At 39.8% G+C, this 144,179-nt stretch overlaps 1 protein-coding gene across 5 annotated transcripts; it reads left to right on the plus strand.

The window, feature by feature from the left end:
- Positions 1 to 37,105: 37,105 nt before the first annotated feature.
- Positions 37,106 to 83,382, plus strand: LRRC3B (leucine rich repeat containing 3B). Of its 5 annotated transcripts, none has more exons than XM_082752448.1 (2): positions 37,106 to 37,425; positions 81,449 to 83,382. In XM_082752448.1, exon 2 carries the CDS (start codon positions 81,612 to 81,614, stop codon positions 82,389 to 82,391), a length of 780 nt encoding a protein of 259 aa, XP_082608574.1. In that variant the 5' UTR covers positions 37,106 to 37,425; positions 81,449 to 81,611; the 3' UTR covers positions 82,392 to 83,382. The 5 variants fall into 5 exon arrangements, with proteins under 5 accessions (XP_082608574.1, XP_082608576.1, XP_082608578.1 ...); XM_082752450.1 differs by lacking the exon at positions 37,106 to 37,425 and adding an exon at positions 37,782 to 37,916; XM_082752452.1 differs by lacking the exon at positions 37,106 to 37,425 and adding an exon at positions 38,483 to 38,501.
- The last annotated feature ends 60,797 nt before the right edge of the window (positions 83,383 to 144,179 follow it).

Below are 144,179 nucleotides of genomic sequence, written 5' to 3' on the forward strand. Positions count from 1 at the left end.
TTTTCTCTATAGAAAACTTGCTTTGTATACATCTTTGGACCCCCATGAGTGCAACAAAGCTACTGCTATTACTTTGATCTCAAAAACAACCTCTCATGCCCATGTGTTTGTACAGATCATGTTTGCAAAATCTTTTTTTTTTTCTTTTTCTTCCCTTTTTTTTTTTTTTTTTTTTTTCCCTAGTGCTTACAGTCCTTTTCAGATATGTATTAGCAAATTATAATGATGAAATCTCTAAGCCAAACTTAAAAAGAACTTGGTCACTCTATAAAAAAAGACCCTGAAAATGTAGAAGTTTTTTTTGGTATTACTTTGTTTCACACTTTGGAAACACTGCGGGGCACAATGGAAATCAGGTCCTTACAGTACCAATCAATAAGAAACAATTTGCAGAGCTGGCCATCCTTGTGCAGAAAAGAGAGGAGAAGTGAAAGGAAGGAAGCACTCTTCCCTGCAGTTTTTGCTGAAGAACTATAATACAGCTATTAATTGTCCTGCCCGGTGTCGTGCAGGGTTGGTGTGACTGATCAAAGAACAGAAATCAGGTCTCTGGAGCCCAGCTCCTCTGCCTCAACCACAAGATAATTCTGCATTTGAAATGCCTGCCAGTCTGCTCTCCTGGTGAGAGCGCTGGTTGGAGTGTTATCCCTGCCATATGAAAATGGAGCTGCCCAGTGTCCACCAAGAGCTAATGAACAAGTGAAAACTGCCCCTGACCCTGGCCTCATGGTGTTAGGTACTGACTCGAATCACTCCCTTAATGATTCCTGGAAGTATCTGAGCATCAGTATCGTGTGACTCTTTAAGGAGGCAGGAGTGATTTAGGAAAACAAGTATGGAACTTTAAAAATGGTTTCAATGACTGGCATCGGAGATTTCCCTTTAAAAACATGACTTAAGCTCTGAGGTTTTGAAAATCTAGCCTTAAACCCCAAATCCACAGAAGTTTTTAACACAGACAATTCCCAAGGACATAAATGGCTTTCAAAAATGTATTTTGCACATCTGGGGGACACAAACATTTTCTAAAAGGGCTCATAAAGCACAGCATTGTTGCTGTCAATAATGGAACTTTTGCATATCTAAATTTCAATGAAATCATCTCTCAGGATGGAAAAAAACATGATTAAAAAAAAAAAAAGCCACAATGTTTTGCCTAATTTATTTACTTATTTATATACAGCACTTACTGAAAAGCAGGTCTCTTGCTCCCTGCCTACAGTATTTGTCTGATTGCACACACAATAGTTGTAGGATGCTATTCCAAAATTATAGGCTTTGATCTGCTCACCAAAGTGTAATTATGATAAATGTGGCTAGCTTATTCTGAATTTGAATTCAGAACTCAATTCAGGGAGCTGCATGTTTTTCTCCCTCTTGGTACCACTCACTAATAGGTGGCTTTGAACTTCAAATTGAAATTTTGCTTTCTGTGACCAAAGCTGACTTTGGATTATTTTTTTTTTCTTTAAATAAATTTCCTTCTCTGAGAGTTAAATTACATGTTGTGTTGAAAAGGAGGAATAAGAATTAATGTACAGCAGCTTGGTGACAATGAAAGTGCAAAGCATCACGAGAACTGGAGGATGTTGGCTGCCTGCACTTCTGTTGCTAAAGATGCCACACAGGGAGAGCCAACACTGAGGAAATGGGAATGTCTACTCTGCACGGCTCGCAATACAAATGATGCTCATCCAGGGTGTGCTGCCCTGCTTAGGCTTGTGTTCAGGAGCTGTGCATGGTGCTGCTACCTGGTGGTGTTGCTCACAGCAGCTCAGCCCTTCTGCTGGTAGCACAGTGCTTCAGTCCTGAGCAAGTTGCTCTATGTGTTGTTTTGTGTCTATGTGATCTAACGTGATAAACTGCTGGGAAACACTTGAAGTGCATGTGGATGCAACAAATTTCTCTTGCTAAGGTAGCTGGGAGAGCAGCCAACAGTACATTGATGTTTTTGCTTCTGTGGATGAAGCCATGATGTATCTTCCCCACTAGATCAAACTGACTTGTAAACCCTGGAAAGCTCAGTGAGGCATCACGGACACTGCTTGTACTGTTATTCCTTGATTCATGATCTCTAAACCAGAAAGTCAGTTTGGCATCCTGAAGTCTTGATCTGAGCTGCTGTATCTCACATGAATTACAGCTGTTTTAGTGCTCTGGCCACTGGTGTTTTTAGGCACTGGAGCTACTAGGAATTGTTTTATTATGCTTCTATCCTTTCTACCTATGCAGTACTCAAGTTTATGGAGGAAAAAATATATATTATTGACAATATCTGGATTATCATTAATATTAAATACTCAATATTCTATTTAATAATCAAATATAAGCCCCTCACTTAATTTAAAGGGTATTTAGTTTATCTCAGAACTAGCTTTCAAGGGTGGGTTATGGTATGACAAGGTGATATGCTCAGGAGATGAGAGAAAGGCTGTGGATGTTGTCTACTTATGCTTTAGTTAAGCTTTTGACAGTTTCCCACAGCATTCTCCTGGAGAAACTGGCTGCTCATGGCTTGGACGGGTGCACACATTATTGTGTTGAAAACTGGCTGGGTGGCTGGGCCCAAAGAGTCACGGTGAATGGAGTTAAATCCAGCTGGTGGCTAGTCACAAGTGGTGTCCCCCAGGGCTCAGTACTGGGGACAATTCTCTTCAGTATCTTTATCAATGACCTGGATGAGGGAATTGAGGGCTCCCTCAGTAAGTTTGCAGACAACACAAGTTGGGTGTGAATGTTGATCTGCCTGAGGGTAGAAGGGCTCTGCAGAGGGATCTGGACCAGTGGGCTGAGGCCAATGGCATGATATCAACCAGGTGATAAGACAAGAGGAAATGTCCTTAAGTTGCACCACGGGAGATTTAGGTTGGGTATTAGAAAAAAAAATCTTCATTGAAAGGGTTGTGAAGTATTGGAAGAGGATACCCAGGGAAGCAGTTAAGTCATCATCTCTGGAGGTCTTCAAAAGGCATGTAGTTGTGGTGCTTAGGGATGTGGTTTAATGGTAGGCTTGGCAGTGCTAGGTTAACAATTGGACTTGATTATCTTAGTTTTCTTTTCCAACCTAAAAGATTCTATGATTCTGTTTTCAGCTCCAGTGTGTGCCAGTGTATTTTCTCATAGTCTCACCATGCTACCTCCTCATACATCTTAATCGCAGATGTCAGAAATAGCTGTTAAATTCAGATTGATAGGAGTTGCTTTAAAATAACATCACCTGTTGGATTACTTTATTACTCGAACCGACCCAATCTCTTAAGAAATATACCACACACGCAAGAAGGCAAAAAATTATGTTCTTGCTTTATCATATGTCAAAAGATTACATTGGCTCCTTGGATAAATTGAACCAAAGAAGCCTAGTTACTTACTATTTCTTCCCTCTAGCTAGTTTAAATTCATGCTAGAATTTCAGGCTGCACAGTGCATTTTATTAATGGATGTTGCCATTTTAAGATTTCATTGATAATGAGCCTGTTCAGATCATGCTGGTATTTCACTCCTTGCTGTAATTGCACTCTTACACAGTCCCCCTGGAGAGTGCCACGATTCAGATAGCAACATTCACTCCTTTTTTGTCACCACATAACACCTATAGGCACAGACCTACACTTGATCTGAAAACTTGTTGAGTCTCTAGTTTCTTCATTTTTCTTTATCATGTTTCTACACAAAAATAAACTTCATAACCTTTTAGATAGAATTACTGCTCAATAAAATACACTGAGTCTTATGTAGACTTAAGAAGCATATCGCACCTGTCTGCATGTATTTCCTTCTTATACCACCCTCCAAAAGACTATATAATTCCCAGCCAAAGGCTCCAGTGGTGGAGATCCATCATTATAGTGTCAAAAAATATATCCGAATTTTGCTTCTGAATCTTCTTTGTTGCAGTTTAAGCCCAGCCAGTCTTACCTACACAGGCAATAACAAGCTCTTCCCTTTCTGCTTTGCACTTGTGGATTGTTTTAATACATGTATGTTTTAAAACTTCCTTTGAGATAGCCACAGATTAGTCCAGTGACTGTTCACTGGTGATGTTTCCTAGACTTCTGATATTCTGGTATACTTTTTCATAGTCCCCACCTGCTCCAGATCATTGTTGAAGTGTTTTACACAAAACTGGACATAACACTCTGGCTGACTAATATTACCAATAGAGCATCTTTCAGGTATTACTCTTTTTTTTTTTTTTTTTTCTTCTTTATAACACAGGATGATATATTCCCTTCCCAATGACATTGACTTATGCAAACATCATTGCTAATTTTAATTCTTAGATGCTCTTCTAGAGCTTGCTGTCCAGCTTGGTGTATTCTTTAGCTTAGTTGACTGTGCCTGTCTGGGTGTAATGTACTGCAGTCATCCTTGTTGAGAACCATCTTGTGTTTTTCCAGGCAGTTTCTCCAATTTACCAAGAATACTTTGTATTCTAATTCTATCCAGCCATCAAAAAACTGCCAAATATTTATTCACCTGAAATGCAGACACACCTTAACAATTTAAAGAGCTTTCAATTTTTAACATGTAGATATTTTTTAATGGACCTGCAAGATTACATTATCAGAGTGCTGGTAAGGAGGTTGCATGAAGTAGCCTAGTTATAAATCCTCCTTCTTTCTTTCTTTGGAGGTTTTCTTGATTGATTTTCAGAACCAACCACTGGGAAGAAGGACAGGTGGAAAGCATTTCCTGAAGAGGCCCTACCTGACCCCAGACTTAGAGACAGGTTTGCACCAGCTTCTGCCACCGGCAGGTCAGAAAGCACTGGGTGGAAATGCAAGGAGTGTCATGAATTAGGTTGCCCTTCAGAGATGTTCTCAAGGTGCTGCCACCCATGCTTCATGGCTAAGACAACACAGTACAAGACTTTGTGCTGAAGTGCAGTTTCAGGACACTGAAAGCTACCATGAAAATCTGAGTTTATACTAGCTCTGTGCCACCCTGCAGCCTGTCATGTGAACATACCCTCAATTTCTGGGCTTGAGGATCAACACAGGCCATTTTTCAACAAGCTATAACAACCTAATTAGGTACAATTTTCCCTTAGAGTATCCCTGGAGAATTTTCACTGACTCAGTGATGCTATTAACTTTTCCCAAAAGAGTCCTCCATTCTTTACACCTGAAGCTCTGGTAGAGTCAGTTTTAGCAGCAGCATGGGTGCCTGGGGAGAGCTACTTGCTGTATTGCCACCCAGCCACATCCCTATCACAGGACAGGGATCATAGCATCAGCTAATGTTAACTGCAGCATGCTTCTCCCTTTCCCTTGCCTCTGTCACCTTTCTCCCCTTCTCTTTCTCTTCCTATGTCTTGCTTTCTATAGTCTGTGTTTTTCTTTTGTCTTGTTTTGTTTGCCTTTTTTTTTTCTTTTTTTTTTTCTTTCAGTAACTTTTCTCCCAATTAAAAGCTGGCTAGGAAAAAAAAAAGGATGAACACTGAGAAACTGCAACACTTCTAGGTGATTGTCTCCCCTTCCTCCCACCTGCCCAGCAGGATGTTTAAATTGCTGCTCTTTATATCAATTCTGTCTTCTCACTGCAGACTAAAAGACTTGGGTCTGCTGAAAAGCTGTCATAAGTAAAGCACAGGTACAGATTTACAGAAGGTGTTCAGAAGCTTCTCTTAAACATTTCACAGCTCCGTCCTTCCCTGTCATGACCCACTGTGAAAGGGACCTATTTTCCTAAGTCATTCACCAAAATATATATAGATATTTTTTATTTTTTTTTTGCATTTATGGCAGAGAGGAGTGTGTGGACAGTGAAAGCCCCTTCAGCCGTTGTACAAATAGTAGCTAATATTTGAGTCTGCCAGGCTGAAGGTATATCACAGCTTTGAAGTTACTTGATGGGTTTGTATGTTAACGTTTTTATATGCATATTTATTGCCTAGAATCCTACACAGGCATTTTATTGAGGAATCTGGGAGAGAAATGCTAAAATGGCACAATATCTCAGCATGTCCCCATGGCAACTCTTACACACGATGAGTTTAGAGTTAGTGGATTAGACTCATTTCTCAGTTGATAAACCAGAAGCCATCAGCAGGACTTTGACCCAGCTCTGCTCTTTACAGATGTTGGTCTTATTCATGCACTAGATAATGCTAAGAATTAGTTTACATAGAGGCCCTTCAAGGCTGGTTTGATTCCCAGCATGAAGTTCTTTGCACTCTGCTCCAGTGGTTCCTCTGGACATGCAACAGAAAAAGGCTGTTATGTCTCCTGTCTCTGACAAGTCTCCTGGTCTCATTTTGTCTCCAGTGGAAACACTGGGACTATAAGCACTATTTTGTCTTCTTAATTGCTTGCATTCACTAGAATTTCTGAAGATTATTTTGCACTGGAGTTGTGATGGAGCTGAATGGCTGGAGAGCAGTGGGAAGTGCTGCTTCATTTCGTTCGTACTGACTGCACTTCTTGAGGTTTAATTTCGTTACTGAAATCTCTTGTAAGCATAAGATCTCTCTCTTGTGTCCCCAAAAGCTTCTGCTAGCAGGTGGATCAGAACTGCTGACTAGAAATGACTGTTGAATTCTGAGATTTCTCACTAGCACTGCACAAAGTAGATGTGTTGTGATAAATACCCTAGCTTTGAAGAGAATAGCAAGAAAGTATAGGGTGCCAAAAGAAATGATACATTACAACTGCACCTTCTATATTATCCTGCTGTCCTTGCCATTGCAACAGCTGTAGTCAGCAGCACTATCTGTGGTGGAGTGTTTTGAAACTGAAAAGTGTCTGGTGCTGTTTTCTTGCAGTCTTAAAGAAATTCTCTTCATCCTCAGGAGATGGGCATGAGCATGCCTCGTGAAGAGCTGAGCACAGGGCAGGGTTGGAATGGAGAATATGTGCAAGATTGATTTCACTGTTGGGTTGTTTGGTCTGATTGGAACTGGCATTTCTGTCAAAGAAAAATCTAAAGAACAGTTAGCAGTACCTGGAGTCTTCTTGTCAGGTACTTAAAAATCTAGGCAAGAAATACATAAATAATATCAGGACACAAGGAACACTTTTACATAAATAAGAAATCTGGTCTAGTGAATCCAAATAAAAGTCTTGAGGGAAAAAAAAAAGAAAACACAATGTCCTGTCAGAACCAAAGGACAATAACAACCACTGTGAGATAAAATAAAACAAGATGACAGAGTCTCAGAGCACAACAGACACCGTCTGGCTCTTGTTCTAGCTGTAAACTTAGTACTTTGAAACTCATCCTTTTTCTTCTTTGCTGGAGTTCTCATTTTACACTGAAAGCTCATAATGCTGTGAACCAAGCCTTTGGTTACACTTATGTACATGCTTATAGGGAACAGCTGTACCACATCCTGGGGGGTTGAGCTAATCAGATGGAGCACTTAAATAGACTCCTATGTCACCATAAGAGATCCCAGGAAATCACTGCTCATCTGGCCTCATGGCAGCAATGGAGTTGAAGGTCTGATGGGAGGGGTCCCCTGAGGCAGGTGGCAAAGGTGAAAGTTTGGAAACTGCCCTTCACAATGTTTGTGTGGAGAGAAAAACAGAGCAGATGAGGAAAACAAAACAGCAAGAACCTGTCAGAGGAAATGGAAGCAGCAATATTTAGCACAAACCCCTTTGGGAAGGCAGGCTTAGGGATCTCTGAGCATGGTGACTGATTCCATTTTGCTTCTGCTGCTTTCATAGGACTCCCTGTGCAGTCTTTGTAAATAAAGAGGAGGGCACCAAAGAAAGTACTTTACTAGTATCATCTGTTTTTCTTTCTCATGAAAACAGAACAAAAAAAAAAAAAAGGAAAAGAAAAAGGGATGACAAAATACCCTTGTAATTATATTCCTTGCTTTGGGCTTTGTTATTACCAAAGGCCCTGTGACTGCCTCTCTATCCTGCCAAGACCTTACTGAGATGAAGATAGCCACTATGTATCACAAGCACCCATTGTAAATAGCCTTCTCATCAGCCAGTTGGCATTTATGACAGAAATGGAAAGGCTCAACTACAGCAACACTGCTAACAAATAAAACATCAGTGTACAAGCATAAAAGGCTTATTGTTTTTATAGGAGTTAATTTACATGCAGTTTTTCAATATAACATTTTTTAAACCTTTAGCTCTTCCTAGCATTATTAGTAGGTAAGTACTGTACAAGCATTATCTAAATCACACCAATTGAGTAACTATTAATTTTTTTCCTTTTTGTTGACTGAATGGAGACAGGAACAGTTTCTTAACATCATGGATTGGTCATCTGCTTAGCAATGTTCAGGCTTGGCTAGCTTGTCAGGTAAGGTTAAGGGTTAGGTTGTGAGATGGACCAAAGGACCAAACAGCCTAATCTTAATCTTCCTAAACAGTAGTACGGGAGCAGATAGAACATATCTTTGTCCTTAAAATGAGAAGAGCAGAAATGAATCAAACCTTGATGCCACTCCACCTCTTGCTCACAAAGTCCCTTTTATGGGGTGGACTACTGTGATAGTACCACAGTGATACGCAGGCAGTCTAAGAAATCCACTTCCAAGAGTGAGCAGAGAAGAAAGTGCCATATTCCTATCTGACAGGGCCTTTCAGAGGTTGTTCTTGCTTGGTGCTGTTTGGTTATGTTGTCATGGTTCTGAATCCTGCCTGATTTTTGAGGCAGCCCCTAAATGAATTGACCCAGTTCATAAATCTTGCAGCAGAAGGGCTGTAATCATGTGGCTATGTGGCATCTGGAGCCTCCTAGGTTAGATGCTTAGTGTTAACTTGTTAGAAGTGTATATTCTCACAGAAATACGGGCCAGACTTTCTCATGGATGGTGTTATAAGACCATGCATATCCACGGAAAATAGCACTCCCAGGAAGTGAAGAAGATCCTTAGTAGGACAAAGAGAAACAACAAAACAAATGTATGGCTAAACAGGCTTCTGTATCTGGGTTTCACATGAAATGTATCCATCCCTAAATCCATACTTTTAGTTCTGAATCTTTACCAGAGAGCAGCTGTCTGATGGAAGGGGAAAAAACAGCAGTGGCCTGCAGGGCTCACCTTGGAAATCTGGGCTCTCCGTTTTTGTTTTCTTTCTTTCTCTCTTAGGGGAAAAAAAATAGCTTGAAACAGATTTTTTTGCCCTTTCAATGCAGGTGGGCCACCATACAGGAAAGTATGCAATATGCCTGGGGTCTCAGCAAGATCAAGCAGTGAGGAGGGTCCCACAGCAGCACAGCGCCAGGTGAGGGGCAGGCTAGAGAATAGCAAATAGACTCTCGTTGTAATGGTAATTTTCTTGACCTACTTTATTCAACCATGGCACTTTGCGAGCAGGGTACCCTAGCAACAGCAATGCAGACGCCTCCTGATGCATCATGATGAAGACTTGGTGTTAGGTAGTTTTGTGCTGCTGTTCCTCATCCTGAGCAAGGCAATTTGGCAGCCGTTTAGCAGGGCTATTGCCAGAAAGCCTGCCTCTGTCATCCATGCTCTCTTGTTCATTCATGAATTCTGTGCAGAAACGTGTAGGAGACCAACTGGGTTACTTTAGAGTGTTTATAGTAACCATGTTTGGGATGAAAAATCAACCAAAACCATTAAACCCACGATAAAATTACTAGAGAAAAGAATGCTGTATCCTACTCATGCTGATGTGAGAGTTGCTCTCTCTTTCTGAGCTCATGATCCTGTGGTTAGGTACAGATAATGAGTCAGAGCTGAATACTTCCTATAGACTTACATTTTCCATAACTCGACATGCTGGTGGAGTGATTTTAACAAGATAAGAGCACACAGGAATACATCAATACTTTGGGGAAGTAAGGAGGGCCCTAAGAGCATTTCATGTGTTTTAGAGTCTGTTTCAGTAATGGTACTTGTCTAGGAAAAAAAAAGGGGAAAAAAATCCACAAATACCACTTGGAATTCTTTCTTTCATATGTTTGCATTCTAGTATTATTGTATTTTTCCAGGAACTCAGAGAGAAAATAAAATGTCGCTGAACCTTTTATCTTTAGGCTTCTGTTGGCCGTCACATTACTGATGTAACCAGTTGTGATGCCCATGTTGTGTTGGTCATGTGAAATTAATAGTGGCTGTAGTCCAGCCTGTAATAGACTGGAGTAATGTTAATTATGGTACACACACCCTCATTACCCTTAAAGGCCACCATCAGGATTTAATAATATCTTAAACCTTTGGTAATTTAGCTGCAGAAAAAACTATCATCCCTGTCTGCTCTCCCACTGCTCTGTGGCCTTTCCCAAGGAATACGCAGATACATCTTCTTCATCTAGCTAGATACCTAGAGCAGGGGTTTGTACCTGTTGTCAATCCTGCAGTATCAGATGGGTATCAGGTCTTGACGGATATTAACTCTTTAGGGAACTGGCCCGTGACCTTCCTTCAGTTAATAAATCCAAACACTGATTCTTAACTTGTGTTCTCTGTTAAAATGCACCTTGAAAGCCATTAATCTAATGGCCTGTTTGTATCACAAACATATTCTTCATTTTAATTCTACTGGCTGTAATTGGTGCTGGTTCCAGTGGCAGTCTCAGAGAGAGGAGACTCTCAGAGACCAGAGCTGATCAGAAATCTGAAGTACATATTGCTACTGCTGGAGCTAAACACATTGTGGGTGGAAAGAAAGATCAGCAGTATTACCTGCTGAATGCTGCATTTGCTAAAATGTCCATCTCATAGCAAGTAAGCAAACTGTTCCCAGAAGAGTGTATCTCTGCCTATCACTTCAACTTGAAGTGGTGAACTGAGGCTTTGCAATAAAAGATATGAATGTGAGCGTTAAAACTACTTTTTCCAGAAATAGAGCTATAACATTTTGTATGGTACTATGGTACATGGTTTCTTTCTTTCTTCATCTTTTTTTTTTTTTTTTTTTTTTTTTTTTTTCTTGAGTAGTGGGTAACTGTTAGTTTGTATGGTTCCAAGTTGGCTACCAGAGTTTTGTGTTGTTTCACATATTAGCCACAGGGATTTTAACCTATCCAGTGCAGTGAGACAGGTCTCAGCTACCAGTTGGTAAAAATGAGCTGGCTACGTGTGTTGTGGTTTAACCCAGCAGGCAAGTGAGTACCACAGAACTGCTGGCTCACTTGTCCCAGGTGGGATGAAGGAGAGGGTTGGAGAAGTGAATGGAGAAGTGAAAGTGCTCATGGGCTGAGATAAAGACAGCTTACTAGTAAAGGAAAAGCAGTGCCCTCAAGCAAAGCAAAGTAAAACATGGAATTTGTTTCCTACTTCCCATCAGCAGGCAGATGTTCAACCACTCCCAGGAAAGCAGAGCTCATTATGCATTAACAGTTTCTTGGGAAGACAAACACCATCACTCCCAATGTCCCTTTGTTCCTCCTTCTTTTCCCTAGCTGTTATTGCTGAGCAAGACACCACACGGTGTGGGACATCCCTTTGGCCAGTCTGGGTCATCTGTCCTGGCTCTGTCCCCTCCCAGCTCCTTGGGCACCCCCAGCCTCCTCTCTTTCAGGGCAACATGAGAAGCAGAAAAATCCTTGGCTTTATGCAAGCACTGCTCTGCAACAAATAGAAACATTGCCTTGTTATCACTGTTATTTTCATCAGAAATCCAAACCACAGCATCATGCAAGCCTCCACAAAGAAAATTAAGTTTATCCCAGCCAAAACCACAATGCTGGGAAAGTGGCTGCGGTGTGTTGCAGCTCGGCCATGTGCAGCTGATTTGGCATCCTGCCTCACTCCTGATGCCCGGCTGAGGTCTCCTGGCTGAATGAGGGCAGGTGGTGGGAGCAGTCAGCATGGCCTGCCTGCCACTGCCTCCCCACAGGGCTGCCTTTGCCAGCAAAGTGGTGGCACTGGGAGGGGAGCATAGGGGTCAGGTGGGCCTGGCCTCCTCCCCTGAACAAGCAGCCTCCCCTGGGCTCTGTCCTGCTCACCTCCCCCTGCCATCCATCCTGAGCCTTGGACACCTGAGGGGATGGGTCCTGGGTAGCTCTGCATGGGGAGTTGAGCAAAGCTGGGGCCCCAGGAATCATTGCCTGGAGATCTGAGGAAGCTGGAGAAGGATTGGAGAGGATTTCTGCAGCATGGGTAGCAGAAAAGTTCTTGGCTCTGTGTAAGCATTGCTCTGAAATAATTAAAAATATTGGTGTATTCTCACCACGATTTTCATCGAAATTCAAAACCTCAGCATCATATGAGCCTATATGAAGAAAATTATCTCTATCCCAGCCAAAACCACAAGAAAGTGCTATGCCCACTTCACTCTGGCTACTTCATAAGTCCTGAATATGTGCAAGGCCATGGGTAACTTTGCATGACTTAAGGGAAGTTTAGGATGCAAAGAGAATGACCCTTTCCAGCTTATTTTATTTTATTTTATTTTATTTTATTTTATTTTATTTATTTTATTTTTAAGGAAAGGAGAGAAGAAGGATAGCCTTTTATTTTTTATTTTTAACAGAAAAACATCTTATTTGCATCTTACTTTTTTTCCAACAGTACCACTGAGATTGCTTTGTTATAAATCATGCAACAGTGGGTGCATTTTAGTTGGGCTGAAGTAGGTTGTGTTGCTTTATGCTACTGCTACAGCATGAGCTGTGCCTTCCTTGTTGTGTATGCAGAGCATGTAGATTTTTCATGTCCTGAGATATCTTGCCCTGCCTTTTTAGAAGTCCACAGCAGAACTGTGATTGATTTGAGGGTACAGAGGACTGCAGGGTGATGAAAAATTACCTGAGGTTTGTGCTCAGCTCGGGAGTCTATGAGCAATAAGGTACTCATCATTATTCATAAAAGGTTGAGAATCTGCATGCTATTTTTCAAGGCTTTAATTGCAGTTGATGTTACAGACATATTGCTGGTGGCAGCCATCTTGCGGAAATGTGGTGTTTCTGGGGTTACCTGCAGTATGAAAACCTCATGGGAAGAATTGCCAGCCAGTTTCCAGCAGGCTCAGAAAAGGCAGTCTGTAGAAGCAAATTTTATCTTTTGCTTCTAGAGATACGGTTAAACTAAAGTGATAAATTTCAGCCGAGCTTCTATTAGGACTAACTTCTGTGGTCCTGATGGCTGCCACTGAAGTTCTAAGAGCTAAGCAGTTTCTTGGAGCATGAGTTTGCATCTGGGCGGGTCCCCATATAAAATATATGGAAGTCATAACCCATGGCTGGAGTCCTGCAATATGCAGAAGACCCTTATCTCATGTTATCAGGCCTTGTGAAGGGATGTTTTCCCCAAATGTCTCACTTCAACCAGTGCTCCTTTCCTTGATGTCTCTTTCCCTCTGTCCATTTCCTTGTGAACACTAATTGTTCAACAGTTTACCCGGAGTAGTTTGTTGCTCTGAAAGAATATCCTGTAGTATATAAGGTCAGATATGCTGAGTTGGTTTGAATGTAGACCTCCCTTGTGCTGCTTTCGTGGCCCTGGGGCATTGTACAACCAAATGCAAAGTTAGTCATGATTTGTACTCTCTCCTCTGCTAAGAGAAATGCTGCACAGACATGATGATTCACTTGGCTGGATCAGGCAAGTATGAGAGGCAAATGCAGAGTAATAGCTCCACGTAAAAGGCCCTGTTGGCAGAGAGATGCAGTCCCCGCTGAATCTTTGGGGAAGAATGAATACTTCCTATAAACAAACAGGACAGAGTCTTTGAGGGTAGGCAGAGGAGGTAGGAAAGTGCTATCAGCTATAGTCATGTTCAATTAGTGGCTATAAAAGTGACATCTGCTCTGCGTATGCATCTTAGGATCAGTACAGGGAGCACAGCTCATCTATTAACACATCTGACAAGCCACATTGTTTAACCCACTTTCTCAGCATCTTGCCCAGGAGAATAGGTCAGTCTGTTTACCGAGATATTTCGCAGCACATTTGCCACTACTGCTGAGAAAGCGGTCATATTTCAGGCAGTGAGGCCCATTAACTTTTTTCAAACAGAAGCAATTCTCTGTGAATACACAGGGCACTGCCCGACACATTAACCATGGCCAGGCAGTTCGCTCATTGGCCACTGTGGGATGGCACCTGCTCATGTAGTACCTCCTAATGGATGGAAAGGAGAGGCTAATTCATAAACAGATATTCGATCAAACAAGAAATCTCTTCTATCCTTTAGATAAATGCTACATTAAGATGGCTGCCTTCTACAGGAGTCCATCAGCTTTCATGGAAAAGACACATTATTACTGCAGGATCTTTGTGTTTTGCTCAATAAGAAATAAAAACACTGTCTGAGCTGTATGGAAAGCTGTAATTGGGATTTCCAGCAGGTGGAAGGCTGAACCGAATGGTGATGTGATATGAAGGCAATGGGAGAATGGAAACTTGCTGTGTCATGACAACAGTAGCAAAAGTATTTTAAGAGGGTGATCACCACTAATTGCCTTGAGCCCTTTGCTTGTATTTGGTATCCCTTACCCCTGTTCCAACTAGATCTTTCCTATTTTGGATCAATCCCTGCAGGGAGGGATTGGTGTCGTGTTATTTGGAAAGCACCATGCCTGCGACTGGGCAGCCAATACTGAGTAAATAACTCACGTGTTTGGGGATCTTGTAACAGTAGCTGTATGGAAAAACGGCAAGACTGCCTGGCTCGCGCTTCTGCGTGCCTGAGACTGAGAGAGCTTCTGTACACAACACGTGGTCCCTGGCTAATGTGACCATTGGTGACTGTGCAGAATTGTGCACAGTGAGCTGTACAAAACCAGAACTGAACTGCTAGGAGACAAGCAAGTGCCTTATGTAAAGCAGATACAAAAGGACCTTGTTCTTTCTGCAGCCACCAGAGACTACCTTCCACCCCACAAAGCTGGTGTGCCGTGCTTCACTGTCCCCATTTTCAGGACTTGCTACAACAGCACATCTTTCTGATGCAAGGCCTGCAGGTATTCCTGCTTTTCCCTCTGTGTCAGGATCAGCCACTCCTTTCCATCACAAGAGTTATAAATGTACCATGTCTTCCTCCCTAACATCACTGGACAGTGGTCTCCTAGGGGCATCCTTTGTGTCCTGTTTCCTTCCATTCAGGAAACCCCAACCCACCACCTGCACATCTTTTTTAAGACCATGAAGATGAATGTAAGGTCTTATTGGATAAGCCAAAAATCTGGCAGCACAGTTTACTTAACAGAATGGGCTGTGCCTGCAACCTCCTGTTTCCAATGTTGTCATTTTTTTCTGCCTTCAGCAACGTGATGATGCCAAAGCTAAACATATAAAGTGGGTCATTTTGCTGCTGTCACCTTTAAAATTCAAAGGCAGGGGAAGACAGTCCTTCCAATTCCAAACCAGTACTTAGTGCAGGCAGATACTTTATAATGCTGACCTGTAAGATGAGCTTGCCCCTAAGTAAAACCTTGTCTTCAAACTGCATTTTACACATGGGTTTTCCTTCTTCTTCCTCTTTTTTTTTTTTTTTTTTTTCAATTCTAAAGTATTTCTTTTTAATTTGAGAAACAAAGTGGCATACTCCTAAAATCACATGCTGCATTAGTTTGGCATATATATTAAAAAGTTTCCTTTTTTAGAGGCCTGGAAAGCTAATAATGGAGTCCTGCAATGCAAAAGCTATGTGTCACTGCTTGATGTGCTTAAATTAATGCTGACTGCCCAGTACCTAATGTTGGGAAGGATGGATGAAGAGCAAGCAGTGCTGTGTTTAGAGAGAAGCAGACCATCTGGTATGTTAGCTCTTCTGCATCTCCTGCTTCTTGAAGTACATAAAGAAAATTCATGTACAATGTGCTATGTTCTTGGGACACATTTTGCTTCTAACACCTTGTATGCAATTGCCCTGATCCTGACATCCTTAATTTCATTTTTAGTTACTTTGGAGAAGGCTTCTGATTTGGAGTGGTTATGGGTGCCCTGTTACAATCGGTACCATGCTGCTGACCCTTTTCCAGTTATGATCTGGCCACATGTGAATTTAGTTTGTTTGCACTGATCTGCTACACAAGCACTGGCTGCTGGCCGTTTGTTGCCAGCACACAGTATTAACACTGCAGTTACAGTGTACTTTCCCAGAGCCCAGCTTTGATAGTTTCCCAGCCAATTAACTCAGGCTCACCTCTGTGCCTTTAGTCCTTGTACTCTGCTTTTCTTACCTCCTCCTTGAATGTACTTCATTAACCTTCATCAGAGATATCTGCAGATAAAAACAGTAGACTTCCATCCACCTTGTATTTTCAGTCAATTTGGTATATTATTGCCAGTGCTTACAGGAGTCTTGTTGAAATTTTAGAAATTCTTCCTCTTCCCTCTGAACTTCATGATGCTTTATCCAAACTTACACAACTAAAGCAGAGTTTGACCTATGGCAGTATCTTTAAATAGAAACCTGACTGCAGTTTATTGTTTTGTCTTATTCTCTGAAAAATAAAAAAGGAAAAAAAAAAAGTGTTTTCTGGCACTTCTCACACAATGAAGAACTTGCAGGATGAGACCAAAATTAATTACTATAAATAATGCAGTGGCTGTACACAGTGGTTTTACAAAAACAAGAAATCATCAGCAGATTAAGACACTGAGCTCATATAGAATTACTGCAGTCAGAGAATTCACTTCATCAGAGACATTTCTCATGCAGCACAACCATACGCTTTCTGGAAATATAAATCACAACAAATGAACTGGGGAAGGCATGGCACTGACATACATACAATCACAGAAAGAAATCTCTCTTGATTTTATTTGTTTGATTCAAAAACCTGAAATGCTAAGACTTGTTTATCTCATTGCACAGGGACACAATAAGCTTCATCTGTCAGATCCTTATACTTGGGGCTGTTTCACCTATATTGTTGTGGCACATAAACATTTCAGGCACCCTAGCACTTCTTTTAAATACTAATTAGGGATCTACTTTGTACTCAGGTAAGGTCAACGTTCTATGAACTCAGTGATGATCTGACTTGAAAGGCAAATACCTTGGGCAACCTGAAAAAGAGTCTGTTCACATCAGCAGATGACTCAGAGGCTTAGAGTGGGTTGGGGGATGGATATTGTAGTTTCTGGAGGGGTCTTGCAGTGTAAGTTTTAAAGCTTTGCTAGGTTCAAGTGACAGTGGTTAGTAGTTCAAAACATGGCTCAAGGCAGCAATTTCATTTCTCTGGATTTCAGCAGGAGAAAAATGTAATAGCTCACATAGTTGTACTCAGCTTGCAATGAAAAAGGAGCTCATGTGCTATAAATATATTTCAAATGCCAAGACAAATCAAATGTGTTCTTATAAACAGTCTTGTAGAGGTAGGTAATCTATTCTGCTAGTTATATATTATACCCTCCTGGCCTCACAGCTCATGAGATTATGCTCAGATAGTAGTTTAAAATGTGAACCCCCAGAAGTTACACAGCAGATATTTACGGTTTGGCACATCTATTTTTATTATTTTTTTATTTTATTTTTTCATTTCTTTTATCTGTTTTTATAAAATTACAACTCACTTTTTCTTCTCTCTTAGCCCAAGAGCCATATTTTAAAGTAATTTCAGATGGAAGGATAACAGTAAAAACTCCGAAGGCAGTTAGGCACCTAGTATTGAATGGAAGTGCCCAGTGGGGTTTCCAAAACACCGGATCGATTTGATGCCTACATCCCATTACTTTCAATGTGAATTAGCCCCAGATCCTGCGTAGGCATTTTTGGGAATCATACCTGATGCCTAACTACATCTTTAATTACCTAAATGCCTCTGCAAATTTGTATCCAAACTCTTAAATACTATCTCAGAGCTAACTGAAAATGTTAATGGGAGTTTTGCCTAATAAAATTTTTCAGTGTCAGACTTGGAATTAATCAGGTGCAAATCAGGAAAGGTTAGGTTCTAGATAAACCTTTCAAAAATTAATATCTAAACATAATCCGTGAGTGCCAAGTCACATGTAATCTCGTAATACAACAAGGCATGCATGTATTATTCATCTTTCCAGGATCTCAGCTGGCTTTGTTTTAAATAAAGGGCAATAGATCAGCATCAGTCTAAGTCAACTGAGAATCTAGTGTCAGAACTTGTTTAGTTGGTCCTAAATTATTGGCAAGATGCAAATATAAATGTACTTAAAAGAGAAAATTATTGTTACATTTTCATTCTGAGTTTTAAATCTAAATTGAACACTAATTCTTTACTCACATTGAATTTGCAACTAAGTGCTTTGGGAAGATATTTACTTTGTTGTTGTTTCTTGTTTATTTGCTCTAAGAAGCCCTTGAAGACCTACGCATTTCAAATGCAAACCAATAGAAATGTAATCTCAGTAGTCTAAGTGAGGAAAAAGATCAGACTTCTTCCTGTTTATCTTGCTTCCCCCATAGCATCTATTTTTGTAGTTAATGTTGGAAAGAAAAGCAAAACAAAAATCAATTTCAGAAGTAAATAAAGATAGTGAGAAGAATGCTGCAATATGTTAAAGCAATAACAACCCTAGACCTTATTTGCTTTTCAATGTTATATTTTCGCCACTACATGTGAATGTAAATAGGTTGAAAAAAGAAAGTGTCACACATGCATACACACATGCTTTTATGATTCCTTGCTGATTTCTACAGAAACAAATAAAGGTCAGAATTTTATTTTGATTTTTAAGTTATGGAAGAAGTACCAGACAGGTAGCCTGTGTACAGAATTTACACACTTAGAGAGAGATAAGTTAAATTAGCCATCTTGCAAGAAATAAATAGAGAATAAATGAATAGAGCTGATCATGGTTGTGGTGGTGATGACTTGTAAGTAAAACCAAAGAATAAACCCATGTTACCAGCCCCTAAAAGACAAGGGACAAAAACAAGCATCATGCAAGAAGGAAGGATGTGCCTTGGCTGTTTTTGCATGGCTGTAATAGGCAACAGGTAGTTACAATGCTGCATAAGTTATTTTTATACATCTTGTTGCATATTAAACTAACTTGTGAAACAATTAATCTACTTTTTTTTTTTTTTTTTTTTAATATTAATCTAGCTGAGGGATATTTTAATAGCATACTTAGTATTTTGAGTATGTGCAACTGAAATGTCATGTAACTAGCTGGGTGCATTTATGAAGTACACTCATAGGCAATCCTTCTTCCAGATGTAAATCTATATATTTAATTTCACAAACAAATAGCATTGACAATCAGCCAAGAACATCTAATCATACATGCCTACAGGCTGGCTCTTTGCCTGAATGGTTCTTCCTGATGCACCAACAAAATTGTATTATACTCTGGGAAGAACGACAGACCTTTGATAAGAGAATCCAAAGCATCATCAGGTCAGTTGCACTGCGTATGTTGAACTCATCTAAAGGCAAAAGAATACGGGCTTCTCTTGAAAGACATGCTTTCAGTACTTCATTGGTCACTGCAGGAAAAATTTGAATTGCTTTAGCTCTCCTTTGCATGGCATTGCTCTTGCAGAAACTGTATTCTTGTGGGGTCTCAATGAAGCAGAGCCACCCAGTGGCATTTGATAGGGAAAAAAAAGATTGGCAGGTTAAATAAAAAACACTTGTGCTTACTGGTCCAAAGCCAGAGGCATTTACAGTGGGTAGGATTAAATCACAGCTACCTGGAAGCTGATCTGTGAGAAATTTGATGAAGACACTACAAATCCAAGTTGGCCAGCAGCTGCTTGTCATGTTAGGAAGAGAGTTTTCGTCATTATGGCATCAACTTAATAAAAATTAACAAAGTATTTATAGCACCAATAAAATGTGCAAGTGGTTGTTACTTAACTAGTTTTCACTCCCATTGTGGGTACATATCTTTTATTTTTTCAATCCCTTCAGGCTTTCATAAGACCCACTACTCAATATTTAAATACCTAGTTTGTTTCAGCCAGTATTAATGCCCTTATTTATGATCTTATTTGCTAATAGAGTAGAACTTCCACAATGGAGACAATCTTCTTTTTCTGTGTGAAATGAGCAACATTAATTCTGATCATTTTCTGAATTAGCAGAGCTTTTCACAGGAGCATTATTTTTAAGTGCTGTTACCGGAATTACTCAGGAGAGCTTAGAGGTTTAAATTAGTGATGTTTAAATTAATTAAAGAGAACGGTCTGTGAATTTTCCTATCCAAGTTAAGATTCAAGATCTTGTTTGTGGTTTTGTTGTTTTGTTGTTGTTGTTGATGACTTTTTTTTTTTTTTTGTATATGTTTCCAGCAACAGGAAATTTGAAGAAAATCTGATTTCAACATTGTCTGCCACACAGGAGATTGCATTAACATTTCAATTAAAAATTACATGCAGACAATTGCTCATTTATCCTTATCCCGTATACCTTAGCTTTATGTAGCTCAACATGGACCAGCTGAAATCAGTGGCACTGCAGTAACTTGTATGGGTTACATTGTAGCTCAGACATATTTGGTACTAATAAAAGGCAATGGGAAGTTTGGACACCCATCTTCTCTTCTGAGTGCTGCCCTCACTGTGCTGTACCTCCATGGGACAGAGCAGTAGAAGATGCACTTCATGGAGTAAATGCATGAGTGATAAGTCATTTAAAGATACATGAGTTAATACATGAGTAACTCAGCTTCCACTGACTTCATCTGGATGTACTAAATGCCAGAATGTGAAGTACTGCATCTATTTTGAAACATTAATTGATTTACCTAAAGTTGTCTGGTGTGTCTGGATCCAAGAGAAATCAGCATCCAGTCGATGGAAGACTTCTAGCATGATTGTGGACAAAGGTTTAGAGTACCCAGTGCTGTCAGTGCATAACAACCACAGTACCAGCTTTTTGAACATTTTCTCTGTTAAGAAAAAACTCTGGTTCCAGTAAGGATACTTATGTAGTCCCCACAGAGGCCAGGATCTGAGAGTAGGCATAATCCCACTGAGCCATGTTAGCCCTGCTCTTGCCTTCTTTGCGGCTGGCCATAGCCCAGCCTTGGTTCAGTGCAGCTGTGCTCTGCTTCAGAGCTAAACTCAGGATATATGCAGGCAGCCTAGGCTGCAGTGTGGTCTTAACAGCTTGGGCCAGTGCTGGCCAGGCAGCAAGACACATATAGGTTCTTCTCCAAGGAGTGCTGGGGTATGGGCTGAGCTATCTCAGAGGGAGTTTAAGCCATGAGTGCTACACAAGGGAAGCCTTCAGCTCAAACACTCCTCAAAGGCTCTTCTTCAGAGCCAGGCTTATCCAAATTCCTGCCTGGACACCATGGCAGACAGCTACTGAACCGTTGCAAAAACAAAGTCCTGAGTTTAAAATACATCTCAGATAAGTTGCCCTCCAAACTGATCAAGAACTTATTGCCAGTCAGATGCCATGCGAGTTCATAGTAGTGGTTACATTGCTGGACAAGCATGAGATCAAACAGACTTCTAGTCAGAAGCTGCTGAGGAGGGATATGACTACAGATGCGCTATGGATAGTGAGGTATTAGCTACAGAATTTTAGGGAAATATTTCCAGACATGATCTCATAAAATTAGGCTCTGAAATTTGCATGTAGCAAAAGTAGCCTTCTGAAAAGAATCAGCCCTCAGTGTAGGTCAAATCAGCTGGAGCTGGCATTTATTGAAACAGCATTAATTGCTATACCTTCTGTCTCTCTCCCCCTCCCTCCTTCTCTCTGTCTCTAATAAACAAACCCTTTGAAAGAAAGAGAGAGTTTGAAAATTGTACTTTAGGGAAACTTGGATTGATAGAGGCTACCCACTAAAACTCATTTAAAAGAGATCCCAAAGGCTTTTTGTAGTGAAACCAATTACAAGCTCTTCCTAAGGAAAGGTGCTGGACCCCTGGGATGGCTGTTTATGTATAAAGCATTTCCCATTCATAAGAAACCATTCCTCCTGAAGACATTGTTTTTTGCTTGCTGACTTACATCTTTATTAATGGTAAACCCTTAGAAAATAATATATGAATGTAGAATATATTTGGATAGATTTGTATGGTGAACTAAATATGGAGTGATCCTATTTTATGCAATCCAATCCCACTGCCTTGCTGCAAAGCTATTAGGTTTCTGATTGTGACAGTTTTAATGGTAAGATTCTGTCAGTTTGCAAGTTCAGGTTTCTTGCTCTCCTCCGATGAGAAAATCAGAATGAAAAGTGCTTGCTTTATACAAAAAATTATTTCTACTTGCCAAAAATACCCCCTTACAGATGCTCTTATTCCTTTGAAATTTCTTTCAGGGGCTTGGCACCTCTCATGAATAGGGAAAGCAATTTTAACATACATCTCCACCTTTAATTCAGCGCATCAGTTTTAGTGACAATCATTACAATTGAGTTGGCACGTCTATGAACCTGAGAGGTGTTGTCAGAAAGCGGAGAAGAGAGCACACAAGCTGAAGTCAGAGCATTTGTTCCTTGACAGTTCAAGCACGGTGGCAGCCAGATAGGGCTGAAAAAAAACGAGAAGGCACTATAGTTCCTCCTCGCTGATCTGAAGCCTGCAAACAGATACCAATTCAGACATAAATACTTGGAGCAGCCTGGTTTCCTGCGAGGTTGTTGTAAGAGTGAGGCATACCGAGCCCTTCTCTGAAGGTTTGTGTTTCATGACCCCATTTTGATGACTGATTGTTTCTAACATTCATTTTCTGCAAAGATTCTCTCTCAGAGAACCCATTTATATTAAGAACGACTGTTGTTTTTTTTTTTTTTGGGGGGGGGGTCAGCCTGTAATTTATCTCTTTATTCTTACAGCTGGCAAAAAATAATGTGTAATGCTTGATCTGCCATTGAATTGTTACATTTTACATATATCAAGCAAGTTAAAACCTATCTGATATGCTCACTTTTTCGGGTTATTAATATATTTTACTTCATCTCTGTGTTTTTTCTTATTATATCTGAAAAAATGCTCAATGTTTTACAAAACTAGTACAGGCATAGCATCAGCCTATAAATTCTGACAGTCCTGAAAGGTTGAGTGTTAAGGGCTTTTCCCCATCAATCATTATTTCTGTAATAGCTGTAAGGAAAAACAAAAAGCTCATGATAATTAGGGCAGTCATGAAAAAACAAATCCTCACAAATCAGTCATGCACAGTTAAGATAGAACATTTAATTCTGAGATTTGAGTATATAGTATAAAATATATTGTTTAAATAATTAATTTTCCCTCAGCCTGCCTCTTTTAAAATGAAACATTTCATGCAATAAGTTACTGAACATACAGAACTGAGCTGGCAGCCACCGATGTTAAGGATAATTGTACCTCCCTTCATATAACTTAGCCTAGAACACCGTCAGGCATCTTGTCTCATATCAGTATTAACAATTTCACAATAATATCACCACTGGAAAATGCTGATCTTGAAATCTCAGTATTGGAAGCCCTGCAAATCCCACCTCCCACTTTTTTGTTTTTGTTAGAAATGCAAAGTTGTTGAATTTAAATGTTTTAAATATGCAAGCTGTAATGTTTTTGTATGCAACCATTATAATAGTATAGCACTTCTTTCTTCTCTGCTACTGATGTAAAATGGGTGTTCAGGACTGGTCATTTTGTCTAGCTGGTATCCCAGTATCTGTTCTACTTGTGGTGCTATTTATCAGTAGCAATAGGGTCTTACAAAACCCTATCTCAAACAAATTTTCATGGAGAAAGCGTAAGAAAAGATGACTACAAGCCACCTGCATCTGCCCAATTCAGCCAGAGCATGGCTTTGACCTGTATGGGAAGATACATATTAAACAAGACAGTGACCCAGCCAAAAATAGAGTTTTTTCTCTGTCATGAGTACTGAGGATGCTTGTTGTTAGCCCACAGGCTTCTGTTTGTTTGGATTTTGTGAGTTTATTCCCTCCCATATCTGGGAGGGAATTTGTGAATGTGGGTTGTAGCACATGGAGATCAGTTGCCTGAACGCTGGCATCTTGCTGTACAGCTGCCTACATGCCAGCAAATATCTGTGGCACAGGTCTCCTGCCAGGTGATTCAGTTTGGACCAGTGAGAACAGAGAAGAGTCCACTAAAATAGCAACCGGTCTTCCTTCTGCAGTCTTCATTCTTTCTGCTAACCTCGTGTGGCTGTTAGTTACATTTACATCTTCAAAATACATCTCTAGATGTCTGGTGCCAAAAACAACTCAAAGCATCTATCCCAACATTAGTAAAAAAAAGTATCTGCAGGGTGGGCATACAAGTAAGGTACCATAAAAGTACATCTTGCAGCCCCCCCAGCTGCAATGGGGAAAATGAGGGCACAGCAGCATGCCTCAAACATTAACAAACAAGAACTCTTGGCTGAAACCAGGATCTAAACCTACCATGGAGGATTTCAACCAGCACCTCCCTTTACAAAGAGGGTACTATAACACTGAGTTTCTGCTGGTCTCCAAAGGGGTGCTAGGACATGGATGTGAAGGGCATTTCTAAGATCCCAAACAATTTAGAGCATACTAGGTTAAAGCTGACCAATTTCATCCTACTAGGAGGCTTACAGAAAAGAAAAACTTGTTTTATGCGTATTTGTATAATGTGTTTCCAATTGCTGTTCCATGTTCAAAAGGGGCTAGGCATTGCTCCAACTACACTGGCAGCCTCTGGCCCTGATGGTGATGGGTGGCACTAATGATTAATAATAAACGGCTATTCTAATTGCTCTAACATTAAGAAAAAGAATCTTTTTGAACTACAAATCTATACACAGTCCGCTTCTTAATACTTGCTCTTATGATTGGAAGATGATTATCTAGTATTCACAGGGATTATATTTAACGTTCATTTACTCCCAGACTGGTAACATAATCATAATAAAAACAGATTTATTGGTTTGTTTCTCCTTCTAGCCCAATTAGGTAAAGCACAGAATTTTATAGGATATTGAGGACACTGAAGCAGACGCTGAATAATAATGGCTAATCTCTGCTCATTGTGATATATCCCAGAACAACTGCAAATGATGGCCAAGCTCTGCTATCATCCCGGACAGCATGAAAATTAAGGATCTCTTCCAAGTGCCTCCTCTGCATTACAGACTCACTTCCATTTTCTAGTTAGTCCTTTTCTATCATATGATAGAGAGGAAGGGGGACCTTCCTCTATCATATAGTGGGTTGGGACCCCTGCAGAGGAGAAGACCCTATCTGGACTGTCTCAACACATGTTCTAATAGGGCCAAAAAAAGACTGAGGCTGCAACTGGTAGTTCCAAGTGTTGATTCACTTGTGTTGAATATTGAAATGTAGGGTTTGAAAATATGCACTTTTAGGTGTATCTATCAAACAATGTTAATAATTAACAGAGTGTCTACAGATAGCACAACACATTGTTTGTTAGCTAAGGGAAAATCTCTGTCCTTTAAGAAAAATAGTCAAAATGCAACAATCCTTGTTAAATTGTGGTGCAGTCACAATCCTTCAGCAGCCCTTTTGGGCTTCATGTCATGTGAAACGTTCCAGCACTGTGTATTGCTCCTCAGGTCATACATTTGTCCCAGACAAGTGCATCACAGAGCTAGTATTTCTGAAATATCCCATCTTCTGTCCAACAGTTTTTCTTGTCCCACAACCTCCTGGTTTCCCATTCCCAAAAACCTGAAAAAAATAAAATAAAATCCAGTGAATGCCACCACTTATCTTACAAGAAGTTACAAGAAGTAGTAAGATATGGCAACTACAGTGTTGTATTTTAAAGAGAGTTACACATGGTAGTCTTCTTTTTTTTTTTCTTTTTTTTTTTTTTTCATTCCTTGCTGCTTCTTGGAGTGTGTTAGACAACTCCAAAAATAGGTATGAGTGTAATTGCCAGGCATTTGTAAAGGAGCCTGTATATGAATGCCAAAGAGATTTGAAGCTCAGATTTTTGAAAAAAAAAAAAAAGTTTAGCTGGAGGAGTTCCTTTTCCTTCATCCCACGTGTTGTCTGCAGGGATGTGAGGAGAAAGCATTTGTCCATGAATGCTGCAATACAGCCATGCAAGCAATCTGTGGCAAAGATTAAAGAAACAGAATCACAGAATTGTTTGTGTTGGAAGGGACCTAAAAGATCACCTTGTTCCAAACCCTCTGTCATGGTCAGGGACACCTTGAACTAGAACAGGTTGCTCAACACCCTATCCAACCTGGTCTTGAAAACCTCCAGGGTTGGGGCATCCACAGCTTCTCTGGAGAACCTGTACCTGTGCCTCAACACTCTCACAGTGAAGAATTTATTCTGGATATCTAATCTAAATCTACCCTCTTTCAGTTTAAAGCCATTATCCCTTATCCTGTCACTACATGCCCTTGTAAAAAGTCCCTCTCCAGCTTTCTCGCAGGCCCCCTTTAGGTATTGCAAGGCTGCTGTAAGGTTTCCCTGGAGCCTTCTCTTCTGCAGGCTGAACAACCCCAATTCCTTCAGCCTGTCTTCATAGGAGAGGTGCTCTAGCTCCTGATCATCCTTTTTTTCCTCAATTCTGAAAATGTAGGGAATTGCTGCCACAGGAAAAAACAAACAAACAAACAAACAAACAAACAAAAAACAGATAAAACCCATGTAAAATGTGTTTCCAATAAAATGTATGAAGTACATGTATATGATATTTCTTAGGTATATATTGCGACAGTTTTCAAACTCTTCTCTCTTGAAATCATTTTAGCCTTAATAAGTACATTAGAAGACCAGTACTTTGTTGATCTGTAATGACCAAAAAATGTTTAGTTTGTTACTGAATTACATCTTTCTTAATTGATAACATTTACTTAGGTGTGTAATCTGCTTTCTTTGACACACCTCAAAATACTTTACAAAGGATGACAGCGTGCAATTCGTCATCACACCTCATCATGTCAGATGGCTCACATTGTGCTAATTCCATTATCAGCAGATACACAAAACCAAATTTGATGTAATTACAATTGTTTACTGTACTATCTTTTAACGTTATTTTTACCCCTTAGGATGCCAGCCAATACTGTAATACAGTTTTTGCTTAATTTGGCAAGGCAATTATGTCTAATTAGGAACTCTCATCTTTTCTTTCTGTAGTTAGTTTTCAAAGGAAAAGATGTTTTGTGCAATTTGAATACAGTTTGAAAAAACTGAAAACATCCACATGCATTTTTGCTTGTCTTTGAGCCTGGCAACAGTGGAGATATTGAATTTTATTAAATTGTCCAAACAAACCATTACTCTTGTACTGGTGGTGTTGTGTGCCAAATAGTAGCCCGGAGCAGAGCTGCTTGGCTCTGTTAAAGCCCTGAACTAATAGGTTCATAATGAAAGCAACAATTCAAACTAAACTGTAAGAAGCATGGAAGTGCCTGTGCAGCTCTCACAGAAATGAGTATGTTGTTTCATTACAGTTCTGTGGTAAAAGGCCACATTTTTATTCACCCTTGAAAACATGCACAAGATTGGCACACACAACATCACCATGAGGAGAACTCTCACCACATTTAGGGAGTGCTCATGAATATAAAGGACAGGGAAAAATGAAATAGGATGAAAATCACTCCTTGACATTAGGGTGAGGAGGAGATCAAGCTATCATTTCAGTTCTGTCTTGAAGGCTTAAATGAAAGAAAATTGCACAGGTCTGTGCCAGTTTTCTGCGTTAGTGTGGATGCTATTCCAAAATGTAATTCTGTATTGCATACCCAACAGGAAACAGTCATATGCTGCTTCAAAAACCTGCTTCTTTGTAGGTCAGATACAGATACATGTCTTGCCTCAGTGGTGACTAATAAGAATTTGAAATTCAGTTCTGTGTGTGTTTTTTTTTGTTTGTTTGTTTTTTGTTTTTTTTTTTTTTTTTTTTTTTTTAGTACACAGTTCTAGATTTCCAGATGAATCAAAATATCAATTTATGCCCTGTTTTTACAGAATCATATTATTCGTGAGATCGTGACCTTCTGAACACATATGTATACAGTGATTTTATCATCCTGATAACCTGATTTCAACCACTCAGCTCCCTCAAATTCACTTTTGTGTTTAATTTCATAATGCCTCTGTATGATCTAGAGAATGGAAATATTTTTCCTAAGATGTAAAATTGAAGTACAGCTGACTCTCCAAGTTCCCTTGCCTGTTCTCCTTGACTTTTGAAATTGATCTGTCCTCCATTTTACACAAATAATGCTATTTCAGAAATGTCTCATTAATATAATCAATGATGAAGTTGATATTTTTTCCTTCAACACTGTAGCATCCATATATAAGATCTGTTGTTACTGTGCTCATGCTGAGTTACTGTAAGCACAAACAATGCATCATCACTGGGCAATAATTTTGCCAGATCAAGGCTGCGACTTTGCCCTCTGAGGGCTGTCTGTAAGCAGATAATACTGTTGAACTAGACAGAAGGATTTACAATGAACCTCTTTTTAATTATCATGCGTAACTCTAGGGAGCTTTTCAAAATGGTCCCTCTTTGGTAATTTTAATATGTTTCTAAAAGATTTTAAGTGATGTAAGTCCAGAGGTAGAATAATATGTATTGCTATTTTTAAATGCTAGTGTAAAACCCCAGCTGCACAGCTTTGTCTGTATTCATATTTTATTAATCAGTCCATTTTAATGTCCTCACTTTTCTCTCTCTCTCATTCTCCTACTGCTCAGCTGCTTTCCAGAGACCATTTTAAAATTAATTCTGATGATTTTAGGCATTTCTAATATGACTATGATCACAAGACTGTGAACCAGTGCTAGTAGCATTATTATTTGGGGACCTTGTCTGATTGTTTCCTCCAAGCTGACAAGTCAGGCCAAATCCTTGGTCTAATTCTGTTTACTTATTTATAATTTAAATTAATTTAAATTAATATATGACAGGATAATTGGCTTCCTTAAGATATAATAAGATAGAGAGGGTCTAAGCTCCAGCTGTTTTCCAGAGAGAGAGATGACATAGAGCATTTGTACCTCTAGCAATAAACCCTGCAACCAGACAATCCATGAACCATGATGAAACATGATGTATTTGCTTTGGTCTGTTGGTCATCTGGGGCAATTACTCCCCTGTGATCAGTGGTCAGCTCTGACTAACAGGTTTGGATACTCCACACTGAGCCTGGAAGTGTTCTTGGCAGACCACCAATTTTAAGTGGGTCTAATTTTCATTGAGGTTAAACACTCTCTGGTTGACAGCCACAAGTGCCTTTTAGCACAACAGTTAACAAGACCTCAAACTGTAATGTGTTCACTCAGCTAGTTAAGAGCAAAGAGTCTGATTTTATTGACAGATGGAAGACAGGAGGCAATTACATTTCAAACACTTCTGCTTACTTGATCCTCTTTCTTCTTGTTCTTCTTCGTCTTCTTCTTCATCTTCTTCTTCAGCTTTGGCAATTTACCTAAGATCAGTGCCTTGTAACAGAAATTCCCTTACTGGGCTTCTCTGAGGAAAGTCATACTCGACTCCTTTCCTAAAAGCATGGTGACAGAGTTCACGCTTTTCATTTTCCCAGGACCTCTGTTTCTTTTGCGGTGCTGCTCTATCCAGATTGCACTAGCAAATCTTAATTCAACAGGGGGCTCCCATTAAACTTTCTTCCATGGAATTTTTCTAAATCAGAGGATGTTGAAGAATATTTATGAGAACCACAGACTATGTAAAATCTCTGTCAGCTTTTTATCAGAGCTTAGTTTTCAAGTGAGAAAAAGATGCATGTCTTCTTAGGATTTCAGTCTTTGTTTTCCCTAATATCCAACACTGAAGAACAGTAATACCGAGGAATGTCTGATAGCTGATATCTGACGTATGTGAAAAGAAGGAAATCTTCACACATAGGATATATATGGTACTATCAGGTCACCTTCCCCATCATACCTGTTATTGCACCATAAGATATATTTCCATTCTGTTATTACTGGATTTTGAATAAATGCAAGACAATTTCATGGAAGATGGAAGCACATTTTTTTAACAAACTGCCTGGGGGGGGAAAAAGTGATCTTATAGTAACAGAAGCTTTTATATAGCACTCTTCATCTGGTGAGCAAGAATTACTTTAAAAGTAAATTGCATATACCTTCCTATTTTATCTAGATGGAAACTAAGTGACTGAGCATGAGGGATCATTGAACTTACATATTTTGTTTTACTAGTTTGCCCGTATGAATTGCTAAAGTGTCAGTCAGCAAAAGACACACACTTAACTTTAAATCCTTTAAAAGGCTCAGCTGAAGTCAATGGCAGTACTCTTGGTACGTAATATTGAGGAGATGTGAAAATATCTGCAGGATCAGGAATTTAGGTTGGCAGCTTCCCTGGGACACAGCATGCTTCTCTTTCTATTAATTTAAAATATCTTAAGATAAAATACGCATGTTCAGTAAATACACACAGTATCTCAATGAATTTGGCTAACAGTTTTCTACATGACATTAATAGGCATAATTTAAAAAAATCAACCTGAAATATCAAGTTGATTATTTTGAAAGACTTAATATAATATATCCTGGGATATGAGAGCATGAGAGTTCTTACAGAACAATCAAGTTTTTGCAGCACTCTTACATAAACATAACTTTCTTACATAAAGTAACAAATATCTTCACTGCCCCCTGAACAGTGTCTCAGATATCAAGTCTAGAAAGAATACCTTACAGGCTATTGTTAGTTGTTGTAGGATAGTGCTGGTTGCTTCTTATATGTCTCATCATAAACAATGATGGGACATCACATCATTTATGCTAACTTTTTTTTTTCCATCTAGCTATTAAAAATGACAGACAGAATTATGCAACAGAGGATTTGTTTGGGAAACCTCATTTACAGTCTGGACATATACTCAAGTAGACAAACCCATTTCTTAAATACATCTGTATTTTAAGAGAAACCTGTGATAAATCTAAATGAAGAATATCTTGATGAGCTGAGGCTATAACGTGTCCTTGCCTCTTACCCTCCAGCAACAAAAGGCATCCATGATCTCGTGATGATGAGCATTACATGAAGCTATACTTATTGTGTTGTTCCAGGCTGCCAGGTGTAAACATTTTGGCGATCTGTAACACCATCATTTATTCATTTTGTTTACGGATAATTTGCAGCGTCACAGTCTTAATTATACTTATTTGTGATTAATACAACACTCATTTTATAAATATATTATTCACAAATAATAAGTCATGGAGATGTACTGGCATGATACATGTAAATGTGCTTTCTATCCTGTTTCACCAGTCTGAGTTGGTTTTCTTTCATTTCTTTCTCTGACTGTCTGGATAAGAGGTTTAAAACAAATTATCACTAGTTGTGTTAGCACATTCAGGAACAGATAAGTTATGTTTATTCAATTATATTTTGTGGCTTTTTGTTTGTTTGTTTGTTGTTTTCATTTTGGCATGAGTTGCTTTGTTTTTTAATTCTTTGTAGATCTGTCTGTCCCCGACCAGTTGTACTAGAGTCTGTTTGGCACTTGTGACTCATGGTGTGAACACCTGCTTCCTGGTATTCCTGGGGGCATTGGAAAAGTCAGGGCTGTTACTGTGTTATATACAGCTTTATATTCCCTCACAATTTAAAGCCAAGAAAGATCATCAGATTGTCTAGTCTCATGTCCTTTGTGCCAGTGGCTATTAAATGTTGCATATATACCTCAAGGTTGAGACAGCTACTTTCATTAGCCCATTATATTTTAGTCCTTGAGAAAGCAAACTGTTTTCTCTCTAAAGCAGTATCTGAGACCCCTGAAATATTTGAGAACTGATTAGGCCTTACATGCCCAGACAATCACAGAGACAATCCACTAAAAAATCTACCACACTTGCCAATGTGAGCTAGAAAAATCTCTACTGCTCTTGGGCTTGGTTAAATTCAGACCCAAGCATCAGATGTCTAAAATAATTTTCTGCATTGGTTTACTCTCTTCCTGGCTACAGCAAAATGAAAAATCCATGCTTCAACGGAAGGTAAAAACTTCCACTGCAGAATATATCAGGACAAATATCCGCTGGGAGGAGTCGGGCAGGAATTCTTCCTCACCTCTGTAGGCAGCCAACTGGGGCCCTCAAGTAAGGAATTTGATTATACTCATTACCTTAATGCCAACCTGCAAATGTCTGAGTGGGCAGGGTGTAATTCAAGCCATCTTGTTCCAACCATAATGGAAGAAGTTGCACAGATGCGTCATTCTAATGGATGTTGGGCTCAGGGGATCACCAGGGGATCTAGCCTGACGTGACCCTTTCCCTCCCTGTTTGAAGCTGCTCTGGCCATTAGAAGATCTAGAAACTGAAGTAAAGCCCATATTTAAGATAACCAGTTTTTAGGACAATATCAAGCAATGGTTAAGTGTACCACCTCCCTTTGTAAACTCTTGGAGTTTAATTACCTTTACTGCTAGGAAATTGCATCTGATTTCAAGGTTGATTACATCTAACCTTAAACTTCCAGTCACTGGATTTAGTTGTACTTCTGTCAGCAAGACTGAAACAGCTCGCTGCTGTTATCTTTTCCATGTATCCTCTCAACCTTTTCTTGAGTAAGTGAAATATGTCCAGCTCTTTAAGCCTGCCATCTCAAGATGTGTGCTTGACTTGCAAACTATTTGGATTTTCTCCAATATTTTCTCGTCTTCTTTAAAGTGCAAGCACCAGAACTGTGCTTGATATTTTGGAAACATGCAAGGACTGTGCTGAGTCCTTCTCACAGCATTGCACTGAGATCTCATGTTGGGGTGATTATTCAGGGCAATCACTTTTTTGTCATTCCCCAAGTCTCTGCTTTCTGAGACAGTGCCCATTCCTACAAGCCTTTGGTTCCCAGAGGTATTAATTTGCATTTGACTGCATTAAAATGAATTTAGTGTGCAGCTTGTTGGACAGTGATCATTTAGCCAAATCAAATCACTGCAGAAGTAATATATCTTCTTTATTTACTGTGCTAAAATACATTGTGTCATATGCAAGCCTTAAAAGCAAAGATTTTATCTCATGGCCTGGACTGCTGAAAACAATAGAAAAATGTATTAGATGAAGACTGTTTCTGACTGCTGAGAAAGCTCCCTGCATTGAATGAAACCTCCCCATTAAAAGACTACATTTTGAAATTTGTCAGTGAGATACTTCTTAATCCTCGTAATGTGTGACCTGCTAATTCCATGTAATGCGGGACTGGAAATCAAAATGTCATGTGGTATTAAGCCAACTGCCTTGCAAAAATCCAAGTCTGCCCTATCAATACAGCTGCTTTTCTCATGCAGACCTGCAATCTTTTATATAGATCTTCTAAATAACTAAAACCTCCGCAACTATGTCTGACAAGATCTAACTTCTACTAACCCACTTTGACTAGCATTAAACATCTGTACTATCCACTTCTTTTTCTAATAGTGCCCTAGAAATGCATACTATTTCGTGAGCAACCCAAAAGACCAATTTCAAGCAATGGATGGCTCATAACAGAAAATTGTACTTCACCACTTATAATTTTCTCTAAATCAGAGCTAGGTGGAGTATGAACTGAACTAGCTGAGCTTTTTTACAACTGCTGTTTCTCTTTCAGAGCTAACGAAATATTGACAATCTAAGGATTTTCTGTTATTTAAAACAGGGAAAGGGGAGTATATGCACAACTAGCAAGATGTTTCAAATTGACAGAACTAGCCAAATACAGGAAAGCAGAAGCTACTGGTACTTCTTGAAAAGATTGTTTCAGGCCCAATCATCAAATCCATGTAAGAGTAGCAGTGCTTAGGAAACAAGATGGACTCTGAAATGATGCACATTTCTAGGACAGGTATTAAGGAAGATTAAATGATGCAAAGGATTTGTGCTGGCTGTCTGCAAAGAACACTTTTCTCCATTATTAATCTTCATGGGGCAAAACCTCAACATGTACGTGTATAAATTCAGTGGTAGTGCCTGTGGGCTAAGAGGAGTAAGGAGATTGTTGGCATCACTGACCTAAAGAGACAGCAGAAGCAGATAGCCAGTTTAAGAATATGGCTATAGTGTGAACACAAGAGTCTGTGTTGCTTTCAGTATTCCCAGAACACAACATTTCACGCTTTTTGCTGCTGTTATGGCTCAGTGCAGACTGCTGCTCTGGGCCCTGCCTGTGTGCTCCTTTTGAGCATGGAGCAATCCCAAGAATGTGCTGCTGATATATGTCTTTGCACTGTCCTCTACAAAAATTGACACTCTGGCCCACGAACAGAATAAATATCCCCTCTAAACTCCTACCCACATGCTGATGGTAAGACAGTTGTGAGATTTAGTTCTTGGCATTATCTACATCTAGAATATGGATTTCAAGCATTGTTGGTTATGAAAAGAATTAATCCTCTAGTGAAAGGAATATTAGTTAATGGACAAGGAGAAGGTCATTCGATTTATCTCAGCACTGGAAGAAGCAGTGTTCTTAGCTGATTGTTGCACAAGGTTATGAATTCCTGGGAAACTTAAAGGACTTATAGTATTGGATCATCCTTTAATTTAGCCACTGAAATATTTCATGAATGTTTATAAATTTTTAAGGATGCAATCCTGCAATGTCTTATTTGTATGAGTAAGTCTTAATCACAAAGAGTCTCAATGAATTATATTGGTTTATTAGCATCAGAAAAAATAATTTTATATGTTTGATTGTACTGGGTCCTTATGTATTTATAAACACTGAGCAAGATTATTTTATGAGGAAAGTTTAAGAACCATATGGCATCACCTCTTATTTTATGCTCCTTAATTTTCATATCTATGTGGAAAAGTCAGTAAGTGTTAGCAGCTCCTTTCTTATCCGAGGGCAGTCGAGTGACCTTCTCCTTCTCCATTAGACTTATATTCCCTCCTAACAGAGGATTAATCCATTCACTTTTAGTTATCATGTAAAATGGATGTGTGAGCCAATAAGATAATGAGTAAATCTGCTACTGGGTCTGTTCATGGAGCATATTCTCAAGAGTTAAGAAGTTTCTTGCACCTAGAATAATAACACATTCTTCCTACTGTACACGCAGCCAAGTGAGGGGGAGCATGACATCAGCTATATTTCAGTTCTTAAAAATCTCCGACATCTTTAACTGTAAGTAGCTGTGCATCCCTTCACAGTAATTTTCTCAAGAAAAATGACGTTCTGCTCCTTCAGTAAGGTATCCTAAACACCCATTAATTTCAGCTGAAGTTATAGATGCTCAGCTGCTCTCAGGAATGAATCTTAGAATACAAACTGGCAAACCAGCTACTCATGTGCAGCTAGTCATAAAACTTTTTTGTTGTTGTTGCTTATGGGCTGCAATTTCAACAACAAAAAATAAATATTTCTGTCCTTTGTGAGGTTATTTTTTTTTCCTTAACACAAGCAATCACATGTAAGTCAATAGGCTGAATAATATCATGGCTAATGTAAAGTCATGCAAGCTGGAACTGTCTTCCCTTATATTGTTATGATATTTAACCATATAAATGGTTCTGCAAAATACAACTGGAGAGTCAATTTTAAAGGGAAATAACCACATGGAAGACACGGCTTTTTTATCTAATCAAACCTACCTTCCTTCCTTCCTTCCTTCCTTCCTTCCTTCTCTTTCCTTCTTTCTCTCTCTCTCTCTCTCTCTTCCTTTCTTTTCTTCTGTGGAGCCAAATGAAAAGCAGATCTTCTGATCTGCTGATCTTCTTTTCCATTTAAAAAAGTACTTAACAGTAGCAAGTCACTCCAAGAAGGCTTGCAGGCTTGCAATGCTTCTGACATAAATATTACCACTGTGGGTATGAACAACGAAATACATCCATCCTGGGTGCTGTACCCTGCTGCCAGAAGCTTATATTCTGAACAGGGAAAATATAAACACAAGCTGAATAAATGGCTCCTGCACATTAAATTTTGGGTTTGCAGCAATGATTAATGTTTTTCTACTGAATTAAAATGAATCTAAGTCCATTTCTGCCATAGGAATAAAACTCACAAAGCCTGAGAATCATTTCCCATTGCATATAATCCAGGGCTGGCAGTCCAATCCTGGCTCCTTCTGGTCACTGACTTCGTAGGACAATGCAACCCATTATAAGAAGGAATGTAAGCTCATGTAGTGAGTTTTTAAACTGGCTATATCTTCAAAGCTGGGTTGAGTCAGTCACTGAGTGTGAGGAATGTGTAAGAAACTGGCAAAAGTGATTTTATCAACTTTCGTCATATTTGTTATTTCCTCTTACACTAATAAGAATGTAAAGTGATAGGCATACATAAAAATGTTAATGAGCCAATTTGCAAATATTCATAAGAGCAAAGAAAGGGGGGTTGATGTAATACAAAGGACTGGTCCTATGTTATCTTGCTAATATGATTCTGACAGATTATTCAAGAGAGTAAGTATATACTTGGTTAGAGACTCTCTGGGCTGGTTCTAAGTGGTGGAGAATGGCATTTAGCTGTGTATTAATCACATGTTTTTCCTTCTTACCACCTGAGAAAGACCACCTATCCATGGCAATGACAGCAGTTTCTTACCCAGCAGTTTCTTTTTTAAATGGCCTATATGGATAGCACAGTTTTGCATAGTTAGAGGCAAAAAAACTCCTAAGGAAATCCAAGCCATTTCATTTTCTGTTCTATATAGCATCTTAGAAGGTTTTCACCTAAAGCAAATAAATAAGATAGTGAGCGGAGATGAATCTTTCCAAATCTTTTCTACTGAGGCGCTCTCAGCTGGAGACAGACTTTTGCTGCACGGGGTAAATAGGAAGTTTATTTTGGAGAGACAGTGTAGAAAATTGCCAAAGTGCATTTGAGTGAGAGAGGGTGATGCTGCTTCAAGCCTGTATTTCCAACGTCCATTTCACAGGAACCTCTCTGGGTTAGAGGAGAAAGCCGCCCTAGCCGGAATCACGGTGCCATCCAGGTAGGGTTTCTACGCGAGGCTGCTCCAAGGGGCTCACCTCTTCCAGCCACAACTCCGCGGTGCGGCAGCAAGTTTGCAAAACCCAGTTACCCTCTGCTGGCAGAAACACTTGTGCCTTTTTTTTTTATTTAGCATTACCTTCGGAGCGGCAAAGCGAGGAACCTACAGCTGCGATGAGGTGGCGGGGCGCGCAGCAGGGGCACGCCTGCGCCCCTCGGGGCCGCGCTCTGCCCCCCGCACCCCTGCCGCCGGGGGGAGCCAGCACCGGGAGGGGAGGGGACGCTCCCCGCCGGCACCTCCGCTCCGGGGGAGCATCTCCCCTCGGGGGAGCATCCCCCCGCCGTGCTTGTGGCAGCGGGAGGGGAGTCTCCTCCTTCCTCCCTCCCACCCTCTGCTCTCTCCTCCCTCCCCGCCTGCCTGCAGCCGCAGCGCAGGGGCAGGAGGGAGCGGCGGCGGCGCAGGCAGAGCCGCCCGGCGGAGGCAGGAGGGCGGCCGGGCGGTGGCTGCGCCCCGGCCCCCCCCGGCCCCGGCCCCGGCCCCGGCCCCGGCCCCACCGCCCCCGGCAGGCTCCGCCCGTCGCTCCCATGGCGCGGCGGCCCCGCGCCAGGTGAGGCTGCGCTGCCTGTTGCGCCGGGCCGTGCCGAGCCGTGCCGAGCCGTGCCAAGCCGTGCTAAGCCGTGCCGAGCCGTGCCGAGCCGCCGGGGGCGGCACACCGCGAAGTTTTGCGGGGAGGCGCCGCTCCGCGATGTAAGTTGCGGGGTCGTGCGACGTGGTGGGGGGGGAGGTGGCGGAGCCGGGAGGAAACTCGACGGGGAGGGAGGGAGGCGAGCAGCGCCGTGCCGTGCCGTGCCGAGCCGGACACGGATCAGCCAGGGCCCCCGGAGATGCTCCCGGTACAGCCGGGGCTGGGGCTGCGCCGAGGCGGCGGGGGAAGGAGGGGAGAAGGGGCGGGGAGGCTGCGGGGAGGGGGCTGCCACCCCCTGCTCGGCACCGAGCGAGGGGCTGAGCCTCGCGACCCCGATGCCAAAAAGCGGAGCAAAAAGCGCCCCCCTCTCCGTGCCCGCCTTGCCGGGAGGGCGCCGTTTGCTCTGCCCTGGGGTTTTTCCACTTTGACACCTCCCAGGACCAGTTGCTGCCGGGTGGCGGTGGTGATGGGGAGGAGAGGGCAGCTCCTTCTGAACGCGAGCAACAAATGGCAGCCGGGCTGCAGGGGCAGCGGCGGCGCTCGCTGCGCCCAGGTGAGCCGCACCTCCTGGCCCCGCAGCCCAGGGAGGCACCGGGGGGCAGCTGCAGCCCCCCCCGGGTACAGCCCTGCGGCCCCCGACCCGCTGATTTGGGGTCCCGCGGGGATGGGGGGCTCCGTAGGGGGTGGGAGCCCCCAGCAGGGCACGGCCGCAACCCTAAAGCCGGCGTGGGAATGCCCCGGTGCTTGCGGTGGGGATTTGGGGTGTGTGTGCGAGAGGGCTGGGAACAGCAGGCTCTTCCCTCGCCTTCATGGCAATGCACACGGCCAGAATTTCCCCTCCCCAGAAATTTGGAAAATGCCTCAGATGTGCCAGCAGGAATTTTTCTTTCCTTCCCGGCTTCTTCCTTTTAAAATTTTTAAGATTTTTAGAGCTCCCGTTAGGAAATGGCAAAGCCGTTCAGGCTGCAGGTTATCACCCGGTCTTTCTGAATGTCCCTAGAGAGCAGAAATGGTGTGACAGCGAAATGAAAAGAGCCAAATAACTTGAAAAGCGTGGATAAACCAACTATTTCCAGAGTCAGAATGAAAGCAAGGCAAACAGCGTTTTAGTGCTCGCTTCAAAGAAGCGAGCCCAGAGGTATTTACATATCTATGAAAATGACAAAATAAGCTAATGCTTTTGAAGCGATTGTAATTATTTAAAAAAATAATAACCATGAGAAAATGTTACAGATTTGTTAAGGGACGGAAAATGAGTACTTTTAGAGGGCAGTCTTTTCTGAATACTGAAAAATAACTGTGAACAACTTCTTGTGGTAATCTGTCTACCAATTTGTACATTTCAATTGCAAGGTGTGTGTCATGCCCCTCTGCGAGCAGTAACTTGAAGGCTTTCATACAGGAAACCACAGTGTTCATACAGCTTGTGTTTTTAGTATTTTGCTCAGTAACTTAATTAAAAGGACAGGCACACAATGGGTTTCTAGTTTGATTTAGAGGGAAAGAACAAAGTAATTAAGCTGTAGAATAAACTCGTTTGCAAAATCTATGCTGCGTTCAGAGTCTGATTTTCTAGTTTAGCTTCTGTATCTTGCTTGGAATTAATGATACCAATGTGATTGCTTAGCTGATTCCGCAGCCCTGATTTGTGCGAGTTGCCATGGGTTTCTATGGGATTACTCCTACAGGTAATCCTCTGATGACTCAAGCCAGCGGGACTGGGCCCGTATTCAGATAGTTCCAGCATAGGTGCTGTGTGGGGACGTGCCTCTTGCTGCTGATGGGAGGGCTTTGGCTCCAGTAGAAGGGTCTGGGGTTAAGTCCATATCTGTCACATTTATCCAGCTGTTGCTAGTTGGGTCACAGCCCTGATCTCGCTTTCTCTGAGGTTTGCTGTGAAAGCGGTGCTGACTTTGGTCTGCGAAAGGCGATGTCCTGTGGATGGTTGTCGTTTTCCATTGACCCGTGGTGAGTTTAAACTGCTCAGCATCTTGGAGATCGGGGCCTGAGTGAATGAGAAGAAGGATTGTAGCTGCTATGATTGAGAATCAGTGTGTTTTGGCTCAAACAAGAGATCAAAATCAAAATACAAATATCATTTAATAGGCATATGTGTTTGTACTCTGGATCCAATCCAGAGTACTAGTAAATCATGTGCTAGTAAAGTATGTGAGAGCTTTGCTACAGATAAAAACAATAGCAAGATGTTTAAGGATACATTTGTGGTTTGTCTCTGCCATGTGCTTTACAGGATCCTTATTTAAAATCTTTTAGAAGATGGGAATCTTTTCCTGCTCATGCTGAAGCCACGTTAGAACCTGGTAACTTCAGAGCAAACACATCATAAGGCAACTCAGGAAATAATCACCAATCAGTAGAATTGAAACTTAAGAAATTAGCCTTATTTAAAGTGCAAACTTGGGTGTCTAAACCTAGAGAAAATGTATTTTTCTGTTACAGAGTCAACTTTAGATGTTAATTCAAATATTAAGGTGCCTCTAAGTCTTGCTTTTAATGAATTTCCTGTTTCTTCAGTAGTAGTATCTATATGAATGTAACACAAGGGATTATTTCACTGGCAGGAAGGTGTGAAACCCTTTAATGAAATGAATAATTTAAGAAGAAGGAAAATGTGCAGGAATATGTGTTGTTACCATTCCAATTAATTAGAAGGTGGACTAAGGAAGCAGCTTTTCCTCAGCGTAGTATATTGTATTTGCGATCACTTACAGGATTTAAATGTAAGTATGATCCTTGTTGTCATCTGTATGAGTGGTCTTTTATCAGTCCTGGTTTGAAAATGCGGATTAAGTTAGTGTTACGTGGCTAGCAAAATAATGTGCAGTTTTGCTTCATCCAGTACATTTTTTTAGTATAGGTAAAGAAAAATCTTACAAAGCTATGAAATTCAGAAACTTATAATGCTAAAGAGAACCTTATTTTAAAAGGATGATGTTTTGAGCCAAGAATAAATTATTGGAGTTCATGGAACACATAGCATTTACCTTGGCTTGTTTGACCAACTCTTTTTAAATATTGGCTTATTTACTAAAAGTAACCTCCTGCAAGTGCAGGCTTGGTTGAATTCTTCAATGCTGGTAAGAATCAAAAGTTAATACATCTACAGAAACTCCAAACAGTAAGAATATAAGAATTTCTCAGCACACTCAGTAAGTATTTTTAAATGGTTTACTCTCTGAAGTACATGCGTGAACAAGGTTGCCATCTACTCTTAAATCCAACGTGGTGTAGGTGAGATAGCATTACATTCAGAAGTCTTCTGATCTGGAGAATTTAATCTCTGCTGTTAGTTTTAATCCAACACCTTTCCTAAAGAGGCTTCTGTGCTTCCTCTGTCCTGGTGCAGTTTGTTAGTCTGGATGCACAACGGAGAGCTGCATGCATCCGAGGGAAAAGCAGCGTGGTGTGATAGCAGTTTTACTCACTGCTTCATTTGAGCTCATGCTCTAGATAAACAGTTGCCAACCCCACAGTGGAGGAGCTTCATGTTACTTCACAAAGGTTAAAGATGTATCCTCGTGCTTCATCAAGATTTCTGTGGTTACTGGTGTCCGTGTGTCTGTACTTTCCACTGGTGGCTGACGTTGTTTATCCCTATAGATGAGGCTGCATTTGTAGCCTGCATGGGCATGTTTTACAGAGACCTAGGTTGAACTTTGAAGAACACAGCCCTTACTGCTACTGAACAAGAAAATAGCTTTTTTTCCCTCTGTCCTGGGTATTTGAATGTTCTATTGGGTTCCTTCAGCAAGCAGGTTTGTTTTTAACATTAGCTTCTTTCCATGTTAACTCTAACTCTGGACATGGGGAAAGCCTTTTACCATAAGGATTGGCACAGCTCCCGAGTCCTGCTTTCTATCAGCAAGGAACATGCAAAGCTAGCTTAATTATTATTATTATTTCTCTCTGGACACTGTGAACTTTTATAAGGATGAAAATGAGAATGTTTAACTTTAGCATTTCCGAAGGATGAAGTGGTTGGTGGGGTTGCAGCACAGCCCTTTGGCTCAGCTCCCTGCTATGCCAGGGGCTTGCCCGGGGACTTTGGAAAAGATGCTGTAGGTGGGCAGATTCAGATGGCTTCAGCCTTGCCGAGCGAACAGACTTAGCTTTTTGTGTCTCAGCTCCACAGATAGAGAGGAGATAAAAATGCCTCTTGAGTAAATGGTGCTGGTAAAAGGCCTTTTCAGAGACACATTCAACTGGGTAATTGGAATTTACTTGAACAGAGATGAAAATTAGCACTACAGTTCTTGATGCACTTGATCATGGTTTACCTCTTGCTTTTCAGGATCAGTTCAACTACCTAGTGTGTGTTTAAAATACATTTCATCCAACATTAATAACAGTTTCATAGAGCTGGTAACTTACCCTTTGAAAAGAAGAAGAAAGTTGATCTCTGCCTGCTAAATAGTACTATAAAGGTACAATAACAAGAGAAAGTGAAAGGTGATAGAAGTGACTGATAGCACATAAATGGGTTGCTGCTCCAGCCTGGAAGCAGCAAAGCAAATGGAGACTATTTAATTATTTAAGGAACAATAAATGAAAAGTCTGGTTATACAGTAAAAGGAGAGACAAACAATAAACAGAAAGTTGAGAGAGGGAAACTGTGTGTAAGGAAAGTAGAAGGTAGATGGGCAGAGATCAAAGGGGCAGGGGATGGGCTTACGTTTTCTATAGATCTTTTGTTTGGAAAATATTGTCTGTATAAATCTGTGCATCGCAGTGCTTACATAGCAGCCTGTCTTCTACTCAAATTGTGGGAGCCTGACACAGCATGTTCTTCTCCTGGGGACTGCTCCATGTTTCTGCTTCTTCCTTTGGATGTACAACCACAGTGAATTGTGAGAGTGTTTTTACTGATGTGTGTCTTGGTGACAGACTGTCCTAAGAGGTATACTTTGTGGATGCTGTTAGTTTTAATGGTGTTATCATTTTCTCTTCTGTCAAAGTTGCAGTGAAAGTTACTTCTCTCTCCTTCCTCCAGCAGATAATAGCATTGATTTTAAAGACAGACTTTTTGCTTTTTTTCTATTTTTTTTTTCCAGTTTACCAAAATTGGGTTGCATACTTTTGCAACTATACTAGCTAAAGATGTTTTGTATGTAAATATTGTGGCTATTCAGCATTTCATTAGAGGGCTTGAAGGACTGCTTTATAGGTTTACTGGGAGTTAATAGGACACATGAAAAGCATGGAGGTTTGTTGTTGTTGTTGTTTTTTCGCTCATCTGGATTACAAATGTGTATTGCCTGAATAGAATTTGCTTCTATATGTACTTCGTATTACATATTTTTGTAATACCTAAAAAAGTATACAAATCTATGTGCATGTGAATAATATGCAGCTTTTGCAAAGGGTGAAGCCTTTGGGCATTGAAATGAATCAATGCTGTTTGCTATTGCAAAAACATCATCATTAAAAATAAACAAAAGCACTGGGTGTACAATTTTCAGTTTGTGCAAGCATTCTTCTTTCTAAAGAATAAAACGTATAATGTATATTGAGATTTGATTTAGGCAAGTACTTCATCTTATTAGAAGCGGAGCTGCAACAAAAATCTTCTATGAAGTTGCTTGCTAGATTGTATATGGTTAATGAAGTAATGGTGGTTGTGTATTTCATTGATGAAACTTTGGCTCATGAACATAAAAAACAACCCAAAAAAATGTAAGCAGTGTTTACATTCTTGACTTTTTGCCTATTTTTATTTCATGTTGAATAACGGAAACTGATTCCATTAAGAATTCCATTTGAATTATTTTTTTAATTCTTCACATAACGATATACATGCGTTTTTTTAATATACTGTTAGCTTAAAAAAAATCATACACATCTAAAAACAGATTGTGTAATACATTTTTAGTCTGAAGTTTTTATTTTGAAAGGGGTATGTGCTCCTATATTTTTCTCTGCTCAGGAAAAAATGGTATTTGCCAAGAAGAAAAAAAATTGAATAGATATTTGCAAATTTAGGAGCTCAAAAAGAGGGAGAATAGTCAAAGGCAGGAGGCTGATCACAGGACCAGGAATCACTAATTTACAAGGCTTGGTCTTTTAGCAAGTGTGGCTAGGGTTTGGTAGTTTGTTGGCTTTGTTTTATTTTTCCCTAGATGTGCTGTAATTGGTCTTTAAAATTTATCTTGATTCTCTGTATGGTTAAACATAATTTATCATTATTAGTGTCAAAAAGAGAATGACCCTTAGTTCTTTTTTTCCTGAAGTGAACAGAGTACAGCTCCCATTGCAACCTTCAAATAGGCTGCGGTTCTAAACATCCTCTTTTGCCCCTGTTTCCAGCTTTGTTGACATGAAGTCATTAAGATAAAAATTGGTGATTTCTGAACAGTCTATTTTTAACAACTTTATACTAGGATATTACTGTTCATGAATATGTGTCATTCCTAATCTGCGGAAGCACTAAAAGGGAAGGCATGTGTCAGAGGAAAACTTTTTAGTATTATTTTTCGGATTTTGCTGTTCTCTGGGTGTGTCTAGTCCTGTTTTGCAGATAGAAGTATAGCTCTTCACTCTGTTGCTGCAAGAATATCTCCTCCTCATTGATGCTGAGAAATTCCAGACTGTTTCAAATGACATTACAAAAAGGGGTATGAATGGGCAATTGTTCTTTTCTACAATCTTCTAACTAAGAATGAAACAACTCCGGAAACATTGTATCACAGGAAATCCCAGAACTTCAGTTGTCACCTCTCAAAGGCTGCAAATTTCTTAAGCACGGCATTTCAAATTGAGTAAAAACATCTCATGTTTGATTTAAAAACAGCCTGTGGATGAAAGCATACAACCAGTGGACAATCCTTTACCTGTAAGTGCATATTGAGGCTGCTAAACTGAGACGTCATGTTTGTGCAGACCAGATTTCTAATCCCATTTTTGTTCTTAAGGAGACTTGTCATTGAGAGGTTAATTATTTCTAGAGATTGTATTGGTCATTCGCTGTTTTCAGAATCTTTCACAGTTTTTGCCCTTTGACAGAAGACATTGTGTATGTATTCTGCTCGTCATTTTCATCAATTACATGGTATGCTTATTGGCAGCTTTCATGCATAAATACTTATTTTGCTAGAGTAAGAGATGACAGGATTTAGACATGTAAGAAACCTCAGTCTTTGGCTCAGAAAAAAATTCTTGATGGATACAAATGGTATTTCAATAACTTTCGATCCAAAAACTTTTCTTGCAAAGCGACATGACTGTTCTTCTTGCCAGTCACGGCAGGTGCTCCATCTGTACAAATACTGCCTAATTTGAACCAGTCAAGCGTAACATTTTTTTTTCCCACTATCTGCCACATTTTCAACAAATTTTCTCAGTTCTTTAAACAAGTGTGAGGCAGCAGTGTGGAACAAAATGGACAGAGGCCAAGCAATTCCCTTAATTATAGCAGGGTTTTTTTAACACATTGAACAACAACAGTCAACTGTGCAGTGTCAGTAGCATTGCAACTTCCCTTGGTGGTGAACAAAAAAAAAATGCTTGCATGAATCTGTTAAAAATTGAATCCATGCTGTTGCATCGTCTAGGATTATCTCAGCCCTTCTCATTGTCATGCTGCATGAAGAGCTATGGACGTATCAGCTGTGTGCTGCTCTTTTGATCTGGTTTGTGCAGCACAAGCTGACAAACCCTCTTGCCTGCTGTCTTTGTTGCCTGAGAATGGCTCTTTCTCGTAGACTAGTAATTTGCTATTTGCTGTTACACCTTTGCTGCTGTTTTCAGTTCACAAATGTGGATTTATTTTATTTACAGACAAGAAGTTGTGCTTGGTGACTTTCTTGATGTGAAATAAGACTGCAGATTAGATCCAATAAAAGCTTTTTGGCATAAATTTCAGTATGAGATTGTGTAAAAATATCATTCAATTTTTGATTTTCAGCTGTGTCACTGTGGCACACAAGCACACTTTGACAGACTCTGTGCCTTCTCCAGAGCAGAATGTAGCCTTCCTGGAGAGAAATTCTCCCCGTGCACTCTCATCTTCACATGCTTTCGTCTTAATATTTTCACTGCAACATGCACAACTTGTGAAACAATGCTTTGATGATAAGTAAATTGCTTTCAGAAGTTTATGGGTGTTTGTGTCAGAGGGGGAATCATTAGAAAAAATGAGCTAAATGATGATGCTGCAGGTTGCACAGCTCCTTTATTTTCTGTCCTTCTGTAGAGACGCAGAGTGGGTAAGCTATGGCCTTCAATAGGTTTCCTCAAAGTCTTGCTGACTGCAGTTATTGTGGCCTGGTTGTTTGGTGTTTTAATAGAGCAATTTTAATCATGCGTGCTAAAATTGCTAGTTTTAAATTCTGGTTCTAAAAGCTGTGGATTGCAGCTTTTGAATCCCATGTAGTCACTTGGGCTTTCGCAAACAGAGACTAAAATACTCTCGGTTTTGCAGAATAGTGTTTTCCACCCGCTCCATGCAGCATCAGTCATTAACTTCATTAGTGCAAAGCAATTGGGAACAAGGGGCCGATTCTGTGACCCTGTGTTCTTCCATTCACTTGGCTACTGTACCATGTACCCATCTCAACTTATGGTGCTTCTGCTGTTCCCTCACTTAAATATATAAGATTAATACCCTTCTAAAAATATATAAAATACGTGGTTAAAAATGCTGCTGAATTTAATAAATGTCTGTTTTGTAGTAGAAGTAGCGTATTTGTAAATGCAGATGTGATGTGTGTGTGCAGGAGCTAATGGAGCTCTACAACCATGCAGTCTCAGCCCTTCTGACCCTCTTGTTTCTTCATTTTGGAGCACACAGTTGCAGGTAAAGGGCACTGACAAGATAACTTTTTAGTCACTTAAATATCATGGCCAACAGAGGAAGATTTAACTTCTAAGGATCAGGTATTAGGGAAGTGCACTTCAATATTCCTGTCTAGGAAAAAAAAGAAAAAAAAAGAGAAGAAAAAAAAAAGGCATCCTAATTACAGATACTGAGCAGGTTGGGGTCAATTGGTGTGAGTAAATGGAGGCTGACTGATGAGGTGGAAGGTTTGCCATAGTGAAAATCAGAGATTAGTGGGGGGTGGGATTTTGCTGTCTACTCTTTTCTTCTCTGTTTTTACCCATACACCTCGCTGTTTGTGGTGTTTCCTAGAGGCAGTTTTTGATAGAAGACTTGCTCCTGGAAACTGTTCCATTTTGGCCTGAGAAATCAGCAGTAAACTTTGTGCATCCTCCAATATTAACTTAGACTAGACGCTTTTATTTGACAACTTAATAATTGTACCTAAGCTGCCTTTGAAAATATTTTGTACTTGGATTTTATTAGTCTTGAATATATTACTTTCTTAAGAGATTTTTATAGTTCTTACTAAATAAAGAATGAACCTGGAAAAAAAAGGAAATTAGAAATAAGTTCTCTGTGTCTTCACTTCCAAAACTAAATCTGTATAATAATGTGTAAACTTCATTATCTGTTCGTCATCTTCACACCAGAATGGGGGAAAAAAAGTTCCTTGTGTAAACCAACTGAAACCTGTTTTCTGTGACATAGCCTTTGCCTTTTCAGATTAGAGAGGAACACTGTATTCCTCAAATATAAGAAGAAAATTACAATTCTATTACTTACTATTACTACAACCGTGATAGCAAGCAAAGAAAACATGGGGCTGAAAGTCAGCTAACAGACTGCCCTGCAGCAGCAGTGATGCTGGATGTTTGATTTCAGCCTGGTAAGGATAAATAGGTGGTGAGCCCTGCTGTCATAAGGGTGGGATGCACCTATGAGCATGCCTGAACACCGCTTTGGGGAACAGCTCTTTACTCCAGGGACTCTGCTTGACATTACCAAGTTCACCTTGGGTCCTTACACTGTGCTGTAGTTCCTCTTGCTGGTGAAAGCCTTTGCTTTTTAAATTAGGTATTTGACCTGTATTGAAGTTCTGGTTCCTTTGAAGGCAAAAATCAATTTCTTTGCCCATCCAGAAGAACAAAACAAATAAACAAACAAAAGCAACAACAACAAAGCACCATCACCAGAAAAAAAAAGCCCAAACCAACCAAACATAAAAGCCAGCCTCTGTTAGCAATAATTGACCAGATGCAATGGGGTGAGTATTCCTTGGATTGGGCTTGCATTTGTCAGCTATAGGGGCAGCATGAGAGGGCAGTGTTGTCTATGAAGAGCTGAGAGAGATGTACCAGATCAAAGACCTGTGTAAGAAGGCATGGCTAAAGAAAAGGATGGCAGAAATATCAGGGCATGCTGAAATGTTGTATGTAAGATTTGTAAATCTCTGCCAGGAGGTAAAAGGTAAAACTTCCTGCTAATGGTAAAGCATTTCCATGTTAAGCCTAGAGTTATTTTCTTGGCAGGCCTGTTGGAGGTGTACTCCCAGTCCCAGGGAAAGCTGGCAATTTGGGTGTGCACAGGGTATGGGGATTAGTCAGGGCAGATGCATAGACACTGGTACAAGGGGCAAGCTGTGGAGCCCCTAATCCCAGGAAAGCTTCTTGGATGGGAACTCTGTCTCTGTGAAAGGCTCAGAGCCACGGGCTTCCCTGAGAAATTAGCATCTTAAAAATCAAGTTAAAGGCTGAACTTTTCTATAAATGAAGAGGTTTTTTATTGGCTATGTGACTGGTCCAAAGTATAAAGGGAATCATGACATATTTTCAGTACCTGCTGCTGCCAAGCTATGCTTCCCGTGCTCCAGAATGCTTCCATTTGAGTTTTTAACATGAGTTAAACATGAGGCAGTGTGAGTTGAAGATGTTTTAGTTGTCATGGCTTGCACAAGGTTCTCATTCAGGGCTCCAGGAGATCTCTTCTAAAACCTTACCAAGAAAAGTGCTCAATTCTTTTCCCTTAGTGGTGTGGTTTTGGGGAGGGTACGTGGGTGAGCTTTCACTGATCTTGGTAGTGAGGGAGCCCCCTGTGATAGTTGTGCAATGAGGTTCTAAAATCTCTCACTTGCCAGCTGTTTCTTCCCCCTGTCCCGACTTTGTAAATCTTTGTTCCAATTTTTCTCTGGATCAAAGTCATGTTTAAAGAACAAAGTCCATCAGAGGTGTTGGCACAACCAAGAAAAATAGTTCTGGAAGATGCAAGTCAGCTTAGGAGGTCTGAAATGGGAGGTATTTGTCTTTGCTTTCTCAAGGGAAGAAGGCCATTCCGAACCAGAAGGTAAGGTATTCTCAGGTGGTAGTTTTGAAGAGTCTTCAGAAGGCTTAAACAAAAGCAGCACCTCTGTGTTTCCCAACCAAGGATGAAGAAATGTTTTATTGTAGTATAGCACTGTAGTGAGTTAATCAAGAGTAAACTTTGTGTAATTTTCCTTGCAAATATTTGGATACTTATGAGAGTGTTTACAGTCCCTAACCTTTTTACTATTTTCTTTTTATCTTTCTTCACTTTTCATTGCTGCTGCTTTTTGAAAGCTATGATTTCCCCTGTCTAAAAGGGGTCACCTTCAGAAGGGCTTTTTATGGGGAAGAGGAGGCACAGGAAAGTCAATTGGTTCAAATCCAAGACCGGGGTTGTTCAGAGGTGTTCCTATTAGTCATTAGATTGTTATTTGTTTTGGAAATGTCAGTATTGCTTTTCTTGCTTGAGAATCACTTGCATTTAGAGATCTGAGGTAAACCTGCATAAATCTGAGCTCACTGAAGTCGCTTTGATTAAAGTGGGTGTAAACCATAGCAGATGTAAGTGCAGATTTAATGTGCATGCTGTCTCAGTTTGTGACAGTTGTATGCAAAATCATAATGAAAGCACCTTAGGAATGGATAATAATCACGCTGATTTGGACACGCCATACATCCAAATGGGAAGTGAAGTATTGTTTCTAACTTGCAATATAAAAATATTTGAAATAACTATTTCTGGTTTTCAGTATTATCTATTGAATTCATATCTACCCTTGTCATCTGACAGGCTACTAAAACAAGATTCTGTTTGAAATGATAAAAGTGACAGTTGTACAATGCATTTTATTCCTGCCGAGCCTGTGATGTAGTTAGTTTGGGGAGATTGGGATCTTGCTTCACTTGTTCAAGGACAGTCCTTTGGAAAGGATTTGCAGAATTTGTAATTGTGCCCATAAATCCTCCCTCCCCTCTGCATGTATGGTAAAATTTCTGCTGCAACCCTACTGTTCTGTGTTCCAGAAGGAGCAATTCTCTCTTATTTATCGCTTGTTCCTTCTTTTTTGAAACCCCAGTGGTTGTGTCCTGCTTGTGGTGAATCCCTCTGCCACTGCAACAGATCTTCCCCTTTTCTGTAATGTTTTTATGTAGAATTGCTTCTGTGCTCTGTCAGCAGCTCACCCCTTGCAGTTAGTAGTGACTAGAAGAAATCATATGTGCAGGGACCCAAACTCTGCCCTTAGCTACACATATGAAAACCTGTGGCACTGTACAGTTGGCTTGGAAAGACTTTAAAAAAAAAAAATAAAATAAATCTCATGAGATCCACTGTGCTGAAAGTCTCTCTGTAAATGTTAGACAGGGCTGCTGTTTTTGTGCTAGTACATTTTATTTTAAAGCTGTACCCGATCCGCAGTCGATGGAACTGTTTCATAACATTGAAACAGAGGGACAAATTTGGAGTATGAGATGTGCTATGCTGTCAGTGGAGCTTGCTACTAAAACTGCCTTTGCTAGGCACAACAGCAGTGTCTGTGCTGTGAGACAGACATGCTCCATGGACTTCTGGTTCCTGGCAGTGTTCACGCTGCTGGCCACAGTGTGACCTCCCTCCTTCTTGGCGTGATGTCTTTTGGGAAGGGGCCAGGCCTGTCTCCTGGCTGGGGCAGGCGGTGGCAGTGCCCGGAGTCCCAACCCCATCTTCTGGTGGGTGATGGCAGCACAGCAGGTCTGAGGTAGCAGAGGTCCTCCCTGGGACAGGAAAACTGGGCTTAGGGCTGACCTGTTCCTGGCACCTTCTGGTACTGAGCAGTCATGGGGCTGAAGAAAGTAAAGAGATGAAGCTCACAGGCCCTTGGTCTCCAGGCAGATGGGTGAAGGTCAAGTCCTGGCCAGCGGTGGTGTGGCTGACCATCGTGCCATGCAAGACAGCAGCATATGTGGAGAAGTGTTTATGTATGGAAAGCTCCTTATGACCTATTTGTATCATGTTTAGCACAGAACAATAAGAAATAACATTCAGCCTATAGAAAGATAATATACTGATCACTGTAGCCACACTCAATTGAACAGGTAGCATCTTTGACTCTTACATTCTGCGAGTGTAGGTACTGTACTTCATACAGCTGGCAGAGAGATAACCAAAGAGCTTGAATAGATATCTAATCCTCCTTAAAACCAACCAACCAAACAAGAAAAAGTGTTACAGTAATAGGCCTCATCATACCTTCAAAGAACCCAGCCTTGAGCCATTTACTTTTCTTCTTGGTTGTGATCCTAGTGATACAACAAGGCAAAGTATAAAAACTGAAGTAAAGATGTAATGAGACGCATTATACATAATTCCAGTACCATCATCAGATATTTTTATCTACTTCTGTTTTTTATTAAAAAAAAAAAAAATCAGAAAGAAGACTTTTGTTTTTACAGACTAAATGGATTGTAGTACATTCATTTTTGCCACTGCTTAATGTGGGAAGGGAGTAGAAAATAATAGAAATTAGATGTGAATTGTTTATGTGTCCAATTAGCTGTTGTGAATGGAGGGGAGAGGAAGTTAAAAGCTGCTAATTGCTATGGTTTTTATTGTACTGACTACATGGCCTGCAGCTAGAACTGTAGGCTCTGGAGGGTAGCCTCATGCCATGTAATGTAAGGGCGCTTTTGGGAGGGAAGAGCAAATATCTGCCAAAACACTCGTTCCTGGGCTGTGAGGTTATATCTTGTTGTTTTGTCATGTTACTGGAAAAGAGTGGTGTTTTCCCTTCAAGGAAATCTAAAGATGTTTTATTTATGTTTTATTTTGGTATATCTAAGTAGAAAAAATAATAGAACAGAAGTTATGATGCTGTGGTACAGAGCCTTCATGTTTTTAATTCTGTTTCCTATATTCAAGGGATTTCCTAGCAAGAATAGAAACCTCTGCAATAACAACTCCTATTTATGTTAATCTTTTGCAATCAGCATGCAGTCTGAAATAATTACAATGAAAACACCCTCTGTTCCAAATGCTCACAACTTGCATTTATTTCAGGCTTTTTTGCATCAGAATTCTGAAAACATAATCCCTCATTCTGCTCTGCTTCATCACCTTTACGTGAAGTTATCCAACAATACCTTTTGTAAGCTTCATTAACAACGGTCATGCCATAATAAATTACATAATTTGGGAAGTTTTTCATTAAATAAGTTAAAAAAAAAAAAAAAAAAAACATAATAAATTTACTTAGGTAATTTTTTTTCCCATAATAAATTGCCACACAAGGTGTGTAATGAAATAGACCAAAGTATAATCTATAATCTGAGGCTTTTAGCCTTTATAGCTTTACTAGCATAAGCCTACAAAATGATTTTTGTTTCTTTTTTTAAATCTTTTTGAAAAATCATGCATCAAACATACCTTGTTGTGCAAAGTTAGCAGAAGAACAGTAGTTACTAACAAAGATGTGACTAAGAGTCTGTTTGACTTTATGAAGACATCTTCCAGCCTTTCCTATTTCTTTTAGAGCTGCTTGCCCAAATCAGGGCCATTTTCTCCAGCCTGGTGGTAGCCTTTGGCTCCATTCGTTCGTTTTGTGCTGGGAGTATTTTTGGTAGAATTAGCTAATTATGTATAGTATAAGGAGCGCATTCAACACCAAGTCTCCATGCCAGTACTGTGTGCATTTAGCTGGATTGCTTGCCCAGGCACAGAGGAAAGAAAAGCACGATCAATATCAGCCCATGTACACAATGCCATAGAGTTAATCCACAGGTGTCCTCAGCAGCTACTAGCACTTGCTTTCACATTTCACCTTTTCCTTGAATCTCATAAGATTGCTATGTGGTACCCTGCCTCCTAACCTCTTACATGACACAGCCAGGTCGCTTTCACCCAGGGTAACTTCTCTGTCTAAAGGACTGGATCCAAAAAGATTTTTCTTTATATTCAGGGTATGCAGATTCATGACAGTGAAAGGTGTTTGATTTTTGATGATGAGACCAAGACAGCAGTTGAGCAAAAAGCAATGACAGAGGACATGGAAAGGGAATCTTTAAAATTATGAGTAACATAAAATCATTCCAGTTGGAGAAGACCTCTAAGATCATCTGTTCCTAGTTAACAGAGTACTAAAGTCCACCACTAAACCATGCTACTAAGTTCTAAATCTACACATTTCTTGAACAGCTTCAGGGATGGTGATTCAACCACTTCCTGGGGACAGCCTGTTCCAATTCCACACAACCCTTTCAGTAAAGAAATTTCTCCTAATATCCAACCTAAAATATTGGCTTGTGTTTTTCACAGACATCTCTGAATGGTCAAAGGAAGCAGTGCAAAGGGAGTATGCTGTTACATTACCTTCACTGTTTTGATTTGATGATGCATAGAGTCAGAATAATGTTTTGGAATTGTCTTTCACAAGTGCAAATGGCTGTGTATAGAAGGCTATAAAAAATAATGACCAGTATTTATATTTTTGGGAAGCTTCCTTTTCTTTTGATATTTTAATTTAGAACTGATGTAAAGAGGCAAGATTGATGTCAGCAACATCAAGCTACTATTTAGGGTGGGTTTCCTGTTTTTTGGGGCGTCTCTTGTTGTTATTCTATACACCATCAAATTCTGAAACCAGGGAATTTGACTTTTGGACACTCTGTGGGGAAAGAAAAAAAAACACACAACAACAACAAAAAAGCAACAGGTCATTTGATTTCTGTGTATGTTTAATTAGGGGATGCAAGGGAGCAAAAGATGTGTGATGAGGCAGATAAGGGAAAGACAGAGCTGCCAGGTCAGATTGTGACAGCACTGCCTGTGGTGCCGCTGAGAGTGCTGTGTCTGTCCCCTCTGAGTCAGCTGTCACCTCATCTTAGGTCACTGCAGGGGTAGCTCAGTATTGTGGGAAGCAGAAAAAATGGAGAAAAAAAGGTCTTTTGCATTTTAATGGTGCCTTGGGCAGTAATTCTGCTTTCTGCTAGATACACGTAATATTTAACCAAGTGAGGTCTGTTGTGAAGGTGAAATGGCAACTTGTCTGAGCTGGTGTATTACTCATGAATCCTTGAGCAGGTGGATCTCTTATACAGACTATATACTTAATTGTCCCCCAGAAGACTTTATACAGCATTTCAGTATACACAGATATCTCATCTCCCTCTGTCCCTGCCTTTTTACATCAAAAGAGTAACTGCTGTAAATTTAGAAAAGGTAGAACGACATAAAGTTTATATAGCAGAAGCACACAAGTTTTACAGAAAATGCCACCTTTAGATTTTATGTATCTGCCTGAGCAGTTGCCAGACAGGACTCCTAGAATTGGAGAGTATCGTACAGGATCACTGCTGTCATCCTTCTTAAAATTTTAGATAACTTGCAGCAGGAATGATAGCCTGGTGGTGACAATGAGGCAGGACAGAGATCCAGAAAGCACAGCCATGGTAATAGTAACTGAAACATAAGGGTTTGGGAAACACCAATGCACAGAAAAAGAGGGAAAAAATTGTCAAGAAAAGATGGGGGAAAAATATGATGTGTTGGCTGAGAAAAGCAGCTCTCGGTCAAAGTGACTTGCTGGGGTGAGAACATACTAAGTGCAACAAGAGACTCCAGCAGACTTCTCCCCATTGATTTTAGGATCTCATATGTGAAGGTCCTTGGGGCGAGTGGGAAGAAACTCTCTCTGCAAGTGATACAAATTAGATGGCTGAGGCGGAGAATTACTTTAATTGTATCTGGAAAAGAAGATATTAGAAATTAGTCTTGATGACAGGAGTGTGTCAAATTAATACATTATGTATTTTTGGTATTATACCATGTGTCATAAGCCAATTTTGTTCCAGGGGAAATGTGACATCTTTTCCCTTTGTGTGTGAGTTTCCAAAAAGGCTGAAAAGCAAGAAAAATATAAACCAAAATACAAAGTTGTCAGATGGAGGAGCATGCAAAGAAAGGAATTGACTGTGCCATTTAAACTGTATAAATCAGCAGTGACGTACCCTATCTCTGAGACCCTTCCGGTAGCTCTGTGCGTTTAGACTACTAGATTTGTTTTCCATTTTCGGTCTGTTCCAGGGCAATAGATTTTACCTTGACCTGTAAAGCCAATCATATCCTTTTACATAGCAGTGACTTCCCAGAGAACAGGAGCATAAATCTGCACTGTTCCCATGAGGTACATGCTGTGCCTCGCAGCGGATCTGTTTTTTAACTCCCAAGAATGTGTGCAAGAGGATTTTGCTGGGCTGCTGAAAATATTTGAGCTGCATTTTTACATATCGAAATTTTGTTTCCTCTGCTTCCAGAATATGAATAGTTTAGAAAGGAAATATAGAGCTACCATTTGCAATCTGAAATGTTCTTCCTTTTCAGAAAAATATTGTTACTGTAATCCTGTTGGGGAAGAGGAGCTGTCCTTTCCAAGACAGTCTGCATAGGTATGAAAATGATCAAAGGGCTGACAATTAATAATTATCATTCACTGCTGCGGCTTTGCTTTCAGTATAGTGAACGCATTTTTTGGTGTGGAATTAAACCCAAGTCTCTCCAGGGGCTATTGGTATTTTGCTAATGCTAAATCAAAGTGTGCCATGTGCTGTGCTTTGGGGGTGGTCAGTAGTGGCTGGACAGAATTTAATTGTGTGTGTGGCAGGGGTGCTCTAGATCGCTGCGTGGTAGGTGTGACACAGCCGCAATCTGGTGGGAAAACAACCTTTCACAGCCCCTTGTCTTTTCATGAACAGGAGGGAGACATTCCCTGGCTGCTTTCCACCCTGCCCTCCGGTGAGGTGGCCCAGCTCCTGCAGCGGGCCTCCTGCACAGCCACTTTTTGTTCCTTCAGTTCATCACCTACCCTTTGTTTTTAACTCTTCCAGGCCACAAATACTTAAAATTAGGAACAAGTGAATTAGAAGCCATGAAGCAGAGATGGAAGCTGAGCTACCTTAAAAAGAAGTAGGTAAAAAAAAAAAAAAATCAGGTCCAGATAGGAGAGGAATGGAACTAGTCTTTATGTCCTTCAAAATTATCTTCTTATTAATTTGTTAAAGCATTGGTTTGGAGGTATCAATACAAAAATGTAGTACTGTGTCCTTTTTGGTATCTGCTGGTTTACATTGCAAGTCCCTACATAGCATATCATCCTCTACTGCCCAGTTTTGAGCACTCTCTCTCTCTCTCTCTCTCTCTCTCTCTCTCTATATATATATATATATATGTATATATTTATTTCTTAATGAAGTCCTCACCTTTCCTACCAGTGTATTTTGAGCTTTTTCACCCTACCCAGGCTAGCACAGTCAGTGCACAATGTGCTGCAGCATGTTCGGGCTAAAATAGTATTAGCAGGGAGAAAGCCACCAAAATTAAACCTGTGAATCTTCTATCTGAGCCAGCAGTCAGTGGGTGAGGAAATTTCTTGAAAAACAGAGCTAAAGACCCTGTTCCCAGGCTTTCCTTCTTCCTGTTCTCTTTCCCTCACTGAGGGCTAAGCTAATTTAGGCAGCCATCCACTGGCTACAAATAGGTTTCAAAGGAGGGTGGTGAGCCTGGTCTATGTAGCATGCAGTAACTAAAGGGGTAATTTATGGGATGCAATGCTCAGAAAGGTATAGGTGCAGGTAGGGCTTTGGGGGAAAAGTACCCATGGTGTGTGCTGCACCCATAGTGGTCCTCAGGGAAGAGCATGCTGCCTTGGGGAAGGAGCAGGAGCTGCGACTTGGTGCAGGTGCTGTGGCTGGTTCAGAGGCGGGAGAGCAGATGAGTTGGAAGAGGGCAGTGAAGCATCTGAAAATATACATTTGGCTAGCGTGAAGTTATTATGTAGAATGGTGGCATTTTGCTAATTTACTTAGTAATTTGTGGTGGCAGTAGCTGAATACTGGACAGCTTAAATCTAAGCAACTGGCATTTCATGCTTTGGTGAAGAGAGAGTGGGTGAGTGAAATAGCAGGGGTAAATTGTGAATAGAAGTGAAACCATGAAACCAATATGTGCAGTTTTCTCTGAACCTTCCCACCTCTTTCTTGGTGTAATATTGAGCAGCTGGGGCTGTGCTATCTCAGCTTATCATCAGTAATCAGACTATAGATCTCTTGGGATGTGTTTTGCTTTCAGTTGTTTTGGTGGAGATCTAAGGTTATTAACTAGATTATTTGCATTTAGACCAGCAAGACTGCAAAGAGAATTTGAGCCTTTTTTATCAGTGTGGTTTGTGGGAAGCACTCTCATTTTATGGGAGGCTGCTGTCTTTGTTTAGCCAAAGAAACTTCTTCAATATAAAATGAGAGAACATTTGCACTATAGTCTTTTTTTCCTTCTGTGAGGAAAGTTGTACTAATCCTCGTAGGAATAAAACTGAGAGTTCTACGTTAATTAGAAGTAATTTTTTATTAAAAAATGATGTTTTCCTAATCTTTGATATTTATGACACCTGTAAGAACATAGGACACAATGCTTGACCAAGTGAGTTACAGAGGTGTGTATTGCTAGAATTGAATTTCTTCAGCTGTTTTGAACATTTTTCAGGGAGATTTTTCCCCCTTGGATTCCGTGGAGTTTTGCTTTAAGTGCTCCACTGGGTTCCATCTCTGTTTTTTAAAGCTAAGCTAGGTAGGTGTGTTTACAAGTTGCTGTCCTACACTGCTTTCTCCAGAGGTGTCATTTAGAAACTGGTGTTCCATTCATTATAAAGCTTACCTTGGTCTGTATCTACGATTTGGTCTGTTGTTCAGCTTGCAGACTGATGACTCATTCCCTCCCCTCTCTGGATAGTTGCACCCATTCTTGGGTGGGTTTTTGTAGAGAGCTAACCAGAAATATTTACAGCACTCAGGGTAGACTGTAATTCCACAGAGAAGTTTCTTTTACCAAAAAATAAAAAAGGGTTGCTGTGACTAAACCATTTTAAAACATCATTTATCTTTTTTCTTATGCTTCCATTGGGCTTCACAGTGTGTGCAGTAGAGGTAGGATATTCTCTGTCCATTTCTAGTATGCATTAGAAAAGTGAGGGTGTGCAGAACCAGAGTTGTGCTTATGTTCAGGAGCACAGTGTAGTGAAACCACCAGAGATATCTATATCACAGCCTATGGAAATCCATGTAAAGAAAGTAATCCTAGTGAGATGTCCACTGTATTTGCTGGAATTTCTGCAAAAGAGCAGTTTTGTGCGTGGCATGTCCCCACATGACTTAGCAGCATCCCAAAGGTGTGAATTCCTGTCTCCAGAGAGCAGGATATGCAGAAGAGAAGCGAGAGATGAATAGATGTGTGGTGGAGGGAGATTTGGTGACTAACTCTTTATTCTTGGAATTGCACCCCCAGTATGGAGGACAGCATTAAATATATCCCAGAGAGGCTCCTCTTACTACATCTTTTCTGGGAATTAAACCATTTTCCCCATGGATCCTGTACCAGAGAACTCTTCAGTAAGGAGTAATGTGCCTCCAGATTTAATCATAAATCAGCACTTACATAATGGATTGTTTCTTTATTATACACCAGTTTCTTCTGTTTGTGATACGGGTTTCAGATGTCCCACATGTTGATTTTCTCCCCTTGCCATGTGGTCCTAACACATAGTGAAGGAAGGGCATGAATTGTTTTATCTCCCAGAATCTGTCAGTTTTGCAATGTCACTTTTTTCTTCTCGGTATCTCTGCTGATATTTTTATTTAATTTTAAAAAATAGCACTTAGGGTTCAGATTGTCGCCTTAAAAACTGGTTGTTCCTATTCACTAGTTAAAAATATCATAGTGGACTGCAGCTGAATGAATTATCAGGATATAATTTTGCCTTTTTGTCATTCTTTTTTGGGGGAGGAGGGTATTTGCCTATATTAATGTTTTTGCTTTGCTAGGTCTATGAAGATTACAAGCTTTATTTTATCTAGGCAATTTGATCTTCAAATTTTTATCTGCTGGCTTTGAACAGTAAGGAGGAATTTGCAGTGAGGAGCTGTCATGGAATTTGAAGAGTATCTTCATGCTCAGGGTAAATAAGGAATTTTTTTATTTTTTTTTTTTTGCGTTTAGGCAAATGTCTCAGCCAGTGCTCTTGATGATTATCTCCTTTAGAACTAACCCAGATTATTGTATTGTGCAGACTATAACAACCAAGTGATACCAGGCATTATTTTTGTTGTTATTTGCTTATAAGTGGTGCCTTTATGGAGCCCTTGAAAACAACATAAAGAGTTAACACTGAGCACTCTCAACCCATCTTCCAAATGCTGTGTTCATACCACTTTCCTGCTAGCCACATGGGACCAGTCTTCATCTAGTTAACACTTCTTGGGGCCATTTGGAAGGCCTGCATGACCATAGTATACAAAATCTTTCTTCAGCCTGGCTGCCAAGCTGTGTTTGCAGAAATTAGAAGTTGGGAGGTGAGATTCAAAACTGGGAATTTTCTAAGGATAGTTTACTAGTGTCTGTCAGAGCACAGGAAAGACAGCCTTCTGTCCAATTGTATGTTGGACTGTCACTTACAGTCACTTTCCTTCTCCATTTTATTTAACAGTCTGGCTGCTGTTGAGCTTTTGCAACAGTGAAATATGTTGGATAAAATTCTACAGAAAAATTTTTGGCCGATGAAGGCTGATATGAAAGAGAAGCATGGGCTAATTCTGTTTAACAGCTTGTGCAAAATATATGTAGGAGTGTAAGGAAGAAACTGTCACTACTGAATCTCAGGAGAAGTAAGTGTAGGAAAAATGTTTAGAGTTTAGGGAAAAAAAGGGAGAAAATGGTGTGTATGGATTGAACATGAAGCATCAAGTCTCCGTTTAAAAAAGGAAGCCATCCAAATGCTTTTCGAGAAATTGGTGCTTTCCTGAGAGCATATTCTGTTGCATCTTGCTAGTGATTAAGAAGTCTGTAAGTTTTGGTGCATATCATAGTTTTACCCCATGCCATTACAGCTTGCTGACTAAAGTTAGTGAAATTTGTTTCTACCAAGATTGAATTGGACATGGACAAAGGTGTTGGCTGATTGTATTCTATACCTTCTTGAGAGACAGAACATGTTGTTTACAAACAATTTGTAGAAAGCAAAGAGCATTTCATTGATAGTGTTATGTGAACACATTTTTTGTGTGTGTAATTTTGTATAAAGACCAAAAAAAGAAGGGTAGCTTGCAAGCAACGCCTAGAGCATGGCTTTGAAAAAGCGTGGATTGCACTTCTTTGAAGACAGCAAAATATTTACTTAAATGAATGTGACCCATTTGGTGCTGTAAGGGAAAATGTTTTTACAGTTCATTTCCTCACTTTACCGTAGTATTGAGTCTTGCTTGCTTTTTGTGGTCATGCATGAATGCACTGTATTTTTATGAGTTATCTGGAAATCTGCATTTCTTATAAATGGACCTATGAATTAAGAATGCTGCTTTAAAAAATCATTTCAGATGAGATTAAATTACAAGATCAGAGTACTCATTATTTGTTTGGTTTCATAGATACTTCAGCTGTATTTTTTCCTTAGCCTACATACATGCCTGCATATACTCCCTCTGTTTTTGTATCTGTCTAGCAATATTCTGTCTGTTGTTCTTTTCTCTGTATGCATTTTTTTTTCATCTGTCACATGAAATGAAGATACAAAAAGTGAAAATAAATAGAGAAAACTTTTCTAGGAAGTAGCTTTTCAAGTGGATTTAATTTAGTTTGTCAAATTAATGAGTCTAACCAGAAAAGAATGAACTTTTTTTTTTTTTTTTGGAGATGGGCGAAGGAAATAGTAAGAGAAAATTGTGAACCCCCAGGGCAAAATTTGCAAGCAACAACTTTGAAAACATAGCCTTATGATTGTATGATCAGAGAGAACTCCTTCTCCCTCCCCATCTCAAAACAAAACAAAACAAAACAAAAAAACAACAAGCAAACAAAACAAAAACAGAAATAAAAACTTAATTGTTCTCCTGTGCTTTTTTTTTTTTTTTTCCCAAGGCATTAACTATGTGATACAATGATGTAGTTCCTTTGCCCATGTGCAGAGGTTATCTGCATGCTTTAGGCTATTCCTTGCTTGGTAAAAAAAAAAAAAAAAGCTGGTCAGCAGTAGGGCTCCTCTTCTCACTTGCAGATCATCTGGACCTGTAGAAGTACAGAGCAGAAGTGATAACTCTTGCTTTTCCAGCAACTAGGAGCACCTGAACTTCCCTTCAGTCTGCCCTCCTGAGAGCCGCTGGGATTGCTAGTTTAAGCAAATATCCTGGTAGAAAATTTAACTGGTACCAGTAGATGACAATAATTCTGCTGGCTCTGCTGGGAGATAGCAAGAGAAAGCCACAGAGGATCCCTCAGTGAACCTGGTCACAAGATAACATGTCTGACCTGGGGGCTCTCAGTTTGGCAAGCTTTGGCAAGCTGACCAGCAGGATAAAAAGCCTTTTTTTGCCTTTTAAGGCTACAAAACAAAACAGGAGCCTTCAGGGAAAACCTTGGTGGCTTGTTCCTGCAGAGTTCTTCTTTTCCCTTGGCACATATTGTATCTATTTCTGTAGAGGGACATGAGTTGGCCTCAAATTTTCCAAGACAGGATTATAAGTGAAAGATGGAAAAATGTATTTCCTGTTACAATCCATTTGGCTGGCTTTTTAAAATTAATAACAAAAGGTGGAATTTTAGAAAGCTTGTTCTACCATGGCTTAGTTCAGCTCCCCCTGAAACCACTGGGACAGTTTACATGATACTCAAGTAGGAACAAAGTTCAGCGTTGTTTGTTTTGCTTTGTTTTATTGATTTTTGTTTCTTTTTATTTACTCATCTGTTTGTTTGTTTTAAGCCTTCTAGCTACACTGTTTTGGATTTTTTTTTCTGTAATTCGGGTGCAGAAAATGGAATGAAAATCTTTGCTTCCTTTTTGGTGAGCTTAAGCATCCTTTTGGTGCCAAAAAGCTTTTTAAAAAGGCTTAAACTTTCTTCCTGCCTCCCTTCCTTCAGCAGTGTTCTGAAAACAGATTGTGTGAAAGTAGTCACGCAAATTAGTGTTTGATGCATTGAAATCAGTTAGTTGCTTCATTAGGTTCTTAAGAATTTGTTTACCAAAAGTTTGGCCATGTGTGACTTGCTGTCACTTCGAAAATCTCCTCTCAAGAATTTCCAGATAAGCTTTTTCTGTATGCATATTTATTGGGGGCCATTACCACGTTGTCAATTCTTACTCAATTTGTTGATTACCATTCAGTGACATAAATGAATAAATATTTACAGATTTGGTCCTTTGCTTTTAGATGCTGGTATGAGTTAAAAAGAAGACCACTAATTTACTTTACGGTATCATGCCACTGAGCAATAATTCTGTAGGTTCAACATTTGTTTGCTAGTATAACCATTTCTCAAGAAGCACTGTTGTTGTGGAAACCAGCACAATTTTAATTAATGTTTTCCACTATGCACCTTACAATTAATATTTCAAAAATAGGACATCTGTAATTGGACTTTCTTTACTCACACGATTCATAATGAAAACTGTGCTCAATGGTGAGATGTTTTGTAAATGTTTTGTCTAAGTGATACCAGACTTCTACATCCAAATTCTGCTTTCAGGGTATGCATTCATAACTCCCAGTTGCAAGTAAAGTGCCATGAGAAGTGCATCTCATCTGTAGAGACAACAGAGATCGTACAACTATGTATAACATAAACAGGAAATAAAATCATGCCTCACTAGGACTTAAATGCTGTTCTGCACAGCCTCAAATTATCTCTGTCTTAAGTTGTGCTGCTTTCAAACGTTTTTCCTCTAATTTTAGTTTTTACAGATGTAAGTGGAAGTAATCACGGAGTAGCTTGGACTGGAAGGCTAATCTGGAGATAGCTTAGCTCAACCTACCTGCTCAAAGCAGTGTCATCTGGAGCAGGTTGCTCAGGACCAGCAGGATTTTGAATATCTCCAAGGATGGAGACTCTGTATCATCTCTGTAAAACCTGTTCCAAGTTTGACCTCTCACAGTTTAAAAAAAAAAAAAAAAAAAAAGTTCTTATGTTCAGGAGGTGGAATTCCCTGTATTTCTGTTTCTGCCTGTTGCCTCTTACCTTTTTGCTGGACACCACTGAGAAGAGTCTGGCTCTGTTCTCATTACTCCTGCCGATCAGATATTCACACACAGTGGTAAGATCACTGGCTGTCTTTGCCACAAGGACATGTTGCTGGCTTTTGTTCAACTGGGAAACTACCAGGACCCCCCAGATCCTTCTCTGCAACGCTTCTTTAGACTGCTTTAGTTTGTTGTTTTGTTTGTTTGTTTTCTGGTAGGAGTCCATCCTTCTAGCTATCATGTTATATCATGCTATACACGTAACATGCTTTACATGCAAATCAGTTCTTTGCAGAATGTATGTATTAAATAGATACACAGTTCGTTGGTAGACCTATATTTAAAGCTAAACTACTGAAGTCTCTCCATGATTTTTTGTTTTGTTTGTGCTTCTCCCCTCTCCTCTGTTTGGCCTGGCTGTGTGCTGGCAGCACAGAGGTGTGTCTAGAGGCAGCACAGGGATTTCAGAGCTAGTTTTAATGTGTCAGAACAGCAAGCTGGATTAGTCTGCAGTCACGTTCACGTAGCAGTTGAGAGCTGTTGTCTGTGCCTGAGCAAGGCTGTTTAAGCTAGCATGGCTGTAACAGTCCCAATCTACAAGTGCTTCTGTGCAGTTGTCAAGCAGGGGAAAAAAAAAAAAAGAAGAAATAAAAAAGCGAAGATGCTGTTTCCAGCTCAGCAGGACCTTGACAGCTCCTGAGCTCAGCAGGACCTGGAGCTGCTGCCTCTGAGGGCGCAGATGCAAGTTTTGGGCTCCCAGCTTCTGACAAGTTCCGAGCCCAGCAGTAGCTTGGCAATCCCACTGCTTGCAGGGATGTACAGCACACATCATCCCTTTCCTGCTGTGTGTGTGCCACCAGTGGGAAGTGTAGGTTAATAAGCCCTGTCCTCCAAAGGGAATCTGGATATCCCTACTGAGTGGAGTCAGAGCTACACATCTTTGGAAGTGTTCATCTACTCTTCCAATGGGACTCCATGAACTTTGGGTCAATAATAACTTTTAAAAATCCCTTCTGCTTCTCAGGGTTCCTTAAACAGCTCTCAGGGGGTTGAACAGCAATGAAGACTCAGACTCAGCCTGCCATCACACGAAGGTCTGCTAGGGTCGCTCCCCTTCCTGCATGCACTGGGAATGGCTCTGAGTGGGAAACGTGGCACTGCCTCAAAACTGGTGGGAGAACATGGATGTAGCAGTAATTAATCCCAGGAGAAGGTGTGCTGTCTTCTGGGCTGCTTTCTGCTGGCAGTGTGAAGCAAACATTGGCAGTACATTCCTCAGCATATCTTCTGTTATTAATCCACCTTGCGGAGTCAGGGTTGCAGTGTGTGTTTGATTCATGGTAGCTCACTCACAATGTAACCTGTATTAGGCATCGCATCCTACAGACATATCCTGTCCCCTCCTCTCCATAACCATCCAAGCTTCAGCTTCTGATCAGTACTAAGATCCTGAGTCTGAGTCCAGCCAAGCAGCAGTCAACAGGGCCACTTTGTTCCCGTGTACATAAGGCTTTGTGACCACCACTGCAATCAAGAAGCACGTTCTCTTTGTTTTGAAGACAGCTGACAGAAAGTTACAGATCAAAAAACTTCTGAAAAAAAAAAATTAATCTTTTTAGTGGGAGAGGCAAATGGATGTTATTTAAATTTTGCATTTTGATTGAAATTTTTCATTTTTATAACATTTTACATAAGTTGTTTTCTCAGGGGGGTTAATTTAAAAAAAAATTAAAGTTACATCAATAAAAATATGACTTACATAAAATTCAATTTTTTCAGAAAACGTGTGTTCCAATAACATTGAAAAACAAATTAAAATGTCAATAGCAACCTTTGATACAAGCATTATGAAAACTGCAGCAGAAACATGAAATGACAACTGAAAGTGTCATTGTAAAGGGAAGGATGTGAAATTATTTTTTTTTCTCTTCATCCACTGATTTTGAGCCATGTGCACATTTAATAATTAATTCCACATTTAATAATTAAATGTGGAATGTAAAATTTTGCTTGGGGAGTATTTTAATAACTTTAAATAAAATAATTATCAGCAGGTTTTATTTTTTTTTTCCTCTCATCTACGACTAACATTCATTCTAAGAGAAGGTTAGTATTTCTTTTGTTATAAATAAATGATTGCACTATTAAGACAGCTGTTAAAGCCATTGATGGAGAACTAATCACTCATTCTTAATGAAGTTGTTTGTGCAACCATAGCAGTAACTTTGTAGTATGAAGTAACAGTCTGGTGAGTTAATATCGTAGATGAAGTTGTAAAACACCTTCGGGGCTGGTTGTTGACTTGCCCAGTTCTCCCTATTTCACGTGAGATGTTTGCATCTGCAGAAGTGCATTTCAGTGTTGCAATTTTGAAGAATATTAGAAGGTTGTTTGCCTGAGGACATATATATTTTTATGTGGAGGGAGAGGTTGTATATCCCAATGGGAAGGATAGCAAGTGAAGTGAGTCATCATAATTGCCTGCAGGATTTGTTGAGACTCATGCCCATGTGCTTGCCAGAACGCAGGCTCCTGGCTTGCCGTAGCACAGCTGATAGCACACATTCCGCATCCTCTGTGGTGGTCGTGAAAGTCAAGAAACTACCTCAATTTATTTCTTTTTATTCAGTATGTGTGTGTTACTTGCCCTAGCTTTCCTTTTAGCAGGTGCTCTTTATGATAATAGTGGGAAGAAGTTGCTTTAACCCCAAAGAATTCATTACTGAGCAAAGTTCCAGTTAAGGCTGGGACTGTATGCATTCATGCTGAAGGGACACATCCTTGTGCCTGTTCTTCTCAAGAATAACAACTGTTTTTTGTTTTTGTTTTTGTTTTTTGTGTGTGTGGTTGTTTTTTTTCCTTTCTCTAGTGACTGTACATTTGGCAGAGGGTGTTTGTTTTGGAAGCAGCAAGGCAGCTGATAGAGAGAAACTGATTGAACAGCACAGCACAGACATGGGGCTGAGGTCTGCAGGAGTCTTGTTGATGAGGGTATGTGTCCATGATGGTGACAATACAGGGTGACTATTAATGCTGTGGCTGCAAGTGGTTCCCTTCTGTGCTCAAGGGAGATACTTCAGAGCACCGTGAGAGCCCTGGGGGTGCAGTAACACATGTCTATTGCCTGGTGGACACTGGCTGCTTTGAAATTCAGCTCATCTATCACAGGTCTGCTTGAAAATTGGTTGACATCGCTGTGTTAACGGAGGTTTAATAATGGGCTGTTCCTCAGGCTGACAAAGATTGCAAGGTTTGAAATAAAGGGTTGCAAGGACAGGCTTCTCTGTGAAGCTCAAGAGATGTAAAATCTGAGGTTTTCCATAAGCATTAATGTGGGCTGCAGACAAACTTTTCCTGGACCAGAACCTGACTGTGCATGGCACTACTGCATTGTGAAAGTCTGTTTTATTGTGTGCGAATCATTCTGTTGGAACTGGGGGGTCCCTTTGGCTGACTGAAAGGGAGAAGAGAAGGAGCAAGAGTGCAGGAGGTGGTATGTTTTGTTTTACCATTTGTTTTACCATACCTCATAGTATGTAGACATACTACATGCTTATAGTATGTAGACTGTGATTTGATAACGTGGTTGCATAGACAATGAGGAGTTGTCTGGGTGTCCTGAACTGTGGACTTGTATTCAGATGTGTGGCTGAATGCGTAAAAGAGGTAAAGGTGCCTTTGCAGTTCCTTGACTCTTAAAAAGAGGAAAAGGAGAGGGGCAGTTTACCCCTCTATTGATGAAAACACGTAAATATGAGGTAAGACTATGCTGCCATCCTTGGCCATATCAGTCCATCTCTCTGCCATATCAGTCAATGGGGAGCTGATGCTGCTGATGGTGGGTTGATTCACAGGTTATTTCATAGCTCCCAGAAAGATGGTGTAGTTTGTAGTACATGTTAATGCTTGGTAATTTCACTGGGCTCCAGATTGTAAGAAGGTCGCTTGCAGGCTCTTGAGCTGCAGTGGCCTCTCAGACGACCCCTGTGAAACTCCCATATGGGGCTTCCTCTCTTCACGGAGAGAGCACAAGCATGACAGCAGTTTCTTGTTCTCTTTCTTTGCTCTCCCTGCAATTCCACAGGCAATTCTGACTGACTGCCTTGAACACTCCTGTACATACCACCGCTCTTCTATCCCCCGTCTTTATGTCCTTGAATTGGTAGTCTTGTCAGTGAGATAAGGACTTTGTTGCTCGGCCATCTTTATAAAGAGCCCCTAAATCCTAACACTTGTTTCTGACAGAGGAAATCGAAAAGTTTGTGAGTAGCTTTGAATTTGTATGCTTTTATTTGTGAAAATAGCAAAAATCTCAATTTAAAAAAAATGCCTGTTTATTTATCTGCTCTGCTATTACATTGTTTATGCTTTTTTTTTTTTTTTTTTTTTTTTGAGGAAATTGATCTGGGAGAGGACCTAGTGATCTGGTTTCACCTCCCACCAGCCAGAATGTTTCTGGGGAGCGTGTGGATACACGGGATGCATGCTGGCAGACAAAGCCACTCTTATAATTATGCTAAACACACCTCACCAAGAGTTGCTGCAGTTTCAGGAACCAGAAAAGAAGAACGGTATACATGTGCCAAGTGCTGGGGACGGATTCATTTGCTCGGACGTGATTTTTATATGTCTTGTTAGAAATGAATGGGTTAGCAACCAGGGAGGGATCACAGGTGACACGGCAAGACTTGGCATGCCAAAGAAAACCTGGGGCCACCTGGGCTCTTGTACTGAGTGAAAAAAATCAGTTTTATGACTCTCCTGGAATCAAACTGAAATGAGACTGGTAATAAACAACTTCTGTGCTAATAGCAGGGTGCCTTACCATGCAGGTGGTTTGGAACAGAAGTCAGTGCCTTTAAGCATTGTTTTATGGTGTTACGCATTTCAGACTGAAAAATGGCCACAAGCTCTATTACCTTAATATTAACACTTTTTCATCTCTCCCTCTTGCAAACTGCTGCATTCATCCATTACAAAGTGGCTGCTGTTTTCCCCTCTCCTGCCATGTTTCACAGTGTGAGGAGGGAGAGGCGGGTGGGTGGCAGGAGGACAGCTGAGGACGTGATGGCACCGGAGCCGAGCCTGGGCTGCTGCCAGGTAACCTGTTGAGGGGCCTTGCAAGGCCCTCAGCGATGAGGCACTGAGCCACCTCACAGCTGAAGCTGTCTGGTGACCTGTGAGGGGACTGCAGCTCTTACGAAGCCTTCTCCCATTTGGGTTTTCCATCCTTCCTCCTGCTCCGAGCTGGCTTGGCAGTGCAGGTGTTGGTAACCAATCCCCCCAATGAGGTAGTCCTGCCATGTTTGTGTTGTGGCATGGTTTTGAGCTCAAACTGGCTTGCTGGAGATGGACTGTGTTTTGTTTTGTTTTGTTTTGTTTTGTTTTTAAAGCCTATTCTTGAATTCTTTTCCCATTCTAAATATGTCGAGTTTATCACAGTGCCAGTACCAACTGTAACCAGAGCTAAATTAGCCCTCCTGTTGGCTCTGCTTGGTTTTCACTTTTCAACAAGCCTTAGTAAAATAAATCGTGTCCCGCTTGTCTTTAAATTTCATTACCATGACCTAACTTAATTTGTTATAAATTATTTCTACCTGAGCTTCTTTGGCTGTGAACTTGCAGCCTCCAGTGTCTTGCTCATTGGACCATTGCCCAGCTAATCAAGACTTTTTTCTTCCCAACTCTTGCTTTTTGTATCAGCTAGCTCCGCCAAAGTCAACTTGGCTGTACAACCTCCATGGGGACGCACTGAAAGCTGATGTACTCTTGTCTTTAAAATGAGGGCTTTATTGAACTGAGCTTTGGTCTCTTCCTGTTGTGCTCTAGTACTGCTAATAAAGACCTCTTCTCCCTTAGAAAAGAAGTGACCTCAGTGCTTTTTTTCTCATCTGGGAAGGAGCCATTGCAATTCTTTCTTCTGGCTCTTCCTTTCTTTTCTTTTCTTTTCTCCTTGGGAAGAATAACTGACTGGCTGGAAAATCTCTTCTCACTCAGTATCAAGCAGCTGTGTCTTGTTTTTGTTTTTTAGCACAGCTAGATTTCATGTCTGATAAAGACTGGTGTTTATTTCCACTGAGAAATGCCAATCCATTTTTTTCTTTAGAGCTGTTCCTATTATTTAGCGATTGTTGATAAACAACTTTTATTTCAGCCCCCTGAACACTGAAGGCTCGCCTCTCACCAAGCTGCTAAGTTGCAACCAGGCTAAATATTTTGCTGAGTAAGGGTCAGAGAACCCTTAGAGGATTTCAGCCTCCCACATCAAGTTGTAATATCAACTTTCTATGATCATATGTCCTCAGAAGAGAAATTTATACTGTGAGTTTGTTACGACTTTGGAAAAACAGTGCATGGTTTTAAAAAATAAAAGGATTTTACCTGACTTCCTGGGAAGCCTTGGGGATGTTCCACAGCAGTCATTTTGGAAGGAAAACATCCTGATTGCTGCTTAGGTGGAACACTTGTAATTTGCAAAGACCTTTAATGGTAGCTGAGGGCCTGATGTAACTCACCAGGATGTTTTAAAAAAAAAAAAAAAAAAGAGAGTTTCTAGCTCTCATTTGGAGACCAGTGGTCTCCAAATTCAACTATTTCTGATGAGCAGCATAACAGAATCTTTCAGTATAGCCTTTCTTTTGAAAACCTCTGTAATTCTTGCTTGCTGTCTAGGTCCTGGTGGAGCAGGCATCTCAGCTAGATTAGCTTCTTCCTGGAAAAGTGTGTTTAACTGTTACAGTGTATGCTGAGGGAAGTGAGTTTCCTGGGGGCATTCAGGCTCTGTTGAAGGCATTCCGGTACCTCCTGGTGTAGGGGGGTACAAGTACAGCTCGTACAAAAGGTACTGCCTTGTGCACACAGCAGTCTCCTCAGCTCTGACATGCTCTAGCCTGACCTAAATTGTTGGGCTCAATATGAGCTTTACTGGTAAAATGACACGTCATATGATAGGCAGGGGGTCAGATTAGATGATCTAATGGCTCCATCTGGCCTTAAACTCTTAATTAGGGAAATGCTGCCAGCACAAGATGGCATCGAAGCTTTCCACTGCTAGATTCTGCTGCCCGGGAGATCCTCAGATAAAATGGAGCTGCGGAGGCTGTGCTTGAGCTGGCCTTTTCCTTGGGCTTTAATGCCGATAGCAGCCAGCTGAGCTAAAAGCTAGTGTTGGGTCCTGATGGGAAGCTGCTAGCCTTGCTTTCACAGAAATACAAAAGCCCCATGCCTAACTCTTCCAGGCTGTTTCATGTTCAGCTTGTAGAGCTGTAATGATATCTAAATATAGAACTCAAATCTATTATTAGCCTGGTACTATTGCATATATTGAGAGAAAAAAGATATGCTTCTCTGGCAAGCTGACGAAGAAGAAATTATAGTTATTTGAAGCTGTTCATGGATTAAAATATTAAAATTGGGGATGAATTTTTGTTGGTGGGTGGTTTGATATGGAAGAGGTTTATGATAGTTTGCTTGACATCTTTGGTGCAGAAAAGTGAAGTATATGTGTGTGCATTGTTGCAGATGGGCACTTTGATCTCAGCTATACAAGCTGATAGTGTGCAGGTTGAACAACCATTGACCCAGCAAAACCAGCATCACTGATCAAACAGTTACTTCAGCAAGCCCAAGTGGCTTGCAGTTAAGTCAGTGCGTCACTTGGTTCCAGAAGGTTATTTGAATGTCTTCTCAAAGTTGTTTAATTGTGTGTTGATCTCATAATTATTCCATACTTGCTCTCACCATTTTCTGAAATTAGTTGATACTTATCTATTTTAATTTTTATTATAAAACATTTTGTTATTGTGGTATTTAACCTTCACTTTAGCTTAAGAACTTGCAATTGGGAATTTCAAACTCTATAATTTACTTTATATAAAAATGTTAAGCTTTTTTTTTTTTTTATGTATATGTTACTCTACTTTGATATGCATCTTAGATGTCCTGTTGTTATACTGTTATACACCCAGTTTATTTCAAAGCACAAGGAGCTGAATTAATAACTGCTATGCTTCTCTTCTAAAGCACTGTCCCCTACTGCTAATTTAGTTTGTGGTTTCTTCCCCCCTCTTTCAGATATTTTTTCATACAGAGTAATTACTGTGGAAGTATGTTGCTTTTCTTTGTGGTCTCATCTTGTGGATTTTAATCAGATTGTTTCATTTTAATAGTAGCTTCTACTGTCCTGGCTTCTTTCCTTACCAATTCCTTGTGCCATAGATTATTGCTCTGCTTGTTATTTATTTATTTATTTATTTTATTTTTATTTTTTTTCCCACTGGGCAGTTGCGCATGGAAAGAAGCAGCCTTGGTTTCCTGTAGTTTAACACAACTAGGTAAAGCAGATCCCAATTAACAAAAGCATATGAAAGTGGATGCTAAACTACGTCTGTGGCACTGTCTCTACTCACATCTCTATTTCCCTTTGAGGTGTCTAACCCTAGAGATGGTCTGATCTGCAGTGACCTGTAGCAGTTACTGGGGACCTACTCTGTGGCAATAGGTCATCCGGAAGAAGCAGCTTTTAGTCACGTTTTGCTTCATTCTCCTCCTCCCTTGCCTGTCTTACTTCGGAATCTGTAACACATCTTATTTCTTCTAGGGCTCCCTAGTGCCTGGGTATCTGCAACCAGCAGCTGTCTTGCTGGCTGCTTCGTGCAACTGTTGTCAACTTTACAAAGCCGCTAGCATGTTCCTTGCTGAATGGTCCCTTCAGGTTTGCATGCTTATTTCTGCCTTGCTGACTTTATTAGCAGCACAGTTTCCCCAGCCTAATTACAACTTCTCTCTTCCCACTGTCTAGTAAGTTGCAGGAACATTTGGATGAACCTCAAATGAGCCTGGAGATAACAGTATGCAAAACCAAATAAGTGCCCTTAAAAGTGGAATAAAAGTCTCTAGATGATCTGAACCTTGCTTATCTTTTAAAGGGGGTAACTTGAAGGCCTGTTAGTTTCTGAGAATGCATTATTATTACTGGGGGTTAGATTTACAATGTGCAAAACAAAGTAAAAAAAGATCTTCATTTGGACAAGGACACCATCTGCAGTCACCAGATGCAGTTATCAAGATTAAATTGCAAGACTTGTCACTGATTATGCTGGTAATCATTGAGGTGATCAGTGTAATTATCTTGAGATCAAGAAGACGTTTTCTCTGATATGATACTGCAGAATTGAGTTGAAGGAGCATCCATCATGAGCTACTGGGTAGAGTCAGGATATGGCTCAAACCAGTCACTTTTCTTATAAACTTGGATCATGTTCTTTTATAATATGGGAGAAAAATAGATCAGCAAATATAGTGAAATTGACCTTTTATGTTAAAAACATTTCACATTGGATTCTATCAGATTTGTTGAAAATCTACTGCAGTGCCTAATCATGAAAGGCATCTGTGCATTCAGTTCATAACCAGGCTGTATAACAGACTTTATTCTGTGTCTTTTTATTTGGAAAAGATAAAGTATTCCCATTTCAGATTATTTTAACCCTTAAGAATATATTTTCTTTCTAGTGTAAATTATCTGGAGGATTGGCTTGACTGCTGCTGGAAAGGGTTTTCTTGCTAGAACAGAACAGTTGATGTTACAGAAAATGTGACTGAGAATTGATGGAACATGATCCTAAACTCTAAAAATGGTCTTGAGTCTAATGCACACTAATAATTAATCTAGAAACAAATTATATGGGTTTGGAGAATACTTCAGACAGTCATTTGTCTGTGGTGGAGCATTTCCCTTAAGTGTTATATGGTTCTTCATGTACTTATATGGTAGTAAAAAAAAAAAGTTCATTTCACAGATATGTTTGCTGAGGAGTGACCGGCTTATCTTGAGCCTTTTTTCATTCTTTTGTAGACCATCAAGCCAATTTCTTGAAAATAACGAATGATGAGCAATATTTAACAGTTGATGATACTCAGCTGATTTCTTATACTTCTAATTTTTCGGTTATTTCATCTTGATGCTACCTATGCACTATAAGTATACGAAATGTTTTGGTTCCTTTTTCAAGTGGCATAGATAGGCATACAGAATGTTGTTTATATTTCCCAGCAGGGTTTATTGCTCAGAGAAAGCATGAGAACCCTTCGTAGCCTAAATCATCTGAAGAGGATGCAGGCAATAACTGAGAAAAGTAGGCAGCATTAAAGATGATTGAAAAATCAAGGGACGGTGACATTGGAAGAGTAAAACCATATCCATTCTTTGTTAGGGCTTGAAAGAAAGAGAACTAAGCCCATCCCTGACATCTGTTCCTTTAATTTCCATCAAGGGTATCAGATTTCCTTCCAAGGAATATGTTGTCGCAGAAGACTTCCAAGAGCAAAGCATCTTAGGAAAGATAGAAGATAATGGCTAATATTTTTCTTGTCATTGATCTTTTCTTAATCTGCTAAGCTTCACACAATTATTTATCAGCAGCGAATTATAAAATAATTTCTGATGAGATGAAAAAGGAGAGAAGTCAAATATATTTTTTACCATGAACCCACCCCATCAATCTTAAAGTGCTGATTCATTTGCCCACACAGTATAATTAAGTAAGCTGTTAGTCTGTAATAAAGAGTGATACATTTGGTGATCTCACAATCAGAAAGTAATTATAGCTTAAAATGTTCATTTGGCTCTCCTTAACCATTCTATCACTCTGTTAAGAGAGGGTAAGATCTATAAACCTGTACCTATACAGTATGCTTCTGCCACTAGAAATGTTTTATGATGAGCAGCTGTTAGAAAGATGTCTATACTGGAAGGTTTTGGGGAACAAAATATTGACGTTCATTCAGAGTGCTGTCTTGAGGGAGAATATTATAGTTTGAGTACATTTGGTATTTCATTAGATAATGAATCCATTATGTAATTGAAGTTCAGACTCACAGTGATTAATCATGACATTTCAATTATTCACTGAATCAGTGATCTTTTGCACCCCTTTTTTCTCACCTCATTTGCTGTTGGCTTCTATTCATTTATTTCTGTTACTGCTTTAGGATTTCATTGTGCCATGCTCTGAGATCCTGAAAGTCTTCCATTGCTGGAGACTTTCTTTTGGGAATTTAAGTCACCTGGCACCTAGCAGGCAGCTCTTGGCATCTCCCTGGTTTGCTGCTTTATAGCATCGTGACTGCCTACCTTCAAGGTAGCTGTGGTGAGAAGCAGCCAGGCAGCCGCACTGCATTTAAGGAGTGCCAGGGAAAAACGCCTGAAAGACAGAGATTGCCAGCACCCTGGCTCCAGAGACTCGACGCCAGATTCTTGTTTCGGATGCTAAATTGAATTCCCTGGCAGTATCCTGGAGCCAGAGAGAGGGATGAGTTGTCCAGCTTGGAGTGTGTGCACAGCTAGTGAGATTGCCCTTGGCTGCAGCGTGCCAGGATGCCTTCCCCTCTGACAATACACAGGCTGTATTTTTATTTTTTTATAGTTGTGTTGTTTGTCTGGAGGAATTCATTTGGTACCCATGAAGCTTGTCATTCTGTAGTGAGCAGGCAGCACAGAAATCAGAAACAACTGCTGTGTTCTCCTTTGGGTCCTGCTGCTCCTGCTCAGCTCCAGATTGCAGTTATCCTCACTTTCCAGCTCTTGGAGCAGGCAGGCAGACAGGATTTCATGTTGGTTTTATCCTCCAGTGTGCACAGACCATCATAGCCTCCAGAGGTTCAGCTGCTCACAAAGACAGCATGCAGGTGTGCAGGACAAGCCAGTGTGTAGCTTATCAGAAGGTGATAATCTTTACCCATAGCTAAAGATTAAGAGGATGCATGGAAATAATTCTTCCTGTTTGGATTCTTTGTAAATATGTCATATGCAGCTGGTGGGGAGTAGTGGTGGCAAATCACTTTGGTTCAAGTAAAATTGTCCTGTCCTTGGTTCTTCAGCAAACTGGAGTGTTTGGATGGGGGACTCACCTGTGAATTTGTGGCTATCTTGTTAATAGAATCATTGCAGGATAATATTTTTAAATATAAGTTAATGTATGGCATTATGTGACTATATTAGTGGCAAAGGAGTGCAAAGACATAAAATACAGTTATGTTTGGATGTGGAGAGTAAGGTTGGTTTGTGTGTATGCAGTAACAAACTGACTGGCATTACAGGAAAATGAACTCAAGGAAAAGGATTCATTAAAAGGAGGAGTATTTTCTTTGTCAGTGGATGTTTTGATAAACCTGATTTAAAATAAAAGTATTCAATATGGCAAAGCTAAGTCCCGTTTTAACAGAGAAATTGGAGACTAGATTTATCAATGAGCATGTCTTTTCTATATACCAAGACAGTCGATGTCTTCAAGACAAAAAATGTCTGATGTTTCAAAGCTATAAAACATCTCTGTAATTGACCAGAAGTCAGATAGAACAATAATCGTGCTACAGTGTTCCCTTTTAATGGATTGTTAGTTATAAAATTTTAATATTTATTCAAATTGCAAGTTTGCTGCAACAGATATCTAAGAAATTAGCCCTACAGGAGTCTTTATTTCCTGGGCTTTTCTAATTCTGTGTGAGACTTCCACTGTTAACACATAAGAAGTTTGTTACAGAAGTTTGTCAGGAGTTGGAGTGGGCTTTGAAAGTTGTGCCTTTTTTGTCGGGATCTGTTGAAGGCTTCTAGGACTCACTGAAGCTGAGAGTTTCTTCTGAAGACATTAGAGCTGTACATACAAGTATCAGCAGTTTAGTTTCTTGTGGGGGCTGTATGGGTCATATGCGAGGAGGGTGGGAGGCACTATAACATGTGTAGCCCCTCTGCAGCATAGAGGGCACACAGCTGCTCACAGGGGTACCTTCGTTATTAGCAGAAAAGCTGGGGATGATTGTGGTGGATTCTGTGATCCCAAGGAATGTGGAGCTCTGCAGTGCAATGTGGGGTCTATTCTCAAATGAGGACTGCAGATGAGGTCTGTAGAACAGACTTGTGGACCCGGACCCTACAATCCACAGGTTTTTCAGAAATTGGCTAGTGTGTAATTCTTCCATGCTGTCATTTCTGAAGGTCGAAAAGTGACAGAACAAACAGATTGAGTGATCATTACGCAGCCAACAGGCCATCCCCTGTGGCTGGTCTGTTGGCTTCTGTCTTTTTCCTCTTGCCATTCTTGCTTGCTGGTTTGAGCATATAGGCTCCAATAACAAGCAATTCCTCTCTAATCTTGGCACCTTCAGTAATAACAAATACAAACTGTGGGCCCAGATGCTGAGCATCTCTGGTTAGCTGTGACCCCACTGACATTGCTGGAATGAGAATTGCAATCTTTTTCATCAGGGGATCCAGCTTTGATGACAAGAAGAGAGATTATTCTAGCACATTATTGATAGAGAAAATGGAGCTGCTATCTCCGAATTTCCTTCACAGTGAGACATGTGTGACATCCAGCTCTCTTTGCACACCGCAAGGATGGTGTAGTTGCTGAAATGCCAAAGACGACATAATTTAGCTTATGGAATCTGCACAGATGGTCAAGCCTGAGATGGAACTACCTCTTGGCGTAAGAGATCAGCAATGAAAATCCTTTGTAGCCAGACTTTCTGACTCTAGAAACCACATAAAAATCTGTAGGGGGCTGACAGTTATGCACTCCGTTTCATACTATGCGTCCAGGCTTGACTCCACAAGCTTGCCTTGTCCTTTGCCCCAGGGGTCCAATGCTACAGCAGGTGATCCTAGTATCACTCATGTTTTTGGGATAGGACAGCAGTCCCTCTTCTTATGCTGGACATTTTGCATGCTTCTGGTTTTTGTAACTCATTTTATATCATGCCTTTGTAGTCCTGCCAAGTCTTTGCAGCTTTGAGCAATCTCCAGACCCACCCAAGGGAGAAAAACTTCTTGTACCACTGGGACTGTATTTTCCCCATTGGCAGTGCTGCACTTTCTTGTTCTTGGGTTTGGGCTCCAAGGGGACAGGTGCAGCTTACTGACCCTTTCAGTTTTCTGTCAGATAACTGTGATGAGCCTATCAGGGCCTGGAGAAGGAAGAGGGGAAAGAGAGGGACACTGCACAGTGGGTAGGGACAGGGCTATGGTAGGAAGAAGCATGCCTCCTTTTGTCTCCTGTACTTAGAAGGAGACTGTGCTTACACTGCAGCTTGATGCCATAGCACCTTCTGTCTTTTTTCTTGAGGCCCCATGACAACACATCCCAAAGAAACAGCCTTTTCCCAAATTGGGAATTCAGCTGAAACTGCTGAGAATCCCACTGAAATTCCAAGTACAAGTGCTGTGATATTGGAATGACTTGAACAAAGATATTTGGCTGTCACAGGTAGTTTTTTGTACTGCTTGGAAATAATCTTTGGAGCACCCTACTAGAATCTAGATACACAACGTACGGAGAAGGAACCTGATGAACAAGCAGGGAGTGTGTTTCTCTCTCCCATTTGGAAGATGGAAATTTCCAGGAACAGTGTCATTAACAAGGGGCTCCGATAAGCCTCATCTTGGTGGAGATGCAAGCTGATCCTGACAGCTGGGGAGGCTCTGTGCGTGTGTGTTTGAAATACTGTAGGATAGCTCTTAAGGTTGATTTTGGTCTCTCCTTTGGAGTACTTGGCAGTGGCTGGCTTTAAAGTGCAGGGGACTGGCAGCTGCTTCTCTCTGACTTTTAATGGGGGCAGAGGCTGTGTGGAGTGCCAGTGACAAACTTCTTGCGTGTGTGTGAGCACTTGGCTAAAGACTTGGGTAAAGCTGTCACATAGACTCCGAAAGTGTCCACTCTAAAATAGAAAAAAAAAATATTTTCCCTTGTCTTTCGTCTTCTATTTTGTTAGGTCAGGCATCTCTAGCGAAATATGTGATTGATCTTTTTTTTTTTTATATGCCTTTTGTTGTCTTAGTACTGTCCTAAAAAAAAATTCTCAGTTTTTCAGTGTCACTTTTATGCTGTCCTCTGTGATCTTTATAGCATTTCCTTTATCATGCTCTGAAGGCACAATAGGATAAATTAATATTGAAAGTTAATTAATATTGAAATTGTTATGGCCTTTCTGTGTGACTTGGCTAAATCTGCAGGCCCTTTTTTTCCAGATGGGTAGTAGGAGGCATTAATGCTTCTTTACCTCACTGAATTTGTGTGGGGAGGAGTTATTAATTAAATACCTGAACCAGTAGTATCGCAGATGCTAAGCACTCATGTGCCAAGATACAATCTATACACCTTGCTTGCTGGAAAGGGAAACCGCTGCAAGTACCTCACACCTGGAACTTGATACAACTCTCACTGTATATTAAGAGCAAATGTGCCTTCCTTGAGGATTTCAGGCTGTGTACATTTTCTCACACTGTTGGATGTTTGTACTGAGTGAGTGGTCTTGAGGGAGCATGAGAAGAGGAAAGCTAGAAACCAGTTAAAACTGCAAGACTAAAAAATTATTTCTTGTCCTCTTCACTCTAGTTTTATAGCCTTGCAATATTTGCTTTATATGTTAGGTTTTCTGTGTGTACTTGTATTTTAACAATGTACACAAAATGCCTTTTTAAGCCTTGCTGTTATCTGTGCTTGTAGCATTGCTGTCTTTTCCCTGTGCCTTCATTTACTTTTTAATTTATTTTTCCATGTTGTTTTTTTTTTTTCTTTATTTGCGCATTTCCAGTTAATTCACATGTTTATTTTAATTCTGTCTTCCACTTCTTTTTTCTGTAATCTTCAGTTTTTCTGTCTGTTTTTCTCTCTTGTCCTTGTTCCAACCTCCATTACCTTCTATTTTATTTAGTGTGTTCCAGGCAGAGAAAATTCAATAGATACTCACGAAGCCAAAAATCTTCCTTTTGGCATTACAAAAGGTCAGATCCTAGTTCCCTTTTGTCTTGTTGAAGTTGGTAGGATGCCTGTCAAGGAAGTGCTATGCTTTGGTTTGTTGGTGGAACCCAAACCACAGATATCCCTTGGATCAGATACTCTGATTGTGGAAGTAAACAAAGCTCTGTTTCCCTCGACTGATACTGAGTCCCGTTGGAATGCTTCCAGTTAATTTACTGAGAATTTGCTGAGCTTTATTCTTGCTCAGCTAAGTTTTTGTTGGCTGGATTGTTAATTACAGGTTTAAACTCATATTTGCTCTTTTTAACAACTTAAAACAGTGGGAGTTTTTCTCCCTCTTTACCCATTTACTGAGTATTCTCTTATGAAGATGCATTGCTTCATTAAACATTTGCCTGCTCAGTCTGTAATGATCCTACTCCTTCCACTCTAAAGACATTAATACATTAAAGAAAAAGAGCTTCACTTGTCTTCACTGGGGTGAAGACATTCCACATTGTCTTTGGTGCTTGGGGCCTCTTCAACACAGTATATTTGGTGGCATAACTATGCTATGGAGGTCTCACCAGGACCCATGGTGTAATTTCAGGTTGGCACATGGACTTTTTCCCATACTCTTATGTTCTTAATGAACATTGTTGAGCAGAAAAGCTGAGTCTGGTAGCATTGCCATGGATGTTTAGTGTCACATTTCTGATGTCTGGCATTGCTATTCAGGGACTGATAATTATCAAAGGTCTCAGTAATTCCTAAAGACAGTTCTGATGCTATCTTATGCTGTTGAAGGTGCTGGTATAGATGTGGAGAAGGTTATAGGCTAAAACACTCTTTATCTTTTGGGTAATTTTAAGTAAGTAGGTTTTTTTTTTAGCCTGTAAGGAAGCAAATATGATGTTTAATCCTCACAATCTGGTGAAAACAGTGGGATTTTTCTGCCTCTGCAAAATTAAGCATCTGAGACTACTGCAGCTCTTTGCTCTTTTACCCCAGTATCACTGGTGGAAAGCTGCTGTGTACAAGTAGTAGGTGATGAGATGATGCCTACTACTTCTCTGATGGAGAGCTGAACCGCTCTTCTACTCTTCCCATGCAGCACAGTAGCAAGGCATGTAAACGTGAAGGGAAAAGAAAATAGGTGGCTGTTTTTTTGTGGGGACAGACCTTCTTGCTGCAGCACCCAGGGCTGTGGGAGGGAGGAGCAGATTGCCAGCCTGGAGCTGCCAGAGGGAGCAGCTGCCGCCTCCAGCTTGGCCTCTGAATGGGCTGCACATTTTAGCAAGTACTTAGCACTTTTGAGCAGGCTGGGAAAAAACAACTTCTGTAGCTTGTCTCCTACTGTAATTGATTTCTGTCTGATCAGAAGACCGGACACTGCAGTTACCCAAGAGCCATAGGGAGAGATAGCATGAATGCACTCAGTGCAGTGGGCTTCTTTTCTGTAAACCCTGTTTCACATGTGTCGTGCAGGGCTTTCTGTTGGTTTTGGAGATTCTGCCTCACCTCCCGTTCCTCACAGGGAGCTCTTCATGCTCTGCTTACTTCCCTTGATAATGGTTTTGCTTTTCCAGGGTTAACTTCACAAGAGAAATGGCTAACAACTTCCTTTCTTTTTAAGAAAAGAATGAAACTTGATGGAACAAGATCTCCATGTCACAGAGCCAAAGCATAAACTTTCTGTTTAGGCTCTTGGGCAATCTCTCTTTTGATCAATAAATATGTTGAAAAGTGGTGGTGATACAGGAAATGGCAGTGGGAGGTGTACTTCTGTCATTCCCAAGCCATAGCATTGGACTAATCACACATAATGTACATACTCTCAAGATGTTTTTTCCTGTGGGGTTGCTGACATACTAAACATCAGCAAAAGGGCTAAAAAAAGTGTGCATTATGTGTTTGAAAGATTCCATGACACGTTTAATCCATGTTACTCTGATGTGCCAAAAAAAAGCAGTTAGTATGTGAATTCTGCAGGCAAATATAATTGCAATACAATTTCTTCTTCTTCCTGTACAATTACACACATCCTCCCTGCAGGGATTTTATTGTTCAGTAAACTACGCTGTGTGTATGAAAAAAAAAAAAAATCATTTATATGTAAATATAACATGAAGGCTGCAAATATCCAAGCTGCTACAGAGACAAAGGGCATGCACATGAAAACAAATGGACCTGCTGAGGTTAGAAATTCATAGTTTACCATAATAAGGGAAAAAATAAATGAGATTGTCTTTGAAACCTTATAGGTCAGCATTTTAGACTTTTGTATTTGTGTTCCAATTAAAGAAGAAAATGGAAAAGCTTCTGGATATTTACTATTTTTAAGCCAAATTGCAAGTGGAGAAGAAGAAACACTATTTTTCATATATTCTATTAGCAAATTACATGCCATGAAAAAATTTTTTTGTTTGGCTTGCATATAGTTTTATGTGAAGTTTGCTTGGTTTGGGGGATTGAGTTTTTGGCAACTATATTTATTTCTTTTTCTCTGTCTTAAATGTAAAGAAAATTTTCAAGAAAAATGGTAGTAGAAATTATTTCCGTGGGTAGCTCAGAAACTACTGTGAGGTACAGGAAATAAGCATTCAAAAGCAAGAAGGAAATAGGGGCAGAAAACAAGGAGACGATGGATATTTGTGGTGTCTCCTAACATTATTTGTTTTGTGTAATTTTTTGTTGTTTTAAAGTACCTTAGAAAGTAAACACTTTAACTATGATTTGAACTTAAAATAACATAAACTATTTTTAAGATAAATTCACATTAACCATCACAAATTCCTCACTTACCAGTCACTTGCTGGAGATCTAACTCCTAACTCTTGCTAATGCACCTTCTACTTTAGCAAGGGAAAATGTAATTTATTTTTATGGGTATTTTAGAAAAGTCTGCTTTTAAAAACAAGCCAGTGCCTCCTCTAATAAGTATTAAAGCATGAACCTGTGTAATTTGTAATGAGTGTAGTCTATCCTCTTAACAGTGTACTGGAGATTTATGTACTAAACTCAGATTAATGCTAATAGGAGGTACCTGAATAAATACTCTGCTGCACGGATAGGATAATAGATCATTTATTTGGTATTGCCTTTCACTTTGCCTTCATTCATTTCTATTTTTTTAAACCAAATTTGGATTGGAGTTTATGGTATAAGGAACTTTTCTTCCTCTTTGCAGGTGTGCTTTTAAGAAGAGTATTGACGATGAGGAAGTCCACACGTTAGTCATTTTTTGCTAATCCCACCGAAGAAAATGAAGCCACACTTCAGCTTTGCCGATCCTTTTCCTGCCACTGTTGGCTGAATGAGAAATGGTTGTGTGATTATGCTGACACCCCAGCATGCATTTGGTAGACCTGTGGCTAACTCGTTCCCTCTCCATGTGTCTGCTCTTACAAAGTTTTGTCCTCATGATACTGTGCTTTCATTCTGCCAGTATGTGCCCGAAAGGCTGCCTCTGTTCTCACTCTGGAGGTTTAAACGTCAGCTGTAGCAATGCAAACCTCAAGGAAATACCCAGAGATCTTCCTCCAGAAACGGTCTTACTTTATTTGGACTCCAATCAGATAACGTCTATCCCCAATGAGATTTTTAAGGACTTGCACCAACTGAGAGTCCTCAATTTATCAAAAAATGGGATTGAATTTATAGATGAACATGCCTTTAAGGGGGTGGCAGAAACCTTGCAGACTCTGGATTTGTCTGACAACCGGATTCAAAGCGTGCACAAAAATGCTTTCAACAACTTAAAGGCCAGAGCCAGAATTGCTAACAACCCCTGGCACTGTGACTGCACGCTGCAGCAGGTGTTGAGGAGCATGGCCTCCAACCACGAGACAGCCAACAACGTCATCTGCAAGACCTCCGTGCTGGATGAACATGCCGGGAGACCTTTCCTCAATGCTGCCAACGATGCTGACCTCTGCAACCTTCCCAAAAAGACTACCGATTACGCCATGCTGGTCACCATGTTTGGCTGGTTCACCATGGTGATCTCATACGTGGTTTATTATGTCCGGCAAAATCAGGAAGATGCAAGGAGGCACCTTGAGTACTTGAAATCCCTGCCAAGCAGGCAAAAGAAACCAGATGAAGCCGATGACATTAGCACTGTGGTATAGTATTCTGAATACAATGACTGCCTTTACGATGGAAACTAGATTTGGATGACACTAAAACCAGAGGTTTACTTCTAACATTCATTGTAAACATTAAGACTCTTTTTTTTTTTTTTTTTTTTTTTTTTTTTTTTTTCCTGTTTAACTGAATTACGCCACTGTTGAGCTTTCTAACAGAGTTTTGTCTGGGTGGTATACTTTAATTATTTCTCTGGTATCCTAAAGCAAGTGAATTAATATGTAAACCTTAGTTTAGACCCATTCCACTATTTAATAATGAAATTTATTTTTTTAATTTAAAAACCAAATAAAAGCTTAACTTTGAACCATGTAAAACAGAGTAATTTATTGAGCAGAAACCTGTCTGGTGCCACAGCATATTGAGTTTGATCAGTGCTCATGAGGTGGAAGTTGAGAGCAATAATGAAGTGGGCTGTGAGAAGTTTGAGAGCAGAGTCCCCAAAGGGCTCTTCTGTCCCCAGGGCACAAGGTGAAGAGCTGGTGAATGGTGGCCCATTTGTGGGCTGCTCATCATGATGAGAGAATGCCCTGACTTCAGGAGAAGGGAATGGAAACTCAGGTAGGATCCTGGAGGGTGTTTTGGCAGTGCTGGGGAGAAACCAACATGAAAGACCAACATTAGAGAACACCAAAGAGAAGGTGTTCTAGGTGTAGTAGGGAAAAGGGGCTATTTTTAATCTTACACCCATTTACTGCCATCCAAGAGCTTCAAACAGATGTCTTGAGCACTGGGGAGGGCAGCAGGATGGCAAGAGCAAACTCAGTCATACTGTTCAAACTAGAGCACCAATCGTAATGGGAAGAAAAAGAAAAAAAAAAAGTTAAATAAAATTAGTCTTTCTAATCTGTATATGGGCTCATAACTGAAAGTGGCTTCATTTTTTTTTGGATGTAACATATTTTTTAAAAGGCTAAACAAAGTAAAATTGAATATATAGGCTGAGAATATTCTGTGGTGTGTTAGACAAGATATTTTTATATGATTTTATGGATAAATGCTTAGGAAAATAAAAAGCTCATGAGGTTAAGCTCAGCCTTGAATATAAAATGGATATTTTAAAGCTCTACTGTCTCCAGAAACATGATGGTTTTCTATTTTCATAGATAAAGTTTTTGAAGGGAACAAATTCACAAGAATGTGTTTCTCTTATCATTTTATTATGGTGATAAAGGACATTTATCTCTGGGTCCCTATAGATTCAGTCTAACTAACATTGGAATACAGATTGTAGCAGTGTGGATTAAAAAATGTACAAAATGCTACTTTGCAAAAAGAAGTTTGAAAGGACAGCCATAACATTTTCAAAAAAAAAAAATCCAGAGTAGTATCTCTTATTAGATTATCCATTATTTCTGTTATGAGTGTATTCTTTTACATTTTAGAGGGCAAAAGGTTTTTTATCTTATTTCTTTCAGAACACTGTTAAAAAAAAAAAAAATACCACCTCTAAAATCTATTATAAAGCAGTGACATAACAGGGGAAAAAAACTTTTTTTTTTTTTTTTTTTTTTTTTTTTTAATGTACACACACAGATTCAACTTTTTATTTCATCTTTTTTTGGCCAGAGTTCAGAGTAGTTGTTCTTTTGGCTGACTCCACTTGTGCACACTGTTTTCTCAAAAAGCCTTTGGTATTTCTGATGAACCATTTTTGGAACCTTAAGAGAATGTTAATGTTTGCAAAGGGCAGAGTCCATCTGAAATACCTGCTGTCTGCCATACACGAAGTAAAAAAAAAAAATTGTTTTCTAAGGAAAGGAGGCTGTTAATTATGCATCCTGTTTAGTTTGTATTTTATACGGTTCGTTTTTCAAGCTCTGTCTTGCCAAAATTTCCACCATTGCAGAAGTGCTGTCTGCAGCCTCGCAAGCTCTGTATGACTTCTTGCAGGAGCCAAAAGCGGTTGGAGTAAATACAAATGTGAATTTGAAGAGATCAGATAAAATATTATACTGTACTGATAGTATAACAAACCTTGCCCAACAGGACATATCCATGAGAGGATACACAGAGGCCTGTAGGGCCTCTGTACAGGTGGATACAAGTTCATTCCTTGATCCAATTCTCTTATTTTCTGTAAAATCACCTTAAGGGTAAAATTTGTCTTGTTTCTGTTGCTGTGCTGCTCAAGAGCATATTTTGGATGTCAGCTAGTATACTACTGGAAAAAAGCAGGGATGACTAGCTAAAGGAAAGGGAGTAAACAGGAGATGCTGACTTAATTTAGTGCTCTTTATTCAGAACTAAGTACAGTAGTTTCCCCACAAAAATTGGACAAAGTGATTTAAATAGAAATGTTTACAAAAATCTTTAGTGTCTGTCACTTGTAGATTTTTTTAATTTGTTTTCAAGCAGGGTTAATTAAATTGAAAACAAACAATTCTCTCCACCCAAACTGACTGAGAAAGCTATCTAAATAATTTTTCTGCAGTTTTTCCTTTTTTTTTTCAACATTTTCCTTGATCCATAAGATTGGTTCTGGAGCTGATGCGATCTTACACCAGCTGAGCTTCTGACCCCAGGTGTTATAAATCCTGAGCAAAACCAATTTAAACCCAGCTAAACTGTACTCAATAGAATGGCTCTGGAAGGCTGGTTTTACACCAGTTCTCTGGGTCAGTTGATTTTCCATGGTAGATTCCCTATCAAACATCTCATCACAAAATATTTTTTTTAAAGCCGATACTGAAATCTCTGTTTAGAATCTAAAAATAAAGGTAATGCTCTGACAAGTGGATGGTAGATGTAAACTCCTCAAGCTGAATTTCACTAATGAGGGGAAAAAATAAAACTGTTCTCAGCTATGCTGACATAGCAGCGCTAGTATTTGTGACAACTCAAGTATTTAAGTTACACTTGTTTATTTCAATTAAAAGAAACAGAAAAGTTAAAAACCTTTAGCCTAAGAAGATACATGTTTTTATTGTTTACTACGCACCTTTCTTTTCAAAGCTTCTCTGGGTAGGGAAGCCCTGCCCTTTGAAGTCAATGACAAAAAACTTTTTAAGCTTTGATTGCATAACATTTTATGGAGTTTTCTCAAAACTGTTTCACTCAGAAATGAGTAAATCAGTGTTTCTAGCTGTGATACATTCACATATAAATACAGATGAGAGGAAACGGATGTTTCTGTAGTCACAGGAGACAGCATAGGACAGAAAATTAAGAGGGAAATGCATAACACTGTGATTGTTAATTTTTTTAATTAAGATACTTCAGAAAAAGTAGGCCTAGAGTTCAAAAGGTTAAATGTGATTTATTTCACTATCTTAATTAAAAAAAAAATACACATCTTTGTTTCTAAATGGTAAAAGATAACTCCCAGGATAATTTGTTTTCTTACAACTAAAGCTGCATTTTCTCTGCTAATCTTGTAGCGTTACTACACTCTGCAGGTAAGAACTGTGATGGTGCATTTGGGCTGCATATATTTAAATTCATAGTTTATTCTATATACTTGATATATTTATATATTCTATATACTTTTATTCTGTTATTATTTTTTTTGGCAGCATTAGATACAAATACCTTCACCACTAATATGTTATAAGTTTTCTGCAGTAGCAAGATTTTGCCTTGTCATTGCCCTAACTTTCTGAGGCTGACATCCCTTTGGCAGTTTCCAAGGGAACTCAGCATTGCTATGAGCTCCCCATCAAAGCATGGGTTTTATTCCAAGCATTTTATTATTTATATATGTGTGTATATATATATGTGTGTGTGTGTATATATATATATTATATTATTTATGAGTCCAAATCAAGAAGCAGGAAACAGACAACATTAGTAGGTGGTAGGCATGTTGACTGGTCTTTTTGAGGAGAAAGAGGTGCCTGACAGGCAACAGATCTTTCAGTATGCTTTGCTGAGAAAGGAACAATTTTCAGGTGCTGTATATGGTGGGGCAAGCTAAGAAATACAAAACAAATCGGAACTTTTTATTTCCAAACATATCAGAAACACGAACCCTGTAAGAGCAAAGAGCTAATCAGGTTACTGAAGGAGCACTGTGTTTGGGTAAATGTTTTGAATGCAAATATAATCACATGTAAGAAGAGGAAAAGTTGTTGTATTAGGGATTAAAAGACAAGATCCAGAAGTGAAAGAAAATCACTTTCTTGAAGGAGGATGGTTACGAAAATTTCTGAGATGTCCCAGAGATCTCAGGCTGGTTCCATTACTGTGCAAGATATTTCTGAATGATCTGGAAAAGAAAGTTAATAATGTGCTGATAAGGAGTTACTTGGGGCAGTCCAACCTACAGCTAGCTGTGAAGAAATGCAGAAGGTTCTCACATTTCTAAGTTATCAGATGATAATAAAATGAAGGCTGGCTTCAGTGTGAATAATTGCAAAGCACTGCAGAGGGCACATCCTTTTGCTTTGAACACAAGAATAGTCTCTAAATTAGCTATAATCACATGGAAGAAACATCTTGGAGGCACAGTGGGAAGTCTTTCAATGATAAACACCTGAAATTATTACAAGTAAAATAGACAGCCAAACAGCATGGTGGAACAACACTACAAACCACTGCATGAAATCTGTGAGAAATCCATACCTGAAACATCAGACTCGGTTCAAGTTCTGCTCATCTCCAAAACCTGTGGTCCAGAACTATGTGAAGAATTGGAGACATCTAAAAGATGTAGAGAAAGGCAGTAAGTCGTGAAGGATCTGAGGTGGTTTCCATAGGAGAACAGATTAAACAGCCTGGGTCTCTTCAACATGGGGGTGAAATGCCAGAGGAAGAGAAGGTAAAATGTGGAGTAGAACACAAAAAACTGGTCAGAAATTAGAGCAGTACTGATTAAGGAATATCATGCAGAGGTTGTTTTTTTTTTTATTATTCTTTTTCATTCTTTTTTTGACTTTTAGTGGGTATAGTGATAGGAGCCATGGTTTTAAAATCAAAGAGTGTAGATTTGGATTATATGTAAACAAGTTCTTTACTGAGAGGGAGTTGAGGCACAGGAACAGGCTGCCCAGAGAAGCTGTGGATACCCCATCCCTGGGACAAGGCCAGGCTGGATGGGGCTTTGGGCAACCTGGTCTGGTGGGAGGTGTCCCTGCCCATGGCAGGGAGTTGGAACAAGGGTATCTTTAAGGTCCCTTCCAAACCAAACCATTCTGTGATTCTACAGTTCTGTTCTCTCTGAGGTGCCACTGGGTTCTTGAAGAAGGGAAGGTGAACTTGGTTTTACAGCACTGCTGCTCTCATGCATCCAGTGGGAAGCAAACTGTGCTGCCCTACCCTTCTAGTGAGACACGCTGTAGTCTAGGGGCTTTTTTGCAGACGAGTTTCACATACGTGGAGTGGGAGTGAAACCCAGGAAAAACAAAACCACATTGAACCATTGACATATCCTCACTGTGGGCTGCAGCATTAGCGGCCAGGCAGGGTTCAGGCACTCGTTGAGTTGTGCCAAGACTGTGTTAACTAAAGCAGCGGCAGTTTTTCAGTTACCTATGGGAAAGTTATTTGGAGGTCATTCCTGAGGTGCTTTGATGCTACGCTTACAGTTCACCTTGTGGTGCTTTGGTGCTACTCTTACACCTCACATTGTGGTCCCTCAAAAAGAATGAGGATTTCCCTATAGGCTCTTCTTAAAACACTAAAGTTTTGTTTTTCACACAGAAATCCCTTCATCATTGCCTATTTTTTTTGTTTTGTTTTATTTTTGTTTTATGTTTGTTTGTTTTTCAGGTGTGATGATACAATGAAAGTATGAGCACTTCAAAGTGATGGGGCAATATCCTGGCATCTTTAGTTTTGTTTGGTGCGCTAGTCAGTTAATTTGAGAAGTGAAACCAACCAACAAGCAACAAATACAGATTGCAGATGCCATGCCTTGTCAATGTATGAAGTATGTGTTTTATGCGTGCCTATACATATGTGAGTATGTATGCATGCAGGTCATCCATATGTCTCACATTCTTTCATGCTTCCCCGAGGTTTGCATGTGCGTATGAGTGTGTCAGATACATGTATGCATGTGGATAAAACAGGACGTCCTTTGGATTTATCCATTAAATAGATTGCTTCAAAGATGTGATTCATACTGCTTCCGAGCCAAGTACACCTCCATCCTCAGCCTTGCACGGTGCCCTCGGTAGTCCCAGCACCAGCTGCACACAACAGGAAAAAACATGGGATGAGTGGCATGGCTTATCCTCTTCCCTTTCTGAAAGCATTAGTCAAACCTATCAGTTTCCATGTAAAGCTGTTGTAGATCTTTGTGAGCCATCTTTTATTTTTCTTCTGGCTCACAGAAAGCAATACAATTTTCTAGAAGGAAAAATAGTTGAGTGAATGATGTAATGCCTTTTAGCTCATAAGAAGCAGTCCTGTTTGTAAAAAGCTGGAGAGTGGAAACGTGACTAGTGTCCCTGGATCTGTTCTCCCTTCTGCACTTGTTAATGAGTAGGTTTTTGGCACTACAGCGTGTTTGGCTATGTTTTTCTCCTAGGAGATAGTTATGCCCCTTACAGGAGTTTTCTTGAGATGGTTGTGAATCTGAATACAGCTGCTAAGGCCAGCAAAAGCTCCAGAATTACAAATGTATGTTTTTAAGCTTTCCTTATTTCTGGGAAATTTAAGAAGCAGTTAAGTATTTGGGAATTCAAACATGCATTATTCTTAATGCTGCTTTGAGGTTTCAAATGCACGTTGTGAGCATCCTGCTTGTTCAGTGGGGCAGTTTGCCTGTGGGATTCATAAAGACACAGCAATTTCCAAAGCCTGTAAGTGGCAGATTAAACTGGGCATAGAAGGAGAAAAAAAGTCCCTATGTTGAACAGTCTGTTTAGATATCTTTGTCCCTTGTAATTATTAGTCTCTGTCTCATCATCAAAGTTTGTGATTGCTAGATTTTTATAGCTCCATCTTTATTTGCAAAAATAGGTCTTCAGAAGCAAATCTGACCAACCAGTATTAAGAAGATGATTGACTTTCAATATACGTTAAATGCAGGGGTTCTTTGTATATCTATCTGCATTAAGAAAAAAAAAAAATCATATAAAGTTATCTTTTTCCTTAAATAGGTGTGGCTATCAGACCATATTCTGATATTCTTTTAGATGTGCTCTGAAAGTTATAAATATAAAGAAGCAAGGAGAAAACTGGGAAGGAAAAACAAACAAACTCCAGATTTTTCAGGTCTTCTTCATAAATTGAAGCTGGTCAAAAAAAAAAAAAAAAAAAAAAAAAAAAAAAAGAGTTAAGTTTAAAAAGAGTTTAAAAAAAATAAAATAAAATATGTCCCAGCACAGCCTATTCTTGTTTCTTCCTTTGAGGATTAGCTTTGTGCTCAACACTGCATTTCATGGTTTACCAAGTTTTCATTTCTCTACCTAAGCCAGATTAACATTTGCTTTCTGCAAAGACTCATTAATGGAGCTATCGGCATCAGAGAACACGGAGGCATTTCACATGGGCTGAAAAAAGAACTGTGAGTGCAATAAATAATCTCTCTGGACAATATTTTTGTACCTTGTTAATTAAATTTAGTGTCAAAGGAAAAGAGTTGTTGTTGAATTAAGGTCCTGCTGGAGAGATTTCAGATTCTCAGGTAGATACTGCCTTTTGTATTCTTTACAAGGCTGTATAAAGAACATGTCTTTGTTCCTGTATTTTGGAAGCTATGATTCTGGTTCCTATTACAGAAGACAAAACCTCTTACCCCTTTCTTGTTGCAGTCGAACTCTCCAACACTGCACTACACCAATATAGCCAGTTTGATTCGTAAAGAAGGGGATGTCTGACCACTTCACAGTTATAGTCAAAATGTTAGAATTTCCCCTCTCCCTTTATTCTTTTCTTGTTTAATATTACCTTGTTGAATAACATTCCCCAAATTAGTTTTGCATTAGATTTTTACATTTCAGCTTCAACAAGCTTATTTTCTCTTAACAAAAAATGCTTCCTATTGCTACGAATGGTGGGCTTCCCAGGGAAATACATGTATGGATGAGCATAGATTTATTCATTTCTCAAGTTTTTTACAAGACTCTTGAACTGATGAATATAGTAGGATTTCTTGTAAAGAAAATGAGATACGTCTATGCAAGATTATTTTAATGGCTGATCAATAAATGAACAAAGTATTATTTCTGAAGTTCTGAAGGAGAAAAATATCATCTGTTGAGAAGAGCTAGGTAAAATATAAAGGTATTCCTTCAATAGACAAGCTGTGCAATATTTTAAAACATTTCTCTTCAAAAACTGTAGCAACTCTGAAAATATAGTTGAAAACATCATGCTACAAGCAAGTTGTAACAAAGAAAATTATTTTTATATAAAAAAAGAAATCTCTGTCTTGGGTTCTAACATTGTGATGTACCAAAATTCCTGGCCCAACTTGATATTATGCTTTGTTTGTTAGCAGACTTCCTTCCCAAATCCAGAAATGCACTCGGAACTTAATGTAAGACAACAGAAGTTTTGCCATTGCCTTCAGTGGGTTCAGGTTATTGGAGAATAAATGAGTTATTGATAGAGAGTGAACTGAGTGACTATTATGGTGGTTGTTTTTGTGCTTTGGTGGTTAATGTGGGTTTCACATCTAGATAATGGTATTACACAGATTTGTAATGGTGCACTCTCACACTTCATAGCAGCAAAGAGGGACTAGCCGTTCCTTATACTGGTGGCCAACAACTGTGACAATTGTCTTAATTTTTCATTGTTTGTATGATAAAAGACAGATGGTGCCTTTTTGTGTCTGGCTGTACATAGACCTCTCTGGAATCTGCAAGTGAATGTGTACAATTGTAGGCTTTTTCAGTGAAAAAAAAAAAAAATATATATATATATATATATATATATATATATTTAAGCAGGTTGACAGCATGTTATTAGCTTTCAGTAAGGGATTCAGCCAGCATCACCCACAAAGTTGCTTTATAGCAAAATTGCTGGAGTCAGACAGCTTCTGGAAAATAACCACCATTATTGTTTAAATGCTTGTATTCCAGTATTTTCCCCCAGTTACTACTGTTCTGCACCACTGTGTCCTCCCTGAACAGCACTGTGGAGGTGAGAAAAAAGTTGTCTTGGAAGATAGAAGCTTTGAATTTTCAGGCTTTTATGAGGGGGAGGAGGAATGGTCTTTTGTGGAAACTACCTCAATTAAAAACACAACGGTACGTGATCGTGGACCTGAGGAGACCTGACACACATTTCATGCCTGGCCCCCTCAGTAAATAGACGCCAAACACAGAAAACAAATGGTTTGGGATGAGGAGAATGAGTCATACGCTGATGAGCTGCTTTTGCTGAAAACCCACTGAAATGCAATGATTAAATACACTTTATGTTTGGAAAATCCTGCAGGCAAGTCTTTAATCAGTGTTGAAATGCTTTCTATTCTGATGCCAGTAGATTTGTTCTGACACAACATGGTGATGACTAGAGGTGTGGCAGTCAGCTTTAGCTGGTAGAGGCATATAGGTGATGGCTGCTCATGGTACGTGAGTGCAGCTTTAGGTGTATGACAGCATGCTCTTTATGCTGCACATGTTGGATGGAGCTCAATGGAGAACCAACTTTTCAGTACAAACTGAAAAGATGCCCGTGAAAGGTCATCATCTGGCTGACAATTTGGAAAGCGGGCTGATGGCACCCCTCTTGGCATGCCTGCTGAAGCTGTTCCTGATGAACTTGCTTTGAAATGCCATCTCTTACCCCTTGTGGAAAATTACATTGGTTCATGACTCATGGACTTCAGCTCTTTCAGCCTTCTTCTGCACACATGTGCATGTACTCACATGAGTGCAGTCTCGTTTGACTCAGCTCAGTCTTGTAGGTAGGAAAGTGAGAATTAAAATGCCCCGCGTTGTGCATTAGTGTGTATAGAGATGGTGGACTTTGGTGGCAGTAATACCCTGAGAAACCTATCCACAGGCCTGTAGGAGTGGGTGGGGAGAGGGTCAGAGGGTGCTCACCACGATCATGTGCTACTTCAGTATTGATACAAAAAGCTCTTGACTGTTTCAAGTCTTTTATCTTCTTAGTTGCCCAACACTGGATCCTTTTCTATAAAAATGAAGGCACAATAATTAAATCATTACTTATCACTGTCATAATTTAGACGCACTTAATTATTGCATGTTATAAGTCATGTCTGAGCCTGCCAGGATTCCTCCACCCGAGGCCACTTCCCCAAGGCCAAGAGTCAGCCAAGTTCTCTGTGCATCCCTGCCCAACCATGGGGCACCTGCCTCTGAGCAAAACAGGCCTTGTCCACCTGACAGCTACGCTCAGGGGATTCTCCGTGTCCTTTAGTGGCAATGTGGACAGGCATCTGCCTGTCGGTCAGATATTGCATATTTCTGTATGCAGACTTCATTTCCTATGATGAAGAAGTGGTCAGGTAGCTGGACAGGGTAAGGGTATTGGGAATCTGATCCTTGTGCTCCCAAGGCTAAAGAATTAGCTGGAGTAGATAATGGAGGAGCTGATTTGATGCAAGAGGTTATGGGAATGCCTGGAAAGCAAGAAAAAACCTGTAAACTAGTAATCTGTATTTGGGAGAAGCCTTGAGCTCTCTGCAGAGAGGGAATGGTGGGGAAGGCTGAGGTAAGATGAATACCTTGTGAGGATGCTCTGTGTGGGGATATTCAATTATTCAGAGAGTTGCTGAGAAGAGAGAGGAGGATGCAGAAGGAGTTCCCCTGTTCAGTCACTGCAAGCCTTGCTGATGTGGTAAGTTGTTTTCCACCTCCCATGATGTCATTGCCACTGCTCCTGCTTGGATTCAAGGCCGTGCTGGGACAGAGGGATGTTAGGATGCTTGTGCTCCTGATTAAGGAGATCAGTTGCCCAGTCCTACCTGTCCCAGCCAGGGGATTTCTTCCTCACCAGCCCTGAGGCCTTGTTGGCATGGGGACCTGGGTTGGTAGGGGACATCCCACTGCTGGCCCTGCTCCTGGACACAGCAAAGCTGGTTCCCAATGAGCAGGGTGGCAGAGACACACATCAACTTCAAAGAGGAGAGGTATTTCTCTTTTCAGACAATGAGTAGTAAATAATATCCCTGCTCTGCTCTCCCACACAAGGGCATTTAAACCAGCTGTACATGTCTTTGGAGACACGGAGAAGATGTAGTGAAGGAGGGAGCAGGCAATATAAATCAAGTCATCTCTTTCATGCTTCCCTCTGCTTTGTCTGTCCATTTAAAAAATTCATCTGCTGTGGGACCACCTACCCTTGCTTCACTGCTTTGTAAGCAGATGTAAGATAAAAGAGTAGAGGGTCAGATCCTTACGTGCAGAAGTTTAATGTAGTTCCACTAAAATGAAAGGAGCTGTTCCCATTTATCATGAGGAAGGTCCTCTTACAGAACACACTTGTAACTGCCAGCATCTTCACTGAGCATGAGGGAAAGAAATCTGGGGTATTTTGGGAGGAATGTTTGGTCCAGCTGGTTTAAAGCTGTTTGTTTTTCCCACTTCAGTTGTGCCTGGGATTTACTGTCAAAGGGAAAGATACTGATACAAGGGCTTCAGTTAGCACAAGTTTCTTTCATCATAAACTTAAGCTGTCAGGGCTAAGTAGAAAAAGAAGAATAGGGACTTGTGCTTCCACTCAAATGATGAGGGCTTCAAGGCTTGATAGATAACGAAGAGAATCTCATTTTAATTATGATCACCAGTGAATATTGAAAAGGTCATACAATTTCATCGGCACATAGAAGGACAAGAAGCATCTACACAAACTCCTCTCCCACCTTAAAGGCAGCAGCTTTTCCTGGCTTGTAGCCCAAATGCTGTGAAGGCCAATAGGACTTTTGGTTTCTTTCCCTAGAGTAATGTGGTACAACATTAAAAATGTCTTTTGCTGCCCTGCAAGAGCAGTAAAGCAAGGCTAGTAAAGAGCAGTTATAATCTAACTAGAAAGTACCAGGGGCAGATGAAAACCTGAGTTTCTGCTCCTTCTTCTTCTAAAAGCATTCTAGTATACCACAAAGACACGGAGGTAGAAAAGGTGAGAAGTCTGTGTGCATTCAGAAGACTTATTATGAACTTGTTAGTATTGCTATTGATTTATCCTCTGGAAAACTGACAACAGACCAGTTAGTCCACCTGATTACACATACATATATGTTTTTCTGTGTGTGTGTAAATAAGTGCGTACTTGGCTGGGTGAGTAGTATCTTGTGAGAGCAAAATGACTTCTACTGAACCTTATTTTCTAATATTTTTATCCCAGTTCCTTACTCTCTGCCTGCCTTCCTAGCATGTTGTTGTAGCTAAATCTTCCTTGCACTTGTTTTTTTGTTTTTTTTTTTTCAATTCATGTTGTTTGCCAGTGAACACGGTCTGATTAGCAAATTTCTAAAAACTGAGGTGCTGTACATTTCATGCTAAAATGCAAATATGTTCTTCAGCTGAGTCAAGACATACCACTTTGGATGTACCTTCCTCCCCCAGTAAGATTTTAAAAAATTACACATCTTTTAAAATATCAGTCTCAGGATTTGGAGTAACTTAAAAACCATAATTTTGAACCAGAAGTGAATTATCTCTACTGGTTATGACTCCAGAATTATGTCTTTTGCTCCTTGTGAGGAACTTACAGAGGAATAGTTTGCAAGCAGTCATTCTGCATTTAAAAATAACCTTGTTTTGCAGGCATATATAACTTGTTTTAGATACAGTTGCCAACTCTACCTATGATCCTTATCATTGTCAAGGAAATGAGAATTTCTCTGAGGCTGTTATCACTATAATTCCATGAAATATAATCAAGTACTGTAAATGTAAACCCTTGTTGCCTGATGCCTGCCTCTTCTTGGACCTCATCATTCTTAAATGTGAATGTTATGGATGGGAGAGCTGTCTGCTGTGGTGTGTGATATCAACAAAGACCGCCAAACTCCAGATGAAATACAGGAGCGTTGCTCAACTTTTTGACAAACGTACCTTGGTAAAGGTCACCTGTAAAGAAAAAGATGTATGGAAGATGCTTGGAGAGGTGTTCAGAAAACAGATGGTTCCATTTTATTTGACCATCCCCCTACCCCTTGCCTGTTTTTCACTTTTGAAATTGAAGTCTTACAGGGACTGCAAAATTTTACAGTGACTGGAGAAATAGTGAAGTTGCCACAGCCAACTGAGATGATGCTTAATAAGAGACAGGAAAAGTTTTTTAATTTAGACTTCCTCAAATTCTGCAAGTATGTAATTCTCTTCAGTGACTAATTAACATCAGATAAAAGAGATCTTAAATTCTTTAATAACAATCTTGTTTCTTCAAGGAGATGCAAGAACTCAGAATAAACATCCTTGATGTACCCTTTATCAAGGCTTGGAAAGAGTGAAAGACAAAACTCAAGATAAATATTTGAGATAGGTCTATGGTAAAAATAAAATAAAATCAGGAAGATTTTAGCTTTACTCTCTTCATCTGTTCTTTATCTAGCAGCTGTAATTTATACACCAAATAGACAGGGGAGACAAACTCCATACAAAATATATATGTTCTCTCATATCAGTTACAATGAAAGGAACATTTGGTGTACAGGTTTTATCTTCTGTTTTAATTCATTTTAATTTCACAAAGTTCCAAGCTGATTTGTGTTCCAGCTGTAAGTATCTGAATTGAGACCAGATTTACAAAACCTCAAGCAAAAATTTGATTAAGATCTTATAGTTCTGGCCTTAATGAGGAAACTCAGAACTGCATTATTCAGATTGTTTTGCAAACCAGGGGGATTAAAAACTTGTCTTAAAGAACAATGTTCCTTTAGGATCTTCTTAATAAGGATCCTAAGTTTATAAATGCATGTTTAAGAAGAAGGTAAGGACAGAAATCAAACTATTTTTCTTTTAAATAATAAAAGCAAGTCTTCATTTCAAAAGTGCAGGGCAGTCTGGGAGAGTGAAGCCAAACCCAGACTCCCTCCTTTGCTTGTTGCACCCTGGAACTATGCTGGTCACAGCTGCTGAGTGTCTATGGGGATACTCCTGTCCATGGGAGTCAAAACAAGTAGACGGGAACCACTATTTCTAGCCCTAGCTGGGACAAGGGCAAGGTGAAGGCTGGGCTCTGCTGGGCAATGCTGATGACCATGAACCTGGTTATCAGTAAGAGCTGGTGCTGCTCCTGCCTCATCACCTTGATCCTTCCCTGCCATGCATGGTGCTGATATGGTGCTAATCTAGTTCGTCTCTTGGATCACCCCCAGGTGTGATGACATTTGTGTCGAATTCTCCTCTTTTCACTTGTATTTCTTTATTTTTCCTGTGTTTCTGAAAGCAAGAGTGGATCAGTACACAGCAATAATAAGCCCCCTGCAGGGACTAAGATCTGGGGAATGCTCTGAGGGTACATGAAAATCCAAGCTCTGCAAAATGGTCTTCTTTATTCATGTCAAATATATAATGAGAGGAAGTGTGTTTGGAAAAGGAGTTGCATGCTTTGAGGATGCTGTTTTCTAAATGAGAGGTGGTAACTATACCTTTGGTGCATGTGATTAGAGAAGCTCCAGTGTTGTGAGTAAAAGCCCTAATGAACCCCTGTAAAAGGCAGGTAGCTTGATAATATCCACCTTTAAAGAGAGGACACTGCTTTTGGATTGTGTTTTGCAGGACTGTCTCCAGGGGTAATCTACATTTACTTGAATGACTCAAATGAGGATTAAGGGTTCAGAGTATTCGAATGCTTGGCTGCTCATTACAACTAAAGGTCTTGGTGTCAGATCATATCCTAAAGGAGTCTGCATTAACCAGCTGGCCAGCAATGTCTAGCTGTAGAAATACGTAACATACTGAACTGCTTCCATTTTGCCCACTGAATTCAGCATCAAGATCAATTTGTGCATCTGCAAGCTCTTCAAAAGTAGCTGATGACAGAACAGCTTGTTTGCTCAGAGACAAACTTCTGAGGCTTGCTACATACTGTGTAAGTCACCTGTTTCACCTTCCTCTCTTGCTTTTGTGCTTATCCTGGGAAAAAGGTTAGGGCAACAAAAGAAAGCTTACACTCCACAGCAGAATCTTAGGTTTAAGATAAACTGTATATTACATAGTCCCCTAATGTAGCCAACTATCCAAACTATTGTCTCTCAGCTGAGACCTGCCAATGTTGGGACCATCTGCTAAGCTGCTCCACTGCTGGTTACAAGTGTGCAGCTGAACAAAACAAGTGCAAAACTTTACCTAAAGGGGAATGTGATATGTCCTTCTTGATTATCTCTATCTACCATAAAAACAAGACAAAACAAAACAAAATAAAACAGAACAAAACAAATAATAAGTTCACACAAGTGTTCCTGTTTGGTTGGTTGGTTTTGAATTAAATTATCAAAGATCTTGCTAAATCTTCAAGCAAATTTGCACCTTCTCTCCTCAGTTAGTGTTCCTGTTATAAAAGTGGAAAGGTAGTCATTTCTTAAACTTGTAGACAGAGCTGAGAAAAAAAAAAAAAAAAAAGTAGGGGGGCACCCAACAGACAAGCTTTTGCAAACAGCAGAAACTGCAGAAGTAGCTGTTTGTTTTTCTCCCAGTTATGTCAGTTGGCCTACAAAAACATGTCAGCTCCTCCCACGTACCTTGCCAGGGGCCTTATATCATCACAGCTAAAACAATGCTGTTGTTGTTTAAAAGAATGCAGTGTTTTCAGCTTTTGAGAGCAAATAGTATTCATCATGATCTTAGCATTGATAACAGTGCAGGAGAACAGCGGTTAATGATAAGCTTCTTGTTTTGAGAGCCTGTCTCAAAACATCCTACATTCAGCTGGCCGCTTCACTGGGTAACCTTGTTCTAGTCCAATGTCAATACTGAAGACAGGTTTTCTGTCAAAACGGAGAACATGCAGACTAATAAATATGTAATAAGTGGGATTTAAACAATCCAACTGTGGTGTTTTTCACAAAACCAGAAAGAGTTTTCCCATTATTAACCAAACATGTTTGCAGAGATTTGTTAATTGTGTGGAGCATTGCCACAGACTTACTCTGCAATTTTTTATTGCTGCAGAGTCTTAGACACCCCTACCTCTACCATGAGACAAATAAACACGCTTTGAGGCTTCCTTAGCATTTCTATGTCACTATGAGATCCTCAGCTCATTTCTCACGACTGCTTACAAGGTTCAAAACAGAGCTTCCAGTGAGAAGCAAGAAGATTCTTGGGCCCACAAGGCAAAGTATACTCATGTACAGGCTCCCTCCAGACCAGACTTGGACAAAGTGCTGTGTCAATAGGATGTGGTAAAAGAAAGGTAGAGACAGAGTATGTGGCCAGTTGCGTGTTTTCAAGTATTTCTAAAATGTTTAAATATAAATAATCAAATCATCAATATATTTTTGCTGCATATCAGACTTCTCATTATCATTTGGTACTATCCTGAGATCTCTGCAGTGTCAGCTAAACACACAGGAAGACACATCTAACTTACATTTGGATGGGAACATTTGATGGATGACACAGTAGTTGGGCCACAGTTAGGCTTAGCAGAGTTATTTCAGGTAAAAAGAAAAACATGAAAAAATCCCTAGGATATTTCTAGGCAAAACATACCAAAGGAAAATATTACAAGCAAGGTTATTATTATGTTATCCTATTGCATGGTGTTTTGAGATGTTGCAGCAGAGAATTCAACTCGATGCCAAGTCTCTACTTGGCTCTTAAAAGAGATTTCCAAGCATTCGAGGAGAGCCCACTCAAAATGATGTGAAAAAAAATATATATATATATTTTTTGGAGAAGTTGTTATTGTTTTCCAAACAGCTCTGACTACTGCTGAAATTTTCCTGCTTTTTTTTATTATTATTATTATTTTTATTTTTTCCTTCTCTGCTACTTGAAGCAAACTTTGTGTATGTTACTCCACTGCTCTTTTGAAAAATTATCTTGTAACCTAAAGGTATATATGTTAGTTTTATTTCATTTTAACCTATTCAACTGCAGATCAAGTATAATGAATCAAAGCTGTTGGTTTAGCTGGTTTAAAAATTTGTTGGCTTCCATTTAAAACCAGTAACCATAATGCTTCCATTAACACTTTCTGTCTGTGATAACCCTCTAGAAATAATACACCCATACAGATTTAATTTGTCTTCAGGAAGGCTGGAACTATATTTTATGAACAAACATATTTCAAAGCTATTAAAAGTTTGAATTAAACAGTGTGATTTTGTGCTATTGAAATATTTTTTTTAGTCTGGGCAGAACTATTAAAACAGAAAATAGAGCACTTTCTACCATTTATCATTACTCTATTGTATTAAAGTACACCATTCTGAAATGGTTCATACAAGGCTGCTCACCTATGAATGTGCAAAATGGATGCAATGACCCAGAAAAGTACCCAAGGAGCTGACTGAGCTACAGCATTTTGCGTTTAGCCACAGTGGGAGAAAACCAGTTCTGGATGCAATTACCCTAGTGCGGCATGAAGTCTCAGCATTCAAATGGTCCTGCTTAAAAGGGGGTCTCAGTCTCAGTGCGCTTAAATCTGTGCAGCACTGATTTGCAACAAGGGCATTGCTCTCTCTCTTTATGATGGTGGCAAGGATAATGCTGAGCTTGGCTTCCTGAAACACAACAGCACTGTAAGGAAATAGTCCAGTCTCAGATCTCCAGGAATGAAGTTATTCCTTCAGTCAGTCAGAACAGCTAAGCTGAATTGCACAAAACATATGTTGCTTGCATAAGATGCATTTCGGGTGAAAACTCTGCTTTTAATTATAGACCATTGCATAAAATGTCAGTGATTAAACCACAGAGTTAACAATATTCTTGGCTGGCATGACACCAGCCAGAAAGCATGCTTCTCTTTCTGTTTACTCCTCTTGGAGCTGAACTTATCCTGCTTTATGAAACATTTGTATTCAAGTGAAAAAAAAATCTACCAAAGAGAAAACTAGGATTTCTTCATCTATTCTGTCTCTCTAGGTTTCATAACAGTGAAATTGCCCAGGATAGGATCCAAAAGAAGCTAAGAAGAGCTCTTCTGAAACGGGAAAAATAGAGTTCTAGTATCTCACTTCAAAGCAAGAGAGATGAAATTCAGGTTTAGATTGTCTGAGATGGCCTTTTGGTGTCCTTATGTCCATGGACTGGTGTGGAATGCCCATCCTTTAAAATCAGCAGTTGCCTCTAGTAAGTAGCATTCCTTCAGTAATTCTGCAGAGCCTGAGATAATTATATCCAAGGCAAAACTGTCGAAGTTTGAAATCTGATCAGATATATATCCAGCTCAGCATGATCCACTTAAGTATTTGTTCTGATTTAGCCATTGTCATTCCAAAAATACTGTCATAGAGGAAAATATAAACATGATCCTTTCTTTTTTAGGATTGTTACCGTCTGTATCATAGTTACCAAATGTTTCTTGCTTAACTTGTATTTAAAATTAACCTAGTCTCTGCATCGACTGCCTTTACTGTACGCATAATATAGTAATCACAGCTCTGTTCGCAGAATGTGGTCTACATCAATAAGCATTTTTCTGTAGCTTTGAGTAATGTTTTCTGACAAGTACTATTTTTGCCACTTCTTCTATAAATATGTAAGTCCTTATTATTCTGCTGTAGTGATTCACTTCTGTAATGATTTCTGTGGAGGTACGTTAAATTACACCGTCTGAGGTTATGGCTTCTACTGCGCTTTTCAGAGTGTTTTCTTTTAGTCACCTCTATTTTTAGGTCAATTACTGAGTCCCCATCACATTACATGACTGAAGATAGCACCTGTCCTTTTATTTATATCCTTATATTTTCTGAGTTCCTGTTGCTGCTTTTTTTGACTTCCCTTGCCTGTGTAACTGCTCCTTATTATACTATTTCCTGATTTAACCTAGATTACACAATATCTGTGCAGGTTCAGAAATCCCTTGAAAGAATTAATTGAGCAGAAAATGCTAACAGGAGACGTATGGGCTGACTCTGGTCAAAGCAAAAATCCTCTTGCACTTAAGAAGGATAGGAGAATACTTTCAATTTTAAATGAGGCAATTGATGGTAAGACCCTATCTTCCTCTGAATGCCATGCACTCATGTATTACTTTGGCAACATTTTTGGGAGCAAAACGATGCTGTTTAAGAGTGTTTATTGGGAAGCCGAGTTCTGCCTAACTCCAAGAGGAATCCTTAGCACCAGAAGTGGAGACGAAAATCTGCTTTCCCTTTCTAACTTCCAGATCCTGGATTTCTTGAAAGGGTTGATGGAAGCTATTTGATTTGCAAGGTGGCTGCCAGCTAAGCATGACCAGCTTCCAGAGGAGCACTGAAGAACCCTGTATGTGGCTCTGGTCTTTGTCTTCAGCAGGACTGGCTGCTTGTGGCAGGAAAGTGAAGGGAACCAACATCTCAGAAATACTCTGAGTTACCAAGTTTATACTGCCAAGTGTAACAGCCAAGAGTCAAGGGTCTCCAGTAAGGAGTACATGATTAATGTCTGAATAGGTATTTGGAGATTTTGGCAGATATTCAGAATCTATCATCATCTGAACTTTTCTAATATAGCTTATTATCTGTCATGTGTGGCTTTGTTTGTGTAGTGTATTTTTTTTCTTTCTTCACTTACTATAGTTTATCCTTAAAATAAGCATCCACTGATGTACGTGTACCAGCATAAAGCCAGCATCACTCACAAGTGTATTGTTTTAAATTTATTTCCATTCACCTGATTTGGGTTTAAATATATTTCAGATCATCTGATTTAGCAGGGGTAATTCCATTTGCACAGAGACATTTACAGTTCAAGAAACAGAAAATTCTCAAAAATCTATTGAACTAGCATGTATAATTTGGGTAATAGCAGGCTATTCAGATTCAGAGCTCTCCACATGAGAACTTTATTTTACACATGAAAGTCTGAATTTTACCATGCTCAAAATAAGGATATCAGTTTCTCATGTCTTTGATTCTGCCTTACTTTACCTATAAAATGTCCTTCCTGTGGATTTTGAGCTGTTCCAACCTTAGCATGAATTTTTGGATCCCACAATGAAATGAACATCTAATACCATGATAAGGGACAAGGAAAATAAAAATAAAAGACTAGTGATGGGTATTAAATTTTACCAGTGATAGCTGAAGACATTTTCCCAGATGTAGCATTGATTTTGGTATGCTGGGAATATTTAATTAAATTACCCATTTCTCAGCAGCAATGTCATACAATTATAGTTTTGATTGTGAACTTAATATTTTTATAGTTTTGGTTTTGTACCCTTTCTGTATCCGACTTCCAACATAACAGATACCTACATAAATGCTGCCCTGTTAAAAACTGAGAGGTCCTCTCCATGTTTATGGAGAAACACACTAGAAAAATGTAGTCTTGAAGAAAGATATGTAGTTCAGGTAGCCACCTCCCACTAGCAGTAGAAGCATTTAGGTCCAAAATAAAGCCAGGTATCTCAACAAGCAAGACTATTTTTCTCCTCAAAATCTGTTCCTCAGGACAGAGAGTCAGACGCAGCACTCACTGATGCAAATGTAAAGATTTTATTCATTTTAATGTGCCCAAGACTAGGACTTGAGAGTAAGGTTGACAAGAATTACATGGCAAGGGTAAATGGTTCACTTTGAGTTCCTGGAGAAAAAGTGCACTGCTCTCATTTTCCAGCCAGTCAGAACAACAAAAGCACCCAAAGAACAGTTATGCTTCTGGCATTTTGAGCTCCCCTTGCTGGTGTTGCTGTTATTTCTTTTAATTACCCACTTGGGTTTCTTTTCACTTAGCGCTAATTCTGGGCCCTGATAGACTGACTCACTGTAAATTGACTAAGAGATAAATCTTTCTTTGTCCTCAGCAAATATGAATAATTAATTTTTTATCATTATGCATCTTAGCTGCCATTCTCTTCGTTAAAGAAAGAATGGTGCATGTTTTAAATTAAAACGAGAGAATTGAAGTTAAACATTTCAGTCATACGGATAGTTGAATAACATGCTATTTTTTCAGTGTAATAAGCTTGCCTTTTTTCAGCACTATTTACTCTACTGCTAATGTTTCCAAAGCCTGTTTTGTAGCAACAATCTGCCAAAAGCTAAATATTCTGCAATCAGCAGAGAGGAAACACTATGTTTGCACCTCAGAATATATCTATACAGGCTAATAACTCACAGAGGACTCCAGCCTGGGAAGTCCACAGAGCTGCAGTGGCAGCATCACTGGAGGACCAGAGGCCAAGGGGATGCCCAGAAGCAGGTGGTGGAGATGTGCCCTGGGCAGCCACCTCCCTGTGCAGGTTGCCTTGGTGCTGGAGGACCTGAAATCTCACATTCAATGAAGTGGTGCTTGCTGAGCATACATTATCAACACCTCATTAACTATGGTATGGCAGGGGACCTGCAGTAATTGTGTGGGTGTTATGGACAGTGGCAAACGTGGTGGCTTGTAGTTGTTTCAGGCTGTGTGGAAAAGAGGGGGAGAATTTGTTGTATTGTTATGAGTGTGTATCTTTTTTCTTCCTGCTTGAAATTTCTCCAGTTTCTAACAATTTGGCCTTCTTGGCTTAGATGCTCCAGAAAACTATTGCCTTTATTGAAGTTATTACAAGTACCTTTTTAGACTGGACTGGCTCTCATGCTTATTCTCAGATATCTTTGTACATTCTCTATATCTAAATGTCTTCAAAAAATGCAAGGACATTTTCCGTCTCCTGGGATGTCTGCTTCAAGAGCAATAGCTGAAGTGAATAAAGAAAACATTAGTAAGTGCTTTAGAGGTTTCAATGTTCATTCAGGTATTTCTGCACTTAAAGAAAAGATGAAAAAACACCACCCAACTTGTGTAAAAAAATGATATTTAAAACGTCTACCTTGAAATAGTATCTTCATAGTCCTGACTTTTCTTTATACATGTCAGGATCACTGGATGTATTGGAAATCATCTAACCACTCCTGCTCAGTGTCTAGTATAGGCATGTTTATGTTTTAAGCATAGATGACTGCTATAAAGTTCATTGTCGTCATCACAAAAATTACCAAACTGAAAGCTGATCGCTTTGGGCAGGTTCCCCTGCTTATGCAGAGTGATTTACATAGCAGCATACTGTTTTTAGGATGGCATCCTTCCAATCAATAATGATAGTTTAATGAGTGCTTTCTCCAGCTCCTGGGGAGAAAAAATGGTATGTCCAAAATTCACATTGGTGCCTATGTTAAAGCCTTGTTGACTGGGTAGTTAAAATAGCTGCAGAGTTCATGTGTGCTGGGGTAACCAGCTTAGGATAGAAAGGGAGCCTAGGGATGTGCCTGGGGCAGAAATACATAATGATCCATGCTAGTGGCCAGAAAAAAAAGACTTGGATGTGGACATGAACTTCACTTGAAAGAACTTTGAAAACCTCCAGAAATCCAAATCAGGAAACACAATTGCTGGATTATGTGGTTGAATTAATGGTAAAATAACAATGGCAGTGAAACTGTAGCTATTCATAATGTGCCTTCTGAATTGCAAAAACAGATCTTAAAAGGGTGTAGCAAAGGATCTATCTAATAAACTCTTGCACATTTCATTATGCTTGAGCCAGAAGAAACAGCTGGACATATTGTAATAGTGATTCCACTTTAGAATAGCAGCAAGGATGCCAATAGCTGTATTTTCATCTCTTAACACTCCTCTTCTCCCCCAAGGTAAGACAATAAAAAAGAAAACCATCAGCCTCCTGTCCAGATGTCTCCTCTGACTCGAACCAGGTTTTTGAAACAATCAAAAAAATTCTGCCTGTATATGACAAGCCCACATTTTAGATCAAATTTACATGAATGCAGAGCAGGAATGCTCCGAAGGCATCCTTTGACCAAATGCAGTTATTGTAGACTTGAGCTGAAAAACAAACAAACAAATGAAAAAAAAAGGAGATCAGTTAGCCCTGAGATAACAAGAACAAAGGAGATAAGGGATGAAAATAAGGATGAAGAATTCTCTCCCAAATAGAAGAGAAAGAGATGCTTTAGGGAACGATGCCTCCTTTTCTGGAAGCGATGCGTACGTGACAGGCCATGCCTGTCTCGTACCGTTGACTGGAGGGAGACTACACGGAGTTGTTTATTATAGATGCCTATGTCATAAATGTTGAAAACTGGGTGAGACGACCCTTCTTGAAAATACTTATATTGGGATAGGCATGATCAGTGAAGCCTTCTCTGTATTACCAGGATGAAGAACCCACTACATAAATCTCTGTATGTTTATGCATGGACGCATTGTTTGGATGGATGCTCCTGTGCACTAAAGTTGATGGAAAGATTCCTAATGAGTTCCTAAGAACTAAACTTGATGCTTAGTAAACTTACATCCTGTTCTTTTCCCTGTTCAGCTGCAATACCTTAATTTTACACTCATTTGAGATAAACAGCAATTAACACTTACAAATATTCATTAAAAACAAACTAAACAACAACAAAAAAACAACAACAAAAAAAAAGGATGCAATCAGAGTTTCTTATCTATAGCCAAGGGAAATTGAAGTAAATGGATAACAGATTTGTTTGAATCCATTGTTTGAATTTCTACCACTCTCTTATGAAGAAGAAACCCCCAATAATTCTACCGATACCTGATATATCTACTTTTTTTTTTTTTTTTTTTTTTTTATTTCCTTTTCTGTCAAAATGGGTTTTATCAGTCCCACTCCCGCCTCTGACTTAATTTGTAATCAGGTTTTCCTGGGTGCCATAATCTGAATAAATGGATATAATTTCTCTACCTACCTCAAAAGCAAATAATTTTATCTTTTCATTGCAAATTCATTGCTCTGGAGTATTCCATGCACACAAAATTAAGGTCCTGGTTTGTAAATCTGACTTTACCATCTATTTTGTGCATGGACTTCAAACAAAACTGTTCAGGAGTGAAAATGCATCCATCAAAGGGTAGACTGGCTGCTAATATGGAAACTTGGCCTGCACACTGGCACATCAGATGAAAGTACAGGATCCAAAGCTAATTTGGGACCCTGACATATTAAACGGGAGTAAGAGATTTGAGCATACAAAATTACATTTCTCTAAGGCTAACGTGTGCTCTGATTTGTATCTTGCACTTATCATTGACCTTAGTGAGGCTGCACAAGTAAGGCATGGGCAAGCACAGGATTTGTTTCTTTGTATTCAGAGCTTTACTTTCAATCCAGTTGGTGAAGTTAAGGAAACACTTGTTTGGGCTAGTGTAAGGAATGATAAAAAAGATGGTGACAAACTAAATGCTGGTATATGAGCAAGGACAGATAGTCTCACCTGAATGTTCTTAAAGAGCAGGCAGAGATCATTACAGAGGCATTATCAATCACTTTTGACACCTCATTAAGGGCAGAAGAATTTCCAGTGGACTGAAGGACAGGAGAGCCAAGCTGCAACCAATAGTTAAGTAGTTAATAAGTAGGAGAGAAAGATGAAATTGTGGATCCTTGAGGCAAGCTTCAATACCCAATGAAATAATAGAAGAGTTTATTCCCAGACATTATTGCTATGTCTTCCAAACAGGCAAGTTTCAAGGCATGTGGGAGGACATCTTGGGTTTGAGATGCAAAGAGATGGACAAGAACATATCAAGGGAATGGTTTCTGGTTAAGAATTATAGCAACCTCTACACTCCACCCCTGATTCCTCACCTGTTCCCACTAAACATAGCATTTTATGTTTAGATTATGTTTGGAAATAATATCAAAAATAAAAGAAAATAGTTATGATCAATAGAAGAAATGAAGTAAGGGCTAACACACAAGTTTGCTCTGTGATAGCTAATTTACTTTAGGCACTCCTGATGTCCTCTCATATTTGAAAGTGATTTTAATTACTGTTACTAAATTTTGTTTAGGATACAGAGGCATGCATGCATAGAGGTTGGGGGACAAAAGCAGGCAGGCATGTCCTTGCTGAGATTTAAAAAAACACCATGTTTGACTCTTCATTTTTCTTAAAAACAAACAAACAAACAAACAAACAAACAAAAAACTGAAACAAAACAAAACAGGCTGGGTTACTTGAGTTGCTTCTGGAGCCCTTTAACATCATTCTGATATTTTTTTCCACTATAGGGCAGGTGGCTTTAGTCCATTGGTTTAAGACAGCTCTTTTGGAAATTTCTTTGCTATAATACCTTTGAATGGCTATTAAAAAGGAATAAAACCAGAACCATTAATATATTGGGCCAGATGCCCAGTTAGTATAAAGGCAATGATGCTATGCTGATGTACGCAGTCTAAAGATCTGGCCTACTGAATATTTAGAAAATACACTTGTCAACAATATTATCTGTGCTTGATTGTCCTGTTTTCTGTATGCTCAAGGAAAATGAAAGAAAATTAGTTCTTTCTCATACCATTCCTTATAACCAGGAAAGAATCTATGATTATCAGTCATAAGACCACTTGAAACATGGATACGGTGTCTTCATTGGCAATGACTTCCATGTTTAGTTTGTTACTTGGTTTTAGAGGATAGACTGTAGTTTTTTCCAGTGCATGGATTTTTCATCTTTATGTCCATAGCTGGACAGGGGCAGTGGAGAGGTGTGTGTACTCTACAGCAATATTTTTTTTGAAGAGTTTATTTAATTTCAACTTATTTTAAAAGTGTTTGATTAGTCAAAATGTATGTTTCAGTATTATGCATATCTCATTAATCTATTCTCCTGAGATCCCTAACTTGTAATATTTATTTGTTCATAACATTTTTGGATAGCTTTGTGTAGCTTTTGCAGTGTTAACCTTTTTAGTACTGTATTTTTCTTAGAAATGTTGGACTATGATATCACTTGGAACTTGTTAGGTGGATCTGGTACCTTCTGTCAGAAGCCACTGTCAAGCCTGATCTGTAATGGTATCTAACTTCTCACTCCTAGTTAGGAATTTTAAAGGCTTTATTATATTACAAAAATACAGTTTTCATTTTGTGTCTGGGGTGGGCATTAAATTAAAAAGTGCAGCTGCTTTCAATTATACTCTAATGTTCTGTATCAAGATAGTTTTCATTTTTCATGGCATTGCTCAGCTTCCCTGCCCCCTTCCCTGCTGGCTTCTGCACTCAGAGCTTCTAAGCATTAGGGAATTATGCAGGGATGGAAACTAACAGATGTTATTCATTTGCCATCTCTTCTGCTTTGGTAGTAAAACCAATTTGCTTAATGAAAAAAATGATGTTCTTACAAACCCAGCTAAAAACTTCTCTCCATGGGGAAATGTGGCAAGAAGTTGCCCAAAGGATTAAGATGCTGTTAGAGAAATGCCACCGATAAACCTTTTGTAGGCATAGACTAGGGGTTGCTGGGTGAAGGGGAGCATTCTCTGGTGAGCTGGAGGAAAGGCAGTAGGAGTCAACTGCACCTGCAGAGGTAGCACCCCTGCAAGAAGAAGAAGGAAACCCTGACCCCATAAAGTCCATCCTAGCAGGAGTCAGGAAGACCTGAGTCAGCAGCAGCTCTGAAGGTAACCTGGCAGGTGTAGAGGGATGCCCACCATGCCATTGCTAATGCTATGGATGGGCTGTGGTGGCCACCAGCATGGGCAGGCTGAGCATTTGGAATGGAGACACCACTACAGAGGCAGTGGGGGAGCAGCACAGCCCGTGTATGACTGCAGGACCTGCAGGTTAGCATCTCTTCATGGAAAGCAGGAAATGGACTTTCCCATTCTCCCTCCAGTGAAGAAGAATTCTGGCTGTGCTCATTTGATGCTGGGGGTTTGTTAGCCTCCAGCCAATTAAGCAGAGTGAAATAAAAGCACATTAGTTCATTTCATCCAGCCTGCAGAGGTGAAGAACTACTGTCAAAGGCAATGATGGTGGGTATGTTGCTCTTCAGCCTGATGCTGCTCATTCTTCCTTGTTTCCTCAAATTAGTTAGATATTTCTTATGGTTTTAATAAAGGGTACTCAATAGACACTCAGTGCCTGTAAGTAGAGAAGAATATGATGTGGGAAAAAAAAAAAAAAGACTGCTTGAATTCTCCTGGCTTTCTGTGTATGGGTTCAAATTGCTTTATTTTGGAGATGCCCAGATACTGAACTAAGTCTTCACTGTCTAGAAAAAGACAGGGGAGAAAAAGTAAAGTAAATCTGGGGGCTAGCTGGTGGCTTGGAGTAAACCACATACCATCCCTCTTTCATGCAGGTCAAATGTACTAGAAAATATAATTACTTCTGAATTAACCCTGAGACCCTGAGTTATATCCTCTATGCTGTGGCAGATGTGGCATGCTTTCAGACACCAGAAATTCAAAGCTAATTTTCTAGGCTGGGATAAAAGGACTTGATTCCCACTAAAGAAAAGGTGGTGTAATTTCTCCCATGCGCACACATAAGGGAATGTGATGCTTGAGATTTTAAGGTATAACTCTCTCTTGCCCACGGAAAGGAGGAAGAAAATACTGGAAAACCTTTCATTATTGTTAAGAGGATTTTTAAAGAGCCTGATCCCATGCTAAGTAACCACAAGAGCAAACAGACATGCTTCTGTCAGATGGGGAGGCTTTCCCGCTTCCTTGGCAGCTGAAAAAATGAAATCTGATATATAAAATATACCTTGCAATTAATCACCTGGCTTGGTCATGCCTCCTAATCTCAAATTTGAGAGCTGTCTGGAAACTTGAAAGTACTTTGGGGATAAAATAATGGGCATTGAGCTTATTTTCTAGCAAGCCAAGCTTTGGGAGTCTGCCAGCATTAGTTAGGATTATTGGACCATACCTAATCAAAGCAAGGAAAGGCATGAGCTGAAGTCTCGACTATCTGAAAGTTCAGAGAGTGATGAGCAAGAGTGACCTCTCTCAAGTTGTGAGATAAATAATAAATGGTCAAAAAAGAGGTTGAGAGCTAAAAATAAAGTCCAGTACCCTGTGAACCTGTGAAGAACAATGAGGATCATTTCACTTTTCAGCATCTTCTCTACTTCCTTGCAGGGAAAAAATTTGTTCCCAGAGCACCCCACCAAGAAGGTTTTATGTCCCTTGTTACTCAGCTCTCTGAAACTGTGAGGTATGATTCAGCATGCAAATGGAGTTGGAAAGGAAATTTGCCTTGGCAGGCAAATTTTGACCCCCAAAAGCATGATCATCCCCTCACATCCGCAATGGGAAATACCAATGGCTCTGAGGAAGTGGCTGACAGCAATGGCTGTAGTGTTAGGAAGTGAAAAGATATCAGTGGAGGCTCCTTTTTAGAAGGGAAAAATAAGAAATAATCTGAAGAAGGTGCTGAACACTAATTCGTCTTGTGCTAACAGACCCTTGGATGAAACAGGCAGCTTTTAAAGGGAGAAGTTGGAGACTCAGCACAGCTGACCTGAGAGGAACTACAGTGTGGAGGTGAATCTGCAGTCAAGCGTAGGACTTTCTGGTGTCTCATGGTGGACAGAAAGAAAAATGGGGCCAGGGAGGTGAATCCTTTAACCCTACCTCCAAGCTCTTTCCTCACTGGGAACGGACATGTGCTTAGAGTCAGGCTAAAGGCATTTACTGGATTTGACCAAGATACTGAACATAAATTTTCCAGGTCAAGGCACAGATGATTTTGGTGCTGTAGGAGGACAGGTGACATCACTGTCACCTTCCAAAATCTGGGCTGACAGATGAGGACCACCCAAACTGCAAAGGAAGCAGTGAGTAAAAAGGGAAGTAAACATTTTACACAGAGTTATTGCTTTTAAAAGAGGCTAATAAGATTAAACTACCAGCCTTGTTACATGTAGAGCAGCAGTTTTGAAAGTACCTTCAGTGAAGGAGGAGGGGGAAGATGCAGATTAGATTTAGTAGACAACTGAAACTGAGCAGCAAGGATCTGTGGCAGGAACTGAAAATAAAATAAAATAAACAAGTCAGAGGCAGCATGCAGAGATGACTTTTTTTTTTCACAAATCCTCCTTCATGTGAGAATTTCCTGAGACTAGCAGTCATGAAGATAAAAAATGGAGCAGGACAATGCTGGGTATGATCATGCTGAGGATCTCACAGCAATGATATTGCAAATGCTGGGGAAGAGAGAAGAATCCACTAAGGGCAAATGGCAGAGGTGGAAATCACACAGAACAAGGCTTTGGGAACATGAGCTAAAAGTAAAAAATTTCCAAGGGAAAAAAGGTTTTACCTTTGCATTGTGGATGTGCAGCAGCAACCTGACTACAACAAATGTGTTTGGGATTCAACTCAAATGGTGAAAGACACAGAGCTGTGCTGCATTAGAAGCTTCCACAGTTCACAAAGATTCAATTTTTGTGATTTACTCACTTGGGCTTGAACATCAGAAGGTCCTGTCCAATATCTACGCTTACAGGAACAGATCCCACACATCACTGTTGATTTGCTTGTGTGTAGCCTCCATCACCTGCTGGTTGGGTCTCACTTTACAGAGTGTGGGATCAAAAGGATCTTTTTCAGATTTCTGTTAGACACACTGTACTTCACAGATATAGATGTCCCCTTTTATTTGGTACGATCAACAGGATGCTTTCTTCTGGTGTGATGATCGCAGGTAAATTCCCTATTTCATTACAGGAGTAATATGTTCACTTGGATTGTTTCTGCCACTCATCTTCTGTGTCTAGTTTCAGAAAATGGAAAAAAAAAAATTAAGCATGGAACTCAGTCGGCATCTCTTTGCCCGTGTGACATGTGACAACAGGAAAAGGATATTTATAACTAGCTCTTCATTTAGGCTTAGCCAATGAAGCCAATTCTTGGTGAAAGCAACAATCTCAGTGGAAAACAGAAGATGAACCTTGGGAATAGAGAGAAGCATTTATTTTAGGTCCTAAGTTACTTCTGTATTACAAGTCAAGGCCCTCTTTCATGTAAAACTTTGTTGGTGTTCTGTTTTTATTTGAAGCTTCTCTAAAGCCTGCTTCCGATTTCACCTATGGTGCCATTATTTATGTGGCAATGCATTTGTTAGCCCACTTCAAGCTCTGAACAGCAAAACTGACCACCAAACTTTTCAGAACAACATGATAAAAAATACATTTATAAGGCATTTGTGTCAATATTTTATGGCTATTGTCATTCTAAAAGGCTTACCAGGTAGTTCATCATTTATTTGAAGTGTATAAATCCGGCATTTCCAGGATTTGGTTTGGTATCAGATTATGCTCTGTTACTCAAGTGCAAATTCCCTTCCTCTTTTCTATCATGTTATAACTACAGTCTTCAATTTGAAAGGGAATAGTCTCCTACAAATAAAATTTTATCTGACTACTACAAATGCCAGGAAACTTGAACTCATCTTGGCTTCTGTCATACTGCTTCACAGTCCATCTCTGATGGAGAGTATATTTTTCCCAATAAATGAAATAAAGAGATACTTTCAAGACACTTGACTAGTTTTATGGCTTCCAGAAATAGTGCTACATCTCACAGAGCACAGATACTCTAGAGCTCTGTGCAGACTTTCCAGTGATGCTGTTATCACCTCCTGGCACTGAACTGCAACAGGAATCAACCCATTGCTCCTTCTTCAGACATCTGATAATGCCACTGGTGACATTTTTGTTCTGGGAATATGGTAGCCCTACTTTCACTTTATGATGTAGTTTATAATCAGAAAGCATAGCAAAGCTGTACCACTGTATTATCTATGTGTCTCTGGTGCAAAGTTCAAACTGCCTTCCTTGTTTTTTCTCCAATTATTAAGTGGAACGAGGCTGTTGTCTTTTGATATCAATGCCAGATCAATCCTCATTCATAACAAGCAGGAAGAAAATCAGAAATTACTTTCACTTACTTACAAGTGGTGTCCAAAAATGGCTAACAAAAGCTGGATGACCAGACCCTGGACTGCCTCTGTGTGCATTTTGCAGTAAGTACTCATCAGCCAGTGTGAACGTGCATTTTCTGTATGTGGAAGACAATGAAATCACATCTGCTTCTTTTTATTGTATACAACATGTGACTGTGGCACATCATGGCCTTTTCCCAGCACGGACAGATGGTAGAAATTTAGTTGTCCATAACAGCACAAGACCCCAAAAGCTGCTTTAAGTGACTACAGGCAGTTATCTGCAGCACAGTTATCTTTAACTGAGCTATTAGCAAGCTCCCTACACAGCCAACAGAAGAGGGCATTTTTGGGGGGCATGTTTCTGCCTTATTTTAGATGGTTATTTAAGGCCGAGCCGAATCACGCTTAAGGCTCTATTGACAATTGACCAGGGACCTATCCTGGTCACTAGGCAGCCCAGCTGACCTCCATTTAGGCAGGTAACTCCTACCTCCATTTCACTCAGCTGCAGTTAAGAAGTGCCACTCCAAAAGTGAGTAGCATTGATAATGGTATGGAGTCTGCCTGCTCTCTTGTAACGGGGCCCCCTTGAAAGGTTATTTTGGGGCACCCAGGAGCAGTTTAAATTTGCTCCTCCTGGTCTATGGCAGCTTCCCCTGGCTGCCACTGAGGCTCGTCAGCTGCTGCCATTGGAAATGTAGTTTGCATCTCACCACATCAATAAAGGTGAGTCAAGCACTGTAAGGGTAGCTCTAAAGGCTCATTTCATTGATGTTTGCTGTTATTGAGTACATATATAACTTTCCTGCCAGCAGGAGATGGCTGTAATAAGGCCAGTCTGTTTTATGAGGAGGGAACCTTCCAGGAAGAAAACACAATAGCTCATACTTCTTTCCCAAATGCTTTCTTATTTCTGACTTTCAGAAGACAGATTTTTGTTTGCAGGATATTTTCCCGATGGTTCTTTCTTGCACAGAGAAGTCCTTAGGAACAAACATACATGGCTCTCTTCCTTGTGGAAATAGAAGAACTATGTCTGACAACCATACATCATACAACAGAAAGTGTGGCTGATGTTACTAGAACACAGCCAGCCCTGCAGCTGTGGGTTAACAATATAGGCATATAAGCAAAAACAAAACAAAACAAACATACTTGCAAGCATAAGATTGCTCTCACAAGCCCATCCATTGAACATCTCCAAGAGACTTAAAGGGTTAAAGGGTTAGAGGAGGTCAGGGGTAATGGTGGCAGCTTTTGTCTGATATCAGCATTGTTTATGGGATAGCTAAATCTACATAACAAAAATTGCCATTTTAGCCCAATCCAGTCAGGTGGTTTTTTTGTTTTGTTTTGTTTTGTTTTTTTTTTGTTTGTTTGTTTGTTTTTTTTTAATCCTCTACTGAGTCAAGTGTCTTCTGGCTGACTAAAACCATTTTTTCAAAACATTTTCTTCTTGTTAAAGATGAAGATCCAGAGACATATTTACCATTCCCTTTTTGTAATTTCCTTCAAAGATTCAAACACCATGTTTAAAAAAATACATCCTGTTTTATTACAACCTTGTCTGACTTCCAACATTTGAGCTTGTTAACCCTGTTCTTTTTTCTTGTTGCATTCTTCTCACTATATAGAGTACTTACTGTGCCCTATCCTCTCTTTTCCCAACTTCTGCTGTTATTGAGCTACTTACAACAAATAGATCAAGCCCACTCAGAATAAAGCATTTTTGCCAGCTTTTCAGGCCTCAAATCATCTATGCACCTTTTTTGTTTTCTAACATCTCTTTTAAGGTGCCAGCTTCAGAACTTCACGCAGTATTTCTGTTCCAGTGAAATTACTTCCCTACTCCTACTTGTTTATCTCATGGTTATGAATCTATGCATTACATTTGTCAGGACATCACACAGCAGGAGCCTGTGGCAACCCCGAGACTCTTCTTGGTGTTGCTGCTTCCCCAACTCTGCAGATACAGCCAGCAGTATATGCATGCATAACCTGGCCATATTAAAAAGCTTTATTTGATTAATCCCTGTATACCCAATCACCACTTCACATAGCTGCCATGTCCTCTTCTTTATTTCTATTCCACCAGCATGAGTGAAGTTCACAGATTTGTTGTAAATCAACAAGACTGTTACATTTTCTTCCAGATCACTGATGAAATTGGTTGGTCAGCATTGTTTCTAGTGCATACCACCATGGGACACCACTAGAAACAGACACATTCAGAGAAAATTTCATGTTAGCAACAGCTTTGCAATCTGCCATTTAGCAAGTTCTAAATTCATCTTATCCAAGCATTATTGACACTAATTGCTCATTTTGCAGCCTTGCCATGCAGTTGCTTATCCTATGGCAGTAAACAGAACACATGGACATCTTTTATGTCTACACAGCAGTCTTTATCAAACAAATGTGATTCCCAATAAAGTCAGGCTTTCCTGACAAGATATATTATAAATATCATATTAACTGTCATGAAATTATATTCACACCTTTTGCCTCTATTGATATCTTTATTAATAAAATCTTTGCTCGATTTTTTTTTTTTTTTTTTAATTATTTTGCAAAGGATGCATGGCAGGCTAGAAAAGTGATTGCCTATATTAAGCTATTTTACCTTTTAATGTACCACCACCAGGTGACTGAAATAATTGTCTCTGTCTCTTGATGCAAGTTATCCAGATTTTCTGTTTGTAAACTGCAGAGTACCTGACACCACCCTCCCCCTAAAAGGACAGAGGCCCTCAGAGCAGGAAGTGTCAGGTCTAATATCCTACAGAATAAACTTTTCTGGGTTTGAATGGTTGGAATATTTTTGTTTGTTTGTTTGTTTTTCCAGGTTCTCTGCAGCTCCACACTGCTGCCATTGTACTGAGAACACTGTGCTCAACTGTTAGCAGCCACTTCTCAAGGTTTCCTTCTTAAAAATAAATAAATGTGTGTGTGTGTGTATATACATATATATCAATCAAGGATCTTAGAGCCTGGGGTTATGAGCACTTGCCTGTTGAGGTTTGGAGTTTGTCTGGTGGCTATGTGTTTTGAGTGATGACTGAGGTGTCGGTCCTCAGAAGTGCAGAGCTGCTGTGACACCTAGCATGGTTAGAGCAGGTGGTATTCAGCATCACACAGTTACTCAGGTAGGAAGGAACATCAGGAGGTCTCTAGTTCAAAGCAAGGTCAGCTCTGAGCTCAGACCAGGTTGCTCAGGCTTTTATCCAGCTGGGTCTTGAAAAACCTCTCTGGACAGAGACTGGCTGCACACCCTTTCTGGATGGCTTGCTCTGTTGCCTGACTATATTCACGGTGAAAAAACTTTTCCTTATATCTAATTGGAAATCTGCTGTCTCTCGTTTGCCTGACATGCCCCACTACTAACAGCTTGGCTTTATCATTTCAGTTATCTTCTTGTAGGCACCAGACATCTGCTGTTAGCATTCCCCAAGAAGCCATCACATCTCCTGTCTGAACAAGCCCCACTCCCTTGGCCACCCCTCAGGGGGCAAGTGCTCCAGGCCCGACCATCCTGGGAGCCCTCTGCTGAACTCACTCTGGGTTATCAGTGCCTTTCTGGTATTGAGGTGGAACAAGGCTGGACACAGTACTCTAGATGGGATCTAGCAAGCACTGAGTAAATGATCTCTTCAGCTAAATGCTCTCTTTGAGCCGTGACCCTTTTTCCTCACAGCTTCATCAGGTCCCATTCCTTGTATCCTGCCTCTATTTTCTGTGTCATTGCCACTTCAGATTTGTTGCCCAGCTTTTGTAACTCACACAGCCCTGCCTTGTAGCCTGCCTGAGCAATCAGCATTCAGAAGTAACAGTGATATTTTAAACAGATGAGAATGGGGCTGGTTTTACTAATGCCGGCTGCTGTGGCAGACTATACAGCAGAACCGAAGGAGTATGAAAAAGCTCTTCTGTCTCTTCCCAGAACAGAGACTGACAACAATGGATCAGTTTCCTACAGCATCAGCCATGGGGGCCTTTTCTGTGCTAAGAAAATATGCTCTCTCTTCCCAACCTACAGCAATTTGTATCAAAGAAAGCCTCTCAGCACTGTCTCGTTATTTATTCTGCCTGCATGGTCCCTTGGTGCAGTGGCTGCTGCCAAAGGCACATACTCAGCACGAGGCATTGCCGGAGAATGTTAAAAGCAGAAAAAGTCCCAGGAGCCAAACATATGGATGCAAAAATGTACATTCTCTTCCCACTCCAAGAAAAAGCAGTAACTGTTAGTTGCTCACAGGCTTCACGGAGCATTTAGGATAAAGAGCCCTGAAAAGTCAGGGGAATAATTCTAGATGTTGAGAAAATTGATATGATTCCACGCATAGATTATTGAACATTTCATTTTACAGGGTTCGCCTGCATCATTTGCTGTGACAGCCAAGCAGCCCTCTTCAAGACCAGACTTGCTTATTCGGGAAGGAGGAAACCTTCCATTGTGGCTTCCAGATTGGCGATCTCTGAAGCAGATACGCATAAGCAAGCATGCCCAGAATGCCAGAAAAATAGTAACTAAGACTAGCACTGGCTGCCCCAGCAAGTCTGTGGACAGAGCAGTATGTATGAGGTTCAATGACTAGAACCAGATCAACCTGTAACAACATTTTAAACAGCTGGCTGTTCTCCTTACTATTTCAAATTTCTACAATTTCCTTCTTTCATGTGCTCTATCACATTTCTCTCTCAGGCCTGCACAAGTCCTCTCTGTCCTTCCCAGAGGGTGATGCACTTGCTTCTCCAGGGTTTCTCTTGCTGGCTGGCCTCCCCACATGTGCTCTGAATCAAGAGCCACAGAGCTGAAGAGGCTGAAATTCAGCAAGCCTGTGGTAAATTGGGAAAATGGAAGGGGAGCTGTTCTTCAACAACGTGTACACAAAAAAAAAAAAAAGGAAAGCTGAGATTGTTTAAAGGTTTCAAGGAGGGAATTTGTGATCAATTTTGACACATTAATGGGAAGCAAATATTGGCCATTTAGGGTACCTGTGGGATAGGTGCAATAAATAAAGGAAAACGAATGCTTGTGATCAGAATATGCAAAATCATCTGATGTGCAACTAGAAGGACAAGCAAATGCCTAGGCATCTTTTTTCTCATTACCATGTTTTTCCCATCCTGCAGGTGAACTTGTTGCAGCTGGCTCTCCTAGACGTGTCATAAATTAGCAAAGCCTGAAGGCAACCAGACCCAAATATTAAAAATATATAATAATAATAATAATAATAATAATAATAATAATAACTCATGCAATTATTTTGCAAAACAAACATGCTCAATAAAAAAAAAAAAAAAAAGAAAGGAAGGAAGAAAAAAGCTGGCTTGGGTGCTTGACTGAATTTGGCTGACTTGGGTACACACTGACTTGGGTACTCCATTTTGAAAGAAGGCTATTGTGCACTTTTGATGCCATGATGGGTAGGACAAAAGCCCTTTCTTTAGAACACTGGTTTGTAGAGATAAATCTGAACTTTCCTCTTCTGAGGAAAGAAAAACTGTGAAGAATCAGTCTCTGAAAAGCATATACAAAGCTGGTCAGCATACTTCCAGCCTAAGAACATATTTCATTTTAATCACTGAAACACAAATATTCACAGTTATAGGAATAGACTGAAAGTTCAAGTCTTTTTTTTTTTTTTTCTAAATGAGGCACATGAAGAGGAATTTAGACCTCTTTCTCACTTACTTATATTTCTAATGAGTTATTTCAAGCAAATACATTGCAGATGAGAAAGTCTGCTCAAGTGAAACAGCCAATTTTTTTTTGTTATAAGAGCTCATATGTCCATCCCATACAATTCTGTGCATGTGAAAAGTAATTTTTGCTCAGGGAGATACTGTTCCCATCACACTACTGCTCCACAGATGTTGCTGATTTCTGGATTACAGAAGTGTGCTGTGGTTATGCCAGCTGCTGGAAATAAATGTCTGCCCCAGACATGCACGGTTTGAATATGTGAGACAGATGATGAACCACAGTAGGCTATGACCCTGATGTTACAGCTTGTGGCCTAGAAAGACTAAGTGAACACTTGCCAAAGGTGAGAACTGGGATCAACTGCAGGAGCAGGAGCTGCCTTACAGAGCTGTTTTAATCACTTTGAAAGAGTCACTGACAGGCTATCCTTCTGTCTGGTTAATTTTTCTGAACAAGCTTTAGTTTTTAAAAGATGGTGAGACATAATCAAAGAACATATTCATTACTGATCTTTGTCCAGGAACTTCCTACCAACAGCAGCTTCTTTTCATCTGCACAATTGCAGTTCCAACAATCCATTTGCATCACATTGGGGAAGTCCTATTCATGCATCATTTGCAATTTGAACCATCTGTTTTACTTCAAAACAGAGATAACAGACAATGGAGTCTCAACACAAGGGATTCATTTCAAAATCTTTGTGCACATTTGTTAAAATAATTTACTTCTGAATGTTAAGCTTTAAAATACTGTCAGACCAAACAGTGGGCTGCAAAGATCACAGTGATTTAATTAATTCAGTATAAAATGTCAAAGTTGGCTTAAGACTTTTGAGAAATAATTTGTTTATATGAATTGCACTGAGAGGAAAAGAATCTCTAGAATCAGAAGGAATTATGAATTAAAATGTAGTAAGGTAGATTTACCTTTGATGGCAACATTAGCACATACAAAAAGATATACAGTCACTAACGTGATACTTACTGAAACTTTTATGGCCCTTTCTCAAGATTTCACGTTAGAAGCACCAACAGCTTTCTTTCCAACTTCAGTAGTGTATTTATATATTCACTTTTACTATGGCTAAAATCTCTGCAGAGAAGTTTCAATTTTACCCTCATTAAAACCTCATTACGCCATCTTAATAGTAACACAGCTCTCCTCCACCTCAAAACACTTGCTAAATTTTTCACAGCTCCCAAGGCCCCCAATAAGCTGGTAGAAGAAGTACAATTAGAACAGGGGATTTCTTGGCACCTAGGTCTACACTCTACTGTTAAGCCAACTCTCACTCTCTCTCTCTCTCCTCTGCCCACTCTTTTTGGTCTATATGAAGCTTTGTAGGTCAGAAATACACATAATGTCAAATCAGTTACCTCTTATCACAGCCTGCCCACTCACTCAACAAGAGAAACATACAAAACAAAAATGAGTGAATGTTCCTTGTCAAAGAACAAACCATTGCCGACTCATAAAGTGGGGTAATATGATTCACTTACCCCTTCGGGGTTCACAAGCCATTTTCTTACTCTTTCTGTCAATATATTCCCTATGTTATTCAGTCAATATAAAATAACCTAAAACTAAGACCCAGTTATTTTCCTTATAAAGCTGACGTGTTGCAATTTAGTATCTGGGCAGCAGCTTCTTAAGGCTGAAAAGTGAAGTGAGCAGTGACTCTTCCTAACACCGGTGAAAAGACCCTCACTGAAGTTAACATGTGAGATCTTCATGAATGTAAGTTCATCCCGGTTAACCTGACACCCAGTATAGCAGGAAGTGGCTACTTCCCTCTTACCTGTGTTTGCTGGTACCAGACTGCAGGCTGAGGGATGGGAAGAACCACCTGGTGTCTTCTGTCTCCATACCTGGATAGGCACAAGCTGGCAGATATATTCGGTGGTATTACCTCTCAAGGTGTTCTATCCTTTGAATTATTTGTAACATATTTCCACGTTTTGCAAGGAACTGTTTGGCAAGTTGGTGTCATACACCAAGCTCAGTACTCCTCTTGATGTCTAACTTGAAACTTTCTCTTTTTTATTTCCAGCCATGAGTGTGGTTTTCCTCAGGTTAAACTCCACTTCAAAATAAACCTTTCTTAGATAAAGAAATGGTCTCCTTGACATTAACTACTCTCACAGGGTAATACGTATCTCTATTCTAAATCGTCTCTTTTTAAAAAGACATGACTGAATATTTGAACCAGTCTAATATCAATAAATAGTGTTTTCTAAGCACTAATTTACCTCACGGAATTCTTCCTTAGAAAACCATTTTCCTTACTTTACACTGTTCTTCTGTTTCCATCTGTTTTATATACCTTCTGTATTTAGCATACTTATATTTTGGGATATATCACTCAGAGAGTGACTTGCCCTCAGTCATAGCAAGAGGCACATGCCTTTCCCTTGATGCATGATTGTTGTTTGTTTACATTGCCTAATATTTGGCTGTCTTTTCTCTTTACAACTACCCTCTGTGCATTATGTCTTCTGGAAATCTAGATTGTTTCCCAATTCTCTTTGTCAAGATACTGTGTTCCCTCTGGCTAAAGTCTGCTAAAATCCCTAACACAAAGTCTTACACAGGCCTGAGTCTCTATTACTGCATTAGTCAACATTTCCTAGCATTTCATTCCAGTTTCAGCTACCTGACCTGACTCTGGCAGTGTGCAGATATCCTTCTAGTCCCATCTTCAGCTAATTTGAGGTGCTCTTCCTCAGCCTCACTTTCAAACATCACTCTAGGCAAATGCTTATTTTAAACCTGTTTCATACTAAATGAAACCATGTCAGCATCTTAATTCTGCTGCCATCTCAGCCTAAGCCACGCTTTGTTTGACTGCTACATGTTTTATCTAGTTCAGTAGTTTCCTCTGATTTTTTTTTTTTTTTTCTTTTTTTGAAAGCCTTGGTGAATTCCAGAGGAGGAAATGCTTCTGTAGTCTGTGTTGGATTCTGTATGGCAGCAAAACAAACTGCTGTTCTTTCATGCGTGGTGACACATTATTACCAACTTTCTTTGCTTCATCTCCACAGACCTCCTTGGTTCTCAGATGACCTGTAATCTGTGAAGCAAGAAGAAACAGGCTGCAAGTCCTCTACAGTGAGCCTTTTCTGAATCCTTTGCAGTTTTTTGCTTGATTAAGCTGTCACTGGTGTACAGATAAAAAGAAGTTAGGTTTAGAAGTTAGAGCACAGAAATGTTCAGCTCATCAGATTTAGCAGGTCTTCAACTGTCTTCTAGATGTAGTTCAAAGTGTTGGTTTGAATCAAAGTGTGTTGATAACTGATCCAACATCCACATTTTTTACTGAACCAGATATTATGTTTTAGTCAAAAAATATGTTGTTCCACCCCCCCCCCCCCCCAAAAGGCACAGAAAAGAGACAGAAACTCACATTTTGGCTCTTTTCTTTTTTCTTTTTAATAATAATTATTATTTTTTTTATTCTTCTGTCTGTTAGGTGACTCTAAGAAACACTGAGTTTCACAAAGGAAAAGCTATTTTTTTGTCATCTAGTTTACAGCAGAAGAGGTGCTCTACCTATTATGTTGCTTTTTTTCAGGTCAACAAAGAAGGACTCACTAAAATATGACATAAAATGCTTTTGATTATCTCATAAGTAAAGTAGCTTTTCTGACTGAGCTAAGTGACTGGGAAGGGGAAGAAAGAAATGGAGAGAGTAAGCAATTCTAGACCAAAGACCTGGAAAAAGTTTACTCTTTTGACTGCAGTTAAATCTGCTTTTTCTAAAGGGCTGCCTTAAGCATATCCATCACAAAGAGCTTAAATCATGTTGTAGCTGATGGGTATTTCTGTACTGTAGTCAGAATAAAGGTAACCCTGATGTCATGAAATGCCAGTAACATTACACCCAACAAAATGTAGATAAGCTAAAAGCAATGTAATGTTTTTTTAAAAAATAAGACTGCTCTTTAGGTACTGCACCCAGCACCCCAGGCTAGAAAAGTAGTTGATGCAAGTGTCTAACCTTTACTACAAATGTATTTGTACATGAAGTATCCAAGCTCCAGGACCTGTGGCTTCGTAATAAAGCTCACTTTCTAGGGCAGAATATTATGGGCTGAGAAATTTTTTAAATCACAGGGAGCAAAAATGTGTGTTTTGACTGGAGAATAGGATGGTCCACCTAGTAGCAGACAGTGGAGAGTGATTCAGACACTTGCAGTTGAGAATGGGAGCTGATACAAAGCACAACTGTAAGAAATGTAAGGGAAAATACATTACATCAATTCAGATCTAGTCAGGCACCATGGACCCAATGTTTTTAAACAGCCTGTGATTCCATTTCCTCCTTTCTGATGCCCAGTCAGCTGTAAGCACGAGATTGTAGGTTAAATAAATACAATTGCAAACGGCAGCATTTAGCTCTCTAATTACCTGCTGGTCCCTGTAATTTATTGGCCCTGCAAATCTATTTCCAGGAAGGTGGGAGCAATTCAATTACGCTTCAAACAAAGGCAAACTTGGCAGGCACAGATCTGCAGCTACAGGTGCTGAAAGTGTTCTCAAGCATATTATATGAGGTGTTTCATTCAGGTAATGCCTTGACTGGGGCTTCTTAGCTGGATTCTCAGCTAGAATCACATTGTATTGCTCCGCTCCTTATTCACAGTCAGAATGTATGCTTCCTTCATTTTTTAAAAAAACAGCCTTTTAACCACAGAAGCATACAAGATGTTGCATGGATGTTTCATTTTAATATTTATGCACATTACTTTTTCTGAGTCTGAGCAGAAGTCAACAGCCTATAGTTAGTATGACCTGACAAGACATACATAAATTATGCTTTTTTTTGTTTGTTTTGTTTTCCTTATGATTGATTGATTGATTGTTTCTATAGTAGGAGACCAGTACATGATTTTAGTAAGCAAAATTAGTGACAGACTCACCCTGCTCTTCACTAGCAAGAGATATTCCCCATAAGACAGGGTAGAATAAATAGGAACACAGCTATGTCCAGTTGATGCAGTGATTGTCTATGGCAAGTCAATCTTCTTTGGGCTGAAATGTGTTTCCTTACAGGAGTGAAAAAGCTGAAAGTAGAAAGCCTCTGCAGCCCAGCAGGATGGAGGTGATGGCTGTTGTGCAACTCATTTAGTGCCTGGAGCTGCCTTCCAGATCCTCTCTCTCCAGCACAGTGAGGAGTTTACAGGGGAAAGGAAGCTAATTCCCACAGTGGCATGTAGAAGTGTGGAGCAGTGTGTTACACACGTTTAACTGCTTTATATAATACGTTCCCGGGGTGATAATCCTCACACTATGTACGTACATAAATAGGTTTTTGTTTTTAGCACAGACTCCTTCTCAGAAACCCATTTGGAGCCTTCTTTCAAATCATTTTCTTGCCAGCAATTTCTTCTTTTGCTATAACGATGAATATCAGTACAAATGCAATACAAGCCAAACATAAAAAAATCTCTCCAGCATTACAGTTCTGAGTGCCCAGCCTAAGAGACCAGCTACATTAATACCACCACATTCCTGAAAAGGACAGCAGCCAGCAACGCACATAACGTGATAACCACAAACTGCAGACTACCATCCTCTACACCCTCTTTACCGACTATTTATACATCAGTGCCATCTCTCCCAAAGGTGCCTGAAGCAATCTGGCATAGAGGGTAGGAATCCACTGTCTTTATTACAAACCTCCATGTCAGATGTACTCAGCCTGCAAGGCTTGATTTTCTGTTTGCCTGTAGTAAAATGCTTAATCAATTTGAAAAACAGGAGGGTTTCTAAGACCTTCTGTCTGAAGTGTTTACAGTACTTGGGAAAATACTTCGGAAAAACTTCATGGCCACCTGTCCTCAAACAATCGGCTCCATTTTTCATGTTCTAAGTAGTCCTTTCTTCTGTGCCTTTACTATTAAGTACTACTTCTGCACCATTCACCGCACATACAGCTACTTTTGGCAGGTGACCAGCTGATAGTGGTAAAGAATTTTTCCATTATTCATGAAGACAAATAAAGTTTTAATTAAGCATATACTATGGACTCCTATGGAATTGCTCCGGCAAGCACCAGCAATGAGTAATGTGGCTGTCTATGATGCTGTGAGAGCCAGACACCCTGACATTAGGGTTTTTGCAGACATCCCCTCCATGGCTACACTTGCTTTCAAAGCCTTCCCAGGACAGGCAGCAGCATAGGACAGTGAGGATGGAACACTGTCAGTGGAGCAGTTGTGATGGAGGGCCCATTTCCAGCTTGCTCATGGTGTGGTGGGATGATGCTGGCCATGACCAAACACAGCCCTCTCCTTCCACCCTGCCCAATACCTGGCTCTAAATTGTTGGAGTGTATTTCCCAGCATGAGATGTTACACTCTGCTCATGTGCATTCTCATAACAGGTAAACTCCAAGTGGTTTTGTTTGTTCCTTTTCTAAAATGCTCTCTGATGTGACTGTGAGTCTCAAATTCTGCCATGGTTCCTGAACTGCACCCTAAATCCAGTGCGTACTGCCATCCTGTCCATCCTCGTTCCTGCAGAAAAGGGGAGGGACTGGGTCTGCACAGCCAAGGGAGCAGGGCAGAAACATTCCTCTTGCTGTTGGATAAGCCTAGCTAAAAACCTGAGACTTTGCTTTAAAAGCTGCACAGCAAGCTTTAGTTACATGCAGATCAGCCTCAAGTCACATTAAATTGAGTATGAAATAAAAACTGACCCCAAGGTGCAGGTGACAGGGTTGGGTGGCTGACCCAGCCTTACTGGGGATCTTTAGCTGCATCCTAATGCCACTGTGATTTCCACAGCCTCCAGCTCCTCAATCCCTCCTTTGATGTGGCTCAGTGATCTTTTCAGGTGGTTTATTCCACAGCCTGATCAGCTTTAACACAGAACAGTTTATACCTGACCTGAATCTCTGCTTCTTTACATAGAGCTGATCAGCCTTCATTTTATCCCTCACAGTTTTGGGTAAGAAAAACTATTTTTCTCTTACTTCTTTTCACATTACAAATGTTTGTGCAGTGTTACTATCTTCCTCTGGATTTGGGGCTTTTATTGAAACAATATGAGACTGGGGGATAGAGAAGGCATGCCAACACAGGAGCAGATAGAGATATTCAGAGTAAGCTATGGGAGAATCTGAGCATGTTGCACTATATTTAATATGTGTATATCTATGTTGAGCTAAATATGTGTAGGAGGATGATTATGTTCATATCCATAAAAATGTACAAACATACACACACACATTAATTCCCATCATAAATATTCTTCATTAATTAGTTACTCTTTTAATGCTACAAGAAATTCTGCACATATACACAAAAAAATCATTTCTGAATAGTCTCTAAAAGCAGCTAAGCTTTAAGTATAGCAGAATCTTTATGAGAGGAGCTAGGAAGGATTTTTTCCCTTACATGCCTCTTACTGGATTTTGTGCACCTTATTTTCCAGAGCAGATGGATACTGGTGCAAATGTCTCAGCAGCCTGATCCCATACGGCAGGCTTTATCCTACTACTTTTAATCAAATTTATACATCCTCAAGCACACAACAAATATTTGAACACACAGTAAAGGAGTCACAGAGCACAGCAGTATGGGCTAGTGCATGAGCAGAAGCCCCAGCTCCCCATGTCCCATTTGTCATAATTTCTTTACCTCGTATATTCTTCTGCAGCCTTTTGTGCTGGGTGTCTCCAGAGAGGGACTCTATCAGCCTCTCTGCCAGGCACCAGCCACCAGTGTGGCCAGCAACATGGGATATGCTGCTGCCTGTGTCCTGACCACACAGAGGAAGAGAATGGCACAGCCCTGGGCTGTGCTCACCCTGTCCCTTTGGGTGGCAGGTCAGAAGTCCTGCACCTACACAGTGGGCCATCTGCTGACCTGTGAGACCTCTGAGCACCCTCCCTCCCTCTCGCAGAGCTTGCCCCCCAAGTCCTCCTGCCATGTACTCCCTATCCCTGTTCTTAGTCGAGCTTAGGTTTTGCCCTGAAAAAAGGGACGCTGTCACACCATTCATTCCCTATGTTTGAATAAAAGCACTGTGGCTTTGTTTCTATGAAGCCTGAAGCACATTTCAAATCTTGAAAACTGTTGCAAAACCAGCAGCCTTCCCTATGACTTAATTTTCAAAGGCACTGAGTTAATTCCCAGAAGGCGGTGGAAATGCTGTCTGTGATCAAGAGGGCTGTGTCTAAGAAGAATAAGAATTTCCCTACAACTAATTTTTACTGACTGGGTACATGAGAGCAGACAACCCTGTGGAGAGCAGGTCAAAATGGCCCTGGTACGCTGGGTATGCCCTGGTGGGACAGATCCACAACTGCCTGCACACCAGCTTGGCTCCAGTGTAAATGTACTGGGAAGAGGCGCTGGTATTTTCAGCTTCAATAAGCTTAATTTACCTGTATCTCCATCAGCTAGTTACTGTTTTACTGTTACTATGCTAAGAAGTTTTCTTTAACCCTAAAAAGCCAAATGATCAGAGGAGGAATATGGGGGGAAAAATAATGATTTCCAGCAATTCAGAACTGCAGGCTTTGAATCATTTGCCACGTCTGGAGCTGTGGCAGGGTGAGAGATGGCATTTCCGAATCATCAGCTTCTGAAAGGCAAACTGAGTGCAGCCTGCCTGCTAAAATCTGGTGAGCACTGAATTATGCAGGGAAGAAAGGAGGACCATATCATTTGCACAGCATGCCATATATTTTCTCTCTCTCTCCTTTTTCTGTCTCTGCTGCCTTCTCTAGCAAAATACTGAAATATAATCCTTCCTTCTGAGAACACAGTGAATAATTCTATTCTAGACAAATTCAACCCAGGGAAATACACTGGTTTTAATGGCATTGTAGCTGGTTGAACAAAGTCCAATTGACTTTATGGTCCAATAATCTGAAGTGCACTATTAAATTTTTCATCAAAAGATGCTGGCAGCAAAAGACAGACTTTTTATAGCACTTGCTACATGAGGCCATTCCCTTGAAAACATGCTTTTCAGTAACCAGGACACTTCTCTGGCTGGTAGGAGCTTACACACTGCTAAAACTGCCCTTCATGTTTGCACTTTGGCAAGAAAAAGCTGCTGCCAGAGTGTGGGTCAGCCAGCAATGCAATGTGCAGGGCAGGCAGCCAGTGCTGCCAGCCATCTTTGTCCCCTCTCCCATGGCAAATGTCAAATAGTGGAGAATCAGGAAAGAGAATTGACTGACATGCCTATTCCCATTTGTCTTCTGTGAAGCCTGGTGCCTTGCTTCCTCACTATTAGTGGTTCATCTGCATGTATTTGCTTTTTCTGCCTCCTGTTCCCTCTCCACATCAAGAAGAAACGCGAGTTTTCTGTCCAGAACTGACTGCACCTAATTTAATATCTGTTTTCTCCTTTGGCAGTGTATCTGTGTTAGTGGTTTTTAAATACTGGTTCTCCATCATGTATCTACAGTAATTATTACTTTCCTTTAAATTTTAAATGTATCTATATTAACTCTTTCTTTAAAGAAAAAAATAACTGCTTTTCCTAAGGTTGATAAATTCCTCTACAATTTCATCCTCTCACCTACATTTTTGTTGTTGTTGTTTGTTCTTGACAGGACTGAAGGAAGAGTTTGGGCACATAAGGAATGGTTTCAGTATTACTGAGAGCTTCTGAGAAACAAACAAGTTTATATTTGATATGATTCCATATTAACAGAGGCTGACCTTATCTGAGGGCAGCCTTAAAAGGGAAGTCTGTTCGGTCCAAGGCTTGAGAGTAAACAGACAAGTGGTCCTTATGTAAGTAGTAATAAGTGTTTACGACATTGTTCAGATATCTTCATTGTTCTTAGCTGTATTTTTGCAATACTTTTGTTTGTTTAATTTCCTTTCTCTACTGTAATCTTAATGCAGTCATAATGGATTTGATTAAATGTTGTTGCTCTTTCTTGGCTTATTACAAACTGCTGGCAAACAATCCCAAGCTCAAACGTGCTCCTGCAAAATCGGCTGTTTAATTGCACCAAATAACAAACATGTTCTTGGTGAAGAATTTGTGAACTGAACAAAGGATGCATCTCCTCAGTGTGCTAAATTAACATACTGCCTGCAGTTAGCAGCACAACAAATAGATTAAGAAAAAGAGAAGTAACAGAAAGGATCACTTTTTAAAGTTTAAACAAAATACTTTTTCTGTACAACGTGCTTCACAAAAGTAGCAGAAACGCTGTGGAGCTGTATATTGGATGTATGAAAATTTGCTTGGGATGACCTGCAGCTTGTAAGCTCTTCAGGCCAAAGACAGTTTCTTTCTGCAGTGTTCCTGATTGCCACAGCAATAAGAGAAGAAAATAGTAATTACTGTCTGCTGGGGTTTGTTCATAATAATAAATAGGTGTTGAATGTTTCCTCAAGTGAACAAAGCCACCATGTCTCACTTTCAAAATTCTTTGATTTGAAATAATCATTCATGAAGCCATTTTATGTGTACGTGTGATTTCAGCTTGCATCCTCGTAGAGGATGTCTTGCAAGCGCAGACTGAGGTTTATTTGGTGAAACATCAGTGTGTACTCCTAGTGCTGAACTGGGCCTTCAGAGAGCAAGCTATGGCTGCCCAGTCACAGTAGGGTGGCTCTGTGTTGATTAAATTGAGGAGTATTACTGCTACAACCACTTCCCAAGTCTGCTCTCATTCATAATGAGTCTGAGCAATGATCTGAACTAAGTGGCTGCGCTCCCTTGGAACAGTGAGACTGCTGCTGAAGGGACTAGGATTGTATACCTATAAGGTAGAAAAAGGGATTTCTTCAACTCTACCTGCCTGAACCAATCCATGCAAAATCACTCCTGAGAAGACCTCAGCACATCAATTTTGCAGGCATTAATGCATTTTCCAAGCAAAACCCTGCATCCATTTCAATTTTCCCCAATACTAGTCTTGATGTGAGTTGTTTTGTGGTGGGTGTAAGTAGCACAACTTGTGAATATTAAAAAGTAATCTCACAACAGGAAGAACTGTATGAGGCACCACTGGTCATCAGCATGACAGACATGTTGAAGGTCAAAAGATCGAGAAGGTCACTTACTATTTAAATTACTTTTGGAATAGATGTCAGGCATACGGTTATTCTGAAAAGAAAATTGTTCAGACCCCAGGGTCTGAGCACTCTAGTCATTCCTGTATAATGCCAGCGCAAACAAATACCAATTTGTTTCTATAAACCTAGAAAATCTTAAACACGTAGAAATGGCAAATGTACAATGAGCCACTTTATTCTGCAGCATTTGCAATACCTGATGCCTTTGTCACTACCACCTGGTATTTTCTTAACAAGGCTATTTTAAATAGAAATCTACACAAGCTGTGTTTACTGTTAATGTAGGAGATCTGGCCACATGATACCAGGCAATACCTGCTCTGCAAAATGCTGCAATTGGCTCCAGTTTTCTTCCAAGCAAGTTCAGCCTTGGTTTTGACCAAGGTATGCCATTTGGGATACAAGCTCTTCTTTGTGGACAGAGGAGCTGAAAACATTTGACAGCTTTGTTTAACTAGGCTCCTGGCAGAGCAAGCATTGGAAAGGAAACCAAAGAACCTTTTTTGCTTACAAAGATGCTGAAGGCCTTCTCAATAGATGTCTTACCTTTGGAGGTGTGCCATCCAGACAGTGTGCTCAGTCCTCTGCACGCATGCACAGTCTTGTTCTTTACATGATCAAAGGTAGACATGGACTGGCTGGATTCCCCACTTGGCTGACCTGTGCCTAGGTGAGACCAGAGGAGATTATGGTCCTTCAGCCTACAGGAGGTATAATTCTACTTGATGACGGTCAATGGAAAAATTGAAACTTGTTTATGTGAGATTGATACTGCTTCATTGTGCTTTTCTACAATCACAATCAAGAAGTTGTATATGGAGTTATATGAATTTACAGTAATGCCTATAAAAGTGCAGCACTGCAAAACTCAAGAGCTTCCATTTTGGAAAATTTTGTGTAAATCTTGCCTATTCTATTATTTTCTGTAGCTGTTCTCTGATTAAAAGTACAGCTTTACAGAGTAAAACATATAGAATTGAAGGAAGCCAGCATATGCTATTTTAGTGAGTATATTATCTAAAGTGGGCCTTCCATCTGTTTCAGAACTAATTATTACATCATCTTTATGTAGCTCGATTTACAATGAGTGAATTAAATGCTTATGTGAGTGCTTCATACAATGTGAAACACAGCTGTGACATTTTTAGAGGCAGAACAGGGCAAAATGTTCTAGACATACTGAATTTCATTTTTCTTCTGTTTACAAAAATATTCCTTTGTAGCAAATATTTTTCACACTCCCTTAGTAATACACAATTGTATTTTGAAGAACCACAGAGCATCCATTTGAATTGCAATAAAATACTGAGTATTTTTATCTCTCAAAGAAAAGATTTTGAGTTTAGTGATCAAAACAGCTATCTCTATTAAAAAACATTCAGATAGTTCTTCCTAACCTAGCTGTTGCCAAACAAAGATAGATTAAGATTAATTGCAGTAATTAAACAGAGGGACAGGGTACAGCATTAGTAGGAGCAATGTATCACATTCTTTGTTTCCAGATACTTTATTCAAAAGGAAAACAGAAAATCACATGAGCTCTAGTCTAGGCTATGTACATTTTCTATTAGCTGATACTCAGTTACAAGGCATGTACATATGTAACTTACCATAGCATATCTTTCTTTAATAAATCACTTTAGCTGGTAAAAGCAAGCCAGATTTAGAACATATTTCTTGATTATACTATAGTCCTTTAAAATAGTTTCATGTGAGCATTTTTTTAACTTGCATTTTTTGTTTTGCTGTTCAAAATTTGACTGATGAATTTTATTGAAAAAAAAAAAGGTAGAATACAGATTAGGGTCTAGCCAAGTCTTTTGCTGAAAAACAAATAAGAAATATCCACCATTTTCTTCGCACTTTTTCTCCATGCAGTCTTTTTGGTGGTGGTGTTTTTTTGGTTGGTTTGTTGATTGGTCTGCCTTAAAAGGCACTCTGCCTGAAGCCAGTTTTGGCCACATTAGTGGGCTCAGGTTACAATGTCACTGGGTTCACAGCAGGACACTATACTATAACAGGACACTATATAACTATATTGCATTTACAAGACTTGACCATATACCCATCTAAAACCCCAAGACACTGGTTGTTTCCACAGAATAGAAAATAAAGGACTGCCTCATCTCCCCCAAACCATATCCTGACAGGATGAAGGGATAGAATTAAAAATCGTGCTTCTATTTAGGATAGTGGAAGGCACATCAGCCAATAGAGCATGGGCTTAGCACAGCTCCTTTGCACCTCCAAAACTCCTGCTCTCCCAGCATGCTTCTTCCCCACACAGCTGATAACAAGAGCAGTCACTTCTTAGCAAGACATAAGTTATTTCAATAAATAATAATACTTTAAAAGTATAATTCCTTTTATGTCCACTTCAGTGCAGCATAAGCACACCCTGTTTTGGCAGCATTGGAACAGCTAAAGGCTTAGTCATTAGTCAATAGAAGAGAAATACAGAGGTTAAAAAATCAATAGGCAGTTTTGCGGGCAGAAAGGAGCAGAAAATAAACAGATCTGTGTTCGAGAAAGCAAGTATGTATTTTCTTCAATTAAGCTTTGAACTGGAGAGTCAACCTGATGATGGGAGGAAAAACACTAAGCAAAACTGGGGAGGGGGAATTTTTCCCTTGCAAATAATTTCCCATGAACAGTTGCCTGCTCTGACATCTTTTGATTGAGCTATTTCTAGACCTAACCCTTTGCTTGTAAATACTGATGCTAATCTTGTTTTAGAAATGTTTCAGCTTGGCAAGACATTAATAAACACTGTCCCAGAAAATGCTTGGAGTCCAGCCATGCACAAAGCCTTGTTTTAATAGATAGATCAATGGTGGAGGTAGGTGAAGACCGGGAGAGGGATTCTCATATTTCTTAGTGGCTCTTCAGACACATTTTGATCCAGTAAAGACCTGTTTTGGCCTTTTATAAATATCTGCATAAGACAAATTAGCTTGTGTTAATGTTCCTAGAAAACAAAATTCAGTTCACAGACTGACGTTTGCTTGGTGGGAAAATAAAATTTAATATAGTGGAAAAAGCAGGCACCCCGTAATGGTAGAGTCATCCAGAAGGATAGCACAGTAAAACAAGGGGATACCTCTTCATATTTGGACTACAAATTCTCTAACAGTTATAGGATCATCCATTACTAACTATTCACCGAATGCTTACAGAAAGGGAATCAGTTGTGTAGGCCAAAAGTGATTTGTGATTACAGACTCTAAGCCTCCTTATAGGGGTCTGATCATCAGGAACCAATGTATTCAAGAGGCACTCTCAAGATGCTTTTGAAAACCGTAAGTCACCATCTGTTAAATAAGGAGAAAATTACAGGAAGTCATCTCTTATTGCAATGGATTGTTATTATTAGTTGTTAAAATAGATTGGCAGCATGTGCTAAACAACCACAGATAGGTCCCCAGTATTGCAGAAAGTGTAATACAAACACAAAATATTCTGAACAAAAGAGACAAATTTAAGTCTAAGTAGCTTCCAATCTGAATAATGCATTAACAGGAAACAAAGAAATGTTATTTTCCTTATTCAGTGCATAGCCATCAATAAACTTTCACCACATATCCGCGGCTAAAGGCCTTCTCACACTATGCCAGGTGAAGAGTATTAGTAGCAACAAGTGTCACTGGAGGGAAGTGGTGAGCCGGTCTTTGGTACAACCTGTTGTTGATAAGAGTGATCCCTGTCCAGCTGAAGAGTGAGCCTCAGCTGCCAAGCAAATTGCTTTTGTTTGATCTTGCTACTGCAGCCGTGTAGGGAAAGGTGCCAAGTACAATTCTGAAGTAGCCTTCTAATAGTGGACAGCTAACATGAGAGGTTGCTCTGAGTGGAAACACAACACACACTGTGTTTTTTTTCCTGATGTGGGAAGGCTTACTGTTTTCTAACACAAGATGATGAATATAGCATTCATAATTGAAGAAAACCTTAGGTTCTCTTTTGGCTCAGGCAGTATCTGAATTGTGGCCTAATCGTTTGTGTGTGACATCCTGCAGCCTGTACTAACAAAAAATATGTATCTTTTGAATTGCACAGACATAGTAAAAGCCCCAAACAGAATCTGACAGGGACCATGTTCACCTCCCCCTTCCACAGCTTTTCCTTAGATTCTTAGGACCAGCAGAATGTTTATGGAAACATATTTAGAAATACATTATTAGCAATACAGACTTTAATATCATGATTCTGCTTCATTCTGTTAAAAAGAGAAATATACTTTATCATCAAAGTCAATAATTGATTACAGAAGTCACCATCTAGTGGTATGTAAGAACACGTACTGTTGCTATTGAAGTTTAGAGGTGGTTTTAGGGACTCAAAATAATGTCTTCAGTTCTGCTCAGGATGAACTTGTGTACTTCAAGCTAGCCTCTCAGTGAATATATATATGGTGTATAATATCAGAATATTTAATAATGCATTTTATGTATTTTATATGCATGTATTAATATATTAGTATCTATATTTTAAGCAAATCTGGTGTTACTCAGAGCAAAACTTCGTTCAAATATAGCTTTAAAATGATGGTGCACATCAGTGAAACAAACCATCTGTTTTTAGCCTTCTTCTCTTCTCTTTATTCATTTATATGCATTGCATCTCTTTATGTGCATCTATAGCTATACATACATCTTTAACCAATGCTCCACGACATATCCTTTAAAGTGTCTGTATTTCTAACTAGCCAGCTGAGATGCAGAGAGAAACTCGTGGTTAACTAGTACTACTCTATAACTGCTGGAACAAGTGACATCTCCCCCACTGCAGCTATCTGTTCAGAGGGAAAGCTATTAGGACTGACAAAGAGAAGCTCATTCTTGCTCATTATATTCAGAGCCCTTACAGATGAGGCAATTTTTCACTCTTCTCAGTTATGATAAAAACTGAGGACAAATACAGCATTATACTCTATTCTGCTATATCTGAAAATGTTCTGAATTTATTTATCCTTCAAGTAAAGTTGTATGCAAACCAGCAGTCTTTCCCTCCCCCCTCCCAGTCTACCTTTCTTATCTGCATTTATATTTAGCATTATCACTGAGCCAAATCTTTGAGACCTCATTTGACTTTTTTACCCAATCTTTCTTCTTGCATTAGTCACCATATGAGATTTGTCTGACTAAGAACTAAATTAAGACTTCACACAGAGGATGTGCACTAGAACTTCTTGATGAAAAAAAAAAATCCCATGGCAAACAAGATAAGACAAATTACAAAGGTGCATGATAGTAAGCTATGGCATTTCTGCTGTTGGGCTTCCAAAGCACCAAGGGATACATGGTATGGAGCTGGAGGTGAAGAAATGAGGTAGGCATGCTGAGAGGAAGACTGGTCTATAAATAAACAAATATGATTAGCACTTGGCCATGTGCTAAACATTTGTTGCTGGGACTCCCATGGAAAGAGCAGTGTCATCTGTCACAGAGGCTAATACAAGGTGCTAATAAAGGCTGACTTACCCTCTTCACTGCAAGGTTGCAAACTTGACCCCTTTACACTGTTCTAACTACCATCTACTTTCGTAAGGCATTTATTATGGTGACCTCTAATGTCAAGGCATTGTGGTGAAAGATCTTTCCATGGGTGAGTGCTACAGTGATAGAGCCAGACTTCATTAAAGGCAAGAGCACAAAGGAATGAAACCACCTAATAAAACATTTTGCATGCTTTGGGGATGAATTTGCAAGATTTAATCTGAAATGCAGAGATTTTAAACACTGTCACCAGCTTTCAGTTCGTGCCTTCTTGTACTGAGGTCTGGAAGAAAAGGACAAGAGATAACTCTCTAGACTCATCAGGTTTTGCTCCCACAGTAGCAAGATACCACACAACAGCTTAGGCACGGTACCTGCCCATATTTTTTATACTGTTGTAAATGCAAATAAAATATTTTACCTTAAATTCCTCCATTTAGCTACTGTATTTTAGTTCACATTTATCTTTGGTTAAAAGCAGGGTTCCTGCAGTTCAGCTCAAGTGAGCTGACTTCTTAGACCTCACTTGGCTGCTTCAGCCTGTAAAGTCTGCCTTTGTGGTCCTCTGTAGTGTCTAGGGAGGGGAAGAAAGCTGAAGGAATAGTATCGAGTAAGATATCCTGAGAGCCCTAGTGTCAATAGGAGGAATGCAGAGTCATACTACCAATAACTAAGGCTATGCATTACCCTTAAAATACAATTCAGTCCTCTCCTGGGTGAATTTTCTGTGTTACTGTATTCTTTTCTTTTCTAAAGGCATGCTATCTTATAAGTAGCCAAAAGCACCCCTTGACTGACCTTTCCTTCTCACCAGTGCTCTTAAAAAATTGCTTTTTGCAGATGGGGTCTAAAAGGCAAGATAGAGCACTTAAAGTTGGGGATCTGTAGCACAAGCATAGAAGAAATAAAACCAGAAACACTTTAGAAGAAACCAAGAAGCAGCAATAAGGACCCTAAAAGAACAAAGTGGATTTAGGGAACACCGAGGCTCCACTGCTGTTACTGGAAGTACATGTACATGGGAAAGATGGATAGCCAGAATAGGCAGCTAGGTCTGCAGGTGGTACAAATTAGCATTGCTGTGGTAAAGTCAGAAGCACTGCACTGATTTACACCAATAGGGCCTGAGGACTGCTGCTAGGAAGGAATGTGTAGCAGCCCTGCAATACACAGATTTACTTTCTCTGGAGAATATTGTTTCATTCCCTCCCATAGTTTGTCAGTGACTGCTCCCTGGTGAGAACATGAAGAAGTTGTCAGGTCTATTAACCTTAACAAATGTAAATACGAACCCAAAATGTGGAAAAATGCTCTCATCTGAAATGAATTTCATTCTAACAGACTGCTGAGTTAAACACTCCCTTTTGCAGCAGACACAGAAACACAGCCACTGAGAAAATTGTTTACCTCATTCTTTTTAGGTTGTCCTTCCTGCCTTTCTTTTGGTTTGGTTGGCACCTCACATAAGCAACTGCATTGAAGAAGGTAACTTCCCTAGTGGAGTCACTTGTCAATTTATCACAAATAATTTACTCTCCATTCAAGACTGTTGTTTGCAATTTAATGCACCTGCAAAAAAAAAAAAAAAAAAAAAAAAAGAAAAGAAATCTTACCCACCAACTTGCTCACAAAGGTACTGGTAGGAGCAATCTTTATGCTCAGTTCTTGTAGCAACTGACTGGAGCCAGGAGCCACATCCCCTTATTTCTCTTCCATGAAGAAATGGCATGTCATGACCTCCATCCCCTGCGCCATAGTGAAAGAAGCCCTGTTGCCTTTTACAGGTTGTCTTCAAACATGGACAACTGAATGATATTATACTAAGATCAATGCTGAGAGTTTGAAGTATGACTTGGTTCGAGATGGAGCTTATAAAATTTACATTTCCTATGAACACTTAGGCAAAAAAAAAAAAAAAAAAAAAGTAATTACAATGAGACTCACCCCACATTTCTTTTAGGGCCATGGCTGGACCCATGCAGGAGGTCCTGAGAGATCCTACTACACTATGGCTGGGACACTGGGAGCTGTGGGAAGTGGCCTATTTCTCCTTGTGAAAATTTGATTCCTAAAGAGCTCCCAGCATGGACTATTACCCTGGAAGGGATGGAACGGGGCTAGAGGGAGGACTGGACTCAGGAATTCACTTGGCAGATCTTCTGCATTTCCTGCCAACATACACACACATGCTTGCAAAAAAACGCTGGATAAGATCCCACTAAAATTCAGTCTGTGCTTTGGGATGGGTATGACTTGCAGAGCAGATCTGCAGCCCTTCTGCAGCTTAAGAAAGGGAGGATCCAATGTTCAGCTAATGCTCTCAGATTCAGTTCACTGAGAACCAGATTCATTCACAGACTGAAAGCTGAACACCACAATGTTTAAGTTAGAGGCCAGACTTTGCTTCATGTCCACAAGGCAGGATTACATGTATGTGCTGAATGGGGATGGTCAGGCTCAAAGCTGCAGAAATTGGACATGTCACAAGACTGAGCGTTGTGCGGCTGTGGCATGCCCATCTATCAGCTCTCTTAGAGAGGCTGTGCCCCCCAGCCAGGGGTATGTAGGGAGGAAGCAGCCTACCCAAGTTTGTCTGTCCAACCCTGTAAGTGCAGGGGCTGTGACTGAGGACTGACATGTTCTGAGAGTGGGTGTCCAAACCTGGAGACAGGATGCTGAAAGCACAGCTGAGGAGAGAGACTCAAATTTCACCCTGCCTTACCTGCAGTTAGCTGTGAAGGTGGGTTTCAGCCTCCAAGATGTCCCTGGGGACTCAGGTATCGGTACTGTGCTTTCAAGTGTTGGCAAACACTCTGTTTCCTCATAATACAGGGCACCAAGAGAAGGGGGAGGATTCTCTTTGCTTAACAGCCTAGAGACTGAAGGTTCTTTCTCAGTCACCAGGCTTTGAACTTCTGAGTAAGCCAACATAATGAGAATTCAGAAGCAATAGGAGAGTTGTCTTAATATGCAAGAATATTCACAAATCATTTCCCTGGTATGTTGGCACAACTTTGCTCAAGGAGACAAAGGAAAAAACAGGACTCATATTTGACAGAATAACTTAAAATGCTTAAAGGATACATGTACATAAGGTCCCTCTAGCTCCATTTGCATTTGGATGCAAAAAGCTATTTGTTTTTACTGTTCTTCTCTTCCATTAAAAACACATTTAAACTTCTGTGGAGATTTGATTTCATTTTTGAACTTTCTGCTGTTCGTTGGTTTCCAAGTCAGAGGTAAAATGGATAGCCCTTCATTTTATTTAGCATGAAATGAATTACAAGAAAGTGGGACCTCTAGGAATAAAAAGCCTTCAGACTCTATGTTCATGTAAGTGTAAAATGTACTGCAAGGCAGAGTGCTTCTCCAATTTTGCTACACATTTGTAATAATAAAAGAATGGACTCTGAGGAGAAGTGAGCCATGAGCTGTGTGATTCGAACAGTTACATTAACACACAATAAAAAGGTGCAAAGGTTCAAGGCAGTTTTCTCTCAAAAGGAAAAAATATACAGAACACAGAAATGCAACAACAACAAAGACAGCAAATTAAAGACTGGATGGCATACTTGATAAATGTAAATCCAGACTAATTTCCATCTGAAAACAAATAAAAACTCACAGTTGCAGCTATAGCAGGGGAAGGAAGTCAGGAACAAATGAGGAGACAAAGGAATGAAGGAAGGATCATATACATCGTAACACACTATTATCGGTGCGTGGATAAAATGCAATGTGGGAATGAATGGGAACTGGTACCAAGACGATAATTTACGACACAGAGATACACAGAACATTGTGTCGGTGTTTGGTAAGAGGGAAAACTAATGCCTGAGTCATTCACAAAGAGCTGACAGTCTGTTTATAATACCCACATCTGTCACACTGCACTCTGTTGTAATCACACTCCCCTTGATGGGAAAGGAGAAGATTATGTACATCCCTGGGGAAGGATGTACTCATACGAATCTGCAGACAACATTCAAAGAACAATCCAGTAAGAACTTGCCTAATTCAAGAAGCAATAGAGCATACAGTGCCAGTGAACCACATCCCATACATAACAATGTTAAAAGAGAAGGAAAGGCAGACTCATCACCGAACAGACCTTCAACAGCAGAGTTAAAGCCAGAGAACTGTAAACTGAGGGAAAATATCTAATACTAACTAACTCCTCCTGAGCTGCACACCGCTAACCAAGGCTGGGTCTTACTGAGACTGACTTTTGGCTTCGGGTGCTACTTTGAATGAATGTTAATCATAGGACAGTGATACCCTTGATACCTCAAGGGTTTGTTTGGGAAGTGGAATCATAAGAAACTTGGTGTTTCACTTGCTTTGTGCTTGAATGCATGATTTAGTCTAGGTTTGCTCAAAATTTGACCGTAATTTGAACTCAGCCCAAACGGGCAATATAGGGTTTTGAAACCTCTTCCTGCATAAGCTTACCAGAAAGCTAACAAGCATCAGAAAACTGGCTGGTCAATTCAACAGCTGCAAACAGTTACCAAATCCAATCTTATGGAATGAGAGCTTTTTGCTTTTTAAAAGAACATTTCACATAGCCATCATCTTATTTTCCCTTTGTACAACAGTTTAGTTGCACAGATATCTCAGAAGGCACACTTAGGGACAGAGCAGAATAAAATCGCTTAGAAGCAAGTCCTGCTTGTTGAATACCTAGAAGAAAAAAAAACACTATGTCTCTGACTTTTTTTTGAAAAACTGGCACAAAATGCCTATCCACTATGGAGAAAGTATTTTTTAAGACTGAAACACACTGAATTTTGTACAGAAATTCAGAATTCTGGGACAATTTGCAAATATTTTCTTCTATTGACTGTTTGAAGCAAACTATATTGAAAAAAATCTATAGTATTTTCAATTTAAATTCAGTGCTAAACAATTATATTCCAGGATGCTTATGTAGCTCAGCTTTTAGGGAAAAAAAAAAAAAATAGATAAGGAGAATCAATAGGGTTTTATACTAATTACGAATCTGTAACAACTCAGACTAGTCTGCACTCCCCCACTGATAGCATCAGTGTAATGGTAGTGCCAATGAAATGACAAAGATTTGAACCCTTGCAAGATAATGATAACATTGACTTCTGTTCAGCAAAATAAGGATTAAGGCCACGTGATTTTAGCAGTACAAGCAAAATGACACGTAAGAAAGGTTCTATTAAAAAAAAAAAAATCGGAAATAAATATTATTGCTGGATTAAAATCTTTGCACAGATTGCAGAGCTTTGTGAATCAGTCACTTGAGCCTTGCCCCTTCTCTCCTGTTTATCCTGTAGCGACATTTCCTTGGCAAAAAAACAGCCAAGAGCTGCAGCTACATGGTGTTCACATTTTCCTTTTTCAAGGAGACAACCAGCCACTGCCACTCCTGCTGTTACACCTGTGAGTGCCAAAAAAAACACCCCATGCCAGAAACTCAGCCAACATCACTTCCCAAAACAGACAAGGGAGCTGTGGATTCAAGGGCAGGACTGGACATCAGTATTTTTCCTTGAGATGAAGGTGTTACCAGCTCTGCAGGGTATGGTTATTTCATGAGCTGAGCCCCTAAATTGAGGCATGTGTCTTACAATGCAACGACCTGTTCTCTACACATCAGGGGAAGATGTAGCATGCTTGTCAGAGCCTTATGCCTTGACAAAACTGGGAACTGGCTTGGGTATATGCAGATAGGCACCTGTCACATATGCCTTCTGTATTCTAGTTGTATAAATGACATTGCCACATTTTACAGCATTGTTTTTAATTTCCATCTCACATCCCCAGTAACCCATATGGAAGGACATCCTTGTAGTTAGACTACTCCAACTGTTTTCATGTTGCAGCTTTGTGGATTTGCTCTGGTTTATACATATTGTGTCTGAATACATGTAAATATACACATAAGCTAATAGGAGATCTCATGTAAAGCATCATAGAAAAGGTCATACATCCTCCCAGAACCCTCAGACTATGGTCTATGGTTCCAGGAGGTATTTATTTACATCTCACAGCCTATTGGTTTCAGGCATACCTGCACAGGAACTTTACTGCTCTCAGGCTTGAGTTTATACTGTTGTCCTTATTGTTCCTCTTTCTTCCTTTAGCTTGCAAAATAAAGCTGTTGCATATCTATACTTTGTGTCATGTCTGTAAGATCTGTAGGAGTGTACCACTTTTAGAGATTTTGATCCCAGAAGGGGCCTTCAGCTACTGTCCCTCAAACTGTCCTTTGAGTACTTGCAACAAACAAACAAAAAAAAACAAAACACATTTCTTCAAAGAACATGTCCACTTTGGAAAGACATTGAAAGATGGAGAATCTATTGCTTCTTCTGAAAGTCTGTTTTAATCTCTCCTACAAAAATAACATGTGTCCTTATCTTCATGGTTCTTTCTGTGCCCTTGCTTGCTAGATTAGATAGATGATTCACTCTCAGTATTTTTCCCTGGACTGTTGGTACGCTGCAACTAAGAAGTTTCTTTATCATGGGTTCCTTCTCTCATGCCTGGCACCAAATGCACACGTTACCCCTCATACAATCCTATAGGGGATGCTTTTCCTTACAGAGAAACAAATTAGATCATCCCTAGCTTCTTTTACATGTACAGTTTAGCATTTTTGTCATGTTAACACATGTCACTGTGTGCTGCTACCTGGAACAATATGTCAGTCCTGTGTTTCTCTATTAGCTTTAATTAAAAGATACTAATGCCTAATAATGTAAAGGTATTCTTAATTCCAGCATCTATCAAAAATATCTGGACTGCTGTTAGCCATGCTGGCTCACAGACCCTTTTTCCAAAAAGCTTAAATACGTGGTTACATCCTGCAGAGTGTTTAGTACTTACACTGAGTGACATGCTCACTATGGTGGTTTACACCAGAAATCATGTTCTCTAAGTCACAATTTTTCTTGTTGGATGTATAAGTATTTCAGAGGTAGCTAATGAGGAGAAACAGGCTTTCTCTGGAAACACATATGTGGCACTCTTAGATTTCCCTGTAAAGACCATCAGACAAATACAGTGTCTGACCAATTCTAATTTACCTGTCAAAGCCCAACAGTGTAGCAGTCTGTGTGATCAAGACAATGCAGGGAATGCTCTCTGTTTTGTCCATTACTGGAGCTCCAGGAACTCTGGTCTATAACTGCTGAAATTTCTCTCTAAAATCAACACAGCCTTAGCTACAGGCAGTGTTGATTTGCCTAGCTCTGGAGGGTGAGGTTGTCCTTCACCCAGGGAACTATTATGGAGATTTTTTAGCCATCTTCTCTTCACTGATCCTTTTTGTGGAGTAGGTCTCTACCCACAAATTGCATCTGGAAGGTGGAGAGGGCAGAGAACTAAAAGCAAGGATGTGTGGTCAGTCAAAGTGTTTTTAAAGAAAATCATAAAAAGTTATGGTCATAGAATCATAGAATATCCTGAGTTGGAAGGGACCCTTAAGGATCATCAAGTCCAACTCTTGACACCGCACAGGTCTACCCAAAATTTCAGACCATGTGACTAAGTGCACAGTCCAATCTCTTCTTAAATTCAGACAGGCTCGGTGCAGTGACCACTTCCCTGGGGAGCCTGTTCCAGTGTGCAACCACCCTCTCTGTGAAGAACCCCCTCCTGATGTCAAGCCTAAATTTCCCCTGCCTCAGCTTAACCCCGTTCCCGCGGGTCATGTCACTGGTGTTAATGAAGAAACGATCTCCTGCCTCTCGACACCCCCTTACGAGGAAGTTGTAGACTGACAACAACATGCAATTGTCTACAAAAAATGTTTGGGTTTATCAGCTGTACCATGCTTCCTTTTTAATATCAGAAAAGATTAAATGCAGAAACACTACAACTTTTTGTAGCCAGAGAAAAGGTTTCATCTCTGATTATGATGTTGAAAGCCAGAGTGTATAAACAAAGACAATACAAAGTCATCCTAAATAGCACTTAGCATCTGATTTCCTTCTTAACTGCTACTTGGGCTCTTTGAATGATATTACATTGGCCTCATGAATTGCTAGTCCCTAGATCTGAATGCTGATTTAGCATTTCAAGTTAGCATATTTAGCATATAAGAAGTTAGCTATAGTAGTAGGAAAAAACACCTGAAAAATAAAATACAATAAAGGACTTCAACTAAAAACACTTTTTCATAGCATGCCATGTAGTTTTCTTCACTTGCACACTTCTATCAGCCCCAGCTTAAATAATTCCATTGTCATAAAATTCAATTTTTAATTTAAAATGTTACTTATTTTAATCAATTTCTTTTTACATCAGCTCATTAAATTCTTTACATATGCAACTGATGCTAACTTTTATTTGAAACATCACTTTAAGAGAATCAATTTTGAGCATTTCTCTTTAAAGTGTTCAAGTTTTTTCACAAAAGGATTTTTTTTTTTTTTCCCTAGGGCTGCATTTGAAGTTGGATAACAAAAATAAATAAATAAATAGATAGATAGATAGATAGATAGATAGGTAAATAATTTTGACAGATATAAAAGAACTATGACTAGAAGACAGAATGTTAATCTGTTCCAGAATACAAGTTTTCATACAGATCACTTAGTTTCTTGCACACTATATATGCAAACAATCTGCATTCAGATTTTTATCAAGCTCCAGTCCTTCAGGAATGCTTAGTATTTCTTGAATACTATTTTCAGGAAAAAGTTGCTGAATTCCATTAACATAAGCATTACAATCTTTTGTTATTCTAATTTTAAGGCATCATAGAAGTTATTATTGTGAAAGAATAAGAGAATAAAATATTCAGTTACTCAAAATATCTTTTCTTTATCCCTATCTTAACCAAATAAGTAATAGCAGCTTAAAAT

Source organism: Aythya marila, assembly GCF_965140915.1.
Source record: "Aythya marila genome assembly, chromosome: 2".
In the NCBI taxonomy this organism is placed as follows: Eukaryota; Metazoa; Chordata; class Aves; order Anseriformes; family Anatidae; genus Aythya; species Aythya marila.

Coding starts and splice junctions, on each gene's coding strand:
- LRRC3B (XM_082752448.1), top strand. CDS start 81,612: ATGCATTTGGTAGACCTGTGGCTAACTCGTTCCCTCTCCATGTGTCTG.